General features: G+C 44.9%; 4 protein-coding genes across 5 annotated transcripts; 1 reads left to right on the top strand and 3 right to left on the bottom strand.

The window, feature by feature from the left end:
• Nucleotides 1-17,601: 17,601 nt before the first annotated feature.
• On the bottom strand, nt 17,602-29,149 carry LOC306780908 (protein FAM110A). Its single transcript, XM_079273440.1, has 3 exons — nt 29,013-29,149; nt 20,827-21,238; nt 17,602-20,475 (listed from the first exon to the last, which is right to left on the bottom strand). Exon 3 carries the CDS (start codon nt 20,463-20,465, stop codon nt 19,059-19,061), a length of 1,407 nt encoding a protein of 468 aa, XP_079129566.1. The 5' UTR covers nt 20,466-20,475; nt 20,827-21,238; nt 29,013-29,149; the 3' UTR covers nt 17,602-19,058.
• A 28,447-nt stretch (nt 29,150-57,596) lies between these two features.
• cox4i2 (cytochrome c oxidase subunit 4I2) lies at nt 57,597-63,130 on the top strand. The gene is made up of 5 exons (XM_079273452.1): nt 57,597-57,734; nt 59,710-59,815; nt 60,896-61,060; nt 62,205-62,336; nt 62,758-63,130. Exons 2-5 carry the CDS (start codon nt 59,710-59,712, stop codon nt 62,889-62,891), a joined length of 537 nt encoding a protein of 178 aa, XP_079129578.1. The 5' UTR covers nt 57,597-57,734; the 3' UTR covers nt 62,892-63,130.
• Nucleotides 63,131-64,592: 1,462 nt separating this feature from the next.
• On the bottom strand, nt 64,593-88,466 carry bcl2l1 (BCL2 like 1). 2 transcript variants are annotated; one of them, XM_079274492.1, is made up of 3 exons: nt 88,351-88,466; nt 84,217-84,973; nt 64,593-67,802 (listed from the first exon to the last, which is right to left on the bottom strand). In XM_079274492.1, exons 2-3 carry the CDS (start codon nt 84,769-84,771, stop codon nt 67,659-67,661), a joined length of 699 nt encoding a protein of 232 aa, XP_079130618.1. In that variant the 5' UTR covers nt 84,772-84,973; nt 88,351-88,466; the 3' UTR covers nt 64,593-67,658. The 2 variants fall into 2 exon arrangements, with proteins under 2 accessions (XP_079130618.1, XP_079130619.1); XM_079274493.1 differs by lacking the exon at nt 88,351-88,466 and adding an exon at nt 87,148-87,239.
• Nucleotides 88,467-91,162: 2,696 nt separating this feature from the next.
• On the bottom strand, nt 91,163-117,032 carry arfgef2 (ADP-ribosylation factor guanine nucleotide-exchange factor 2 (brefeldin A-inhibited)). The gene is made up of 39 exons (XM_079273880.1): nt 116,724-117,032; nt 114,924-114,954; nt 114,264-114,387; nt 113,300-113,446; nt 112,659-112,838; nt 112,134-112,443; nt 111,844-111,999; nt 111,588-111,712; nt 110,688-110,821; nt 109,786-110,020; nt 109,535-109,634; nt 108,736-108,875; nt 108,452-108,560; nt 108,177-108,366; nt 107,919-108,030; nt 107,624-107,829; nt 107,389-107,473; nt 105,610-105,781; nt 105,322-105,473; nt 105,102-105,230; nt 104,796-104,954; nt 102,056-102,203; nt 101,641-101,737; nt 101,508-101,548; nt 101,251-101,420; nt 100,068-100,219; nt 99,757-99,929; nt 98,643-98,803; nt 98,374-98,504; nt 97,903-98,032; nt 97,620-97,755; nt 97,157-97,295; nt 96,813-96,870; nt 96,521-96,629; nt 96,191-96,330; nt 95,844-96,021; nt 95,380-95,518; nt 94,688-94,805; nt 91,163-92,850 (listed from the first exon to the last, which is right to left on the bottom strand). The coding sequence occupies exons 1-39, from the start codon at nt 116,896-116,898 to the stop codon at nt 92,686-92,688; spliced, it is 5,556 nt and encodes a 1,851-aa protein (XP_079130006.1). The 5' UTR covers nt 116,899-117,032; the 3' UTR covers nt 91,163-92,685.
• Between the last annotated feature and the right edge of the window lie 4,456 nt (nt 117,033-121,488).

Raw genomic sequence — 121,488 nt, 5'->3', positions numbered from 1 at the left:
CTCATGCATCCTCATACATCCTCATACATCCTCATGCATCCTCATGCATGCTCATACATCCTCATACATCATCATGCATTCTCATACATCCTCATACATCCTCATACATCCTCATACATCCTCATGCATCCTCATACATCCTCATGCATCCTCATACATCCTCATACATCCTCATGCATCCTCATGCATCCTCATACATCCTCATACATCATCATGCATCCTCATACAGCCTCATGCATCCTCATACAGCCTCATGCATCCTCATACATCCTCATAATCCTCATACATCCTCATGCATCCTCATGCATGCTCATACATCCTCATACATCATCATGCATCCTCATACATCCTCATGCATCCTCATACATCCTCATACATCCTCATGCATCCTCATGCATGCTCATACATCCTCATACATCATCATGCATTCTCATACATCCTCATGCATCCTCATACATCCTCATACATCCTCATGTATCCTCATGCATCCTCATACATCCTCATACATCATCATGCATCCTCATACATCCTCATGCATCCTCATACATCCTCATACATCCTCATGCATCCTCATGCATGCTCATACATCATCATGCATTCTCATACATCCTCATGCATCCTCATACATCCTCATACATCCTCATGCATCCTCATACATCCTCATGCATGCTCATGCATCCTCATACATCCTCATACATCCTCATGCATCCTCATACATCCTCATGCATGCTCATACATCCTCATACATCCTCATGCAACAGTTCGTATGGTATCAATTCAAAGTAATTTTTATAGGGAAGTCACAAAACAAGCAAACGTTGAGGTTGGATTAACTACGAAAGTTAAGTTACCGTAACAAATAATTCATCGATGACTTCTGGTTTCACACACCAGACTTTCACCCAGCGGCCGCCTGGGTGAAAGTCTGGTGTGTTTACCCAAAATGTGAGTACATGTATTTCCCAAAATGTCAAAATTCTTAAATGCTATCTCTTTGTATTTTGGTGTGATTTATTTTTTTGGTCTATTTCATCTTAAATTGTACCAAAAGCTTGATCTAAGTTTGCGGGGCCACGTTATAGCAGATTGAGAGACAGAAGTTAGAAGTAATCTGTGTTTTAAAAGACTGTTTCTACTTTAATATTGATCTGTCGACTTCAGCAAAATGGAACCAAAAGTGCAAAGAAACAGTACATTGTTTACTGCTCCCGCTACAGCCAGTGTTGACGATGAAAGTCTTTCCAATCAATGGCTGACACATCCAGGTTGGGTAAAACTCTGCAGTGCTCCGTGACTGTGTGGAGCTGCCTGGGAATAAGAGGCAGTGGATTAGATGGCCGCAGGTCGGGGTATATGTAAGAGGATTGGTTGTGTTCAATAGTCTGTGGGGAGGACAGACAGATGAACAATCAACCAGCTGTAAGCCTGGAGTCAACAACAGTTTATCATAATCTGCCTTCATCTCTTTCTCCTCCTAAACCAGTAAACTCTGTTTATGTATTTTTCTCTCTCAAAATTCCAACAAAAAGCTGGATTCCCAGTAAATAATGTATTACTATATATATATATATACACTGTATATATATGATGTTTTTTCTTCTTTGCTCTCTAACCTCTACCCTGTAGTGTTCATTCATCATATGCTTCCATTATCGTCCCCTTTCTGTCTTTGCACCCCCTCTTCTCAATCCTCGTTTTAACCCCTGTACGCTCTCACCCCCGTCTCTTCCTGTATCCAGCAGATATTCGAACAAGAGCTTTACTCTAATCATTACTCGAATCACACTTTGCCCTCTGACTACCCCCATGTCTCTTCTGTATAATGAGGAAAATTGTAGGTCATTGGGCCGAAACCTCTGATGAGTTGAGTCGGCCAAAACAGACGTTCTCGTACAAAAGCCCCCCCCCCCCAGTTAACTCAATAACAGAACTCACCACCACTGATGTTTTCGAAATGGCAATATGTGACAAAGATGACATCTTGATGGATAGCAATATTTCTACTATCAGCCCCGTTCTAATCCAAATGTCAAGAGGAAGTTAAAAAATACATACAGGGAGTTGAACATTACACACTGATCGCTCATGTTGCAGAACATTCGTCAAAATTGTGGGAAAATTACTTTCCGGGAAAGGTTTCGTTCGAATCGTAGTATGAGGATACGTGGCAATATTTAATGCACAAGTATGAGAGTGGTATCTTCTCTCAGCAAAAAAAGCCAGTTTCCCCAAAATGCCGAAGTATTCCTCGAATGAATCCACATTTGATTGTTCTTCTTCATACGGAGCAAAAATGATTAATCGCTGTTCCAATTCATCCCTTTCAAATATGTCATAATTTGCGGACAAGTATTTCAAGTGACAGCCAGCAGATTAAACTGGGTCTCATCTCTCCCACTAAGCAAAAACACTTCTCTCCAGTCACACAGGGAAAAATGCTCCCAGTTCAAAGCAGATGTGTAGATTGCTGTGTTTCAGTGACAGCCACGCCACTTTCACCGCAGACTGAAGCTGTGTGTCCACATTAACAGCTGCAGATCTTTTTGAATCAGCTCTTTCTTCTGCAGCTGGGCTCACTCCGTGTTTACCAGCCTCTTTTTTTCACTTCTCACATGGGTTACTCACACACACACACACACACACCTCTACAGACATATACAGTACGCTACACCCACTATATCCCCTTACCTCATATGTTATGCATGAGCAGATTTCTTGAACGTGTTATCTCAGATTGTCAAAGCTTCACTTTTCATTTTCGCATATCGTGGCTTTTTGGAAAAGCGTTTGCCTAAATCCCTGCATGGAGATGACCACAATTCACCAAAGGGCCAACTTTTTCATTTTCATATCACACAAAGAGATTGGAATTCCTATTAAATCTTTCACCATGGGACCCATGTCTTTTTTCCCTTCCATTCTTTTTTTTTCTCCCTAGTCTTCACTTCTTTGACCCTCTTTGTCCCAACCCCCCCTTATCCCCCTTGTTCCTTTCCCATGTTGATGTCCTCCCTTTCACCCTCAGCTTTGTCTCCACCTCCATTTTCTCACTTCTCTACCTGATCTCCATTGCCGCTTCGCCTCCCGTCAGCACTGCTAGTGTCGTGGTATCGCACAAGATTCCAGTTCTTGTGAGCTGAGCTTTGACTTCCGGGCCGTGCGCGCATTATGACAACTTGTGTTCCAACGATTGGATGGGTTGCCATTAACAGCCCACAGAGGATGATCCCCGACTTTGCCGATCATTTTAACATTTCAATAAATCATTTTCAGCTGTACTTTGTGGTTAATGCTGTGAATCTTAGCATGCTAACATGCTAAGCTAAGGCATGTAGCCATGTTAAATATTATACTTGCGTGACATCAGCATGTTTGCATTATAACTGTGAATGCATCCTGAATTTAGCTTTGAGCTAAGTAGAGCCTCACAGAGCAGCTAGGCTGTAAATTAGTCATTTTAGTAATCTACTGCACTTATTGACTGCTACTGGCATCCTCTCCATGATTTCCACTGAAGCTCATTCTCTCCTTCCCTTAGATGCCTTCATTTTCCACCACTTCCATGCATCGGCTAAATAGCTGAAACATGTTTTCCAGGCCACTTTATCAACCGCTACTTGATGGCGTCGACTTCTCTCATGAGAATTCTTGCATGAGCAACCACGAAGAATTCGCCTTTTTCTCCTCCTTTTGATCCCACAATCACAGGCAGGGCTATGCGGTGAAAACCTACGCTATTAGGGAACATACTTGTCCCGCCACCAGTAAATTCCGCATAGAAACCCATTATGCATTTACGCGGTTAATGAGCCAAATCTGATCAACTGTAGCATCTGTTTTTATTGTCACAAGATGTCTTGATTCCTTGTTTCATATTCAGGGTTTTCTGGGCTGCAGATTTTAAAATGACTGAATTATGAATTATGGGCCCCAGGGAGCCGCGTGTTATTCACCTGCATACGCATAGCTTCAGAAAAGATGCTACTTTGGCACACTTCTGCACACAAATAAACACCAATACTCTCCCGCTGTCTTTTTTTTGTCTGTGTTTCTCTCATATGTACAGAGAGACATATTCCTTACTGTATGTCCACACACACACACACACACACACACACAGCTGGTGTCTTATTGACGGTAAGACGTTGAAAAGCCTCAAGGGTCTCACCTCGTCAAATGTAAAAAGCTTCCTTGGTCTGGCACTCACCCCCCCCCCCCCCCCCCCCCCCCCGTCTCCCACCATTAGACACACTCACACTTTTAACGTCTCTAAGTCTGGCAGCATTAGGGCAGGAAGGGAAGAAGAGGGGACTTTTAATGGTGTGACACCTTTTAGGGATGGGACAATGACACGCAGACAAAAAACGGATGGAGATGATCTTCCACCTCTTACACACGGGAGGCAGTGGTGCATTCCAATGCTCACGCACAAGAACTCAGAGGGTTAAAACAAGCTTTTATACGACTGTCAGCCATGATAAGAGTTGTCTGAATTTGTTGTTGTCGACCGGGCTGGCAGAGGAACACGCTGCCCTCTTTTCTCGCTTTACCCGTTGTGATTGCATCCTCGTCTTACCTTCAAATCGGCCTCAGTTTTTACGTAACTCTGGAGGCAAACAAAAGAAATGTGCCTCTTAAATTAATGACCGCCTTCATGGTATTTTTTGAAGCACACATGCCACATTTAGAATTCTCTCCCCAGACTAAAATAAATCAAACCAGAAGCATTCACTCAGGCCGGAGCAATTACACCTCAATAATGCACTATTTTAGCCCCCACCGCATACACGCACAAACTTTCTTTCCTGTCTTGCAAAATTCCTTGGCTCATTCTGGCGACCTAGTTTACAGCCCTCGCCTCTGAGCCACAGAGAGTTGGTTCCTTTTGAAGATGCATTGAGCAGCACAGCATGACAAGCCCATGATAGAGCCGGAGGAGGAGAAATAGCTCAATTACCAACTGGCAACTCTTGAGGGGGAAGGCAATGTGCACAATTCACTTAACCATATCAGTTTTTATGACTCAATAATAAATATTCTCAAGTGTTAGCTTGCACACAATAATCTATTCTCTCTTGATGCATGATATACGGACTGCATGGTAAGAGCTATGATATATTTTGCTAACACAGACCATGTGACAGACCTCTTCGAAAGTGGAAGCTCGAGTGGATCTCCCATATCTGCTTCTTGTGCTAGTACTAGACAGCGTAACCAATCCTTCGCTGAGTCCCGCCCCTCAATCCTTAACTAACGTTAGCACTTCTATGCTACGCTAGCTACAGGGAGCATACTGAATGTATACACATGCTGCTTTTGCTTTTTAGTGATTGTAACAGTGAATAAAGACCTACCCGGCATTACAGGAACAGTGCTGTCCCTTAAATTCATTGTCATTACGTTTTGTTACACTTTTGTACCAGTGATCATGTGTTTCTATATGCTCATAGACACAGACTCACTTTTTTTTCCTGGCACATGGAAAATTTGGAATTGGAGTGTATGAATATGACATCATCAGTATGGAAGCCATAGAGAAAACCACAGGTTATTGTATTTCAAGCAGTGGAAAATTCACAAATAGCCTATGCCAACAGTGGCTTTGGAAAGTATTCAGACTTTTTGTGTGAACACTCACCAGAGTCCAGAGTCTTCCACATGCTGCTAACTTGACAGCTGTGGGTACTAACAGTTGCCATGTTTGTTGTTTACGTTAATTATATGTTTACGTCCATAATGATAATTTGGGGGGAGGCTTCGGAGAGAGGCCTTAAAGGGATGGGCTGACATTGTTGCCGGCTTGGTAACTTTCTCACTATTGAGCAACATCTGGAGCTCGGGCTGCTAGCTACTTTCATTGGAAAGGAGTTGGCAACACTGGGCTGGGTTTTTCGGTTGAACACTTTCAAAATCTAGCTTGCTGGTGCCACCAAATTTTGCAACCCCGACTTTAAATTTACTTTTTGGGGGATTCATTCTAAACATTCAGCACTTTAGAGAAGCACCTGGCAGTAACAGTTTCAAATCTTCTTTGTGTTAAGGCCTGGTCACGCCAGAAAGGGACATTGCGACGTACGTTGACACGTCTCAATATATGTGACATAGGCACTACTTGCAGGGTTAGTTGGTGAACAACAGCAGCTGAAGAGCTAACTGCTAACAAGCTAACAAGCCACACACATGCTAGCACTAGTTAGTCTATTAAGCTCTCCGAGGCTCTTTCCATTTTCTCTGCACTGTGCAGTTTACTCTCCTCTGAAATGTTGATCTCAAGATGGCATATGATTTGATTCAACAAAGAGTCTCCAAGCTGGCAAGTTAACGAGCTCGTTAGCTCAGTTGCTAACAGAACAAGAAGTTCATACACAGTTTATTCAAAAGATATGTTTGTACTATAGACCCCTGTCTCATAACTGTCTGCAACTGAACAAGTTATAGTAAGACAAAGAAGGGCTGAATAAAAGTGGAAGGGTGCGACACACAGCTAATCACATATGATAGCTCTGACTTTTACCTTCTCAAAGCACCTTGGAAGTAGGCGAAGTTGTTCTGGAAATCCCCACTCGTTTTTTCTAATCCTTCCTGCCATATCCTCATTGGATTAAATGAAATCTACAACAAAATGAAGTGTGCAACAAGCGGAGGGGGTCTGCATTCTTTTGGCGGCCACCGTATAGTACAATATTTCAAGATAACAGTCGGTGTGGTGTGTTGTTTGTTCTTGTACAGTTTATGTACTGTTTGCAAAGAGGCATCTCTGCAGGGCTTATTATACTGAGTCAAGACCATAAGAGGGACCTTTGCCCTCATAAAGCGATAACGGTTGAGTATAATAATATAAGCGTGCACGCAAACACACATGAGCACACCCACCCACACAAGTGCACAAAGGCATGCAATCAGGCAGATGTGCAGTACAGTAGATGCAACCATGCTGCACTGATGAATCTGCAACCGCGGACGCAGTCATGCCGCACATGAACAACTAAATGCATGCATGCACACACTCTCACAAACACACACAAATCCTTTGTACAACAACAGTGGAATATTAATCCAGGCTCACAGGCGGACTCTTCCTCGGTAGGATGAGGGGTGAGATGGGCTGACGAGATGAGAAACAACACCCGACACTAACCTACATATCATGAGGATCACCAGGGTTATTTCAAGCTAAGATCGCTCCACTCATTTTATCTACTTTCATCGCGCTTGTTATGATCTGGTGACAGTCTTCTGGTTGTGTTGTGCTGTGCAGCCTGGCATGGGACTTGAAAGGAAGAATGTGTGTTTAAAATAGAATAAGATCAGTGTAACAAACTGCCACGACAGCCCTCTAAATCACTTTATGCTCCTGAAAACAAAAAATAGCCATTTGACAAAGCAGATTCCTGAAGAGAAACCGGAGGAACAGCGGCACTATCTCGTCATACACGGATTCAATGTGACACAACATTTACACAGTCTGTGTGTGATAGGATGCTGCAGCTCAAACGGCGTTTGATTCACCAGGACATCTTTCATCACTGTTACTGCTTTAAAAGCTCTGCCGTCATCGGAGAGATTTTCTCTGCACTGGCACCATGAGAGAAGTGTTTCATTTACTACACTATGGCATGTAAGGGTTGTATAGGGTGTGTTGGATACATTCAAGACTACATGTAACTGTGTGACGTACCGTACGCTAAACACAAACAAAAGAGACAGAGGAAGGTGCAGGCTCGTTGTGCGGCCCGAGTAAAAGCTTTACAGCCTCACGGAAGCAGTTTTACCAACATTAGCTGGAGCCCAAAGTGGGCCACATCGTGCATGTGTAATTAGAGCAGGGTTTTTACTCCCTGAAAAGCTCCTCGGCTCTGTGAAGAGGAGGGGGAAAGACAGAGGAGGATGAAAGCAGAACTGAGAGAAGGGAATAAAGGGCATTGTTTGTGAGAATGATGCGGTTGTATGTATTATTTACATGGTCTGACCACCCTGAGTGTGTTCCTGTTCTATGTGCTTATCCATTTGGGCTGCTTCCTGTTCGTCTTTGTCCCCAGCTGTTTTAACATGGAGGAAAGACATTCGGGGCTCAATTCATTACAAATTCTGGTCAATTTGGGAAATCGAAGTTCTCTCCCCGGGAGCATTTCAGTCACTTTACTCTCTCAGCAGGGAATCGGCACTTGAATGTACTTGAATTGTAAACGCATCGGGCCTGTCTTTATTCTCTCTGGGATATTCCCTACTGGGTCGGACATTTTTTAAAGAATAGATGAAGCCATCAAGCAAGTTTTTTTCCAACACGCTCACTGTGCTGCTACTCTGTTCACAAGAAAAAGGTTCAAATTGATTCACATGTAAAATTAGTTTTCATGCACAAGTTTATATATATTTTAAAACAGATGAAACACACTGTGTACGTGAAATGTACGGTTTTGTTTTGTTTGTTTTCTCAGCGTGGTTTTCTATAACTGGCACAAACACACTGTGTACGGCTCATTATTGTCTCTATTTAGATACTTTCCCACAGTTCAGTTCAGTCCAAACGGCAGCTGCTCGTGACCGTTTTATTGCTGAGTACCAGCTGTGGTCCAACGGTCCTCTCGCTGCGTTCACACCGGTCGCGTTGATTTTTTGACGCACTGCAAAAAAGCGTCCAACGCACTGCAAAAAAGCGTCCAACGCGCCGCCGGTCGTGTTCACACCGGTCGCCGCAAAATCTCGTAGCGCCGGAGAGGGGGCGTGGTTTATCGTCCTGGAAGCCTCGATCTGGCCGCCATTGTTTTCCGCCGTCAACCATGAAAGGAATAAGGACAATTGCTGCTTTGTACGTGTTGTGGAAGTCCCTCAAACATCGGAATGCCAAACGCCGTCATGTCTGGTTCATAATATTGTTCAGAGGAGCTCCGTGGATTGTATCGAGCTGTATTCACTGTGTCTAGCAAGCCACCGGTCGCTGTTTACTACAGCTGTAGGAACACAAAATAAACTGATTTGGCTGTGATTCAACGGCAATTAACCGACAAAAAGGGACTCCGAAATAACTACGTAATGATGCCGATTTGTACTTGTCTTCTCCGACAAAAAGGGACTCCGAAATAACTACGTAATGATACCGATTTGTAGGTTACTGGTCTTCTCAATGGAGCTCTGATGGATCGGTGCTATGCTAACATCGTAGCAGCTCCACCAGCACTCAATAACGTCACGTAGACGTAAATACGGCAGCGTCTATTTATTGTTTGTACCGTATGGTTTACACACACACATGCATACACATAGTTTGGTCCGGTCTCTGTTGATATGAGGTATCGTAGCGCTCTGGGTGAACACAGACGGCGACAGGATTTATTTCCTGATTCAACAACGGCAGGAAGCCAGTGACGACAGGGGGAGCAACTCAACGCTGATAGGCTATCGCGCCACAGCGTCACGCGATTATGTCGCTGAAGTTGAAAAATTTCAACTCGCGCGTTGGCGATTTTGCGGCGTCCAACGCGTCCACCGCGTCCACCGCACTGCAATAACGCATCCAACGCGCCGCGGGATCGCAAAATCGAGGCGCGCCAGTCTCATCGCGTCTGTGCATAGACTTTGTATGTAATCTCGACGCGCGTCAAAAAATCAACGCGACCGGTGTGAACGCAGCATAAGAGTCAACTGTTTCTCTCTCACACACACACACACACACACACATACATGAATGCACACGTGAATCAAGAAAAGTCCCTGGTACCACAAGTAGAGCCGTACCATGCAGTGAAAATTAGGCATAATGTAGGGGTCGCTGTCACTACAGAGAAATAAATTATCTTTTTAAGTACAATGTTGACCAAATCAGTTTACAAGTCAAAACTTTACAACTCTAAAGATCTACATGCTGATTTCTTGACAAAAAATAACTTCAAAATAGATGAATAGCATATTTGGATCACTGATGTTAAAATCTCTTTTTACAGGAGTGCCAAGACAGCATTGCTAACACTCTGTAGGAGAATGTTAAATAAATTGGTGCGATGTGCTTTCAAAAATTACTTTCACTTTCATTTCAGGCGTCATTTTGAAGTCTCATGTTGAAAGCTGCAGATATTTCATTTAATAACGAGAGCTCAATCAAACACATCTGCAGAGTGGGGACTTCTTTGCTCTTTGAACTTCTCATGCACTTAGAAATCTCTCACAGTGCCGAGACCTGCAACGTGCAAAATATGTAACCAAGAGCAAAAACTCCAGCTATCATATCAAACACACACACACTTATCTATAGAGACTACAATCACCACCTTGCGGTTGTATGCCTCTGTGACATGTGACCTCCACAATCTCATCGGCCAAATTAGTTTGTGCCAAATTAAATGAAATTCACTGAAGGAGTTCCCGAGAAATTACCTGAATGGGACCGACCTGGGGTCACAGTGACTTTAACCTTTGACCTTTGACTGATCAGTTCATCCTTGAGTCCAGGTGGACGTTTGAACTAAATTTGATGAAATCCTCCCCAGGTGTTCCTGAGGTATCACGTTCACGAGAAGGGAGTGGACGGACCACCTGAAAACATGAAACCCATGCTCACCTCCTGTCATCACATCAGAGACACAAAGGGAAGCAAATACCAGAGACCGGCTGGAAAGAGGAAGAGGACCGTGAATAAAAATGAGGCTGACGTCATGACAGGAGACAACAGGTACAGGGAAGAATGTGCGGGCTCATTGTCTCACTCAACAATTCCATTTGCGTGCTTTGATTGGGCCATGAGTGTGTGTGGGAGGGGGGGGGGGTTTCCATGACTAAGTGTTTCTCGTGACAGAAGCAGATGCACAGAAGGCAGAGGAATCATCATTTCATGGTATTTTAGTTCTGATTCAGTCCAAAACAAATGGCTGCTTTTGGAAACCATGCCAAATGAACAGAGGAGGTAAGAGGGCCGATCAGTTCAGTAAACACTGAGCCAGCATCGAGGGGCTCTTTACATGTAGGTCATATGTTCGGCTGTAAAGATCCCTTTGTCCCATCAGGTCCATCGATGAGTCGAGCCTGGCCTCCATTCTTCTGAAAATGTGTCAACTGACACAGTCTTCTGCAACACAAGCAACCATTTGTATGTGTCTGTTAGTCTTGAAACTTACACAACTCAACTTCACTCAGAACAATAGTGCAAACCTAAATGCAGACTTGGTGTTCACTATGATGGAGCACGAAACTGAAACAAGTTTCAGGAGTTCATTTTAATCCCAAAAAAAGGAAAAAGGAATGGTCTCTGAGATAGATTCTCTATTTCCCTTCATAATGTTTTTCTTTTAAATGGAACAAAGCAATGTCAGCTTCTGTTGTCAGTCAACTGGCAACATCTAATATGTCATTTCTTCTCTACTTTCCACACTCACAATCTCAAACAGGGCTTCTAACTTGGATTCACACATTGCTGTTGATTGTGATTCAACCACTTTGTCATAAAGCCTTAAAACAATCAGCATCTATGTAATGAGTGAAATACAGAATCTTAATTTGAGTTCAGTTCAGTTTTTAATCTCTTCAGAAGTGGCAGGAGACCTGAAAAGTTGGAAATAACAGCAGGGTGGGAAACTTCCTATATTGTAGTTGCGATGTTCGTGAGTCAGAGACGGGGACTTCTCATTTAGTCAGAGGTTAGGTAAACATTAAGCCTCTGGAACACAACTCTGCTTCTCCTTCTCCCTCGCACACTTGCCAGTCACATTCTCTGTGCGTTTGGCAGCCTTCGTAGGACGGGTAAACTCCATGTTTCCGCTGATTGCTGCTGTGGAGCTGTTGGCCAGAGATTTTGTTTTGGCTGCAGATGGACGGTGTGAATTCCTTTCCAAACATAAAAAAAAAGATTCCTTCACGCTGCGTTTACGCTGTGCAATGACGTATATTCAAATTTAATTTTCCATGCCTCTGTTTTGTTAGTTTCCCCTCTTTGAATGTGCGGTGCTGTCGAGAGAGCAAAGTTATTTTGACTTCCTTCTTCCACCTTCTGTCCTCCCGAGCAGACACCGGCTACTGAGAGAAAGATGATTTACATGAGAGTGAAGGAGGATCCAATCATAGCATGCAGGCTCGGTGTTTTGCACGTGGGACTGTTGTCGCGTCAAAGTCCAACAGATCTCTTCCCAGATTGCTTGGCTGAGTCTGAGGCCTCGTGTGAAAGTCCTCATGAGTCCAGGCGCAATGACTGAGTCATACAAATGTCAGGACAAATTAGTAAGACTTACAAGAGAGAACATGTGAAAGAAAAATCTGTTTTCGACTAAAAAGACAACTAGTAACACACACTGTTAAGTCATTTATGAGCGCTCTGGACAAATTGCTCCTCTTGCAGCCTGTTTCTCATTCTCACGTTGATGGATTTCTAGACTTATGGAAAAGAATGCTGGTATTTTACACAGAAATGAGCCTCTTGGATTAGGTGTTGCGGCAAACTGCAGAAGAATCTACTTCCGGTGCAAGCGCCCGGCTAACGAAACTAGCTGCACCCCAGATTGTACCCACTCATGCAGTGCTGCTTCATATATCTTTTTTTTAAATCAGACTTTGTGTTTTCCTGTTGTTTTCCAAACATGAAAAATTATGACAATAAGACAAAGGTTGAAAAATACTGGAATTCTTCTAAAACAGTACTTCTGTTACTTCACTGCCACTCACCCAGTGAGTGATAACCCGTGAAATAGGAAACATTTGAGGAGCAAGTAACCATTTTCGGTGCGGTTGCACACATCCTCCGTGCTGCCGAGTGTCTCTTAGGCCTTCACACACCACTTTATAAGCAAAATGAATTGTTGACAATGTTTCTTTGCACTTATCCCTCCTTAAAGAGTCTTAATGCGGTTCCTGTCAGGATGTGTGTGCGCGCGCGCGCGTGTGTGTGTGTTTGAGAGAATGTGCGTTATAGTTCAAATGCAGCTCTGCACCTACATCAGTGTTGAGAAACTTCCCCAGTCCGTCTCATTCACACTCTCACGCATCTTAGCGTAACACTCTGAATCACAACAACCACACTTTCCTGCTCACCCTCCCACACCGGTCTGGTCTTTTAGGGACTTATCATCACCATACGTCTGCTGGTGGACAGTCAGTGTACTAAACATTAGGAATCCTAGCTTGCACAATGTAGGCATCCTATCATGCTGTTAAGAGCTAGATAGATTTACCCAATAATCAGTTTAACACCTTCATCTTTATTGCCTGTGATATGATTATAGTATTACGATTGTAACTTGTCTTTGTTCTTACATATTTACTGTAATTACTACCACTTTCAAACGGTTTCCCCTGCTCAGTCTACTTCCTGAAAGCACCAGCTGTATAATGAATTCATTGTTGTTGTTATGAATGAAATAAAAAGACTAAAAAGACTCCTGTTCACAGCCACAACAGGCAATGGGGTCTTTCCAATGTAAATATAGGGAATAGGGAGTTAGGATGGAGAGAAATAATCCATCTATAAATAATTGGGACCTGTCCCAACATGTCCACAAGCAGGGACATTTTCATTTGAAATGTATTTATTGCATTTATTAATATTCATGCAAAAAGCACGGATGCAGAAAGTAGGGGTGCTGCGGCACCTCCGGAAACAAACAACCATTCATTGATTAAGTTTAAACTTATTGTTGAAACTTTCGTTTTTTAACTTCCTCTGTTCTTCCTGCATCACAGCCCTTGACGACCACTGTTTGATTGAATTAGTACAATGTATCCCACAACAGAGTCTCATTTTAATCTATGCAGATCTCTGCATGTCTCCGCTGCGTCTCATGGGCGTAACCACCACCTGAAGTGTTTATTTTCCCTTCAAGTCTACTGAGCAATCTGTCCGTCCCCCCCCCCCCCCACTCTCCCCCACTATGACTCTGGCCGCAGAGCAACAACGCGACGGCAATGCACTACGCTGCATGTGTACTGGTAGTTACTGTAGCTGTTAGCTGATAGCCAAACACATCGCTCAAGACAATGAAAGTGAGCAAACTGTAATCCCTTGCGGCCCCAACTGGAGACCAGTTGAGAGTAGTGTGTGAGGGGTTAGCGGTCAACAATCAATGGCAGAACCAAACAGGCATTAAAAGGTGTTTTGAAAAAGTGAGAGTTCCTTGAGGGTGCAGCCATGAATGAGCACCGAATATAGTACGAACCTTTCTGCAGCAGAATGCAAGATTAACTGTAGACAGACACGGAGGTGCACACTCACACACACACACACACACACACTCACTCACACACACACACACACACACACACACACACACACACACACACACACACACACACACACACACACACACACACACACACACACACACACACACACACACACACACACACACACACACACTCACATACACACAAACAATATCATTATCTCCTGGATAATAAGCTCTTCATTTCACTGCCCCACACACTCGGAATGACAATCAAACCCATCATTATGTTGGCTTGAAATGCTGCAGACAAGTGACATTGTCAAAATGAAACTGAATTCTTTGCATTCTTGTTTGTACACATGATTTAATGTCACTGTGTTCACCGTCACACTTTAAAAGCCTGGAGTAAGACAGGAGTATTTGCCATTTGATCCCGTCTGTGACTGGCTGGATGAGAGATGAAAGCTGATCAACGCGTCCAGATCTATAGAGAGGAGCGTAAACTAAACAGAGTTGGCTGTGTGTTTAGGCAGCGAGCGGCGCTCCAGAGCAACAGATAGAGACAAAGAGAGGAAGATAGAAAGATGGATGCCAGGAGATAAGGGACGCGACGCAGTGCTCTGCAATAACATGCTAAGCTAACACAGACAACCTAGTTTTGTTTTCCCACGGGTCGTACAGTTGGTCCCAGTGACACACACACACGCACACACACACACAGACACTCACAAACACAGTCAAAAATACAGAGATCCCATCTGCCCCGGCGCCTTAATCAGCTTATCACTCCCTGCACCGAGGCCGTTCAGAAGGACGATACCAAGCTTTGACATACATTAGTGGCACTGCTGAGATCAAGCAGTACGCTCTTCCTAACCGAGCACCCCCCCTCCCCCGTCACACAGGAACTGGCAACCCACAAATTCGGGGCTTAAGTATGCATGCATGCATTAGGGAGCCACACACGTTTTCATCCCAAAAAGATTGGAATCATCCTCTGCATGCAAGTACCATTGAAAAGCATCAAACATCCACACTTGATGGACTTACTGCTTAGAAAAAAAACACAAAAACACAAACAAATCAGGAGACACGCAGCGGAGCAAATACAAAGTGTGTGTGTGTATTCTGACCAGGATGCCAAAGCCCAGCTGATCGCTCAGTAAATATGGACATATGGTCAGCCTCTGTGAGGAGACAGAGAGACAGAGAGAGAGAGAATGAGTATGACACAGTGATGCTTCTTGGCGCGATTTCCCTCATCCGTCCACAGGGAGACATCTTATCCTCTCGGGACATGTGTTCCTCTCCCGAAGCTGAAGCGTTTGGCCTTTTCAACTCCTCAGGGTCAGAGGCATCCGCTCTCGGTTATGTAACGACGACAGCCTTCCCGGGATGAAAACAATGGGAGTTGTCGTGCCAGATTAGCTAAATGAGTTACGTAATTTGCACTAATGGCAACGTTATGTCTCAGTGCTGTTAGCCAACGTCAGCGCTTCTTGAAAGGAGAAAAACAAACTAAATTCATCTGCAGTCCTGTTGAAACAAGAAGACAAGAAGCAGTAATTCTACATGTACACTGAAGGAACAGATGTAAACTCCTTCAGAATGAACCCTCAGCTGAGACAGCTTGTGAAGGCTCACCACAGCTCGGCTGGCTGTGATGATACAAAGCGTGCTGCTTGTGCACGATAACAGTACAGTAGCAAACTAAAGCGACACTAATTGTCTTTGGTTCTTGCTGAGCAAAACTAGAGTGAAATTTACAATTATTAACAAAAAGCAATGCACAAACCCACTGCCAGTACTTTATTACTGCCAAATATTTTCTGACCGGTCCAGAGGGAAAACGACCTCCTAATTTAATTTCAACTTTCGAATGAATAGAGTCCTGTACCTCCTGCCACTCACTTTCTTTTTCATTAGAGCCCAGAGACACACAGCTGCTCCAACACTGATGTTATTTGCTTCTCTCATAGAAGCCGACACCCTCCATATCTCTCTCTTCCCATCTCTACCTCCTTCCACCAACTTCCTCTCTCGTCCTCTTCCATTTCCCAGCTTTTAAACTGCTGTGAGCTATCGTTTTTTTTTAGATCTCTGCTTCTCTCTCCCCTCAGTGTTGCTGGATGTTATAATCAGAGTTGCCTGGGTGACCAAAGCGGGCTGCTGTCATGATGCCCAGGCCCCGGGGCTCCAGGCAGAAATACTTCATCATTTGCGACAGCTTGCTCCACTCCATCAAATACTCCTCCAAATCCTCTGGCCACCCACATCCTCGAAACCATGGACCCTGTGAGAGCAGTAAACCAAGGCCACGTGCGATGATGTCATGATGTGCAGGGGCGCTGTGATTGTTGACAGGCGAGGAGGATACTGTGGAGCGGTCGCTGGCCCCAAGGAGGCCACGGACCAGCTGTCTGAGAGACAGAAACCACCGAATATCAGAAGTGGCTTTTGATCCCATGAGCTAGTCCGCACGGGGGAAAGGCGTTTGGGATGAAAAGTTTGTGTTACAAACTGGGCTCATAGCGGCTGACAAGATATACCATCCAGTTGCATCATGGGAAATGTAGGATCCAATTTTTCTGGGGCCCGGAGTACCTGAATGTTAAGGAGATACACGACGAAAGCGCTGTAAAGCATACGGCAGCGAAAAGCATCAAATACCATCCGTGTCTGCAAAGAAACCCGCAGCATGACCTGCTTAGTCACCTTCCAAACCTGGACGAGGTAAAAACTTGTTTTTAGCCGAGTGTTCCTTTAATCCTCATTCACTTTTTCAGGGTTTTGCCTAAACTCGCAGCGCAACGAATGCTTACACTGTGTGGCCTAAGAACCTCTTTCACACTTGTTTATTTCCCCCTCCAGTGTGTTTAATTGAGTAGTTGCTCTCTTTAACAAGGACGCAGAGCAATGAAGCAGGGTGTGGAGCTGGGGGAGAACTTTGGTGGTGGTGGTGGGGTGGGGGGGGGGGGGGGTCATCACAAACGGCTTCTAGACTAGTCATGGGAGCAGCTTAATGAGAGGCTACAAAGACTAAGAGCAGAGCTGCTCGCACGTATGTCGACTTTTTTTCTTCTTCCATCTAAATAATGAAGGGGCCGCTTTCTGTCTTCTCTAACAAGAACACGATTCATAGTAAACAAAAAGCCGTCCAGAGGAGCTCAGTGGAAGTGCTGCGTGTCCATTATTGATGCTGAAATGAGGGGCCAAACACCTGCTTCTGCTGAACTGGACCCGCACCAGATCTTTCGCATTATACAGCAAGCATTTGGCAGCAGCAGCGCTTCATAAACCCTCAAAACACTGAAGAAATCAAGAGGAGCAGCTGTTTGCAGCCGTATGGTGGAACCAGGTCACCTTGTTTTAGTCAGCTTGAAAGACAAGGAAAAAAACCAGCGAACAAGTACATACTTTAACATTGTTTTTATTATTAATAGTTTAGAATACACCACTGTAAAGCATTTTGGATCTCTCACTTGAAGACTCTTTGGGCATCAGCGTGTGCTCTCCGGCCCTCTGTGGACGGCGCTCTTCATCTGTGATGGAACAGGTACGAAGAGGAGCAGCCTGGCCGGGCCTCACACTGAAACATTGCAGAGGGCAGAGAACCGGCGCAGGGGGAGACGGACCTCCTCTCTCGCTCCCGCTGCGACAAACAGGAAGTGGAATAATCTCACTCACTGTCACTGTGACCGGCGCCTGTATCTGCATGCGTGTTTAAATGGGATCCTACATGAACTGTAACTGCGGTAGATGTGATCAGATTGCACGAAAGAGCGGAGATTGAATTCTGTACACAAAGTTGTCCAATATTAAAAAATACATTAAGTTAAAACTTTCCAAATAAATATTGGTCCATATATTTGTTAGTCTGGCAAGTGCATCTTCCTGAGACACTTTCAGAACCGCCATAGATATCTTCTTCTCTACTCTCTTCCGTCTGCCTTTTACCCGTCCTTTGATTTTTCTCTCCATTCTGACTGGAGGCAAAATAACTTGTTCGCGCTACACTTACTTTAAAACCATCCACTTCTGAGCTCAACCCTCATCATATGACTTGCTCCCCTCATGCGTGCCGAGACATTCATCGTAAACATTCTTCTCCCGCTGCACCAGTGCAGCAATAATGTTTCGGATGCAAAACACACACACACACCTGGACAACGTTGCAGTCGAGACACACACACACACACACACACACACACACACACACACACAGCGCTAACTGCTGCTCCTGTATTTACTGTAATAGACCTGAATGTACGTCTGTGCCGTGAAGCGATTATCCACGTGGGAGCAAAGTGTGCACTTCGTTGAAACCCTAAAATTAATGTGTACAAAATGTTTCACTCGCATGCTGACAGAAATGTGTATAATAACAGTCTTACAGTCAAAAGTTGTGTTTTTTGAAAATACAAATGTGTTTATGGAAGCTTTTTTTTTTTTTTAACGTGACATTTCACAGTATCAACGTGGTTCTCTTCCTCCAGCAGTTTGCAGCCAAGTTCCAGTGGCTTTGTGCTGCGGAGCTCCCTGGTACACACACATGCGCTCACACACACACAGACACACAGTACCTTAACATGAGGAACCACAAATGCAAATTTCCTCTGCCTTCATCCTCACCATCATCATTTATACCGGTCTATTATTGCTTTTGTATACCAATATTGTTACACAAGATCAAGTGAAGGAAAAGGGGAAACGTATCGTCCATTTAGTCCTGCAGGGAAGCAGTCCTGACTTGCAGCCCGGAAAACAATCACTGATGTGTAATTTCCAAAACAAGTGTCTTCACAGGAAAATGAAAAGAAACAACTACTGGATTATCCTTAAATGTGACGTAAGGCAGCAGAAGATGTGCTTTCCCTTCTTCAGACATACAAAAAGTCCTTTCAAGTCCTCGTTCGTCTATACGTTAGACACGGCGTTGTTGGCGTCTCGCGCATGGCGGATGCCGTACAGCCACTTGATGACTCGAGCGTTCCTTTCTATTACGGAGATCCCGTACGGGACCCGTTCGCTGGTCCGGGCGGGACCGTCGTCGTCCTCCTCGTCCGCCCTTGCCCGGCCGGCTTCGTCCCCGCACTCCGAGCTGGGCGTGCTGACGCTGCGGAGCTTGGAGACCGACACGATGTCCGAGTTGGCTCTCGTGAAACGCTCCACTCCCCCCATGCCCTCCACCTCCCCCGGGTCCAGCCCGCAGTAGTTGAAGAAGCGCTCCAGGTCGGCGGTGGCGCGGGAGTAGCGGTCGCTCAGGTCCGACTTGGACCGGTGCAAGGCTGGGTGCTTGCGGGCGGACCCCTTGGAGCTGGCGTTTGATATGCGGGTGAACGCGGGGGAGGCTGGCGGGATCATGCCGGCTCGGCCCAGCATGGGACTAGGCGGCAAGTAGACCGGAGGGGAGGGCAGGGTTTGGGACGGGACGACGAGCTGGGGCTTGGTTAGGTTCTGAGAGGGTGCAGGAGGTGGGGGAGGTGGGCCCTGGGGGTGTGCGACCTGGCCCTGGGCAGTCTGTCTGGGCCTGAGTTGGGGCTGCAGCATGACCCTCTGAGGCTTCCTTATCTCAACCTGAGGTCGAACGTCCACCCTGCGCACTGTCACTGAGTTCGGGGAGCTATAGGGCGCTGGAACCCCAATGCGGGGTACTCGTGCTGGAACAGGGGGCGGGCGGCGGGCGGGTTCTGCTGCTGGGGTCCGGAGGTTGTTGTTGAGCGGAGAGGAATTGCAGGAGGAGGTGGAGGAGTTGATGGTGCCATGGTTCAGTGGTTTGAGGTTGTTGAGGAGCCGGTTGCTCCTCTCTTGTTCTGCCGACAGGCTGCTGCCGATGCTCTTAGCGCCCGATGAGGGAGATGACGAGGAGGGGGAGGTGGAGGAAGAGGACTGGGAGCAGGGCATTGGTCCATCGCATACATCATTGATAAGATTGTTCAGAATATCCAAGTTAAGAGCAGGTCCTCGTCTCCACCCCGCTCCGTCCCTCCCTCCTCCATTCTCCACGTCGGCTGGGCAGCGGGGAACTTTACGGGCTGGGGGAGTGCTTATCTGGCACTGGAGCATCATCCCCGGGGGAACCAGGGGCTTGCGGATGATTGGCGCTTTGACGGGGGCCTGGCGGGTGAGGGCCACCTGCTGGCTCTTCACGTACTTGGCCTTGTCGGCTTCCAGGCGCTCCACGGCGCTCAGTTTGCGGGCCCCGGGCTCGACCTGGCGACGGAAGTAGTCCGGGCCCTTGTGAAGTATCCTGAAGGGCATGGCGGAGGTGAAGGGGACCCCGGCCAGACGGCCGTCTGACGGCCGTAGGGTCTCCACCGGCATGTTCGACGAGCTGACAGAGAGAGAGAGAGAAATATTCTCAATCAGTCAAAAGGTTTTTGAAACTGAATGATGTACGAGAGAACAGACAAGCCAAGAATGAATAGTATTTAGTGCGTTACAAAAAGTGGTTCATAGCAACCACTGGACACAAGGAGATACAAGTTAGACTAGGGACAAACAGAGGGACTGACAGAGGGAGAGCTGGGTGAGAGTGGTCCTTTAATGGTCAACAAGCATCCTTTTAGAGCGCCCACATGTCCTCTCTAAGCTTAAGAAAATAGCTCTTTTGTACCCTCTTTTCTTCCCACTCTTCCCCCCCCCCCCCCCCACCCCCACCCAGAGTCCCCTTTAACTTCCTTACCGGTCGCTGTGTTGCTGCTCTCACTTCTCTCAGTTTCTTCCCTGTCACTCCCTCTTGCTCTTGTATCCTTCCTTCCCCACTGAGTCCACGCTCAGTGAAAGGCTACTTGTGGGACGGGGTCAGTCGGGGTCAGATTCCACATCAGGCCCGGCCAGACCACCTCTATTGAGCTCGGCAGTGACCGAGAAGGGTTTTTTGGCTGCAGATCGGGGTCACCGGTCAGCCAGTGCAGCCGATCGGGAGCTCTCTTTCATCCGAAATGCAGGTCCGGTCGATCAGCCGGCGACGCGACAGCCTTTGAGATCCCCTTCACGATCTCTGTCCAACTCGTCCGTCAAGCACGTCCGCCTGTCCAGCTGTGAGACGACACAAAAAAAGCCGTCCGGCAGCTCAGCTGGAGAGACCCACAGTCCTGGAGAGGGTTAAAAAGAGAAAAAAGTCCAAGTCAGATAATAGCAGAGCTGTCCGTTTTCCGCCTGCCTCTCATTAACAAAAGCATCCACACGCACTGATATATACACACACACTCTCTCTCACACACACACACTTCTCCGGCTGACAGACGTGGAGCAGACGGGACAGGCTTTAATACCGAGCCTGGCTCCTCCCAGCCGACCAATCACACGTCAGCGGGGCACAGGGGGCGGGAGATGCGCTCGCATTGGTCCCCCTCAAAAGGGTTTCTGACCAATTGGACCCATCCCCCGTTCAGAGCACAACAAAACACCGGGGCAGGGTTTTCATTCAAATGAAAATTCTTTGAAAGGGAGGAGAGGAAAAAAAATTTAAAAGAAAAGAAAAGAGCGAGAGAGAACACCGGGCGAAAACAGCTGCAATGTTTTGCATCGAGCAAGCGGGGTGCTATGAAAACACTGAAAGCCCGCACAACTGTTCCTCTTGTTAAGCTCTTTGTCTTCATCAGCGCAGAAGAGGAGACAAAGTGTGGACGGTGTGTGAATGACAGACGGACAGTAAACAATGGACTTATTCCAAGTGTCATCGTGGTCCAATTTGTTTTCTTCCCATGTCCTGGTGCTTGTAGTGCTGCGGCCTTCTGGCCTAATAAACACAGCACTAATTTAGAGACAAGACAAAGACAGGCAGTGAACGTTTTGTTGGTTGGCACCTAATTACTTCTCCTGTATTTCTGGGTTTTAGGGGTTCAAAACACTGCTATTTCTTTCTTATTTTTCTCCGAGCGCAAACTTCGCAGAAAAACCCTCCTCCTCCTCCTCCTCCTCCTCCAACAACATGTGACCCTGTTTCCCCCACATCCCCCCTCGCTCTCATCCCTGAACAGCAGACCAGCAGCAGAGAGAAAGCGCAAAAACGATCATGACAGCTTAGACTTGGACACACACACTTGCTTGCAGGAACTGCAGGAGCTTTAAAACCCACAGATATGCACAACCAGTCACACACACGTCGCTTTCATCTCGACTGTGTGACAAACCAAAGAGGTTTAAAATAGTCTCCCTTAAATTACAAACGCATTTGCCTCACAGAAAATAATGATTGACAAACATTCAGCGACCAAAAGCCTTTAGGCAAACCTCCGGGGACAACAGTCAGAAGATCGAGCAAAATAAATACTATAATGGAAATACTGACGAAAGTGATCCGAGTGAGAATAAAATGTAATGTCCTCTAGGCAAAGAAAGGAGGGATTGTTCAGTTAGTTTCAGTTACAGGAAGACAGAAACCCAAGAGAGGTGCAGAAGACGATGATGACATCATCACAGCCTCCATAATCCTCAGAGTGAGACACACACACGCCTGTCTTTACATTCTTAAGCTTAAATTAGTTAATAGATTACCCGATTGATTTGCACACTGTTGGACTCTTTTTGAAAAAGGTAGCCTCTGACTCAAGTGACATCACAAGAGGCAATTTATCAGGCTTTACACAGCTGCCTCTCTGGAGACACAGAAGCTTTTCTACAACCTTTTCCACATATGTAAACGCAGTAGTCTCAAAAAGACCATATCCTACTTCTCTCTGTCAGTCGTATATGTGACCGCTCATAGAAACGTGTCCGATAGAAAGACTTCACCAGAGAAACGTCTGACGTTTGGTATGCTGTGGTCTTGTCATTACCCCTACACAGGCCTCCCTCTACTGACTAAAAACACCCTTTAGTCCAGATTTAGAGCCTTTTCTTGTCCACAAAAAAAGACCCTTTTCCTTGAAACAAATACTCCGACAGAGGTCCCTCTTCATTGTGTAATGGTCTAAGATGCGCACACACACACACACACACACACACTAACTTGGCCTCCTATCTGCCTTTTCCACAACATGACAATGTAATTTAAAGTCTCCATTCCTGAGTCCGACATTTACACATGACAGTGGACAATTCATGTATCATGGGATATCTCTCCAGCTCAACCTTTATAAAAACACAAGGTTTTAACAACCATGCAAGAGCTGTGTGCATGCAAACACACACGGAGACCCCCGTCACACCCACGTAAACCCATTCAGCTGATCACTTTAATCCCATGATCCACTCATTATTCACTCTGTTTGTTACAACAGTTAAGTGGACACTGTTTGAGATGGAGAAGTGAAGAGAGAAAGAGTGTAAACAACTCTCAACAATCATTGTTGATACAAGGTTCCAAACATCTGCAGCAAAGGACTGAAACAGCTCAAATAAAAGCTGCTACATTCATGCAGCCTGCATGGAGATCAGATTTGGGAGTATGTTAATGCACCAACACATTTAACTTTCTTTATTGGCATTGAGAAGACATGCGAATAATGTCAGCCTGGAATAAAAACAGCAGCTACAGTTGTTGGGTACCTCACTTTCTACAGGGCCAGGCAGCTAAAAGATGTGAATTGATCAAGCAACAAAGTGTGTGCATGTGTGTGTTAAGAATGACTTCCATGGGAAACACAACACGTTTCTTAGCCCGTCCGTCTCCTTTTTCTAACTTTCCATTCATGTTCTGTTCCACATGTAGCACCCCTTCACTCTATAGAGAGTAGACCTAGGTTACCCTTTACACTGGAGGGATGGGGTGTTTGGGTTCAGTATCTCAAGGTAGCTACCCGAAGGTTTACCTGATTTGGGTGATATTTAATTTGCCCTCCTAATAAACAAATAGACTGTTAAACTTAGCCTCAGATTTGATAACTGACCACAGACAACTGATTTGGGATGAAAAGAACAAATGTTTACTGAGTGCTGTTTAAACTGGTCAAATAATATTAACCCTTTCGGGGAAAACAAATACAAAACAACAATAACACACTACAGCAGGCTCAGTGTATAGAACCAGATTCTTAACTTTAAAACAATGGGCCCTACTCACTCTCACATGAAAATAATAAACATTGCAGGCCTGTAAGCTCGGGTGCGGGGCTGCCTCGCGCGTCCTGATCGTCAGCAGAGCGAAGGCACCAAAACCTCAACGGTTCATCTTCAGTCTTTGAGGGAAACAAAACAGTTTGTAGTCCAAAATAGATCAAACACGGAGGTGACGGCAACAGCGGTGAAGTCCTCGTCGAGAAAAAAAAAAAACCGCCTCGTCCTGTCAGACGTGACGTCCTCTGATCCAGCAGCTCAATCACTTTAACAGAACAACTTTTCATCAAAATGAAAAACCCCTCGGCAAAATCTACTGATACCAAACAATCAATATGCCGTGCTGTCCACAGTTAACAGTTTTGTTCTCCAAAACTAAACATTCAAAACAAACGATCTCCCCTTGCATTTCTCTGGCATTCTCCATCTCTCTCTCTCACCCTTCCGCAGTTCCCCTCCTTTTTTCCCGCTCCTTCCTTAACCCCGTCCCCGTTTTCCACCACAGCTGACTCTGGTCATCGAGCAACCGGCCTGCTTAAGACCGATTACAGGGAGAGCCCATGACTGGGAGCAATTTTCCTCGCCAATCATTTCCTCGCACTAAGTTACCGAGTGACTGAATGAACAGCAAAGGAAATGGGTTTTAGTAGGAGACACGAGAAGAAAGGCCAGATCTGATGGGTATTTTTTTTATAATTTTGCTTCCTATAAAATGTCCTAAATCGTGACAAATAAACAAACAGCACACCGAGGGTCCAAACACTGAGGGGCATGCGTGTGGTCTGTGACACCAGCTGGCTTGGTGGTATCGCAGTGGCCCTGGTCCTAGCGGGGCGGACATTGACCCCAGATTGTATAGAAAACAACAGAGAGCCAACCAGAAACCCCCTCCTGACACTGAGGAACTCATCTGTAATCACATGAACTAAGTGAACGATGGAACGAGAGAGAGGCTGTGGCGGGTTAGTCAGCAGTGATTTCAGGTTCATCGGCCGCTGGAGGGACGAGCAGGAAGCAGTGACGCATTTCACGACAGGGAAGACAGAAAGACAAACAAACTGTGAGCGACCAGCAGGTTGACCCCGTTTTAGGATGACCTTAGCCTGCCTAGTTCTGGGCTTTTTGCCACACGATGCACGGGCAACTGCTGCAGATGAACCACACACTGATGGATGCCGTTACACCGACTGTTCCGATCTAACCGCTGCTTAACAACAACAACAGAGCGCTACTAAAAACAACAAGAAAACAAGTACAGACTTCACTAAAACTTCACAACGATATATTATATTGTTGCTTTTACCTGCTCAATCAACCTCTTTTTAAAAAGGTGGAGCTCCATGATACCAACTGTGACTCCACACATGGGTCTTTGTAACGGTAACAATGACAGCAAACAGAAAAGATCGTTTTACCAGACGACAACTCAAGGCCCCCTGACTAGCTTTTCCCAGAGTGTATCATGTCAATATACTTACAAAGGATGTTTATTTAGAACTACTAGATGCAGATACATATAGTATACACAGAGAGAGGTCACACGTTAGTGTCAGTTACAGAAGAGCATATCTGTAGCAGGGAGTGAGGGTTCGCTCAAGCACAGTTTGGCTGCTTTCAAATAGTTCTAACAACTAAAACAGCTAAATGCTAATATCTGCATGCTAACATTTGGTAATTAGCACTAAACACAAAGTTCAGCAGAGGTTATAAACAAAACAAAAGTTGGACCAGAGTAACATTTAGGAGATCGCCAAAGTCGTTAGGATTCATCCTCTGGGTACCATGAATGTAGTTTTTGGGATATTTAAAGTTATTTACAGCTGTGGACCCTCTGACAGCACCACCTTACCTTGACAGAGAACATAGTCATCAAGTCAAGGTAAGTGTCCTGTGAGTACAACATAATCGTGCAATGTCAGAGAAATATGTGTTTTCGTTGTGAGATTGCTGGATTCAGGGGCTGTGCATTAAAGAGACAGGATAGGAAACAAGAGAGGAAGTTCTGAAGAGGACCATCCCTCAACAATTCCATGATCGGATGAACAGCAATCACACCCCAGGCTTAATGAGCTCAGTTAAGCATCTTGTATCTTCTGGTTTAATAATACCTAAATAAAAATAGGCCAAAACCCAAGTACTCAAAAAGCTTCAGTTTGGAAGTCACTAAAAAGCTTAAAAAGAAGAGTTCAAAAGGTTATCAGTCACGCCCCATCCAGGCCCATTTAGGGAGCTCCAAAGACAGCTAATGAAGACAGAGAGGCGAGCACCGGTCCTCACGGGATGCAGCCTGTGCTGCACTCAACTCACCACACTGAGCCGTGTGGTCAGCAGCTCACTTCCTCCTCAAAACAGCACTTGGCTGGGTAGAGTAGAGATATGCATGACTGAGGTGGACTACATGGGGGTTATGCAACACTCATACGCACCAGGGTCTAGACAACCACTGGACCATAAGCAGACAGTTCTTACAGCATCTGGGTTCATCTTTGTATGGCCCTCCCCCGCCCCACATCCTCTGGTGTCCCCTGAACCCCCCCTCCTCCACATCACTGTCTGCGCCTGTGGCCTCAGGAAACACACATCCATGCACAATTACACCCAGGGGTGGGGTGAGGAGGATTCCAATGAAATCCTGTCGTGTGTGTATATTTGTAGCTGTGCATCCACGATTGTCAACATCCTGGTCTCTGTGTGTGTGTCTCAGGAAGAGAGTTTTGACTGAGTAGGTAATCAGTGGAGAGCAGGTGGCGAAGTCTTCCCACGGGAAAACTTAACTCGGCAGCTAACGCAAACATATTATAAAATCTGCCATTTGCCCACATTAAAAAGAAACACAAACGTGTTATGTGTTGCAACATGAACAAAAACAACATAATATACTACAAGAAACCAACAAAAGTTGGCAGAACCCAGTTGATTAAGTTCTTCAGAACTAAACCAACATTTTGAAGATAGCAACTCTGGTACATTTTTGAAGGCTGGCAGACAACTTTCAGTCTTGTTTGAGGTGCACAAGGTCTCCTTAGGTCACTTCAGATATATCTAATGATAAGATGTTGGGTGGTTATCTTTCTCCCGGTACTGGGCGCATGCAGGATTACGACTCTTGATATTTACAATACCCGTAGGGATTCTGGCATTGCTGAGCCTCTGTAGAGCGAAAGAACTCTGATTCAGCGAAGAACAAAAATTCTGCTGATTATGGAAACTGCAATGATACCTCAAACTGATCCTCTTCTGGGAGATGTGTAATTTCAAGAGTGTGTGTTTGGATCACTGGCTTGAGGCTGGTAACACGCACATACAGACATATGTGCATATACAGACAAAAATGCACACTAATGAAATTACATGCCAGCTGCATACAAAAAGATACAGAACTACTGCATACCTGTACAGTCACGTGTACACACACACACACACACTGCAATGGTGGAGATAGAAGGCAAACAAAAAAGTAAAAGTCCCCCCCCCCCTTCAACATGGTGATGAACGCATTCCAGAGACGCGCAGGCCTGGACGCAATCACATACTGATGTCCACAGTCAGCTACAGAGCCACCACACACACACACTGGTGTGGGAGGAACAGTGGTCACCGTGGAGTCGCCTCAATGGCTAGGCCTCACTGTTTGCTTGAATGCAGGGAGTGTTTCGCTCGCGTGCATACACACACCCACACACACACCGTTGGTTGCACACACATGCACAAACTGTACTCTTTCACCGACTGTTAACCCTTTAAAATCCCCGATTACCTCTCCACTGACAGAGAGCGAGAGAGAGAGAGAGCGAGAGAGAGGTGCGGAAAGTCTAAAGAGCGGTACAGTGAGTTTCTGTCAGTTTTAGACAACAACCTGTTGTAGTATGCACCCCCCCCCCCCCACACACACACACTTAACAGAAGAGAAGCCACTCTGAACATCATAGAAAGAAAAGAGAGACTGACGAGTTCATGAAACTGCTTTGACCCTCACCAGCTCAGTGTGCGGACAAACCGAAGCACTGCTGCCAAGAGAACACTGTGAAAAGTCGGGCTGTGGAGACAACATCACAGCATCTTTTTAAACAAATCTTGTGCTTTCACAAAAAAGCAGCGACCATCAGTAATGTGGATATAATGACTGAGTGGGTAGAGTCTAATAATAGAACAGCTCGAGCAGTCTGGTGAGTTCAGTAAATCAGATCACTGTTCTGTAACGCAGCCTTTAGAACCAGGAAAAGAAAACACTCATGCCTTGTTATGATTTAACGATATCCCCAAAAGTCTAGTTGTATCACGATATGGATACTATATTGATATATCGCCCAGTCCTATTTGAAATGCTGAAATAAAAGCATCCACGTGAAACTTGTTGGAGGTACGACACATCCACTCAGCCGTTTCTCACGGCGTTACAGCTGAGCTGCCAAATGTTAGAACCAAGACCAGTATTTTTAGATGTTAGCATTCCATCTCCAGTACAAGGAAGCACAGCCTGCGACACAAAAAGACACAGTAGCTGCCTGTATCAGAATAGAGCATTTCTATTGCTCTGGATGGTTTTCCTACTACCACATCAAAGACATGTGCAGGTCCTCTTGCTATTGCTGGCATCCTATGTCTAAGACACTATTGACTGAATGCATTCACACAAACATGCAACGAACTCATTAAAGACGTAGTGACATAAAAAGCAGCTCAACTGAATCCCATGTGTACAATATAAAACGTGGTCCATTGAAACTTTCAACAGAAAGTGTAACGTTTGCTGTCGATACCTGCCACAGCAACGAGCCCCCTTTTTTAAGCACACGGACACAACCCCATGTCAACACACTGCAGGCACTCTGATCTGCTCAAACAGGACAGGAGGTAAAGTTTACTTACATGATGTCTACGAGGTCCTAAACCTAGGAAGACCAAAAAACGGACTCTTCAAAAAGCACCAGAGGCGCGGGTAACACTCGCGGGTGAGAGCTCTGGGTCTGATGAGAGCGCGTGGTGTGTGTGTTCCTGTGTGATCGCGAGTCCAAACCAACACTGACCTGAGCGTCTCTCTGCTCCTCGGGCTCATACGCTTCCCTCCTCCCACTGCCGAGGAAGACCCCGCCCCCTCTGTAGAGCAGCAGGAAGAGTCGGGAGAGCAGGAAGCAAGAGCGTGTTCCTCGTAGTCACATGATCTACCTTCTCATTACCCTGTCACTCTTCTGAAGTGCGCGTTTCCACCCCCTAATATGGCAGAGGCACCCGATGGCTGTGGTACAGGAAGACACCAGCGATCACCATGGAGAAAACAATCGATGCACAGAAGACACAAATCAGAGATGGGTGACTCTACAGCCACGATTGCTTCTCGGGAGAACGACGGCCTTTTTCCTGCTTACTCCAAACAACCTGCTGCCGTTTCTGCAGCTGCTGCTAAAAAACAAAATCTAAAATGCATCCTTCCTGATCACAAGGAGACTCTTCCTGGTAAAAACCGGGCTGCAGGTGTAGACCAGTCTGGAGTGAGTCCATATTTGGATGCTACTTTCTGTGTACATGACTGGACTTATTACTAGAGCTGCAGGGATTTGTCTGTTAATCAATCGGCTGACTGACCTAGAAAGGTTGCAGCCATATATTGTACAGAAATGTCACTTAGTGGTGGGGTTTATTCAGACATGAGGAAATGTCAAATTGCCATCCCATTTACGTTATGACGTGTGGGTTTAAAAAAAAGGGGAACATCATTTAACCCTCTGAACCCCAAGCAGTTTCGGGTCGTTTTTTTCCTCTCTGTGATTTTTGTGGTGAGATTTTAAAGAAGACATTTTTATATCACAATTTTAAGCTGAGCTTCGGTTGCGTTTTCTGACTGAACCGTTCGTCAAACATGATGTATTCAAGGACCGTCGGAAAGAGGAAAATGTGACGATAATGACGGTCTTTACCGCTTCTGGCTACGATAAATGGTGTAGTTTTTGCCGATTATTAAAAAACACGTGCTTTTGTATCCCGCCGATGGGTTTTGGGGTTCATAGGGTTAAAAACAACCTCTTCCTACAGTTTAAAGCTACTACGAGGAACTTTCATATTGTGCTGATCTTTGCTGCCCCTTTGGACAAAAGCGGTAGTGTGTCAGAGCCGCCCGAGTCCTTTTAGAAAAAGCTCTCATTTTACTGTAGCGGAGTCCAACTATATAGAAACAGCCACTCATGTCAGTCATATAGACACATCAGTATTACATTGAGACTGTTTCATATCCAGTTAAAATGTAATCAGTTTGATAATACTTCCTATGAATAAGACATATTTCCTTTAGAACATATTTCGGCCAGCAGAAGAAAGCAGATAAGCACCATTAATTGACTGAGTTTAGGTAAATTTACCTTCCTACGACATCCCAGCATCCAAACAAAACACTGACTTCCTCAAAGTTATTCCAGACAACATTAGCCGTTCCTGTCCAATAGATTCTCCTGAGATACTAAACAATGTATTGTAGTAAGTGAGAAAGTCAGGGGAAGGGAAGTAGGATAACATACGGTGTGGTGAATGGAAGAAAAAGATGATGATTATGAAGGAGGCGGGGCCAAGGATATCCTGTCATTAGGGCCTTCAAAACAGTGGTTCAGCAGCTTTAACTCCTGGAATACCTCCAGAGTATTCCTGTGTGTTTGCATATAAAAAGGGCCAGTGTCCAATTAATACCAAACACTAAATGAGTAAATGCACCTGTATCTATTCCCACGAGTCATTGATTTCACTTTCTGCACACCGTGGCTGAGCTGCCCTCGCTCCTCACAGTCCAAACAGACACTCAGCGGTGCTTATTTAAAGGAGTCAGCAGGGCGGGGTGCACCAGACCCACACACACACACACACTGAAATACATGTATACAAACCGACACACAGGCCCAGGCACCCGCAGCCACAGTCTAAAGTCAAACACACACACATGCAGTGGTCAGAGGTTCTGCGGAGGCAGCAGCGGACTCCCTCGCTGTAGAAGGAAACGGCAATCGGCGGCTCTGAAGTCAAAAGGCACACAGCGGGAGTCGAGTGGACAATGAACATTTCAGCTGGGTCAACAAATTCCAACACCTTCTCTACCTTTCTGTCCACGCCATCAGTCGCACTCTCTCCTCCCTTCCTTTTCCCGCCTCCTCCCAAGGATCGGGGCAGATAATCACACATTCATCATCTCATATATCTTTTCTGCTCTTCAGCAAAACATATACCGTTCTCTACCTAGGTCGATCCATTTTCTCCTCCCTCTGTTTTTAGCTTCAACTCCATTCTGTCTTCATACTTCTTCTACCTCATTCCTCTCTTCAACCATCTTCTTACCCCTCTCTTGTCAGTCCCTCTCACATCCATTGAAAGCATCACGATCTCTGTGTCAGGGGGAAATATTTTGGACATAATACCCTGAGAGCATGCCAGCCGGCCCTCTGTTAGTGGTAAAGCACCTCCATGAGAACACACACCTTGGCTCGGAGACACGGAGGAGGCCGGCGGATTAAGAGTATTAGTGTGAGTGTGTGGTGCCGTCTCATTTGGCTAAACCCTCTGTGATCCACGATGCACACGCACACACACACACACATACACACACACGCTCACTTACCCATGTAACGACGAGACCTATATCGAGACCCACTGGGTGTTTATTAAACACACAACGTGAGCTCTAATTCTGCAACTTTGATTCATCAGCTGGAAATGTCTTTATAGTGACAGCTGCAGAGGGCGAGGGGTGTAAAGTTACTGCAGCTCTGACTCCTTTCTCTCATACCAAAATCATATGCTCTATCTCACACACACACACACACCCACACACACACACACATTCCACGAATGCAGGGACACTGCATCTCACGTTACTGCTCCCTTCACACACCGACTAGCCCGAGCAGGCCCGGTCTCTGTCGCCCTGCATCCTCAGTGGGTGAAGATATCAAACTAGAATCAATCCCCTGAGAGGAACAAACTATCTTAAGATTCCTTTGTAATGGTGACGGGGCAGCGGAAGCATCTGCTCACATTTGCAATTCATGTGTTGAATTTGCCCACGTAAATGGGATCAGTTCACGACTGACAATAGATGGCAGTTGAAATTCAAATTTCAAGAGGGACTTCTTATCGGGCCTGGTTGACACCGACATGCAACGGGTGTTGACTCTCCCATGCTCATACGTGCTGCAAACAGACACAAGCAAATATTACGGGCTTGTTTAAACACAGAGTTCTTTCGGGCGACATGTGACTCGTTTCAAAGCCCTTGACCCCGTCTTCAAATCGAATGTAGCAGATAAACACAGCAGACAGCCCGGCAGCAGAGAAAACTCTGTGTTCTATGTAAATAAGATGCGTCTCTCCATGAACTAGATAACCTCTTCATTGGAGGGACATCTGACCCTGAACTACCTCCTGGCACAGTGAAGGATACCATGTCTTCACAAATGCAGAGCAAAACTGGATTAGAGTCAGGTGATGCGATATACAACGAGACAGAAATCTGTCAGCTGGCAGAGATTTCAACGTACACGTTCCACTTCCTTTTATGTCTCTGCTTGCACTAGGCCACTGTGAGCACATCTACATTAACACAGCGCGATTACCATAAAGATTTTATTCTTAGCGCCCACGCCGACTCTGCATTAGAGGGGTCCTACAGTGAGGTAGGGTTAAACTTCCAATTGTGGGGCTCACTAGAGACATGAGAGGTTCAAGGTGCATGGTTATATTTATTCTCCCACAAGGGGAAATCTGTTTTGAAGGCAGAGGTCATGGATGCAACAAAAGAGACAACATCGACATAATAAATCAGAGCTAGAGCAGGGAAATGGAAATTCATCTAAACTACACATGTACAAGGGTGCAAATGTTCAAGGGAAGTGCAACGAATCCAGCCAGAGTGCTATATGCTGTTAAACATATTATTATTATTCATGGCACTTGAAAGTCTTGATGAAGGAGACGTGGGATCTCTTAGTCTCCTGAAGAGACGCCATGAGGGCAAAAGCTGAAAGTCCTTCAGGAGTGGATGGTCCTGGCAGTCCAACATAGAGCTGCCTGATACAACAACAACTTACCAGTACCGGGTATTGAATTACTCAAGTCCATGCGGAGATAGCCCCACTGACATCATCAAGGTTATTTTGTCGAACTTTAGAAAGCTACCTCAAACGCCACTGAAGACGAACACAACTGACATAGTTTGCCCAGGCTAAAGACAGGTCAACTGAATCTCATGTGTACAATATAAAACGTGGTCCATTGAAACTTTCAACAGAAAATATTCTACCACTCCGTTAGTCTGTTGCAGGTACGCAGTATTAACAATAGAAACCAACCGTTTCTGTCATTAGTGTTCGTTAGCTCTGTGACGTTTCGGTTATTTCAACAAAAAGAAACCTGTTGTAACGCTGAAATGTAGAAACCACATCTTGACCCTTTCCTGTCTATTCATGTGGACTGTAACACCCTCACGGGCAACTCTGCAGACAGCTTGCAGCTACATAAAGACAGTCTAGTAAAGGTGATCCTGATGGGACACAACAACAGGCATCTCTAACAACAGAGGCACATTAAGAGCCGTTTGTTTGAGCTCTCTGGTTAGTAAGTCATTGGGCCCAGTGTGGAGGGGGCAGGGTGACTAATGGTTAACAAGTAGCATGTTGCTAAATGGCGATCTCCAAACAGCCAGAGGGGCTGACGACAGGCAAAGGGCAGAGTAATCTGTACGTGCACTGAGGAAGCACAGACTTCTGGGAATGACACCAGAAGAAAAGGGGGGAGGGCATGATGAAAGAAAGGTTGGCATCCAGAATGTTGTCATTTGTCTCATACAAGGGTGGGGAGGGGTGGACGAGGGAGATGCCTCCGAAAATACAAACACACCCGCACACATTTTCAACCTCACACGTTCTGGGTGTGTGTAGGGACTCACGAAGACAAACCGATGAGCACACACTGTGTGACGTATCACAGACACACAAAAAGCCATCAGACCTGATATTGTACATATGCAGTCATCATCGCTGATTCAGCCTGAACTACCTCAGACCCAGTGATGATTAATGACTCAATCTGCGTGTGGGCTGCTGGCATAGAAAATGGCAGCAAACAGAAATACCACGTGTGCTCCTACACTTGCAAAACACAGACAACAAAGTAAGCAGATCAGTGGAAGACTGGTGTACTTCAAAGTCAGCCTATAAGACATTTTCTCTGTGTGGCGAGCTGTTGAGCCGACAACTGCATTGAAAAGAAAACGTCGAAGGTCTTCTGTGGGACACTTACGACACGCGTAGTTCCACAGTTCATCAGTTCCACAGTCACAGACTGCCAGGACAAGCAGTCACACTGACCTCATTCCTCAGGGCGAGACTGACCCAAACTGGGAGCACCCAGGGGCCAATGACAGAAGGGAACTCCAGCCACATGACAACTACTATTTAGGCCAAGCAGAGCTTAACCTGACTGTGAAGCTATAGCAAGAGGGCAACGTGCACCCTTTAAAAGTGAGAAGTCATCAAGCGGAAACACTTTAGTCAAGTTACACACACACAAGCAATGACTGGGCCTTCGTGCACATCGGAGGTACTGGCAGACCGTCAGTCAGACAGTATGAGAAAAATAAAGAGTTGTTATTTTATATTACTTTAGGTACATTTTGCCAACTAATACTTTTGTACTTCTGCTTGAATAACATTATGAAAAACTTGTGTTTTCATAGTGCGGCACTGCTACTTTTAGATCCGAGTACTGTTTTCACCACTGTTCATCAGTGTACTCAATGCATACAAATGGGATTCTTATTTAGTGCATGATATGTGAGTCGACACATGCGGTACCTATATGCATAAACACAAATAATCTCTTTCAATAAGTGCTTTGAACAGCTTTGCATAATGTCAGATTGTATCTGTGGCGCTGTGTGTGTGTGTGTGTGTGTAGTTCATGTTGTATCCTCTGGTTATGTGGAGCAGATTACTTGGCCTGGTGATCATCTCATTGCAGTGCAGAAGTTAACGTGCACACGAAGCTACGTCAGTGCAGCATTAACGGACAAACACGGGCAGCCCCACAGGACAGACGGAGACAGAGAGACGGACAGGACACCAGAGACACAATGTGTTGTCCTGTTTCTCTTCCTGTCAGGTTCAAGTTGGCACACTCAGCAAAACAACGCAACACTTTGACAGCAGCCAGACAGTAAGAGTGAGAACTGAAGCCACGCGGCTCATTCTGAAACGGGGGTTGACTGCGGCACCTGCTGACACAACTCTTCAACCAAACTCGCCTCGTGTCCATCCTGGAAAAAAACCCAAAATAGCGCTCATTGTGTTCTCTTCATGCATATGCGTGTAAAAATCTAAGAACGGCCGGTCTGCACTCTGCAAAGAAAAACAAACCACATTTTCCTATCTTGGTGTGCAACAATGATGTTGGCTACAATGTTATAGGCCACAGCTAGTGGAGCATAATGGAGCCTAGGCCACACTATCATTTGCTGGCTTTTCATTGTGATGGATGGTATTGTAGGTTTGGGAGGAAAAATATGATATTTTCCAGCTAATCGCAGGCTTGGTGTCGTATCGAGCCTTCTGGATGAGCCAAGAGAAAACAGAGAATATCACCACCATCACAGCAGGCTGATGCAACAGTCAAAAGGAAATGTTCCAGCGTGTCCGTCTGGGTGGCAGCTATGTTAAGCACAAACTGTCATATCACAGCCGCTGATATCTGATAGCCCCTAGTCCTTGACAGCTACAGTCACACCGCTAGGACCAAATTACTGAGTAGGTAACAACAGGATGGGCAGACAGACGGAAGAGACAGAAAAGCTCATTTTATGGCTCAGTGTGCAGTAAACTACCTGAAAGAGTCAACATGTCTTAAGAGTAGGAGGCCACTTGACAAAATCTTTGATGAACTTGTCTAAAACAAACAATCAACCAAATCTGTTTCAAGTAATTCTAAATAAAAAAGGATGATATTTTTTGTATTCATTCCATTGAAATTCGAGTTTTACTGGAGAGTTATTCAGAAGTACTGAAGCATGAGTTTTAAAATACTTTTGCCCACCAGCATTGCAAAGCTGCTGATCTAAGCTCCTGAATGAGACAAAAGGCTGCATTACTAGTGGAGTTTAACAGGCCAACATCTTCCAAGTGCATTACATAAGCAGAAGGCATCTCCTGCTTTGATACCACTGATGTTAAAGCCCCCCCCCCCCTAGTGGGTTGTGGTGGGCCTCTGTCTTCAGTTAAAGCCCACCATAAGCTTCTTTCCAGACATCACCAACCAATACTCATTTGATGATTTCCCTTGTCCAAATGAAGGAAACAAAGTCTCTGTGGATTCTTCAAAAGGCAGATGTGAATAACAGTAGGCCGCTCTGCACCACGGCGACATGCACTCTGTCACGCACTGCTCTCAACGTTTCAGAAGCGTTATGCTTTTTCCATTAAGATATAAGAACTCGAGTCAGCCGACTGGTTTTCTTGTTTTTCCCAAGATGAACGCTCGCTCTGGAGGGGCCTATAAAAATAAAAAAGGCCCCACGCTGACAAGCAAACGGACTTCTCTAGACTGCGGGCTGCACATTCCTGGCCTGGGAATGATCGAGAGAGGAAATTACAAGGTGGTGCGTTTGTTGCCGTTGCCCAAGGTGAACAGGTTTTGCATGTCTATTGTGAGTATGAGCCCGTTATCAAGCCAACACAGTCTGCTTTTCTCACTGGTTACATTTTACATCGAATGTGACAGGATGGCGCAGTAGCTCAGCCGAATGTATTTCAGTCAAATCAAAAGACAGACCTGGCAAATGGTAATTCAGTCCGATTAGCGGGTTTGCGGCTGACCTTTGACCTAAGAGGTCCCAAAGAGGAGAAGAGAACACAACTTCACTTGAGGTAGTCAGCTGCTTAAAAATCCTGACTTTTTAAAATGACTCCGTACTGGACCTGCTGACTCAAGGAGAACACAGCCAGACTACCACAGGGAGGGACATCTGGTCCATCAGGCCTCAAGAAGAGATCATCAGTGCTCTCCTAACACTAGTGTAAATCTGAGCATAAATACAACGGCCAAACTGTGTGAAGCCTCTTGTGTGACCTTTACACCAGACTAGACTCATATCCTCGAGTGGACTTTCTCTTTTTATGCAACAGGCATCATGTTACCTCACATGCTTTTTTTTTTTTTACATTCTTCTGGGAATAACAGCCTGATTTCCCAACATCCCCTCCCCAGTGGAGCCATCTCTGTAGGAGGAACTGAGGTGGTCTCAGATAGATTAGAGACCTTCTGCAGGCTAAATGGGGCATTAACATCACAGAGAAGGTGTGAGTCACTAAGCTCACCCAACAGAAAACAGTAACGTAGTCATGTAAATGGCCATGTTGATAATCTTGGAACAATGAAGCAGAGCTAGTAGGCTACCCTTTGCTACTGAGTTGAAAGAATATTGTAGTTAAAAGCCACTCTTTTGGCTCTCCTCGACTGCAAACGTTGCATTTCTGAGAAATAGAGGCAGCGAAATTACTTCAAACGCTTTCTTTCTTTGTTTTGTTGTTTTTATTTAGCGTTAGCTTAAAAAAACGTGCATTATGCTAAGGTCACAACAAAAGCCACATATTATATTCCACACGACCACTTTCATTAAAAAGACCCACTCACCCGTGTCCACAGCTCTTTTGGGTGGACGGTGTATTTATTAACGTGTGTCGAAGCGGGTATTTGTAGACACGTGCAGACCTGTATTGACTTTATCAACAGTTCACTTTCACAGAAACTTTCAATGTTGGTGCGGCTGACACCATGACTGACCTCCGACGACCACACGGTAACATATGCCTGGGCTGTGTACGCCTATGAAACTAAAAAATAATGTGTAGATTATTGAGGAGAGATATCTGAATAACCGTCGATTTTCAAAGACTCTGCAAAGCTTTATTCCTTTTGAATTATAGTTTATTTAAAAAGAGACACCCCCCTAAAATGAACCCCACTTTGGTACGGTCGGGTTTTGTTCTCATTGGTCAGCCTGGGCCATTTACAGTTTTTGGAAGACGCCGCGTGCCCGGTACCTTGGTAACCACGTACTCTCGCGAGACTTAAACCTACTTGAACGTTGGACGTTGAACATGCTTTTCTTTTGTCAGACGTTCCCTCACGCCCCAAAGGTGCTGCCCTCAGTATCACTGTTACATGACTCCTTAAGTTCAAATAGGAACTGTGCAGCTTTACCAAGACAACTCAGCCCCTCCAATATAATACAGTTATTTAGCTGAAAAGAAAATCCATATAGCAGAATGACAGGGACATATATATAGTTTTTTGTTCATTTATTACAATAGCAGAAATAAATTAAAGTAGGAATGACCCCAATCTAAATTATTCATCAGCAGAATTTCCCAAAGCACGAAATAATTGGATTAGAGGTAGGCTGCCCTTATTGGTATAGTAATAGTCATTACAGCACCTGAATAAAGGCACCTGCTAGGACCAACACGAACAAACATCATGGACATTTCATGGACTTTACACAATACTGTCTCATTGCAATGAGAATCAAGTATTTATGCCTAAATGCCATTGAATACACATCACAATCCTATTGAATATATCCCTCCAGTTAAGGATATGTTAGACTAGATTTAACTTAGATTGAAAAAACTACAAATCTGACAAAAACAGAGGAGCATTTTATATTTAAAAACATTCAATATGGGATATCGGTGAGGCAGAATAACACTTGTTTATTGTTAACGATATATTCTTTTGGTGAGGTAGTTCATCCATGAATGCAAATTCACCAAATCAACCCCAGTGATAAATAGAGCTAGGAATGAGAATATCTATTTCTTCAAATATTGCATTTTAAGAAGAAGCACCCAAAAACATAGTGATTGTGGGGTACTAAGATACATTTACTATATACTAAGATAGATTTTAACCACTGTGTCATCTCATCACAGCACAGACGTATTCTGAAATAGTCAATGAACTGAATTAGTGAATGTTAAGTCTGTGGATTCTCTCAGTCCTTTGTAATCTTCTACATTACCACTATAATATTACACACTTCCCAATATAATATTCTGTATGGATAACATGCACAATCATACTATGACAATAAGGGACCAAACTGAGTTAATACAAGATTACTATAGGCCCTCTAATGAGTGAACAGACCAGCATAAAACCTAACATTTTAGAGCTGAACGAGCTGGAAAGTTAGTAAGGTTGCATCTCTACCGCGGTGAGTCCAAAGTGCATGCGTGATCTGCATCCTTCATGTTCTCCATCTCAGAGCAAGGGGGCCAGCGGAGGGGCTGTGGGTTCAGCTAATGACAAAACAAGCTGGGAGATGATCTAATGTTTTGGCAATAACCTGCTTTAATTAACTAATTTAGGATGACCTCAGCTCCAAGAAGGTTCTTTCTCCAAGTGCGTGCAGAGGAGGACACAACACTTACCGCACTGTTCCCATGAGGATAATCATTGTTTTCTTCTCCACGGAAAGACCCGAGTGTTATCCCTCTGCCAAGTCCTTTTTTGAATTAAAAAGAAGCCAAATGTCTGGATGGCTGTCGATAAGAGCGAGAGTGATGCAACGAGTACTCTTACCACACATCAAAGAGCAGCCCGAGAGCTGCTTGTGAGGCGATCGCATTCTAACTGCAGGCGTTTGGTGGATGTTGCAGTTTCTACAGGTTTAACAGACATTTGTACATGTGAGAGACAGGATTTTGTTGACTTGATGCAAAAAGAACGACAAAACGCCTGACCTGTCGATCTGTAGCCCTTCATTTTGTGGTGCTGTGCCCACATCTCACCACTTATCTTGAGAAAACGAGCAGGTATCGGGCTATGGGAGTGGAGACCATCACAGCTGATAGGCCGCATCAGCAGTGCAGTGTCACCTTTCCTTTTTCTGGAGCCATGGTAGGATGGAAAGAACATTACACCAAGCTCCGTTCAAATATCTGGCAAATAAAACGTCCTTGTTTTATTCTCTGGTTTTGCTCGGGTCCACCAAACATCACTTGTTTCTATCAGACAGAAAGATCGTAGTTGTTTTATGTCGCTCGCTGTTGCCCGCTGCGTTGGGTAAAGCTTTTAAAACTCGTCCCCCTCATTTTGTTTCAACGGGGCCACTGTGTTGGCACAGCGGCGCTTTCTGACGCAACAGGATCTGGCGGGAAAACAACACATCGTTGTCGGCCATAAGACTCGGCCTGGACCAGTCTCAATGCAATGCAGTGTCATCCGTTAACAGAACGTCATGCAGTGTCATGCAGCATTCAAACTATCTATAGCCAATAGATCTGCAACTCAAACCACAACTCAAAATGATGAACATGATTCGGGTAATATCAGGGTAAACCAATCACAGGCGTGAGTAGGGAGTAGGGAGGGTCATGCCTTTGCCATAAGGAAAACAATATTGCATATTGGACAGTTGAGTTCAACAAACAAACAGGACTTTTCGCCGTTTGTATCATGTAGGAAAGAAAAAGTCAACGTTGATTTGTTTCACCTTACTTTTGTGAGGGTCTGAGGTAGTTGACCAACGCCATATATTTGCGTAGCTTGGTGGTTTAAAAATGTTGGGTTTGTGTCCCTGAAGTAACAATTCAAGGGACGATTCTCTCCGACCAATCAGATGCGATACTATAGAAAGTTCCAGGTACCCTCTAAAACTTTTGCGAATTGAAAAACGAGTCGAGCTGAGCAGAGCCGTACCTGTCGGTGGGAATGTGGCATAAAGCGATTATATCGCTCACACAAATTACACGCACTCGTACACACAGACAACGTGAAGATTGAGACTGCTCTTCTATTTAGTTTCTTGCACAAAGCTGGCTGTTGGTAAAATAACCTTTTGAAGTTTATTATGAGATGTCTGTAAACACAAAACATGTAGTCAATCCAAATGTCAGTCAATAAAAAAAAGGTTTGAACATCGTCTGTGGTGCTAAAACTGAAGCCTCGGAAATGAAATCCTAATCTTTCTGAAGCAGTAGCAGCGGGAGGAGCGTTGAAAGAGCGCTTGAAATCAGACATGACACCGCGTGTTCTGAGCAAAACGCTTTGGTGTCTGACTGTGCCTTTATTTAGCAAGTCTGGAGCAGCGGTGTGCACTTCTTTCTCACTTGAGCACTGCGAGGGCTGGCACGTCCTAGTTTCTCTGGTTCCATAACACGTCTAATCTCATTCATGTGATACCTGAGGCCCGAGCATCTCAATAAACACCCCGAACTTAAAAACACAAACTCTCAAAAGTGCAAGCATTCCTGAGCTGAAACCACTCAAAGCACTTTGCTTCTTGAGCGTTTGCCAGAACGTTAGTAATTGTGTTCATAAACACTGCTGCTTCCCTTCTTATGTAACAGAGCTAATATCCCCCCCACCACAGCGTAATATGTTTTCCACGGCCTCACATGCGATAAAGACACAGTTAAACAGCAGGCCGACTGTTTACAGCCCCCACCTGCGCTGGCTGATTGTCCTCTCAACGACTTCCAGTTAAGGAGGAGGAAGGCAGGGCTCAGACTCTGACCCTCGGTCGAACCGCCAAGACTACAGAGGGGAGGAAATCATTTAGGGGCCCCCTGTAAGACACGACGTCATCGGTTGCGGTGGTTGTTTTTGGTTTACACGGGCCTGAACATGCAGTCAGGCAGGGGGTTCATGTGAAGGCTCTTACGGTTAATGCTGCATCATTAATGCACATGAGGTGTGAATTATACTTTACAAGTGGCCTCTAGCATTTTCTTTAAAAGAGGTGTCTCAGTAATGATGGTTTTCGTAGGTAGGGATAGTGTCAACAAGCTGTAAATATTGACATATTGTCATTTTCTAAAGTTGCTATGCTGAAGCAGACACGGAGCAACATCAGACTTCATTTAAAGTGGGTTTTTTTCAGTCCACGGGATGAATTCATGTCCAATATTCTCTGCTTTTTGCTCCACTACGCTCACCGTTTGTAGTTATAGCTAGTCGCTATACATCATTTCTTGTCAATCCATCCAGTGGTTGTTTAGATATCGAACAAGTGACAAACCCCAGCCAGATGCCACCAGGCTGAAAACGTCTCAGAGCTAACGGGGACGATTATTCTCTGCAACACCTTTCACACACAAAAGTAGAGTCGTGAAGAGGCAGAGAGAGGATTCAGATGTTTATTCATATTGATTCCTGACTTCTTATCACATCTTCATCCCAGTTTCCAAGTTAAAAAATCATCCAGAATGAACTTCCAAATAAAAAAAAAGAAAAACAATGGAAGAAAGGGAAGTCAACAGAGTAAACATGCTTCTCCTCTTGAGAGTTCTTCCTTTTTTCTCAGAACTGTGACGGAGGATGACACCGTTATACATACAACGTACACCTTGTCCTTGGAAGCTCACAGCCAATGAAAGCATCCGACAAACAGGAACGAAGTGTGTATTAGTCAGGTGAAAGATGATATTTCACTGTGAACTCTTATCTTCCTCTGCAGTATAAATAAGTCCACTCAGATGCTGGTTTATTTCTTTAAGCTTTTAAAGGGACTCTGTGTTGTTTAAAAATGAAGATGTCCGTACCCTTAAAGTGATAGGTACCAATTGAGTCTTTAATTCGATACCAATTATATCAAGTCTTCTTCAATACAGCATGATGTTCATTTCGTGAATTATGGTCCATTTAGAGTTAAATAGACTATAAAGCAGGGCATGCTTTATGTCGGGCTTGCTGTGATTGACAGGTCGCTGCCACTACCAGAGCCGTATACGGCGTCTCTACGTCACTCCTCCACATTCCAAATATGGTAACAGCTATGCTAACCTTCATCGGCTGCAAAAACAACATGGCAACGGTCGTATTTCAAGATGGCCACAGCGAAATCGCTTCATAACGGCAGTCCACAAACCAATGGGTGACATCACAGTGACCTTGTGCACTTCTTATCTATGGTCTATGGTGAAAACAGTCAGCTCTGTGAGCACTGTTGACGATTTTAGCTTGCTTCAAGCTGCTCACGACGATATCTCCGTGTTAAGAGCCATGGGCAGGCTATCCCGGCTGTCTGGGATTTTAGCACCTTTAACTTCCCATGTCATGTTTACACTCGCCACCCACCGCTCCTTGTTTCTTTGATAAACTATTACATGTAATCACAAAAGGTTATGCAGAAAATGGGCAGAAACTTTCAGAGGAATAGTGAATTAAAATCAGCATGGTGTACGATTGTCAGCGTCTCCTCTGGAAACATATCGTGTACCTCTCGCCTTGACCATACATGATTTGATTTGTGTGGTTATTTCTAAATCGGCCCTCTCCATCAGGCATAACACCATAGAGCTATTTTTACGGCTGGTTTCCTGCTATTCAGGAGGCCGTGAGGCTGCTGTTGGAGAAAGGCCTGGCCTGGATTCAGGTAGTCCATTACATCTGACAGCTCCACTCTCTTGACTAATCCAACCTTATCGCTCACTCCCCATCAACGCGGCGGCGGCTTCCTCCGCGCAACTATTCGTGGAACTTCTGAGGAAGTTGGAGTTCAACAATAACACGGCTTTGATTTAGTTGACTTCTTATTGGAAGTCACATAATCACATTATTTCGACTCCTGGATACCATTTTCCTGGATACTATTCTGTTGTTGTTTATTTGACACATCATAAATCAAACACAGACAAGGGTGATTATCAAGATGTATGTCTATTGTTATAGGAAGGCTACTTCATTTCAAGCAAAGTGTTGGGGAATAACAGCGAGGGAATATCTACACTCAAAACCGAGAGATGAAACGGCACAAACAAGAACAGCCAAACGACTGTAAGATCGCTGGTTTGGGAAAAACCCAAACCGGAAAATGGAACAAATGGCCCCAAAACAAATGACAGCAAAAGAGACACGATGGGGGTGAAGTCTCGAGCAGCAGGAGACGTCTGGTTTGACTTGGCGCTCCAGCTGAAAACATGAGTTGCGGACAGAGCAATTTGCCCGGGCAGCAGACGAGACTCGCAGCGGAGCCGACCGCAGCGTTCCTCCGGGTTCTATAATGGTGGTGTACAGCCGTGTTACCTCCACTCACTGGAATGTGAGATAAAAACGGAAAAACTGACACGGGCATATAAAGAGGCCGTTGCTAAATAGCTACATTCAGCTCCTCCATGAGCTCATAATAAAGTCAACAAATCTCTACTCACATGTGGCAACAAACCACGAAGACGAGGACATGCTCACGTGGGTTTCTGGGTAGAAAACACATTTTGTTCACAACTCACTATACCGAATGCAAACCCTTCACATGTCTGGCCTCTTTCCTTCAATGTGTTTCTTCCAGACAAGCTCTTTAAAAAGGTCAGTCCACGCAACTGACAACCAACAACAGAGGCAAACAGAATGTTGTTTGTGCAAGCTCAGAACATTCAAAAATGACATTCCACTGGTGGTGATGGGGGGAGACATGTCTATAAAACCTCTCTAAACTGTGTCCTCTTACAGTCCAGCTGTCAGTTTTTACAGTACTGTGAGTTTGGCGCCATGTTAGTGATTAAGTAATTGGTGGAAATGTTATCGCAGGCCTAGTTTTTCTTCTGGTAGTGCTGAGTAGCTTGTGTGTTGCGTTGTAGCCTACAACTCCGGGTTTTCAGACGCCGACATCATCACCTCCTCCAATCTTCTTCCGCCTCCCTCCCTGCCTCTGCGATGCCCGCCCTCTTCTCTTTGAGTGGCAAAACAAATTGCAGGCACTACTCAAGGCAGAGATAGCATCAACTTCCTGTTCTTGTTTTCTGGGTTTGAAAAATACTAATACGTTCTCCCAAAAGCACAAGAATGGAACATAAATCTATTACAACGTAGAAAAGGGACAGTTTGTTGTAGTAAAAATGGAAATATACAACATTAAGTATCAAGTACCAAGTCTCCTTTTCAGGAATCTAAACACGATGACATGCTGAAGTGTAATCCACGTGATTTTACGGAAATACACAAAATGATCACAACCTTTTGACAGCATATTACGTAGCGGTGGCGTGTGATGCGTAAAATGATGTGCCGCCACCAGGGAAAATATTTAATGTTAGGTTTCGTCAACTTAACCTTTAGGTTGAGGAAAAAAACCTCATGGTTGGGCTTAAAATAAGTAATAAACTAAAAACATGTCCCGAGCGGAACTTCACAATGACTACCACACTTTGGGACATGACCACCGGTGTCGTGGTTGAAAGTCCTGTGTTTGCTCTCAAACAGGCTTCAAACTGTTGAAATAATTAGTCTTCATGTGTGTGTGTGTGTGTGTGTGTGTGTGTGTGTGTGTGTGTGTGTGTGTGTGTGTGTGTGTGTGTGTGTGTGTGTGTGTGTGTGTGCGTGCAGGGTAACGGGTCAGCAGGCATGTGTTGGGGGTGGAGGAGCAAAGGTCAAGGTCGACCATTTCAGGTCAGGTGATCACAGAGTTGGGACAGATGGTGATTTACCACCGTTTGGCAGCAGGTTCCCTCTGGGACATTGCAGACATCACTGGGGTCCCACATGCAAGCCAATAGACATAAAGACAAGAGGGGAGAAGGGCAACATGTTGGCAATGTGGAGGGGATTAGAGAGTTTTAGATGATAGCTGGCAAACAAGAGGAGGAGGAAGGTTTTTCTCTTTTTCTCTCTCCGTTAAATGATGAATTTGAGTTGACAGCATTATTGGCAGGCTCTAACTAGATCTCTCATTACTGCTGGCTGCTAGTATCAGTGGTAATAACAGCGTTTTGTTGTGTCACGATTAGGAAAGAATGTGTAGTTGTGGGTAAAGCGCTTATTCGCTTTCCAAAAGTGAAAATGAATGGATTGATACCTCTCTCATATCGCAGACAAATATGGAGCTGGCGTCACATATATTTAGGCAACAAAACCACTTGGTTAGGTTCAGGAAAAGATGGTTTGGGTTAAAATAAGAACATTTGTTACGTAACTTAAGTTAAGTGCCGTAGGTACGTGACTTGACTTAACAATATTTACCATCAAATCTATTCGTACCGACAGCGATGCAAATTTGTGACAGTTGCAACACTTCTTCAAGAAAAGGTTTGAATAGATTCACGCAGGCAGAGGACAAACTTCCAGGATCCTATGAACCGAGAGCAAACTGGGCTGTTTAGTGAAAAGCTCTGAGACATTCAGTGTATATGTCGAGGGCTTTTATTGTGAAAGGTAAGAACGGAAGGAGGGGATGTGGTCTTTTTATCGCTGTGTAATATTCGCCTTGAGTGATAAAGTATTCATGGTAAAAAAATAGCTCAACAAAATTATATTTATTGACATGGAAATTAATTGCATGAAAAAACGCCTAAAGGCCTTAACTCACTGCAAGAAAGCAAACAAACTTATGTCCCATATTGAATTATTCCTTTAAGTAAAAGAAACTGACAACAAATCACTCACTTATGTAATGCGTATTTTTTACTCAGATATCAAAAAACACACGAAACGTTCAGATGTGAAGTGCACTGCATTGTAATAAATCTGTCACTAAACTCGCCAAATAGACTGTTAGGTTTGTTAGATGCGCAGCAACAGTGCAAATCTGTGCCAAAGGTTACAAAAAACTCATAAATAAGATACATTTTCCTCTTTTCTACGCTTCCCTCCCTTTTCCCTTCACCCACCTCCACTTCCCTTCTTTGCAGACAACCAGCTGCTGCCCCACACCTCTCCGTCTGAGCGAGGGATGATCCCCAGAGAGGAAAAGAGGGGATGGAGGTAGACAAGAGGTGGAGGAAAGAGGGGCAGGCAGGATGGAGGGAGGGAGCGGATGGGTGCGACTAGACGCCGGTCAGGCCTGCATGTGACGGGCTCTTTTGTGTTGAGGCCCCCTCCGTCACCACTGCCACACACACACACACACACACACACTTCTGCTGCCTTTGGGGGTCCCAGTCCAACAGACCCCCACCCACACACTCATTATGGGGTTTAACCACGAGCGTGTGATATAGGGTTTGGGTTTAACGGCAGAGTTGGGGTCAGAGCCCAGGGGAGAGAAAACCTCCCAACCCCAACCTCCACACACACACACGGGCCCATGGGAGGAGATAAGCCATCATCACCCCATTCTGTCATCCTTCCTTTCTCCAACCAGCCTCCACCTGAAATATCCTCTCTTTTCCTATATGCCTTTAGTTTGAGTGTGTGTTTTGTTTTTTTTAAGAAAAAGTGCCGCTTCAAACACATTTTATGCAATTAAAGAAAAGCAGGTCACACAACTTCACTTTGCTTCTCAATCGCAGCAAAAGCAGCACCGCTCTGTGCGTTTGGTGCATTTAAAAGAGATGTCCTTGTATAACGGAGCTGTTTTGGTACAAGTGAAAGAGGATTTAATAGAAGTGCAGTCAAAGCACCCTAACTGAAGCCTTTAACGTCATGCTCAAGGGCACTTGACAAATGGCTGTTGGTGGACACGTTGAAGGGCTCAAAGTAAAGATTTTCTTAAAGGAGTGCTTTGACATTTATTCGCTTTAGTTAGATGAGACTATTTATAGCACGCTCACGTCTACAGTAAATATGAAGCCAGAGTCAGAGGTTAGCGCTACACCGAAAAAGCCTCCGTGGGCATCCACAGAGGGCCCATAGTGCACGGGCACTAGAGTCCTTCTCAGATCAAGACTTCCTCTGGCCGAGGCCACCAACTTCCTGCTGGCTCTGTTTTTTTAGTAATAACCAAATGACTCTCCAATGTTATTGACCCAAATGGATCCAATAACTGAGTCATTTCAGGGGTTTGTTTGCCGTTAACAATGGTTGAGTCTGCCAACAATGCTTTTTGGGCCAGTGTGTGTCATGTGACGAACGTGGAAGTTGCAAAACCCCCATGAAGCCATTGTGCTAAAATCGCTTCGCAGTCCAGCTCCGTTGCTGACACTCGGACTGGACTTCATGGAGTCCTCGCTGATTGCCTGGCAACCTCAGGGTGACAAGAAGACTCCAGGAGGAAACTGAACTCATTTAACCCCCGTAAACCCACACCCTGTTAGTTTTTTGCACTTCGGTTCTTGTATGGATGAAAGCAACATGTAGAGCACAGACCAAGGCTGTTTCCATAGATGAAGAAACATGTGTACATCAGCTCTGTGATTCTGATCCACGGCAAAATGTAATGCTTTCTTCCTTCACCCATGCTACACCCTTCCACCAAGTTCCATGACAACCGGGTTTTTCTGAAATCCTGCTGACAAACAAACAACAAACATGTTCATTAGTGAGCTGTAGATGGTAGACTCCAGTTGGCAGATATTGTTACCCTTTGACAGATGAGCCAGGCTGGCTGTCTCCAGTCTTTGTGCTAACCTAAACGAACCATCTTCTGGCTGTATGTCTAATATCTAACAGATCCCGATCGTCTCGTCTAACTCTCTGCAAGAACTTTTCCTTTAATCTTGTTTTCTCAGTCTCTTTTCCGCTACAGCCTCCTCTTTATGCATCCCCCAGCTGTGCAAAAGTCTCCCCCTCCCACCACTAAATAAGCACACTCATGGGCCACTCCACACCAACACCCCCAACGCTCTTGTTGCTCCTCCTCCTTGATAATCTGGGACAGATGATGCAGAGTGTGTGGCACGAGCCCGCAGCATGCCCCCCCCCCCCCCCCCCCTCATATGTACGCCACATAACAGAGGCACTTCACCAAAACATGAATTATGTATCACGTGAAAATGAATAATGAAAGCAAGATAATACACATAGCTTGTGCTGGAAGTTACAGGGAGAGATGAATCAGTCCAGAGCGATAAAGAGGAAGATTCGACACAATGTCAGTGTCAGATTTTGTTTTATTTCCTTTCCTGCGAACCAGAGCCTTTTTATAATTGTGTTCTTTGTCCCTGTAGGAGCTGCTAAGCCAAGGTGGTGGGGTTGGTGCTTCCAGGTGGTGGTGTCTCCCTTTGTGTGCTGTGTCGTTTGGTGGTGGTTGAGACCCTCACGTGTGGTTGTGTGTGTGAGTGTTGTGTACACGGGTGATCGGGGTGCCTCCTCTTTCGGGATCCTCACCTGCACTGGTCCACCTCGCCACTGGTAAGCCGCAGTCCTCCTCTTTTTAAATGTAAAACGGCTCTTTTAGGATTTCGTGTATAAACTGTAACGGTGTATTTGTAGTAGAATAAAGATTATTTTGTATTGGAACCACGTCTCCTGCTCATTTGTATAATGAACCTGAGTGTCTTTGGAAACCTGATACAGATCAGGGGAAAAGTGAATCTTTAGGTGCAACTCCTAGGGTGGCGTTGTTGTGCGCTCTAAAACAGTTTGTCCGCCTCTCGCCACATTTGGCGCGTTTGCCAACAATCGCACTTATCACATTCAGTGAAGAAACAAACACATTTGATGATCTTATTTTACTGTGAGGCCCTGTCTGAGCCGAGGGCTGACCATGAATCAGATGCTGTTATGGTGATTATGCTATCATTGTCAAATCAAAAGCATCTCTTCATTCCTCAATATCCATTTAAAAACTCCCGCAAGCTTATGCTTTGCACAGAGGCAAAACTAAAGTGTTGCTTTAGCATAGAAAGAACTGCACCAGCGTTGTGTGCTCTGTGAACATTGTGAATACATTGGTAAAACGGCAAACAATCCACCATCAGAAACTCTGGGCATGAGTCGTCAGATAAGAGAAAGTATAGGACACAAAAGGAAAAAGTAACACAAAAAAAACATTTCCAAAATGGACAGAGTTGATAATATGAGCGAAAAACAGTGCAGGTGAAAGTGAATGGCCATGAGACATACAATAATATATACCAAGTTAACAGTGATATTCCATACTTCTCTTTGTTCAATACGAAATAAGTAAAACTATGACATGAATAAATTGTTTGACATATATCAATGAACCAAGACGTTGTGATTTGTGGATTAGGTGAACGCAACTCCATAATAAATGTTATTTCATCACTTGTTTTCATAATAGCAAAGTTTTGTTGGAGTTCATTTCAATTCTGGAAATATGTATTTTGATATGTCCCTTTTGTAAAGTCTGGCTTTATAATTTATTATCTATATATTGCAATTAGATCACAGAAAAATCGGTTGATTTTGGATTCATAATGCTTTAGTAAACCAGTAGACGTGTGGCTATAGTGGTTATTTCGGCCATGGTTGATGAAACGTTGTTAATGTCTACATGGGGGTAAGCCCCTCCCTCCCCTGATATTGAACTCCTCCGGACGCCATACTTACAACCACAGAAATCACCCACACAATCAATTCATGGTCTATTTAAGTGGAATATCATTTCTAACATTGTGGTATTTAATCATCTGTCTTAACCTTGTTAGTACTACGAGAATCGACTCAAACAAGCTCAGGCAGCTCCATCCTTCACCTTTGTCTGTCTCCGGGTCACCTGATTGGAAACTAGGATATGAAGGCATTCCTCCAGAGTCTCCCTGGTTCTCTTCCCAGGCTGCGCTTTGGTAGAGTCTGTATGCCGAGTGCCAACACGTGACTAGCTGTGTTGAGAACTGTGGATTAGGAGCTTTTTTTCCAAACTCAGTCTCACGACATGTGACCATGGGGAAACATCAAATGTGAAGTCTTTGCATGCAGAGCTGTTGTAATGTGTAATTGTGCTGGGTTTATTGAATACGTTTAAATATGTCAACACAAACCCGGTTCAGTGGGATAATCCAGAAAACACACGCTGACATGCCCCGAGGTTCTGCCCTGCAACAAGGCCTGCTTCCAACTGACAGAACTGAACAGGAACTGCATGAGTCCTCTCTGGTAACACGGGGCTGTGAAGACTAAAACTAGGAGGAGACATACAGAGTAAAGAATCAGTCCTATATGTTTCTATTGCTGCACCTACGTCAAATGGAAGTAAGAGGTTTTCCAACACCACTGAAAAGGATGAGCCCTATACAATATTGTATATCCAACAGACACAAGCTAACGACCAGGTGTGTGTATTTCAAGGCAGCGTTCAGGTCGTCCTTAGTCATGAAGTCATGAGCATGTCTGAAATAGCAAATTACTTGTTTCACATTCCCCAGTTTGTCTGTGGTCTATCGAATAAAAATCATTAGCACCAATTACGTGGATCAGGAGCGGATTCATTCCCGTCACGTTTGCCCGAGGGCCCCCGGGCAATGTTGGCCCCTGAACAAAACAGGCAGAGGTGACAGGGGAGAGCACAGTCTTGTAGATGAATTGGTATTAAGTTAATTAGGGCGTAGCTGGGAAACCCCATTGGGTCGGGACCCCGGTGTTGTGTCCACAGGTGATCCATCCTGAGAGCCGAACCCTCGCTGACACGCAGAGGACGGCTCAAGGCTTTCAGGGCATGAACAAAACCTGACCCTTCGCTGCCACGGTAACCAGCCACACACAACGGAGCCAGAAGCTGCCCCACAAGAATACTAACAAGCGAAGAGCATCAGGAAACACCAGCTAGTGTGGAGTCTAAGTGAATCCAATGAGCGTTGAGTCTGAGGCGCTGTAGTTATTTCACGTCATTCCAGGATTAACCTTGTTGTTTTGCGAGGGGTTCAGTGACAGTATCACAGAGTGCACTTCATTCAATTAATGATTTTCTGGTAGTAACTAGGTATTGCTCATTATGTTTCTGGGTAAAGGTTTAAGAAAGACCCAGTTTATTGGGTAGAATTTCTGCAACTGACAATCAAGAAAACTAATGAATGCAGATGCTTCCATGATGAATTCACTTCATGGTTTGATGAGTCTGAAAATGAAGTGACGCTCTCCACCAACTTCATCAAAACACACCAAATGAGGGACTATCCTTTTGAAGACTGCTGTTTATCCTGTGAGTAGAGCTCTACAGACTCCACTGCAACGCGCTAGTTTAAAAGTTCATTTGAAGTAAATTTCCTTTGGAAAGAGTCATTGACGAAACAATCTCACTCAAGGTTCATTTAGTAACTGTTCTGGAGCTTTTGATCACGTATCCAAAATGGCAGATTGTCAAATGAGATTATCAGGACAATTTCAGGGTTACCTTGAGCACCAAACCGATTTAAGAAAAGAAGCACTGTGACAGTGTTGACAGACAAAGGAAATATGATCCACTGGAGCAGTAGCATCCAAAAAAAAGTCCATTCAAAGTCTGACTTAAACGGAAATGAATATGTGTAAATAAGCGGCTTGCTGTTGATAAAGTTCACATCGATTCTCACAGTTTGGAACACTGCGCGCTCTCTCGCTGTCCTCTTGTTGCCCCTAAAATGCTCTTCTGGTTGAAACGTCATATATCACTAATACACTTATAATATTGCTGAGTTGATGTAAAAACAAAGCAGAGTATAGAAATCCGATGACTGAACAGCTGCATTTAAACACGCCATACACTAACCTGGTTATTCAGTGAATGTAAATGTGGTCTCGAATTTCCTCTGATAATCAGATTTCTCCAAATAATCAGATTGTCTTGTGCACACACACACACAGTGATTAAAGAACAACGTCGTTCATCTTCATCACAAGGACACAACGGTTATCCCTGTTGTCTGGATGAGGGGAAAATACTAAAACTTCAAACAGAGGGTGAGACACCGTCACAGTGCCAAGCCTACAAAAACAGACAATGTTATCACGTCTCCCAGACCTCCACTGTAGAAAACTCACTATCAGGGGAGGAACTGAGAGGAGGAGTGAGAGGGAGAGAAGGCAAACAAAAGAGAACTCTCGGTGCTGATTAGGCACTTTATCCAGGTCAGCATTCGACAGACCAACAGTGGAAGTCTTTCATCGGGTGAATGGACATATGGAAGGTGACTTGATAATCATAATGGGTGTTACCGAGCAAACAACCGATTGAGAAGATTTGTAATCTTTAGTTCCAATATGGAAAAGTTGCACAGAATCCCAAAGTTTGTCCAAAAACAAAGTGCCAGCGAGGGTCTTTCATTCTTTAACTTCAAACATTCATCTGTTGAATGCACCAAAGGAAGTACCCACTTCATCACATCCAGCTTATGTGAAGGTGGTGGAAAGGAACCTCTTGTCCTATTGACGAACAGACCTCAGATTCAAGAGGAACCATGTCAATTCCATTCTGGTCATGGAACAGTGGGCCAGGATACCGGAGGGGTCATGGGAGTTTGGTAGTGTATATGTGTTTAATGAACTTTAAGAAGAATATGATACCATGGTGTATCTTGTAGGACAGTCCTTCCCAAAGACTGGGTAACAGACGATTTTCAAAATGTCTTCCATCGTCTTTTATTTAACATATCTGCAGTACACCTTTGTGTCACCTGAATATTTGTATTGTTCTGATAATTGTAGCCTACGAATAACATCGAATCCAATATGAAATGCTAACGTACAATCTGTTTGTTTAACCGAGAGATGTTGGGGGAGCTTAAGTAGTGAGTGTTGTTGCTATGAGACGTTCTGTCTTTGTACAACTGGAGGAGTGAGAGTCCAATGTCCTCTCAGTGCAGCTGATTGTTAAGCAGCAGAGATGAGGGTCAGCACCTCCCATGTCCGAGGCCAGGGTACCGTGCAGGAAAAGGGGTTTGGAGTGAGGGGTTCATAGCTCCTAGTGAAGGAGTCAGAGTATCTTGTTGTTGTTCACGAGTGAGGCAAGAATGGAGATTTCTGTCTGGACTCACAGGGATGGGGTGAGGAGTTCCGATGCCCACGGGGAGCTTTAAGTAGAACCGCTCCCCTGCGTTGAAAGGAGTCAGTTGAGGTCTGAGATCTGATTAGGATGCCTTGCAGACTTATCCCGTCTGGATTGCATATCCTGTCTGGCCTGGGAACACCTTCCGGATCCCCCAGGTGCTGGAGGATGTGGGTAGGGAGGACAAATGGGCTGCTTTTCCACCGCAACCCCAACCCAATCAATTGAACAGTGAAAAATGGATAGATGATATATACTGAGCATGCCAAAGTGATGAGCATTTTGCATGCACGCAGAGCGAGCATTTGATCACAGCCACCTCCCAATCCCTTTCATCCTCAGTCATGCATCGGCTGTGAGAGGGTGCCACTAAGCAGCAGAGCGGAATATGGCAGCGGCGATCAAGATGAGGAAGAGAAGAGATGAGGAGGAGGAGCAACATCGTTAGCATTGGGAGAGTTGGGAGTATGACCCAGTTACGCACAATGCCTCAAGAGTGGAGGGGGCAGACAATCACGCAAAACTGGCGTACCGACACACCGAGGTCGACACGAGTTCTACGGGAGAGGCCAAAGACATGCTGAGGTTAGGCAGCGGCAGGCACGAGTCTGCGGCTTTCACACACACAGAGCACGAGGCTGAGCAGTGGCAGAAAAGATCTGAGGCCACACACCCTCAGTCTGGGTTTTCTTTTTGCGTTCTGTGACCTACATTCACCATGTCAGAGGAATTACAGGTTTGCTGCAGACGCGTTTCTCTTGTGACTGACAAGCAGCAGACACCGAGTAGCGTTTCTCTGCCCTGCGGTTTCCCCCTCAGCTGAGTAAGCTGTAGCAACTGTTATGTATGCCGCATATGAAGAGATGAAAGAGAAACTTGCAAAAAGCACAGTGGAGTCACAAGAAGCGAGTCACTCTCAGAATCACTTTCCTGCAGGGTAAACTGAGTTGAAATCATGAGAACAATGTGACGAGGCGTTGGAGGTGGCGAGGATGACAAAGCGCCCCCCTCCCCCTGACTCTTCTCTCCCATCAATACCAAGAGGCGTCAGTGTCACCGTCAGCAAGCTGTGAGCTGAAATCACACTTTTGTCAGGATGTCAGATGGGAAACATGTTGGGATAGGCTGCTGAGGGATCTGCCGTTAGGGCTGTTTTATAAGGAGGCGTACCGCTGTGGTTTGGTTAACGTGCCAGATTGACTAAAAGCTGAAACTCGGAGGGCCGATTCCCTCCCTTCAATCCTCATCACTGCTGCTTTATTGTTATAAAAAGGGGACAATGGGCGAGCACTGAACAAAGGAGAGAGGAGAGATGACGGATGGCAAACGTTTCCTCAAGAGAGATGGAGAAACATCTCCAATTCTAATGGGACAGGAGCGGGCGGCTGGGGGGGTCAAAGTGGGGTGAAGCCCTGCAGGGGATGAAGGACAAAGTGTGTGTGGAGGAGGGAAGATTTGGGGTTATTTGCACCGTCACGGTCCTCATCTAATTTCCATAAATGAATCAGGGACGCGTGCCCTACTGTGTGTGTGTGTGTGTGTGTGTGTTGTACTGGCAGCTGCTGTCTTGTTTGACAAAAGAAAAATACATGAGGCTGCTTTGGATGTATTTCTGGAAAATCTGCCGCACACCAATCATGTTTGTGTTTCTCCGCTTCACATGCTTTTCCAGAAATGAAAACTGAAGCTCGACTGGACGGGCATGAATGTGGCTATAGTTGCCGTAATGGTATTGACAGACAACGGCTATTACAAGAAGTTGGGCTCACTGACGCATCTGTGTAAACCATTAAATCCATGTAGGAAAACGGGACATTAAGAAACAGTTAACTGAGTGTTTTTTGAGTATCACTTGTCTCAACTATCCAGTGAAAAGTGATTTACTTTGATAGAAAGTTGAAGCAACGACATATATTACCACTCTGAATTATTATACTTCCATTGTACTGCAGGACTATATGCAGATGGTGTTTTAGCCAACAATCATAATTCAAAAATGTAACTGGTTATTACTGTGCACGCTTGGGGCTGATAGCAAATGTAAACGTTCCACCCCAGTGAAATACCGCCAGGACCAGTTCCAGCAAGATTAACGCTTGGCTTTGTTTCAGTTTTTGAACTGAATAATAAAACAATTATTTTTTTTTTTCGCTGCTTTCATTTTCAAATGTGTTGAGTCAAACGAGATTTACTGGCTACTTCAGCCTCCAATGTTTGTCTGGTGCTGCCATCTAGTGGACATATATGGTACTTAAAGCATCACACCAGTGGTAAAGGGTCAGTCCGTAGTATTTCATTTACGTCTGTGTGATATCTAGCTATGCAGATCATTTTATTAATTTTCTAACTTTGAATAATTCACAGATCAAGCTACCAACAGTTGAAGTGTAAAACCAGATTGTAACGAATACTCCATTACAGGTAAATGTCCTGTAATTGTTTTACTTTTCATCAAACACTTCACTGTCCTTAAAAGAGGTATAATATGCAGCATTTACCTTAAAAACACAATGTATAGACTGATACATAGCAACCCCTCTCAATCATCACTCATGACCCACAGAATAATGTGGCAACGTTTGTATCTAAATCTGTTAGGGAAGCACCTGAGCTTCCTTTGTGCTTTCTCCTTGACAGACTTACTCTCTCTCTCTCTCTCTCTCTCCTGCTCCCTCCCTCTCTCTCTCCTGCTCCCTCTCTCTCTCTCTCTCCTGCTCCCTCTCTCTCTCTCCTGCTCCCTCTCTCTCTCTCCTGCTCCCTCTCTCTCTCTCTCCTGCTCCCTCTCTCTCTCTCTCTCTCTCTCTCTCTCTCTCTCTCTCCTGCTCCCTCTCTCTCTCTCTCTCCCTCTCTCTCTCTCCCTCTCTCTCTCTCTCCCTCTCTCTCTCTCTCTCTCTCTCTCTCCCTCTCTCTCCTGCTCCCTCTCTCTCTCTCTCTCTCTCTCTCTCTCTCTATGAGAATTGAGCTCTCTGAAACAGATTCAACAGGAAGTAAACAAACCTCCCTGGAGGTTTGTTGCAGGGCTGATAGACCGCATTAGATTGAGCTATGTGCACCAAACAAACTTGCAACCGAGTGTACGTTTTGTGTGTAAAATGCAAAATCGTCTGGCAGATAAACGCAGTGGAAAGAAAAGTAGAATATGTGTCTGGAGGAGCTGGAGAAGCATGAGCTTGGTAATCGTACTTACTCTCCACCAATGCAGTTTAAGAAGCAACCGCAATACAAGCATAAAGAATTATGAACCGGACAATAATTCACCAGCCCGATCCTGCCAGACGACACTCTGAATGCACTTCGTCCTGAGTCGGTGGAAGGGAGGACACAACAATGGTGTTAAACAGAGACACAAAGGCACCTGATCTTATACTGTACCACAACACTGTGGTCCGCTGTACCGCCCTCTACATAACAATAACTTAACACTAGGAACAAGTGGAAGTGGAAACATCTGATCACACACCTGTTAACTGTCTGACAGGAGAAAAGTTAGACGAAGATCATTTCAAAACAGTCAAAAAACATGTTTTTAGTCTCTGGAGTTTAGGGATGTTGCTGAATTAAGACGTCTGTCCCTATCCGAGCCCTGAGACTCACATGAAGCAACCTCGTCGTCTCGGCTCCGTCTGCGCAAGTAGAGCGTGGAGGGAGGTAGAAGGGAGAATGAGAGGGAAATGAGAGACACGATCTCTAAACTCAACCAGCTTTCTCTTTCTCGCTCAGCCAGTCCAATCACATGCTTTGCTACATTGTTTCCTTGCACAAGTTTGATCTCCCTCCCTCCCTCCCTCCCTCCCTCTCTCTCCTCCTCCCCATCCAGCCTCTCTCTCCTCCCGCCCACCAGTTGGTTCCTGCTCCGTGTTTATCGTTAGGAGCAGAGACGAAACGGGACAGACGGCCTAAACAGACCTTTTCTCCCAAGATTCGGCCTTTTTCTTTTTGCTGCTGCATCTTCTAATCCTGCAGTTTCCCTCTCTCTTGCAACTACAGTGAGTATCTATCTTTGCCGAATTAAATAATCAGACTATAATGGTGTTTTTCAAGGAGTAGATGACGGCGGGTTAGACTCCCACCACCCCCCCAAAAAAAACCCCTCCCCGAACCCCACACAGCCAGGGAGAGTGGCGGACGTGCAGAAAAGAGAGTAAACCATGAGACAGGTCTGGCTGAGAGCTTTGTGGAGCTGCATAAATGTGCAGCAGCTGTTAGAACAGGAATCTGAAAAATGCTTTCGAGAAAGAATGAAGTGTGTCTAATGTGACGGTGCCATGTTTATACCAGAATAAAAGCATGATCTGGAGATTGCTCCATACAGTCCCATTGTTTAACCTGCAGGGATAACAGGTATTCCTCCCTCGTGAGCCGGTCACGTATTTGTCCCTAGATAAGTTAGGAAAACAGGTCAAACATGTCTGTTTACTTCTGTCCGTTTAAGTAAGTCAGCTCAGAGTCTAAAATTGACTAAATGCCAATTTCTGCCTTTTCCGTTTGCTGTGAGAGTGTGATTGGGTGTGTGTGTGTGTGTGTGTGTGTGTGTGTGTGTGTGTGTGTGTGTGTGTGTGTGTGTGTGATAGGCTACAGGACGACCGGTAAAAGGACAAACACAAAAGCAATGGAAGAGAAACTCTTTAAACATAGCTAATACACATTATTCCTACTGTCAGTATGACTTAGAAACATAACTCACAGACTGCCATAACATGATCTGTCGCACTGGTACTTCCAGAACTTCCAACTTTTATGTAAACGTGCGTAACGTGACGGTTATACCAGCATTATCACACAGAACAGCGGCTTCCGTCCCTGCACAAAAATCACCTGGGATTTATCATTGGCATCTAAAGCTGTGAGGGAGCCTGACCGGAGAGGCTTGGACAGTGGCAGGAGGCAGACACGAGAAACTCTGTCCAGAAAACAAAATGGTGTTTATTTACAAGACTGGCCCTGCCACACATGTAACCAATCATATATACAAACAAATACAAACTGTTAGCTAAACTGAATAAAACTGAACTCATCATGAAGGTAACTTAGATGAACATAACACCACGTGCATACAGCTACACACTGAGGTTCATCCCCCCCTAACAGCCAAAGGCCTCTCCTTATATAGAGCCTTCCATCAGCAGGATCTAGTTCGTACCATGAGTGCAGGCGACACCAAATACTTCCTCAAACCGGTAAGAGACTAAAGCTATAGCTCACTGCAAACCTTCAGGTAGCAAACACTCTGAGATAGTTTACCATAGGCTATACACTTACAACCATGCATAACAGATCACAACTAACCGAAATACACACCTAGTGGGCGGCTTTATCATCGTATGTTACACTGCAGCGTATTTAACGGTAAACGCTAACGAGGGAGGCAGACTGGCTAATAAGAGATTTGGCAATCATCCAGGCCACCTTTGCAAAGCACTTAATGAGATCTTCTGATTCACTGTTGTGAATAACAACAGGCAGACAGTTACGCGTGTCCACCGTTTGCTTTTTCAAAGAGAATCAATGGCCAATTAAATGTGAACAGGAATCAATGCATGTAAATGGAGACTTTACTTTTTTCTGCGTACAATAGATCAAAAATAATTGTCTTGGCTTAATGAGCTGTTTGTTGTAACTGCCCTTCTGAGTCTTAAAATACAAAATGTTTTGCATTTCGGTACTTTTGTCCTGCTTACAATACAATTAACTTTGTGACAGAGTACTGTAGGTGGGCCTGGCATTTACTGCACAAAGCCCACGTGCACCAACCTACTAATTAAAGAAGCATTTGAGTCTATGCAGCCCAAGCCTGTATATATTGGTGTCCAGGTGCACGTCTATTCTTGTTTATTAAACTGAACTAATTAGCCATAGTAGTTTCAAGATGGTTACCCAGCATCAATTTACAAAGCAATGCGCGTGGTGCCGGAACATGCAGCCACGTGACCTCGTGCTTTCCTTTTACCCACCTGTTTTCAGATGCTCCACCTGATTGCAGGACGCATGGGAAGCCTGGTGGCCAGGCGCGCGACAGTGGCGCTGACTACCAGCAGCGCGAGGATGGCGAGCCACGGCTACGGCAGCGGTAACGTGACTTACTGCGTCAGAAGTAGAACAGTTAATAGTCCTGGTGTAGGAGAGAGAGTCGTATCTGAATAAACTGACAGAATGAGAGGCGGGGATGTCTTTTCAAACGTTTCTCCATAAAGTACCGTGTCAAAGTTCACTGTCTAATCTGTGGTATCTCTACACAGGTGTTGCGCTAAATTCGGTGACCCATCAGATTCAGGGAACAAATTGGTAATTTCGGCCATATTTGTGCGAACGCTACTTTGTGGGTTAAGAGTTTTGCATCCAAAGCAAAGAGCTTAAATACATGTTTTGTTGTAGATTAAACTAAGCAACATTATACAGACTGCAAGAGCTGAAATTATTAGTCAATTAATCAAATGTATTGGCAACTATTATGATAGAGAACATATTCAGCAGATGAATCAACAATGAAAATAACTATTACTTGCAGTCTTACACAAAATAGTTATAGATTATTTACTACCCACTGAGCCACAGCTGCCCTTTACTGTAACGGGGTGTTTTTAGTGTGATATTAGTACTTTTACTAAAGTAGAGGACCTGCATACTTCTTCCACCTCTGGAAACTTCCTCTGGAAATATTTTGATAGCAGCTGTTACCAAAAAAGTTGCCTCCATAGTTTTTAGATGTAAGGGAAGACATCTACCCTGTAGATACAGATGTGTTCAACTGCAGAGCATTAATCATCCGTCAATATCTGAATGCCCTTTTTTGTCTAGTTAATCGAGGGTCCCTGAATCTCACAGAATTTGGTGTTACACCAGTATATATAATTTTTTTAAAAGCATACCTGGAGATTGTTGCTGGAATTTGGTACACTGGTAACTTTCCCATTATTCAGATGGCCGACGTACCAAAACCGGAGGCCTCAGTCGAAAGTGGCCTCAAACCAGCAGGTGTCGCTGCATATGACGTGGCATCCATGTAGACAGATGGTCATCAGGGCCATTGTGTTTGACACATGGTCCCATTTTTTAAAGCAGGGTTGTTGTTTTTTTCACTGTTCTCTTGAATATTCATTGTTGCAGCAGTTGGTTCCAAAAGTGACAGTTCCTGTCTCTGTCCATCCAGAGGTGTCAGAGACGGTGGACATGTCTCGGCCGATGTACTGGGACCGCCTGGACACCCCTCTGCCTGACAAAGCCTACAAAGATGAGCTGACTGCTGCTGACAAGAGCCTGAAACAGAAGGAGAAGGGGCCCTGGAGCCAGCTGACCAACGAGGAGAAGATTGCTTGTAGGTTCTTCTCTACTCACAGGAACACAACACAGCCCAAAACACGCGTCACAACAGGTTTGACAAGTCATCTAAAATGAAACGCACTCGATATTCATAGACCACGATTCATTTTAAAAACACGGGGTAACCAGTGGTGGAAAGTAACCAAGTACAGAAGTACTATTCTTACAGTAAGTATTATTCTGAGGTACACTTTTGAGTATTATAAATGTTATGCTCCATTATATTTCTACTCCACTACATTTATCTGATTGCTATAGTTTGCAGATTAAGAGTTAATGAATCTATGATGATAAAAATACAATAACTTGATATACAGTCAATTAAACCACGGAACAAAATCATTAATATTAAATCAAAGATCTCAACTGAAATTGTGTGCGATAATTATGTAAAAAATTAGAAAAAACAGTTTCATGACGCACACAACATGGCTTGGGTAAAGAAAGAACAATGGGAGGAAGGCAGCATATACCATATACGGTGATCATGTGACTTCTGACCAACACCATGTTCAGTATTTGTTTTGTAGAATGAACGGGAGAAGAGGGAGCAATGGTCCATCCATTGTTTGAAATATTTAAAACGTTATTGTTTTTAAAAAGTGCTCAGTACGTTTCGCAGCATAACCATTGCCTCCACGCGGCTCTCAACATGGCGACCGCTGAGCCGGCGGCTAGCAGCTAACAGCGCTAAAGGTGCTGACAGAGCTAACGGTGTTTTAATATGAGGGGAAACCACAGGGTGGGAGCTACGTTTCCATGACGACGCTGTGGGTCGGGATGGCTTGATCAGTTGCGACCGCCTCATGAGCGCTGTGCAGACCTACATTAGCCAGCTAGTGGGGCCCGCCAGCCTTCTCTGCTCAGGTAGACATTACACATATATCTTCACATAGCAAGTAGTGGTTTGCTGCTATAGTAATGCTCTGAATATATAGTATAGCGAACCTTTGAAGATGGAAATGTGGAGAAAAAGAGGGGCATGAAATGCAACAAGGTCGGACCAGAGACATTGCAGCTGAGTCATTGTTTAAACTTTATCACTATGTCGAGTTCTCTTAATGGTACCCCATGTTCTCTTCTTGCCCTCTATCTCACTCTCCTGTCCTTCACCTCTTCCCTCCCCCCCTCCCCTGCAGTGTACCGGCTCATGTTCAATCAGACCTACCCAGAGATGAAGCAGCCGCGATCAGAGTGGAAGACCATCGTTGGGGGCATCTTCATCTTCATGGGCTTCACAGGCCTGGTGGTCTGGTGGCAGAGAGTCTATGGTAAACCTCTTACTCTGAAGAGGACAAACCCCGTCTCTTTGACATCCTCTCCTTTTTCACACACACATCCCACACCTGGGGTCACTGCCTCTCCCTTGGCACACATCCGTTTTCTCACAGCAGACATTTTCACTTATCGTTGCAGAACAGGCGCAGCTGTGACTAACGACGTTAACGCTGGCCCTGGTACTGTGAAGTGTCAGTGAGCCAGCACGTCTGAAACCAGAGCCCTGTAAATGCACTTCAGGCTTTTTGAGATACACCAGATGGGTCAAATGGCCGCTATGAGAAAAATAACAAAACAAATCGCATGCAAAGTTTCAAAAACCATTTGCAGCATCTTGCATGCATGTTTTTTTAAAATACATGGAGTACACTGTAGTCAACATATTATCTATATCTCTCCACTCGTTTGCTGCAGTCTACCCTCCACGTCCCAGGACCTTTGATGACGAGTGGCAGGCCAAACAGCTCCAGAGGATTCTGGACATGAGGATGAACCCCATCGAGGGCTTCTCGTCCAAGTGGGACTACGAGAAGGGCCAGTGGAAGTAGAGAGAGACCTGACCCGCCTCCCCTCAGAGTATTGATGTTGAAGCCGCCGTTTAAGTCAGTCTCAATTTGAATGTTGCATTGTAACTGATCAAACCACTATGGCGCTCATTCACTGTCAATATCCCGAGGGCTCTCAGCCAGGGGCCTCGTCTCCAACCACTGCAGCCTTCTGTCGCGGTCCGTCCTGTGCAGAGCTTCTAAAAATGAAAATAATAAATGTTTTGCTTTTATTATCCGGAGCAAGCGCTTGTCCTCTGCATGCTTCAAATGCAAAGCAGTGCAGAAAAAACAAATCTTCAGGAGTTGAGAAAAGACATTCAACTTCAATTCCTCGAGGGTTTACTCCAACTTTGAGGACCACCTTCTCAAATAAATGACAAATGAACTGGGCTGTAAATGTTTTGCCTCTCTCAGATGTAATTCATATAAAATAAAATGGTCTGCTTACACTCACCCATCACTACCTGCCATTATGAATGGATAATGGATTTGGGAGAGTAGTTAATGTTCGCAGATGACTTTAGACTCTTAGACCCTCAGGAATGACATGAATTCTGAAAATGGGTGTCGTTCCCCTTAAAGTTTAAAGGAGGAATATTTCAATGCGACATGCATGTTAGAAGTATTTTCAAAATTCTACATTTTGTATCTCTTTTCTTCAGTAAAGGATCTGAGTACTTCCACTTACATTTTAACAACTATTGGGACGTGTTTTAAATAACTTGTTTGATTGCTATGAAGTTTTCTACAGATGGGCATGTTCCCCAGAGGATATATTCAGATTTTGATGACAAGAGATTGACATTTATGGATTAGTGGTGGAAGGTAACTAAATACATTTACTCAAGTACTGTTATATATATATATATATACATAACATTTATTGGATAGAGATATATATACATATATATATATATATATATATATATTATATATATATATATATATATATATATATATTTTATATATATATATATTATATATATATATATATATTTATATTTGGTTGCACGAGTACTTTAACTTATGTAATTTTACTTAGTTACTGTCAGGATTTTTTAACTGGTTCTGAAACGGTCTCGATGTAATACTGATGCCTCTATATGACCTACATAAGTAAACGAGTCAGCGAGAAGATTGTCTATTTCTACATAGTTATTCTTAATGCTTGTCATCGATGCCGCCGGTTCACCAGAAACTGTCAGCTCAGACTGCAGCAGGGCCTCCGGCGGCGAACAACCCGCTGACCCAGATCCGGCTTCACCGCCGCCTTCCACCTGCAGCCGGAAGCTCCCGGCGTGAGGTGGAGAGCTCAGCACGCGGCACAAGTGTCTCCTCTCATTCGGCCGGCCGCCGGTCCCCGCTGGGAGGGTGAACCAGGAACTGTGTGTAGCAGACTGTGGGACCACGGACACACTACCGCTTCCATCCACACCTAAGCGCTAATTAGCAAATGTTCGCATCTGCAGCAAATAGCAGCACACTAAAACTATAAGCCTGCTTAGCAATTCCCATTGCGTCACATCAGCCGAGCAGTGACTTCGGGCGTAACATGTACTTTTCTTCCGGCTGACTTGAGCATCTCTTCATGCGTGCATGCATCATGGAAAAGACACGGCAGACTTGGTACATCTTCCAACACTGGCTTTATTAGGTTCAACGTAATTTAGCATTTTACAACGGCATTCGAAGACATAGGAACAGACCATTGGACGTGGTTGCGATCTCTGATTGTGTAACTCTTTATGGCCAACAGGAACGCACCAGAGACCGAACCTTTTCAAAAATATCCTCACTTTGTTTGCATTTTCTTGTCTGACAGTCCAATAATCCTAAAAAAAAAACTCATAAGAAAACACACAATGAATGACAATGCCCATCAATGCAAATATGGAGTTTAAGGCCATTTGAAGGGTCACAATTATGCTTTTTGTTTTACACCAAATATAAATGTTTTAATGCCATCAGTTCGGATTTTATTAAATATGTCACTAAACTAACGCACTATTCTAATTGGTTTAAATATATTTATATATATATATAGGGTCGTGCCAATGCTGTAACACTTCATTTGTGTGCTTCCAATAACATTTTCCCGCACAGAAACTCACGTGCACACACACACACACACACACACACACACACACACACACACACACACACACACACAGAGTTGTGTAGGAGGGGGACTTGTTTCAGTGAGGGCCCGGGACGGCAGAGGAAAGCCTGCGAGGAGCTTCTTGTTGGGGCTTTTCCTAACGCTATAAAAATATATTTATACCCTGTGTACTGGAATGTATGAGAGCAGAACCTTGGCTAATAAGATGCTCAAACACGAGCATTGGTGCTCACCAATCGTCAATGAAGCTTTTTCTTTTTCATATATTTGATCCAGGGTTAGCGGTTCAGAAAGAGATTAATTGATTCTGTGAGCAAAGTCCTTTCCTCTCTCTGTAGGGGGGATTCTGGGAACAGAGATCCAAGTACCCCCGCCCCCCCCCCTCACATCCCCAGTAAATTAGTCGAGCTGCCAGTTGTTTACGCGTGAAACGCCAGGCGACAAACACACCTCCTTTGACTGTCAGCTTTAAATTGGAAAAACAAAACAAAGACGGACTACGTGCGACTGGCAAAGCGTGTACAGTTGCAAGCGCGCGTGTGCGAGCAGCAGGTGGGCCAGCTGTGACTGACACACGTGGCTAAGTGCGCTGACAGCCGAGGGACCGCAGAGGAAGAAAGAGGTGGAGCCGGATGGAGAGGCGAAGAGGAGGGGAGACGGATGGAGATTTGACAGATTCGAGGTGTCTGAGGGGGGGTGGGGGGTAACTTGGAGTGAGTGTTTGCGAGATGAGATGTGAAGATGTGGGTGTTGCCGACCGGCCGGTTAAACTGACGCGCTTTGACGCATTTCTAATGAAACGCAAAACGACATCCGAAGCAGGACCACGTGGTCTCCTCACAGACTCAGATCTGCCTCCATCAGTTTGCTACATCATTCTTCAAAAGGAGGCTCCGCGCTCACTCTGGAGGAGCACGACTGTGTCACTGATACATGCAAGATTGGACTCATGGTTGTTAAACACAAAGAGATGATTATTGAATCACAACACAAGAGGGGAAACCTGTTGGAGCTTTGCAGTAAAGATGTTATTGCAAAATTAGCACGGAAATGACTCCAACACTTTATTTTAAACCCACAGATCTTTAATTTGCAATTATATAACATGACATTAGAGAAAAGCAGCAAATCCTCACATTTAAGGATCCAGTGTATCTTTTGCCATTTCAGTTTGATAATTATTACCAATTATCAAAACTGTTGCTTTATCAATTGACTAATAGTGCAGCTAAAAAAGAAGAAGAAAAAAAAAGACGTCAACGCACTATAGTGTAGTTGTAAACCGTTATCAGGGTATTTCAAGTGTTTATTCATGTATTTTTTTCAACAATTATAACTTGGCATCTATAAACTGACTGTGAACAGATAATGAATGAATAAACAATGTTTTTGTCCCCCAGAGAGCACGGACAAGCTGGTTTTTAAACATGTAAAATGTCCCAGAGAGTATGTATCTTGTTGACATCAAAAAAAGTATATTATCAGGTTATGTTCTAGCTTTTGGCCTATTTAATTATTTACCATTTCTAAACCTGAATGAGCAGTTTGTGTTCATAAACAGTTAATAAACATCTAATGTCACACGAGCATTTGTTCACGTATCGTCATATATCAGTCGTTCATTAACCGTTTATACACCAGTCACAATTAAATTAGTAACGAATTAGTGTTTTATAAACCATTTATTAAATGTTTATGTACGGCTTCTGAATGCTCAATAGTGGGGCTAAAATAAGGCGTTGCCAAATGAAAAACACCCAAATATGCGAGCCCTAGGAGTCTCTGATGCCCTCTCTCTGTTCTATGTGTTGCTACAGTATTTGCTGCATTCCTCAGCTACCGCGTGGTTAACGCACCCTGCCCGTATGAACTGCAGTCGCACAGCATCGGAGAACTCGCCACACGCAAACACACAGTGGGCCGGCACCGGGCACGCTGACCGAACGCAAAACGGGAACAAATCAAGGCCAGGTATGACCAAGGGGCACAGGTGAGCGGGGGGGGGGGGGCGCTAAAGGTTCATGAATCAAAAATGCACCAACAACCATAAACAAGCAGGAGGAGCCGGGTTTAAGACTCCCGTGTTTTATTGAATGAGTTCAGACTCCTTCTCGTTTGCCGTGCACACGAAACCAATAAGCATGGTGCTACATCCTCCATATGGCACACACGAGCAGCAAAAACAAGCTTAAGACGGGACATGTAGAGCAGCCCGGGCCCCAACAACACACCGACTCTTCACCTCCGTGAAGACCCGGGTCAGTTTTAACCTCTTTTCAGGACAAACGTGGGGAACCAAAATCAATTTGTTAAAACTAATGCATACAAACATAAAGAGAGACTCAGTGGAGAAAGGAGGAGAAGGAACAGTGTCTGTCTCTGTGTGACCGCACACTTGTCAGAGGGGGAATGAGGTGAACACGCGAAAAGTAGCTCTTCCTCCTCTGTCTTCTTCTCAAAAGTTCCAACAACATGTGAGGATTCTTAGTCCACTGTGGGGTGTGTGAGGGGGAGGGGGGGGGGGACAAAACAAGAACAAAAAGTAAACATCATCAGCAGTTCTGACGAGACCTTCATTTTAACTTCCGTGGTAAGCGTGGGTTGAGGGCGGCGGGTGGAGGGGGAGGCCCGGCGAGCACCTCCCCCTCTCACAGGCGTTTCTGGGCGATGAGCGAGCCCACCACGACGCCGGTCACCAGCGTCACCCCCGCCAGCAGCCACTTCTTGAAGCTCTCCTGAGACCTCCTGCTCTCCGCCGCCGCGTCCTGCCCGAAGATCTCGGCGAAGCGCTCCTAGCAGACGAGAAAAAAAGGGGGGTTAAGGACAGGGTTAACACCAGAGTAGTCAAATCTGAAACCACACGCACACTTCCCAAAAGTCCCCGTTCAGAAACAAAAGGTCTCAGGTTTAGAGGGTCAGGTAGAGTCCCTTCTGTAAAGGTCTCCGGGCCTCAAACGAGCAGAGGTTTGCTGAGCCACCCACAGCCGGGTCTCCGTATGACTGTCACAAGCAACACGCTCACATGGGGAACTTTCCGTCCACCGCAGCAAAAACACAGATGAGGAGAGGAGAAAGCCCCAAAAGGCCACCTGCATCGACGCTGTGCACCGGGGACAAGATCTCGTCATTCAAACGTTTGGACCCGTTCAACGCTGCAGCTTCTGCTCCCCTCCCCATCACACTGTTGCTGCTGACATTCTTTCCCACCGTCATCCTCCGATTCGCAGAGGCCCACATTACCGCCCACTGAAATCATTTCCTGGAAATGAGACGCAGAGCACGCGCAGTTTCAATGTCCAGCCACGGGGAGGCGCCAGTCAGGCTCCAAAAACCTCACGTAGAAACCGGATCAGCTGAGCTGGACCTGACCCACTGAGTCACTGCTCTTGCTGTCCTCATCTCCACAAATCACTTAACATTGTTTGGGAGGCCAAAGCTCTTTCTTAAGATGAAATCATCTTAACAAATGTGGAAATGACTAATTCGGATGTTTGATTCTGAGTCAGAGGTGCAGTTGGGACAGGAGATTGTATGGTGGTGGTGGTGGTGGGGGGGGGGGGCTGTTACTGGAAGAAAGCAGACAGAAGTAGAGAGTGAAATGACGGAGTAATCAGTGAATCACAGAAAGAATGCGGGAGGGGGAGGGGTGGGACTCCAATTCGACTAATCCAGAGATTGGAACTCTTCACGCTGACTGAACCACACAGTGATCCATCATCAAATCAACCCTGAATTCACTACAGCATCGGGTAAATACAGGGCCCAGCCTCCATCTTAATCCAGCGGAGCTAGAAATTTAAATGCTTGCGTAATACATATATCAGCCAAAAATAAAAGGGGAGAAACATCAAGCAAACATGCCAAACAGTCTCTGGTTACAGGTCACAGCTCAGAGGCTCTGCGTTGCTTTGCCACACAGAGTAAACTGAATATCTTGCGGTTTCAACTGATGGTTGAGCTTAAAGATGGCCCCTGGGCTCTAGGAAATTATAAGATACATTTTCACTTTCTTGACAAACCGAGTGATTCATCTGGAAAACAATCTGCTTTGTTGCGGCCACACAGAGAATGCTAGTAACACGTTATAAATACATCGATATATATCGGCTCAGGGAATAACCGCATCACCTCCAATATGATGAGACAGCGATGTTACCATCACTGTGACCAATGACGCCTGGTGTGGCTCTGTGTACGAAGCTTCACACCGAGCATCACCACGGTGGTCTGGTATCAACGGGTCAGTGCAGGGGACTGTTGTGATGGCCTGTAGGTCACTTTAATAAGTCACAGGTAGAAAGAAAGACGGGGAGGAGCGAGGAGGCGTCAGTCCAAGACTTTTAAGTCATTCGGACTTCTGTTTAACGACGAACTGTGGAGTCTAGTTTCTCTGGTGACATCATCAACACCACCGCTGGACCAACACTGAACAATGACTGAACAACAACTGACTGCTCCCTCAGTCACCGCTCACCGACCATGTGACTACATAGTTAGCTGGTTACTAAGGGGGCGGGGCGGATTTAATCATTTGATTCTTTGTCATGTTGCAATATGATGCAGAGGAGGGCTTCCGAGGAACGGAATCTTTGGCCTTTGCGGCTAATATTTCTAAGAACATGCAGGGTGTGAATGTGCTGGTGGTAGATTAGGGGGGGGGGGGGCTCACTTCTTTGACTCGCTACGGCCTCGACCAGAAACTGGTTTCCAGCTCAATAAGTGTGTCATCACCACAGAAACGTATGTCAGTGTATAATGATGGTGATGACGCTGAACAAAATGTCCAAGTGTCATGAACTTTTGCTTGCCACACAGTTTATTTCCTGCAGTAATAATAATAATAATAATAAAATAATAATAATAATAATAAAGATGGCTTTTTGTTGATGCAAACTTCCGGGATTGGCCTGCGAAAATACGTCATCCGCACATCGCTCTCATTTGTTCACTGCCATGGTGTTGTTTCCTAAAGCTGTGCCTGCTCTTTGGATCTGAAGGGGGGCCGAGCTGCTCTCACAGTAGCTCTGTTCATTCATAGCTCAGCTCTAAATAAACACACATCTACAGTAAACTGCATCCTGTAGAGACTCCGTGAGCAAACAATCCGCAGGAGCTTCTACATTTGTGAGCCGGGTCACATTACCCGGTCAATGAGTAAGATCTGAGGAATGTGTCACTATGTAACAGGGTTCAACTGCAGGAGCACGTTTGGAGGTTCCTCTGGAGGCCGCTGTGCCTCTCATGGGAGGGTTCACTCGAGGAGAGGATCTCACCTTCAACCCACCTCATTCCTCTCCCCTGCTGAACAGAAAGGCCTCGTTGTTAACGGAGGAATCTCTCTCTGCTTGGGAGTCAGCTGTCAAAGGAGGAGTAAACATTTGTCTTCGTCCTTCTCCTTCGGACAGCACATGTCCGTCTCCAGAAAGGATAAACTGGCCCTTCCTGCTCGCTGTAAAACCAGAATGAACTATAGGAGTTACTCATGACGCACACGGCTACAGTGTTGACACTGACTGTTATGTTCCGTCATTATGATGAACACCCACACGGAACTTTATTTTGAGTCGATCTCAGATACGCCGTCCTGCAGCTGGAAATACTCACCGGAGCACCGAACGTGTATCAGTCCGCAGCTGAAAATAGTGCCCAACAAAATCCCCCTTTCCTCCAGTTTGACTCATGTCTGCTAATAACTACGGTGCCCAGCTGTTCTGGGAAATGGCATTATATTATTTGTGGCTTTTACGGGTCTTTAGTAGGAACCAACTAAACTATCAATGTAACACAGACAGCAACATGGACGGACACACAGGAGCCTAAGTGGGCCAAAACAGACCACAGGGTGTAACAAGAGGCTGGGTGGAAATATGCACAGGGGCAAAGTTGCTCTTAAGCACCACGATGACTCAGCAGCATCCAAGTTAAAGGTGGAATCCGCCACAGGGGATTGATGAACAGCACTACGGTAAGTAATGACATAATGCGATTACACGGTACATCATGAAATATGAGCTAATGTTTGACTGCGGCTTCTTTCGATCTCAAATTAAAAAGGGTCAGTCCGACTACTGACCGACCCGTTCTGTGAGATCTTCCATGACGAGGCTGGAGGAATGTGGGCGGAGAGAACAGACCAGCGCACCTTGTGATGGTGACCAACACCTTTAAGACAGACTTGTCAAGACATGTCCTTCAAGCGGGCTGTAAACATATAATGAAAGAATGTGTACTGAATGTGTGGTAGTGCAAAGGAAAGCGATCCCTCCAACGATGTAGGAAGCGGACCTGTTTGTGTCTTATAGGTTATGAACGCTTAAAGCAGACTGACAAAGATCCGAAAACTGTGCATTGCTCTCTTTTCTGACGTTAATATTCAAATTATTTCACAAAAATTGGTGAAGCAGCTTTAATGATCAATAATTAACGGTAGCTTTAAGGTTGTTTGAGGACTATTTTCAGCTGTGGATGAACACGCAGTTGGTGCTCTCGTGAGGGGCCCTCTGTTTGATTCCTTCCCCAGCATTACCAGTCAGCTCACTGTACACATGTCAGGTTTGATGTGCTCCATCTCCCCTCGTCCCACCCGGCAGGTAAACCCAGTCTTCATCTACTCTCTCCCTCTTCCCTTTCACACGGTCACTCCTTTATTTCTGTATCTGCGCTCCGCTCCCAGAGGGCATCAGGTGCTCGGCGGCCTGCAGAGCGCTTTCAGGCCTCGGCTCGTTTTTTTTGGCTTGGTCTAACTTTCTCTTTCTTCGTTAGCCACAGAGGAAAAAGAATAAGGATGAGGGGAGGATTAGGTCATGAAAGCAAAAGGTTTGGATATAAAGAGGGGGGGGGGGGGGCACAGGGAAGGAGATCCTGCAGTCAGTTGCCACGGCTACTGGAAAGCTGCTGATTAGTGTGTGTGATGTGTGCGTCTGGGCTTGCAGGTCCATCTCCGTGGCTGATATATGGCCCAGTGCTACATGTGGAGAAAGCAGCATTTTAACGATCATTAGCAGCAGCTTCCTATTCATCAGCTCAGACTTGTCGGTTGCTCCGGTGTTGCACCATAACAAGCTGCAACACTCAAATCCCCTGATGGTGAAAGCCTCTGACCACGACACACACACACACACACACACACTGATTAATACATCACATCCTTTTCAGGTAAAAATCGGGTTGGAGATGAATTGATATTCAATAACTTGGAGACACTTTGAGGAAGCACATTGCGTTCATGTTAGCAACCGTGACATCAGGCTGAACGTCTGTATCAGCATGTTTGAGCAGAGACAGACGCATCTGTTCATCTCCTTCAGTGTGTGAGAACATCGGAATGACCAGAAGTTGACGCACCACAACATTTCCAGTAATTGGTAGTGATTATAACTGTTTAACAACTGGTCCGCTGACAGAATTAGCCAACAGATGTTTTGGTAATTGACGAATTCACATAATTTGTCAAGTAAAAATTCCAAATATTTTCTGGTTCTGATTCTTGAGTATGAGGGTCTTTACATTATTGTAGAAGTTTTAATAGACACAATCAAATCTTCACCATGTAAACGATTAGGTTAGAGTGATGTTATTGTCAGAATTGTGTCCATCGTCGTTATGGTGCAATAAAAATATACTTAGAAGCAAAACCAGTATCAGTCAGGCGTGACTGAGAACTTGCGATTGGCTTTTCACAAAGTGATCTACAACGACTATTTATTGCAAAGAAGAACCCGCATTAGTGTGTAATAATAATGTTCAGCTGTGTTATCAAGTTCCTTTTTAAACTGGGAGTCTCTGTGTGCAACATCTGACCTAGACAGCTCGCTTTCAACAGAAAAGGGCGGCTTTCTAGCGACCCGTCGGAGCACAGGACGTCCCGGCCACGCTGGACTCAGACATGGTGTCCGTGACCAAGCGGTGCCGACGCTACACAGGAAGCTGAAGCTCCCGTTCACATGCAGAGAAGATTCCAGAGGGTTCTCAGTGTTGCAAACCGGAAACGTCTCATTGATAGAAAGCTGACAAAGGTATTTTCCCATGCACTCTCACATATAAGGGCCGCTTTCAGTGTGTGTGTGTGTGTGTGTGTGGGCGCGCAACACCTCCCTTTGAATAGCTAAGAGTTGACAAAAACTATCTAGACCAACCAGTCCGATCCAGAGAGAGAATTCTCTGTACGGATGTTACGACGGGGCGTTTTCTGTATCTGCGCAATTACATGAATGACCAGAATGTGATGAGTCACCATAAAGGCCACATCCGCACAGTCAGTCAATGAACGGCCAAGGAATGTGAGAAAATGCTGGGTTTATTTGCCGTCTCTTTTTCAATGAATCTAAGTCACACCAGCAGTGACTGTAAATATTTGACAGAATATTGTAGAACAACTTATTTCCAAGCCTAAAGTTGTCTAACTGAAGACAGTATTACAGAAAAGCTGTTTTAAAGAATCCCAAAAGTGATCTGGCAAATGTCTGAGCACATGGGGTTCGGTAGGAAATTGAAAGCAGGACCACAGTTCGAGAGTTCACCCAAAGCCTGAAGATCCCTGAGGAGTCACATGAAGAAGAACAAGCTGCTCTTAATATTCAAGATATCAGATGTAGTTGAGCAACATTTCCTAGCGAGTTGCAACACTCGGGATGTGTACACGTCAACACCACACGGCCTGTTGGTGTTTATTGAGTAAAGTCACTGTTGCATCCGCGTGACTGATGGAGTGCGATCTACAGCAAACACGGTGACTTCATATGACACGAGAGCACGTGTAAAGGTCCAAGTACAGTGAGTGGATGAGCTGTGACCTCTGCCTTACATCCAGACACAGTCCACGAGTGGATCACGAGATCACAGCGACTCGGCGAGATCAAAAGGAACGGCAGATAAGCTTCCTCAGACACGGCGCTGTAACAAAATGTAAATTGTCAAGCTGAAGGACAGACTGTATTTGAGATGATATATTCAACACTTACAAACACGTCAATGGTCTTTCTGGAGGATAAATATTGTTGTTAATATATAGATATTGTATACAGACTGTGCTCTGGCACTGATATTCAGCTCAGCTGCTTCCTGTCTGTTGTGATTATCTTTGGGATACCTCTAGAACCTGATTGGGGGCCGCCTGCGTCAAAATAATTGGAAGTGATATCGAAAGGCACATACTTGCGTGTATAAAGTTCTCAAACAACCGAGCTCTGAAGTCATAGAGACTCGGGGCATATTGACCTGAGCAACGGTAGGAAACCATTTCTAAAGCGTGTAATGTCCCCAGAAGCAAAGTCCAATACTGTGAACAGGGTGACGTTTGGAACCACCAGGACTCCCCTGGACACTTGCCTCTGAACAGCTAACTTCCTTTTATGGACAGAAAAGGACGGCCAATTGTGTCGGTGGAGGAAGAGAACCCCCACTTTTATCATTCCATTTTGTTCATTCATTATATATTAATTTAAAGCGCCATCCAACTGTTTGAGAAGCCTTTCAAAAGTAATATTTCGGTTTTCATGCAACAATGCGGTTAGAATTTAGGACAGGCTCCATCTATGGCATGCTAACTTGGGAAATCTTTGAGTTTGGACAGTTTTTTTTAGAAAAGTATCTATCCATAGATAGGTTAGGGGTTTTTCCTAAATACAGCTACATGTTTCTGTCATACCTAAAATCCTATAGGTCATCCTAAACTGAGACAAGATAGAATTTCGGACGTTTGGAAGTGTCTGAAATGAGGCCTCTGGTGCCCAAAGCTTGTAGAGCCTGTGCACCACGGTGGCATTGCTGCCAAAAGTGCTTCTACAAAAGGTCCTGAATAAAGGCTCTGAATGCTTCTGTAAATGAGAAACCTGCTTTGGCTGTAAGGCAGAAAACAGCAGTGGTTTTATTTCGTTTTTAGCTGGAGCCCCAAACGTTGGTGAGAGATTGGTACGGGCCATCTTCGCAGTTCAAATTGCAAACGATTGAAAAGAGATGGACATTTCAAATGCAGTTTGAAAGGGTAAACCGTGGAGATATCAATGTCCAAAGATAAAAACCTACGCCTGCAAATGTGAGGGTGTAGGTTTGAAGGCGTATAACATCAGGAGACTATAAGCCGGAGGTGAGTCCGTTGACCTTGATAAAACATACATGGCTGAGAACATAAACAGGTCCCGATCAAGAGGACACTGAGCTGGGAACATAGACTTGTGTCGGTCCCAACACATCCTCAGTTCGGTTCAGTAGAACAATGCAAAATAATGATCTTACAGTTACATGCAGCACAACTTCATAACCCTCATGCTTATCAAGAGTGTCATCCCCATCACATGATTAGTATTACTGTGTTCACTATCACCAATAGTGCATCTATCCGTCTATTTTCGTGGCCTGGTGGTGCCATGATATCAGTTTCAATCTTTACAGAACAGAATCTGAGGTCAGTTGGGGAAAAAGGTCCACAATGTGAGCGATTGTTCCTCCCTCCTTATCAATGTCCTCATCTCCACGAGTTCCATCACTTCCTGCTCCTCCTCGAGGCCTTCTGACCCTTTATCATCCGTTACACAATCACCGAGGCATTTTCAGAAACAGGGGAAGTCGAGCCAGCCGCCAAAGATCCCGTGTGACCAGGAAAGGTAGGAAGTTGTGGTAGAGCTAAGCGGAGAAAACCCACAGCACAGTGGCAGCTTACAGCTCAGGCATTTAACCGATGCCCTTTAATGAGCAAGTAGGGGAAGTCCTGGTTCAAGGTTTCCACTTCAGCAGACGCCGGGTAACACTTAGGAGAGTCAGGCTCAATCAAAAAAAAGAGAGACTGCTCAGGCTAACAGCCAAAAAGAGAGGAAAACATGTACATTATACATACACTTGCTGATGCCTGAAGAGGAGCGCATCCATTCAAACCATGTCGCTTGAAATGTGCCAATGTTTCATATGGCATAAGTTCTTCTTCCATTGCTTGTGTGGTTATTTCATATGTAAGCTTGAGTCTGCATAAACAGGGCTCTTTATGCACTGGACGTGGTTTCCCTCTACTTATTTTTACGATGCACTGCTAGGAACAAGAAGACATGACATTTCAAAACAAAAAGCAGAGAGGCAGCAACTCCAAGTAAAAAAGGAACTTAAGTGTCAGCTTTGAAACAAGTTCAGGGAAAGTGGTTTGATTGTAACTCGGCAACCTTTCCTCGTTCCTCCTCTGCACGGGGCTCATGGAGACCTAGAGTAACCTGCTATGGCAAGTTGTCATCCATCAGTCATTCACACTCGTGTTGACTTCACATTCTTGGCTGGACCGCCACCACCAAAAAATGAGGAAATTGAATCATTAAACATCCCCTCGTTTGCGCCAGCATCAGTGCGTCTGGCTTCTTCTTCTTTTGGACCATGGAGCCGTCTCTGTGCGTGTGCACGTGTCGAGCCGCCGGTGACACCATGAATTAAAGAGGAGATTAATGAGTCAGGACACGGAGGCTCAGACTCCAATCTGTTCCCTGCCCCGTTCTGGGGGCCATCTCTCTCTCCACAAAACCCCATTCTGTCAGCGCGCACGCATGCACGCACACACCTGTGTGTTCCTACCTCTGGCGGAGAGAGCGCACATGTTTAGGAGAGCATAAACACGGAGAGGGGGAACCGGAGCGAGGTCGCTGAAGCAATGAGGGGGGGGGGGGGGTTCTCTCTTCTCCGGTACAATCGTCCACCCTGTAGGCCATCACCCAACCCACACGCCTCACCATAACCCCGAGACCTGCCATCGGTCCGGGTGATGGAGACACAGAAGTTAAGAGGAGGAAACATGGAGACTGAGACAGGGAGGGAGAAGGAGAAATGAGATGGAACGAGAACAAAAGCAGGAGAGTGAAGCAGAGGCTGATGAAAACGACAGCAAACTGAGAAAAGGGGGGAACCCATGAGGAGTAAAGTAAGGTGAGGCTCAGTGACAGATTTCCTTGAAACTACACTTCCCTTCATTTTCATAAAGTTTGACAACATGAAAGAAGCCGATTCCCCAGAATCACTTCAGTGCAGATGAGTATCTCCTCTCTCTTATTGCAGAGCCACTGAGGATATCTCTTGACTTTATTGCTTTACCCCCCAGGCCAAAAAAAAGAAAGAAAAAAAGTGATGAATATAACGATGATGGCAACGACGCTCTTGATCATCATTTAGTCCTCGCACTCTACAGGGCCGGGCGCCGCATTACCATGAAATACTCATCAACCCTCTCCATCCTTTCCTCAGATCGCGTATTTTAATACATGCCATGAGACTCGCTAATCCCATGATATGCCTCATAATCTGATCACAGATATGAGCACGGAGAGAGAAAACGGAGAGGCGAGAGCAGCCAGGGAAGGGCCGGGATGAAATGCAATCAGAGAGGAGAGGGATGCAGGCGGATGCTCGGGCTTTGCTGCGAGAAGACAGAAGACGGGGAGAAATTTTTTTTTAACGAATGCGTCGCTGTGGATGTGGGCTGGAGCAGAGACAAAAAAAAGAAAAAACGAGGGGGCACGCAGACAGGAGAGGGGAGGAGAGGAAGATGGAAGGAGAGGGGGGGTATACTCGTGACCTGATTTCAACACTAAGCCTCGGAGAAGTGGAGCAGCACGTAGGCAACTGAGCGCAGCATCTTCGCTCGCCCAGCTGTTCGGCTCGTAGGCACATAGAAATGTGCAGCACGCGCTCGCTTGCAGTGTAAGCCATTCACCCACAAACCCTCGTCCTCATCGAGCTGACTCACTGCCCTCGTCTTCCTCTCCATCTAACGGGGCACGTAACCACCTCCTGCAACCACGCAGGAATGGTTTGGCCAAGTCCCTCTCCTTAAAATGGCAAACAAGAGTCTCTACATCTTCTCATAAACCCACACACACACCTGAAAAACATGAGACACGTCCCTGATGTTCTTCTCGTGGAGCTGGAGGCGACTAAATCATGCAATCTGTTTGCTGTCGTTGTCAAGCTGGGACTCTGACACACAACGTTGGGTCTGAACACACACACACACACACACACACACGACAGACCTCACACATCATGAAATACTCATGTCTGAGTTTCAGCACACGCATACAAAAACAATGAGACCCGTCCACGGCTGAGCTGCTGCATTCACATGAAACCATCCAGAGAGCGGTCTGCATGGAACCGCCCACCACACAGAGGCGTTTATTGACGCCGCTCGAACAAAAGTGGCCGCCATTGATCCCATGCTAAAAAGCTTTTTAGGAGCATTGTCTACATTTGTGTGTGGACTCTGTGTGTGTCACAAAATCGAGACAATGGCAATGACGCTTCAAGCGATGGCTTTCTCTACAAAGCGACGACACACCTGTCGGGTAAAACTAAAAGCCAGTAAGGCAAATTCCTGTGTGTGTGTGTGTGTGTGTGTGTGTGTGTGTGTGTGTGGCCACAGGTCCTTTGTTTGAGGTAGTCACATGACCAGTCTGACTTGGAGCTGTCCCCTCCCCTCTGCTGCGCGCCACCATACAATAGAGTGCTCGAATGTATGCGACGACAACAACAACAACAACAACAACAACAACCACCCTGCGCCGCGTGATGACAAACAAACACACGATCGGCTCACTGGAACTTTGTCCGATTAGCTAAAAAACACTCCGATGAGTCCGTAAAACAAAACCCAGAAAGACGAAAAAAACACACATCCCTCCGAATTAGCCACACGTGAGCCGTTAATAGGAGCCGATAAAGGGAGGAGGAGGAGGATGGGACAGAGAGTCAAAGTGGGATGATGAAGGGAAAGATGAAGGGACGGCGGAGGCAGCTGCCCAGGTGGGGGTGGAGGTCTAGGGAGCGGGGGATCAAGTCAGAGGGGATCGATAGCTGCGACGATGTTTTTGATGAACAAACTGACATGGGGAGAAAAAGAGAAAACACACCGGAGCAAGGGCACACGGGGTTAACGGCGAGATTGACGAGGCGTGCGGCCGCATGTCTGCTCTGTAATATGTTTGGCCACTGCAGTCTGGGATGTAGAGAGGGATGAGGGAGAGGGGAGAGGGGAGGAAGGGCAGACAAGGGTGGAAATGAAGGAGCTCAGAAAATGATGAATAGGAGGAGGAGGAAGGGAGGTACAGATAGAAAAATAAGGGACAAAATTGATCGGTGGCAGTGGGAGGGGTGCACGTATGGAGGATGAAGGGTAGAGGGGGGGGTGAGGAGGAGAGGCAGAGAGAGAGGCAGAGATGGAGGCGGGCCAGATAGGTCCCATGGGTGAGATTTCCTGCTCCTCTCCGGTAGGGTAGTTTGTGGATCCAAGTGCCTATCCTATGTGCATGTTAATTACACAGAGAGAGAGAAAGAGAGAATAAGTCTGTCACGGAGAAAGCACAAAGGAAGCTCAGGTGCTTCCCGAGTCAAAACAAGTCAATGGCCTCACCCGCCACAGGTCTTTCATTACAGCCTCAGTGTCTAAGCCACTTTACAGAACAGCTAGCCTGCATACGTTCACAATCACACACACAGATAAACATGCTGTCTCTTTGCTTCTGTCAACGACTCCCATGAAAAGAAGGCCAAAACAAACAATACGTGAGTCCACCTCTCAATATTATCCACCTTCCCCCTAATCACTACTTATGTGGATGTCACTCCCTCAAAAAAACTCATCTTTGGGTTATGGATATATCGTTTCATTTATTTATCCTTTTGTTTCATTCATCAAAAAAACCCAGTAATTTTATAAATAGTTGGACGCTGCAGTTTCTATGAAACGTCCCTTAAAAAGAAGTAAATTGTGAATTTGTTGGGGTCTACTTCTAGCCGTGGATGGATATGCGTTTGGTACTCAGGTCTTACCAGCAGCAGGACAGTGTATAGTGGGACTGAACATAAGCTACAGTGTGTTCATGGTAAAGAAGGAACATGTCAGACAGAATCACTGATGCATTTTGGGTTTCTATATCGTTTTTGGACAACAGCGAAGCTCTATGGCACAGGTCGTTGTGATTGGTCGTTTCTTGAGGTTTGTTGACAATGAGACAGTAGAGGATGTCACCAGACCTCATCCTATAGGTGCTGGAGCTGAACATGGTACATGTGTACTGTATACGTGTATACGTATACAGTATATAAGTGACAGAGGTAGTAGAGAAACAGACCTTCACTGCTTGAGGACATTTCTCTTGTCGTTAACTTTTGCTTCACCTTACAGAGACCGTCAACAGCACCACTGGGATAATGGGCTCTTTTTTGCTCCCTTGCTTCTGTACTGAAACTGTGCCTGGCCCCCCCCCCCAGCTCCAGCCAAGCTTCCCCAGACTGTGGCAGTGTGCTGCCTCTAAATTAGCTTAGCCTTTATTAGTCTGTCAAAGAGAGAGAAAAAAACAAAACATTGTTTCCCCCAGTAGCAGGCGGAGATATTATTCATCTATAATTGGTAATAACCCCGTACCCCCACCCTGAGGCGGCTCAATCTCCACTGAGTAATCACTGCCATCGCTCGCTCCGCTGGAAACGCCGTTATTAGGTCGGTGGCACTGTCTCTACCTCTGCTGCCTGCCAAAGTTTATTATCTGACAATATATGGCTTTGCTCTCGTGCGCTTCTTTTAACACCACATGCTGTGGAGGGAGAGTCGGGGCCATTGAGCATATTCATCTCACATCCCCAACTATTGTCAAATATCCTCCGGAATGAGCTCCGGCGGGATCATTTAGGCTTCATCCGGTTTTTATTATCCGACAGCGAGGTTTGCTCCGTTGTGTAAAACACTTTTCACTTTTAACTCTCGCTTAAACTATTCCCCCCCAAGTTCAAAAGGACTGCCTTTTTGTATGTATATAAACTAGTGCTGGGTGTTGGTGCTCGACCAAAATAACCCAGTACCAAGAGCTATCGAAACGTGTCCAGTCACAGAGATCTAGACAGAAGTTACCATTTGTATGGTGTTGCAACGCAAAACTGAATTTAATGCGATGCAGCAGCTACAACCCATACAGTCGGGTTGGCAGCTCGAGATGCCACCAAAACGTTGGAAAGTATAGCTGCACCACACAACTTATGATGAGAATATATTTGTGGTGGCAGTTTACGTAACGGAACACTTCCAGTCACATGACGTGTATCGAATCAAAAAGGTATCAAATTATGTTCTTTATTGGCATCGGTATCACATTAAGGGTACCGGTATTATCGTCATTTTGTGACGCTACCCAGCCTTAGTAAAAACGCAGAATTTGGTTGAAAGTAATTAATACTTTCATTTCATTTCATAGAAAACCGTCCATTATAATTTCACAGAGCCAAGGGTGACGTACTAATTAATGTTTTGATTAATCGCTCAGACAAATGTCAGTAAATACAGTTCCCACAGCCTCAGGAGGCAAAGTCAAATAGCTTGTTTTATCAAACCAAAAACAGAGAATGTTTGACCAAATTGTTTTTGTCAATCTACTCATCAAGTCACTGTCTGAGCTGTAGAATTGTCTCGAGTAATATTGGGAGATACTGCAGCTTCCCTCATACGCTGTTGGTTTGTGAATGCAACGCTGTCCTGGAGTCTGTTCTCAAGTGTCAGATTACGGCGCTCAGACAACCACAAACACACCTCTGAGCTCAGATCAACTAATTATGCCAACACCTGTGACTTCACCTGGACTGATTTTCATCTTTCATTCATGTCATATTGTCTACCAGCACACAAACAGTCATTCCCGCTCTACTTTCTCCTTCCTAACAGCATTACGATATTTGTGAAGCAACAATGAGACGGCGAGACAGAGGGATCTAGCAACCGAAGTGAAAGTGACCTTGCCGCTGCTCAGAGCAGACTAATATTTCATCAGCTAGCACTCACAGCTATACTCGGGTTCCCACATCTGCCGTGCTTCATCCCTCTGAGGAAGCGTCGGGGGAGGGAGGGAGGGAAAGAAAGAAAGAAAGGGGGAAATAAAAGACAGAGGGAAGGAAAAACAACAAAGTCTCATGTGGGCTTTTCTCAAGAGCGGCGCTTGACTTTGAACGGAATAAGCACATAAAAAGAGAGAACGTAATGATATTGTGAGGGGGGGGGGAATAGAGCGATGGGAAGAAATGATACAACTGTAACGGTAAAACCACCTACTGAATTCTGTATTTTAGTTTGCCACAGCAGCTGGGGACTACCCCCTGAGGCGAGAGTGTCAACTTATGAATCACGAACACGGGACACAGCTCTCTCTCTCTCACTCGCTCAAAAAACGGAAAAAAGTGAATTGTACAAAGCTTAGCGGGAAAGGAAGTGGCATCATGTGCTCAGGATGATGTTGGCCGACAGCAGGAGAAGTGAAACCGGACCAGCGGATACTCTCAACACGTCGATCCATTCAGCATTTCAGACAAATTCGCTCACTTCTCCAAGTCAAGGTTGCACCGACATCAGAGACACGAACCACAAGCAACGGCAGCGCGTTGCCAACTGGTGTCGTTAGTCTGACTTGTTGCTGAGCAAACGGTCTATGAAAGATATGCGTGTGTCTGGATGATTTTAAATTCAACCAACACATTCTCTGAAGCTGAACTTTGTGGTTGCTTGTAAACCAAAGCAAAGAAAGGACACATTCGAATTGTTGCGGCCATGGTGGCACAACATGGGACAAGGCACCAAAGTCATTGGGATTCACCCTCTGGGGAACGTGAGCGTCGGCACCAACTTTCATCGCGATCCATCCGGGACCTGTTGAAACATTCTATGCTGAACCAAACCGGAGGGGATTGACAGACGTTGCCCAAGAAACGATGTTAGCGTGGCTAAAAACATACGCAGGAGTGTATTTATGAGACCAGACCTCCAGGAGCTGGTGGGAAGGATGATGCAGCATCCCTTCAACAACAACAAACATCAATATGTTGCATGATTTGGCCTTCACTATCCTGTCACCGGTTTCCAAACCCACATCCCGCTCTCCTGTGTGTTATCTCCACAGTCCACTGAAATAAATGAACAGATTCTAGGTCTGCCGCTGCGTCTGCCCAATGAGATTTTTCATCTCGGTGTGTCAGTTTCCATAGGATCGAACTTCGACCTGGCGTTATGCAGCGCTGCAGCAAATATAACCACCCCCCCCTCACCCCCCTGTCCTTCATGCCATCAAATGGCCGGCACAAAGGAAAAGAGCTGACCTCAACTGTACAGGAGGTGTTTGCGAGGGCACGTGCACAAACACACACTGGGATCGTCGGTACCAGGACAGCCCACTTTCCAGCTAAACCCAGAGAAAAAAAAAGGAGCTTTCATCTGCATGCAGCTGCCTTGGTGAAGAACATAAGAGAGGAGAGGAGGGAAAATAATGTACAGATAGTGGAAGAAGAGGGGAAAAGCAACAAAGCACAGAGCCAATCAACTGACCAGAGCGAAACAAAGGGCTATCTGTGAAAGCCCCGGACCTCATCCCACCCTGATGAGAGAACTTCGATCCCCAGGCAGGCCGGCTGCAAACAGCCACAAAGCCCTGATGCAGCCCGTTAAGCTCCCACTTCGATCCAGCCCATTGAGCTCCGTGCTGCTGATCAATTAGAGAACAGCTGAACCAGCTGCTGACCACACAAAGATTTTGCTTTTAAGCACAGATGGGGTTTTTTTAATAGCACGAGTGTGCTGCCTGTTATCTAGGTCTGTTATATCTAATCTTTAGTCTTTTCGCCCCCGCTGGTCAAAGGGTCAACCCCAATTCTGTGTCATCATGTCACAATCTCACGGAGGCCGATGCAATCGAAATGCTAGCGTGCTGGCTTATCTGGCCCACAAGTCTCAACATGTAGGATGGAATCAAATCGACCCTCTGGATGTTCTTTTGTCCATGAGATGAGTGCATCTCCAATGAGACAGTGTCACTGGAGGCCAGGCAGAGCTGACCAACTGGCCCGTGATCGGGGTTCAACTATAAGGATTGCCCGGGGCAAGTTAAGACGTGTTGGGACTAGTGTATCGAGCAACTCACTGGCCCAGTAAAACAATTAACCAATTAAAGTTTCTTCTGTAGTTTCTTCTGTGGAGTGAGCCATCTTGCTTCCTTTTCCATTAATAAACATGAAGATCAAACATGGCAATTCATTTGAGTCATTTTGTTATTTGTTAACCGCCAATAAATAAAACTATTTGTATGGGGGCAAGTCAAAATTGACTTCTGACCCACTTTCCCGATTAAGCACCCAGCATCATACCACAAGCACCGAAACACACTTCTCTCTGTTCGTGGTGTGTGTGTGTGTGAGAGAGAGAGAGAGACTCACCCATCCTCCCTGGTTCTGGATCCAGGGCTGAATGTGGTTGTCCAGGTAGACCGTCATCCACTCGATGATGCGGCCCACCAGCGGACTCATCTCCTTCTCCACGCACTCCACGCACAGCGCCCCGCCGAAGGCGAAGAGCCCCACGATGCGGCCCCAGTTGACCCCGTCCCGGAACACCTCGTCCATCACGTTCTCGAAGCTCTGGTAGGCCGTGGCCGGCGTGATGTGCAGCTGGTTGTGCAGATCGCTGAAGGCCCGGGCGTATCGCAGCTCGAACTCGTTGGCCGAGTCCCGGAGGGCCTCCTTCACCGCGTCCAGGCTCGTCGTCGACGCCAACCGTTGCTGTCGTAGCGGGGACGCCGGCGGGGTCCCGGGACTCGTGCCATTGAAAGTCCCGTTGCCGTGCGTCGCTACGCGCTGTTGCTCACCCGACCCTGCCTCCCCCCCGTCAGTCCTGTTGGGAGGCTCTGAGAGCCCCATGTGGTTGAGGGGATAGTTCCTCTGGGAGAGTTTATAGTTTATGTAGAAGACCACCAGTTCTCTGTTCTGAGACATGTTGCCTTTCAAGATGCGTTTTGCTTTTGGTCGCTCCGATCCGTCTCTGCTCCTCTCTTGGTTGAGCCTCGCTGTGTTAAGAGTAAACACACGCTGTGCCAGGCTTCTCACCTGCTCAGACCACCATGGTCAGCTGATATCCAGAGGACACTTGGGGGGTGAAAACCAAAACCTACACAAGGCTGACAAATCAGCTCAGGCCCTGTAGAGAGACAACAATGAAAGGTCAAAGTCTGGATAGCCTATAAGCACACTGTCATTACATATATGTGTGTGTGTGTGTGTGTGTGTGTGTGTGTGTGTGTGTGTGTGTGTGTGTGTGTGTGTGTGAGAGAAAAGAGTGCGCGGGGATGGCTGTAGACTTTCAAATTAAATTTGGACAGGTAGGGTCAAAGTGCATCTCTCTAATTGGGCTGCTACATATGGAACAGATGGCAATGATATTAATGAGACAATCGTAGAGCGAATGAGTGTGTCTGAGAGAGAGAGGGAGACAAAGGGAGAGGTGGGGTTTAGGTGAGCAGAGATCAGAGGGACGGTCTGGCTGGAGGGGACCACGCAGACAGTCGCCATCTCCCATTCAGTGACCTCTGACCTTCAGATGGAGCTTTCAGGCACCTTGTTAGTCTCAGCTCCGGGCTCTCTGGTACCGACACGCTGACCGGCATCCTGTCACATTCACGTACGCCCTTGCATCTCGATACAAAACAGACTTCTCCCTTATATTCATTTATTTATTTAATATTAATATATATATATATATATATATATTTATTTAATATATATATATATATATATATATATATATATATATGTATTTAATATATATATATATATATTATATATATTATATATATATATATATATATATATAATAAGATTGCTATCACCTTACTGTAGATGTTGGCTGCTGAACTATAAGTGTATGACAATAAAGATAAACTACTTTGCTTACAGTGAGCCTGATGCAGTGAACTCTTAATGAACTCAGAAGTCGGAAACTCTATTAGCAAATGTACAATATCTTGAGGAAATCTGTGTTTAGCATTGACGCTGCAACGACCTTGTGTATGTAGCGTGACGTATGAAAGGGTTAAAGGCAGGTTGTGTGGTACATTTGTCAAACACAGAATGTGCAATAAATAATGGCGAATATATGAACTCCCATATTGATCATCTAAATTCAATCATTGTCAAACTACTATTGTTGAAATGTAAGAGTCATGATGGTGAAATAAAGCATAATATCTATATGCAGATACATTCACAGTATAACTGCAAAGTCAATTAACTGCAGAGTCGATTGACAGAAAATTGAATCGGCAACTCGCTATGTTAATTGAATAACAAAATAATTGTTCGTTGCAGCTCTGATTCACATGTTGAAAAAGACAATATAAAAAAGGATGCACTGATGTTACCTTTGTTTCATGATCATGATGAAGGAAACACACTTAACATTAGTGCTGCGACGTATTGTACAAATGTACGTCCATCTAGATGTGTGTCACTGTCCTGCAGCCAGTAAACAGAAAGACTGAGACAAAAGACAACCTGACAGAGCAGCTGTCTGACAATGACCTTCCCTCATCTCCTGCTGTCACTAGTCCGTTAAGTGGAGAATAGCTGCGCTCAAACACACGGGGGAGGACCATGACCTGCAGGTGATCCCGAACATGTAAAGGAACCCGACCTTTCCTACAACAATAAGTGGTTGGACCTAATCATTAGTGTATGAGGCGGTGTAAGGGGAGCTCCATGCAAATAGGCGCTGGTGGCATTTCATAATGCATGCATAAACTCTCTTCCTACGCAATGGACGCGCGCTACAGTCCCTCCTGGACAAACAAGCAAAGTGCTGGAGTTTCATCGAGCTCCCAAAAACAACTTGTTACAAACACACGTTCAGCAGAGTATGTTGAACATAATCCGTAATTTAAAAAAAACTAATAAGTACGCAGCCTGTTCCAGAAGATAAAGAGCCACAGGGCAGCAGTGTTTACAATGGCCACATGGTCCCCAGCTACCAGCACGTGGCTCGGGTCTTAATCGCCCAGCGCTAATGTAAACACCACACGGCTCCTACCGGAACACTCGACGAGTCGCGACGATGTGTTGCACCCGAATGCAACATTCGGGACGTCAACACGCTCAAATATTAACTCATACAGAGCCGTGTTTATGTTTATGACGGTGGAATCTGGACTCTCCACTGACGGATACACGGATAGTGCGCACACTCCGTCCTGGTTGTGTGAGCCCATGTTGTGTTTATATCTAATCAATCCTCAGATTAAAACACGAATTCACATCTGCATCGCTAATATGAAGACTTTATGAAATAAATACATATGAATACTAACATGAGCGTCTTACCAGTAGTACTCAATACAATGGGGCTACTCTCCTCGGATCGTTCCTCCACAGTCTCCCTCTGTGAAAACGTCCAGAATCTGTCCGTGCAAAAGCTGTCAAAATCCAAGAGTGTAATTCCGTGTGTGCATGCGTGTACGTATCCTCCTACGTCTTCACTCCCTCTCCGCTCTCTGCATGCCCAGCCCACTATTACGTAATACGACGCCTTCGGAGTTGACTGTTGGTTGCGATCATATGCAGATTAATCGTTCACGCTGGCCTTTAAACCCTTATGACGAGGCTTCTGAGAAACCGCCATCTAGTCAGATAACCCGAGACCAATGTGTAATGGTCCCTGCTCTCCACGGACACCTGACAAACAGTGTGGGAGCAATGATAGAAACCGATGTAAATATCAACTATTTGCATTTATGTGTACATTACTGGTGCGGGATGTATGTGTGTCACTCTTTGTTCACTCTTTATCTGTGACAAAGCTTCTTTTTTTATTACATTAACTAAACTACGTAAATGCTCATGCACTTATCTTGTCTAGCCTTCTTGTCTAGGTCACTTTGTCCCTTTACTGCTTTTCAACAAATTCAACAAACATGTTATTTCCTAACAGACGTATACTTTGGCAATTGTATTTCCGACCGGGAGGACGGGTTTAACACGAGCCCCTGAAGGCAGCACAGGCCGTTCCCTTATCCTGTCATAAGCACTGGGCTGAGACCTTTCATCATAACGCGGAAAAATGACACTTTGTGAATCCACCCTCTGGTCCGGCTGTAAATAGACTTCACCACAGCGGACATCATTACTAAACTAATTATGGAGCAAAGCGTTACACACACACACACCTCCGCCTATACAGCGATGCTGTAGCTGCTGAAGAACATGTAGGCTTCTGAAGATGGCTGTCACTGTCATACACAGAGCAGTCGCTAATTCGTAGACCGTAAACACGGAACGGGGATTTACGGAAGAGAAATCACACACACTGCAGTTTGCGAGTGTAAAACAGTTCGATTTGAGGGGGAAAGCGAGAAGGCAACAATGATGGATCCGCATTCTTCCAAATCTGTCGACCTCCTTCCTCTACGTAGCAGGATTCAGAGAGGAAAAAACCCACCCTCTCCCACAGTCTCTCTCTCACAATTTCGCCAACACACCGACCACAATCACGAGAATTACATTCGCAGCCGGACGAGAATCTCTTACTTGTAGGGTGGTCAACATAAAATCATTTCTGGTGGCTCACAATCCTGACCCCGGCAGGAGAAATCCGATCCGTCATCGCTAGCCCGTCTGGCTAAAACGCCGACGGAGACCTCCTAGTCCGCTACTGGCTGCCTGAGATCCGCCCACCGTCACGTTCCCTGCGTAACGTCACCGCTCCAGCTCGAGTCTGTTCGTTCTGGTAAATGCCAGCTTTATCCAGCATGGACAGAATGATGAAAACAAATGCGTTTAGGAAGAAAAATGTGCTCCTCTCACCGGAGAGTGGTTCTCACGCGTCACTTCCAGACCTCACGTGAGAGCGAATATCTGGTCCGGCTGGCAGCAAGGAAGTCCCAGCTAGCTAGCGTTAGCACTAACCGGTTTAAAGGGCAAACTGGTTCAAAGTGAGCTAGTTTGCGTGTCTTCTGACCTCTGCTACGTGAATTCTGTTGATAGTTAAGTGCCACTGTCGCCTGCCTTATCTAACGTTAGCTGCTGTGTTAAGGATTAGTAACATGGCGTTTTCCTTAACAGGGCTCCATGTAGCAGCTGTTGGGCCGCTTTCCGCTTTCCTGGCTAAAACAAAGGATGTGAGAGGTCTCCATGGTAACCTTTGTTACCCCCAAACTGTAGCGCGCTTCAGGCCCACGACCGGTTTGAGCACAGCGCCCCCCTGTGGACGTGTTTATACTGAAACACTGGAAATCCCTGGAAAGAACCAGAAACACAAAATTGATTAATTGAAATTAAAAACGACTTGCTGTGTGAATAAATGTACGCACAGACTTTGCGACGAAGCCCCTAAATAAGATCTGGTGACACGTTGATTGCACGCAGGTGGACTCTATTTAACAAATTATGTGACTTCTGAAGATAATTACTTCGGTCAAGTCAGCAGACACTCAGATCTCCGTCGTCAACTCAGCAGACACTTAAATTGTAGTGCACCTATACGCTGAAACTTACGGTAAACGCATTCAAACGGCACAGATCGGGAGCGAGCGAAGGACTTTGCAAAGTTAGCGGAAAGATTAACGTGAGACAACTTCCGGTTTTCTACAGACGAACATCCGGTTTTCAGAATAAGATACCAACAAAGTATACACATTGCATAATGAAATGAGATTAAATGAATTATATTCACATTAAGTATAAAACATGCTACCTGCATCTCCTGAGTTAAAGGGAAAATACACCTAAATTGTGCGTAAAGTGTCTTTATTCTTTGATTTGAGGGTTGCTGGAAGTTAATAATATCTGACTGACAGTCAATTAAGATATTTTACAAAGCAAAAACTCTGAACTGAATTTGTATCTTCAAATGGCACATTTTTGAAATGTTTAAGGCGCTATAAAAATCTTTTTTCAATAATTCCACACAATGACTAATGCATAATGTTCAGGACAAAATGGGTAATATCACAATATTTAAGATGCTACAAACATTTTTCAGTATGGGTGGAGTCAACGATGTCCTCAACACATGTATATCAGTAATTGTCTGATCTTATTGAGAAAATACTTTTTATTACACTTCAAATATCCATTGATTAGATATTTTCTCGACTCAACTGTACGACATTTACTTTGAAATATCTCTTAATTGGTACAGTAAAAATGTCAAATTTTCAGTATGGGTGGAGTCAACGATGTTCTCAACATATATATATCAGTCATTGTCTGATATTGAGAAAATATTTTTGTAGCATCTTAAATATTGTGAAATTACCCATTTTGTCCTGAACATTGTGCATTAGTCATTGTGTGGAATTATTGAAAAAACATCTTTATAGCACCTTAAACATTTCAAAAATGTGCCTTTTGAAGATACAAATTCAGTTCAGAGTTTTTGCTTTGTAAAATATCTTAATTGACTGTCAGTCAGATATTATTAACTTCCAGCAACCCTCAACTCAAAGAATAAAGACACTTTACACACAATTTAGGTGTATTTTCCCTTTAACTCAGGAGATGCAGGTAGCATGTTTTATACTTACTGTGAATATAATTAATTTAATCTCATTTCCATTATGCAATGTGTATACTTTGTTGGCATCTTATTCTGAAGACCGGATGTTCATCGGTATAAAACCGGAAGTCGTTTCATGTAAATCTTTCCGCTAACTTTGCAAAGTCCGCTCGCTCCCGATCTGTGCCGTTTGAATGAGTTTACCGTAAGTTTCAGCGTATAGGTGCACTACAATTTAAGTGTCTGCTGAGTTGACCACGGAGATCTGAATGTCTGCTGACTTGACCGCAGTAGATAATTGGTTTCACTGGATTTTATTTAAACGCTTCATAAAAGGTGGAATTACATATACACTTCACTTAAAAAAAAAAAAATGTCAGCCTTTTTTTGTCATTTCACTTCCTGTCACCAATTTTGACTATTTTGTGTAGGTCCATTACATAAACACAAATCCATTTTAATTCTAGTTTATACTGCAATCTGATAGGAAAACACTTTTTCAAGGCACTGTAGGTCTCGGAATACATAATTAGTGTCGTTCCATTACATAAAAATATAATTATAAGTTATATATTATATGATGTAATCAGCTCGGAAAAAAGATCCAAAATGGGTTGAATACTTTAGGCACTGTAGGTCTCAGTAAAGCCTGGCAGCATGAAAACATGCAGAACGAGAACTGGCTTTAGTGCCCTTGACCCGTGGCAGCAGGGAGAGCACAGGTGTAACATAACTGATGAAATGTTCACTGTGACTTCGCTGCGGAAGATTTAAAACCGAATCAATAGTCACTAGAGTGGATCAGAATTCAGGTTTATTGTTTATTTCACCAAATGTTTGGAAGATTACATCACAATATTATGTATAGAACCGTATAGCACTTTCATTTCTATGTATCTTACATTGAAAACTTTACAGTCTGCTTTTTTCATTTACTGTATGTATATATATATATATATATATATATATATATATTTTTTTTTCCCCTAGCTTTAGGGAAGAAAAGTAGACATCCATTGTTGCGAGGGAAGGAATGCTTCTCAAAAAATATTTAAATGCACTTTAAATAATTACATACATCCTTTTAAAAAAAGAGGCATGGAATAAACTACTAAGGATCCAGGATCCAGAGATTCCACTCTGTAGATGCGAGTTTTGGTTTTCGCTCCGTTCCTGAACCTCTCCGTGGTTGAACTCTGACCGTCGGCTGTGACACGACACCGACTGGCGTTCCAACCGCCCGGAACGAGTTGATACACTGCGTGGCGTTAATACATGAGCAAACGTCAGGCAACAGATGTGCAAGAGTGTGGGAAATACACAAGCACTGTGTCACCTTACAGGCCCAACTGATGGATTACTGGAGGATTTTATGAGCCAGCTGTAAATCTAAAGCAAGGAGGAGTTGACTCCATGTTAAGCCCTTCAGTGTAAGGCTTACTGGGCCAACGAACAAAGGAATGCATGGCAGAGGGAAGTAGGCAGTTTTTCAACCAACCCTTTCATTGTAAACCAGCAATTATCCTGAACAAATAATCATAAATCAAATTAAAGCAAGTGAGCAAAAATAAATATGTAAAAATCTCATTGACAAAGAATTATAAAGACAACAGGACGGCTGTGTCACAGAGAGCAGCGACGTCACAAACAAAGCAGCGGTAGATCTTTGATAGTGTTTTAAGAGACGCAGAGTTGTTTCAAGTCTCTTTAAAAATGGTAATAGCCCGCTGCTGAATAACACACACGCGTGAGAGGAAACACAGACATTAAAGTGACAAACAATGCTTTGGGACGGGCATCGAGACACAAGTTATCACAACGTATTCCGATTAGATCACCAAACTCACATTAAGGGCGACACTGATGGTGTCATCATTTTCTGACAGGCACAGGTGGCCGAGAGATTTTCCACAAAGCCGCAAATGTAAAGTTCATCGAATACACCAGTATCGTTCATTTGCTTTCAGCATGTACTTATACTTGTTTTGTTAAGTATTTGAGAAAAAGAAAAAAAAATCAAGTACAATAACAATAAATTATTTGTTTACAGATATTTTCTTGTCATTACAAGTTGGGATGATGAATGACAACAGTCAGCAGAGAGCGCCGGTCACAGTGCTGTTCACCCCCGAGAGACGGAAGGGAGGAAGGACAGGGCAAAGACTTCTCTGCAAGCTGAGTGCAGTAGAAAAGCTGAACACTGTGATGCAGACTCCTGAACCGACACCGAAGAGCTACAGTCTTATTGTCATCACCCTCTGTGATCGGTCCCAGTCCAGAAGAGGGGGCAAGTTCTCCCATGTGTCCACCTGTTACCAACGTCCACCCGCCATCACTCCATCCGCGGGACCCAGCCCCCGCTCGTTCTAGGATGCGGGAGTTCGGGCTGCCGTCCCCTCGGGAGCGGCGATGTGGAAGACGGAGCCGATGCGCAGGAAGAAGCGCCTGAGGACGGCCCGCAGCTCTGGGATCAGGTCAAACTGCATCATTTCACACAGGTGGGGGTAGTAGCAGGACGCATGGGGCTTGAACTGGAGAGGAAGTGAGAAAACATACATTGGCACCACGATTTTAACCAAGTGGTGTACTGTGTGTGCTTCAAAGGGGACACATCACGGAAAAAAGTCACTTTTTCCAGAGGTGAAACTATATATTTCTCACAAGCCAATCAGAGCAGACAGGGCTGGTTTTTTGGGAGAAGTCTTAAAGAGACAGTCGCTAAAATAGAGCGTTTCAAACAGGAGATTGAATAGAAGTATATATATTCAGACAATATGAGAAAAATAATGTGTTTTTGAACATTAAAGCATGTAAACGTGTTCTAGTATAAGCCCCAAATACAAGTATGAACATGAAAATGAGCATATGTTTCCTTTAATTCCTGCTAACCAAAGTATTTGCTAAATACGTTTCCAGTGTAATTGGATATATTTACAATATACAGGACAGAAAGGAGGAGCGGTTGTTCTGGGTATTGTTGGCCCCGCTGGGAGGCCGATGAGTTCACAGCAGGGTGTTAAATTAATGTGTCAGGGGGAGATTTCTGTCTTCACTGATGCATGTTTTTGCAGCTCTTAAGGGCAAATTCGTTGCATTACGAAATTGCATTCAGACAAATAAACACAATTTGTGTAGTAAATATTTGTTTTTTACAACTTGCCTAAAATCCACAGCAGGCCTTGCACAAGAGTCTGGTGCCGGCCAGTCCACGTGAAAACAATACTGCTCTAATCTATTGTTGATGCAGTGGTCAGTGTGGTATTGGCTTGTTTTTTTTTTCTAAAGCTGGCCGCACGGCGCCAACATTTCCTCCTGCTTCAAGCTGCATGCTGGGTTGTTTTCTAACGAAACAACTTTTAGTCTAAAATGCCGAGGAAAGAAACCCTGAGTCATGGGCTGCATGAATCATCGGTGAATCATACACTCACACAGAGTGCATGATTCATAGGCGACAGCTCACAAAAACATGAAATCAACACATAGGAAATATAAAAAAGGGTCAAATACATGTTTGACCCCCGTCCTTTTCAAACTAATGGACCTTTTATCAACTCCCCATGCTATCTTTTATTTCTGATCGTGGTTCAGATTTCATCACAGTTGGCCATATTTATGATCCAGAGCTACATAACGTTTGAGTCCTGAAGCACACCTGCCCAGCCTCGATCAACTACTAACGTTGAGCTGGAAGTATACTCTCTCTGTGTGTGTGTGTGTGTGTGTGTGTGTGTGTGTGTGTGTGTGTGTGTGTGTGTGTGTCATAGACATTATCTAAAGACATGACAGCTCCCCAAAAGTGAAGCCAAAACACTTCGATCGGTCATAAATCCTGCCCCCTCCATGTTAGTGGTCAAACTGTTTTTCCCCAAAGATGTTTTCTGTAATTTTAGGCAGTTGTTATCACGCTGATGTGTGCTGAAGTGTTCACTGTTAAATCAGTTATTTGATGTTTTAAAAACAGTTGTGATTGACAGCTACTCTGAGTGAAGGAGGCTTTAGAGGAGATGTAACTTCAACTTTCCATAACCGTCACGGGTCAGTGTGCAACAACATGTGTCAATAAATGTATGGATAGAGATATTACAGTTGTGTCTTTCCAGCCAAACAACTACCTCGTTGCTAACGTAGCAGCTAGGTGGCTCATGCTAACAAGCTGCGGCTGTGCTCTGCTCGAGATTGGCTCGGGGGAGGCGTCTCGACCAGTCGTCATTGCTGCGACTCCAGCCCACCCGATCTCCAGAAAAACTCAAGATGGCAGCCCCCGTACCCGTGATATTTTGGCTTCCCTTTTGTACAGTGGGAGGTGGAGAAGCGTCGTCCATTCATATGTATACAGTCTACATGGTGTGTGTGTGTGTGTGTTCCTGCCTTGTTATCGGGCAGCCGTAGCGTCCTGGTGAGCAGCAGCATCAGCAGGCTGTTCCAAGCCTCCCTGTGGCTCTCTGAGGTCAGACTGATGAAGTAGGCCAGAGCTTCACTACACACCCTGAGAGAGACCACCCAACACACACACACACACGAAGGATTATAACAAACACAACACTGACGTATCTCCACCACTGAAGAGGCAGAGGTGGTTGGTCTGTACCAGAGCTACTGCAGCACAATCATGATTATCACTACACGTCTTGAATTAAAGCACCAAAACACATACTCGTGATGTAATACACGAGTCAATTGCTGCGGTGCAGCTGCTCAGTGAAAAACACAAGGTGATTTGTACCAGGCTCTGGCATGCCAATACATTCTACCACACACACACACACACACACACACACGTCAAAACAGCTCACCCAACACGGAACAAACGCCAGTGCTGCACTTTTCTGCAAGGGACACAGCTGGTGCTTATTTATCGAAGGTTCAACATTTATGCAAGCAACAACAAACTGGGAACACCTCAGAGTCAGCAGATTAACGGTTTGGTTTTTTTACAATGCTTTTTCTGTCCGTTAGATCAGGAAAAAAAGCATTTTTTAAGGATAAGTCTGGTGATATAAATGGTGGTGTATCATTCTTATAAGTCAAAACAAAAGACCAAAACTGTATGTTGTACTCACAGCAGCAGGCGTATCTGGATGTCCGGCCACGAGGCCTGCAGCTGGAGGTCAGAGTACATCCTGAACAAGATCCTCAGGCTGCAGGCCAGACTGCTGGTCTCCTGCTTCAGCAAGTTGGGCTTAGATTTCCCTTTGAAGCCTGAGGGCAAAAAGAGACCGATCATCAGCAACAAAACCCAAAACAACAACAGAGGGCTTTGTATGGCTTGGTGATTATATTCTGTATCTGTCAAATAAAGGCAAAACAGTGATGATCTATGCAGGTTTCTACCTCAACAAAGACTTTTTAGGGCAGTGAGGTTAAACAATATATTTTAAGACACTGTGAGGGTGTCTCACTCACAAGACACCGTCTCATAACTTTGACATGACTCTCCTGTACGTCACATCTGTAGAACAAGTGCAAAAGACAGAGATAACTTAATGAACTGAGCTGTCCCGGAGGACCTTTCCTCCCCATCTACCTGCCCTCCACAGCGCTGTCCTCTGCTCGTTGTTAGAGTTGAAGTCCTTGGCGAAAGTGTGCGACTCGAGCAGGCAGTCCAGCAGCTTGAAGAGGTGTGCGGAGGTCATGTGTGTGTACATGCCTTGTTCTGAGCCCGCCTCGCCTCCCTCAGCCTCCGACTCCTCCACAGCGTCTCGCTGACGGGAGGACCGTTTTAGACAACTTTAGCCAAGTATCGCTGACAATTTGAGATTACACAGGGCTGTCCCTTTAAGCTTGTTTTAGTGTGTGAATTATGAGCTTTCACTTTTGCCAACACAAAGGGCAATTTTACAATCTATCGACACAGTAGCTGCTGTAACTTACCTGGGCAGCGGCCATGTTCTCAGCATCCTCCTTCTTGCTGGTTGCTGGGTAAAACACAATGTTGTCTATGGTCTGGATAAGTTCAAGCTGTACGACGCATTTAATCAGCAGCCCTGCAAACAGCTTCTGGTCCGAAAGTCCTTCAGAACAAAAAAAGAAAAACAAGTGGTGAAGAGACATGAGGGTAGAACTGACTTTGTAGTAGTCAGCGCAAATATGTGATGTAATCGTTTATTTTATCTATTTGTTTTTCAAATAGAGGTTCAGGGTGAATTTGCACTTTGCAGTGGGTATGAATGTGTGTGTGTGTGTGTGTGTGTGTGCACTCACTAGCATTGGACTTGCCCTTCCACGTGTCGTCGCTGGACATCTGGCTGTGTCCTCTCTCAGACAGAGCTCTGTCATAGCTGCTCTGGGACACGCTGTCGAAATCAGCATCCTGGAGACAAACGGCAAGGACATTCACAGGTTAGTGTCCTACTTCTGACACGGTGGGAAGGTTGGTAGGGAATATAGCAGCACTTTCACTGGCTGAAAGCAGCGCATCATGTTTCAAACCAAGTGTGAAGCATGTGCTGTGATTATTGTCAAGTTATACGAGTGCATTCGTTTATTTTCTTACAAAATGCTTGCCATCTGCAGTTTCATCTTCCTGTCCAGTCGGTCGCCAAGTCAACAAACTGAAAAGCAAACAGAATGGCAGATCAGGCGTGAGGTGATAACTTACAGCCTGTCACAGAAGCACAATAGCCTTCAACTACATTAGCCTCGCTCGTCGCTTTACTTCACTCATTATCTTCCCTCTGAGGTGCTTTCTTTGACTAGACAACTGTGAGTTTTGTCTTTAAAACAGTAACTATTGCATTAACATCTGTCTGAATGAACGCCATCATCAAGACGCTCCAGTGCAACATTTTTTAGCCGATTGAATTGAAGCGAAGTTGCGTGCAATGGTTCAGGACTGACGCGTGAGGGCTGGTGTTTTGGAAGATCTCCAGCATACAGGAGCAGGTGATGTTCCAGACCTCGGGGCTGAACTTCTCCCCGTTCAGGATCACCAGGTTCTCCAGACAGTTTGTCCCCGACCGAGCCAGCTGCTCGTAGTCTGTGAAGGAAAGGTTAATCAGCACCTTTGGAGAAACAGACAGGAGTGCCAGCACAGGACCAAAGCAACGCACTGCTGTGGACGAAGGCAGCAGTTAAATGTATTTTAGACAGCTAAAAATATTTATTTTTTTAACTGAAACACAATGCATAACATAATTTTTGTATATACCCTCACTGATCTATCACAAACTAGCAGCACCTAATCTGACCCAACATAGTGGGTGTTACCCCTCTGCCTTATGAGCATTATTGTTCTCTTTGTCCGTACAGATGAGCATTACAGTGTTCTGCTTCGCCTGTCTAAATTCATTTGCGCACCCACCTTGCCTGACACACCACTGTAGCTGTGTGAAAATGTCAGCCAGCAGGATTTCACTGAGAGGCTCATAAAACTGGGTGAACACGTCACAGATGGCATACAGAGCGTGGTTACATGTCGTCGTCATCCACTCGGTTTTCTGGAGGCAAACAAGAAACAAATGTACGTTAACATACGGTTTCTGCCTCTCCACATCACAAAAGAGGATATCCTTCAGATATCCAAGTGGCTTGTCGAGACACAGACAACCGTGGGACTTGACGGCCTGCTACCAGTGACCTCTGACCTCGGTCTGCTGCTCGGGGAGCTTCATGTTGTCAAAGATGCGGAAGACGATTCTGAACAGGTCGTGCCACCAATGCTTCTCGAAGGTGTGACCGTAGCTCTTCATGATCTCGAACATGACCGTGAGACCTCTGTCGTAAGCAGAGACAAAGAGTTCACACATCAGTCTTGTTGCGTCACAGCTCTGCACCCAGCAGGAGCAGAGAGGGCACGGTATGGGCTCACAGGCTCAGCATGGGCTCGTGATGCAGTCTGACAACACTTTTTAGTGTTAAATCCTTTTGTTTGTTTACTTTTCTTTCTTTCTATACGTTTTGTCCTTTGAAGCAATCGGGGCAGGTTAAGTACTAGCATTAGGGGGGTGGAGATTTTGTTGGACACCTCACTGTAGCTGAAAACACTTAAAATTCAAAATGGTCACCACAGTGAAATGACAGGTTGAGCAACACTCTACGCTGAGCTGTTTATCTACCTGGTCCGGACATCCAGCTTGCAGCGGTTGATGATACAAGAGAGCTCGAACAGAATGGGAAACCAGCCGCGGACCCACACCCGATCACCAGGCGCCACATTCATGTCATCACTGGTGTATTCCCTCAGGGCCTGGACGGGGACACATGAAGTGTAATGTTACATGATAAGGTTAAAAGACATCACATGGTGCTATTTGTAAATGACAGATAAATGACATTATCGTGTCACATCACTGCATCAGTACAGACACAACTCAGTTGTTCCCACCTGTGGCCTTTCTGAGACGTATTTCGCGCAGTGTCGTATGAGTCTGATGGCCTCCATGCTGGTGTCAGGAAAAGCTGCGTTGCAGACAAACTCAGACAGACACTTCACTGCATCTTGGAACGAATCGATAGCAGCTGCAAAGTGCTCCTGGAAGGTGTTCACTGAGTGATGGAGAGGGAACGAAGACAGGAAAACAAGAATGATTTGATCGGGTTATGAGATCTTAAGGAGGTACTTCATGGAACAATTTGCATGTGTTAAATCGTCAATGGATTGTAATGCAATTCATACAAACTAAGACACTCCCTGGTATTCTCGGTTGCCTGTAAATCCCTTTGGATTGATATATACCGTATGTAAAGGAGTCGGGATAGTTTTGCTGGGAAAAACCATGTTTATGCGCGTGCCTCTCCTCTTCAGCACCTCTGTAGCACCAAAAGCTAACATAGAAAAATACTGTCTTGGGTGGAAAACGTCATCCAATTCATCCAGACCACCGGAGCAGATCTGGCTGGTGAATTGGCTAGCTCGCCAGTTGTATATTACGTTAATCAGCTAATGTTATGAAGCAACCAATGGCAGATCCACACAGCAAAGCTAAATTAAAGCTAGCTGGCTAAACTTAGCATGCTCTCTAGCGTTAGCAAAATACTGTCTGAAGGGATGTATTGGTTAACTCGCCTGCCCTATCAATTCTCCAGCTAATGTGAGCCATGATACTAACATGTGTATTATGACAAATGGTGTTGATTTTGCTTCCTGAATGCCAAGAGCAATGGAAGGCAGGGGCCGGCCAACTAGCTAACTTTAACCTAGCCTGAGCTAGGGTTAGCCAGCTAGTTGTAACTTCTACACGGCATGGATCTGGCGTTGGTTGCTTCGTAACAAGAACGCTGACTGCAGTTCACATTAACGGCCACCGGTATCAATAATAACACGGATTTTCTGAAAGTTACATATAACACCTTTAAATCTCCTCACATTTTTATAAAAGCTTAAGCAGGACAGAGGATCCGTCTCGCCGTCAGCCGAGCAGTTTGAAACAGCACAACCTCTTGTCACAGTTTTTGAGCCAAAATGGCTGCCACGAGGAGAGCGCTGCAGTCATACTCACTGACAATGTGCCCAGTGGTCTGGAAGGCCAGCTCCACGATGGTCTCATCGTGGTCGGAGGCTGCCTGGTGAAACACTGAGAAGATGTTCTTCCAACCTGAACGGATGTTGGCCGCCTGGGAGTTAACCATCTGAGCCACACACCTGATCACCATGTCTCTGATAGTGGGGGACCTGGGGGGAGGGGGCAGTGTTATCGATTGTAAACAACCATTTGCTCTCTGAATCATTATGTAGCTTCTTACTATAAATATACAGAGGCCACTTGTGTACTGAGAACGTCTCTCATCTGGCCCTACTAGAACATATTACCTGTTCTTCTTCATGATGTACTCAAAGGGCCTGAGGAAGTCTTTCTGGAAGCGGAAGTTGGCCAGCTCTCCTTTCTCCAAGAACTTCATGGAGAGTTGCCTCAGTGAGTCCACAGCAAAGATGGCTACATCCTCGTTGGGGTTACAGCCCACCTAGAGGAAGACACGACAGTCATGAGTGGGGCTCAGCTGTTAGCTCAGCTATTCACTATGATTTGTTCCTTTCCAAGACAGTTTGGTCAACATGTGTACTATACACCCCAATTTCATTTAACATTTATTGTTTTTTTGGCCACATGGGGGAAGGGCAACAAGCAGACAACTTGACAAATGTTAACAAAAGTTGGTTATTTACACATCCAGCACACACAGAGCAACATTAGTATTCGTTTAGCGCTGTTCTGGCCAACATTCACTCCGACTGTACGGAATAATTACACAGTGATTTAAAATGGCTTTACTGATTCACTGTTCCATCCATTTTTGGATCTTTGTACCTTTGGGATTGGGACTTTTTACGTCCCTGTAGCAGAAATAAATCAGCAGGGTGTCACACAGTGTCATCCCGTTGTTACCTTCCTCACTAATTTTATAAATATATCAATAAATTTAAGCAGTAGGCTAAGTTACCGTGACATCACCCATTGGGTTGTGGACTACAGTTTTGAAGCATCGAGTTCGGTCGTCACCATCTTGTTTTTTTGTGTCACGAGTGGGGTGAGCCAAGCACACAAACACTGAATTTGTCATTTTTAGGCAACCATAAAGGTTACAATTCATTTTGCTGAACTAAAACACACAGTGAAAGGGTTGAAGTTGGAAGACGAAAACATGGACGATGCCATAGTAGCGACCTGTCAATCACAGTAAGCCCCGCCCTACAGTATACCCTGCTTTATGGTCTGTTTGACTCTAAATGGACCATCACTCACTAAATGAACATCATGCTGTGTTGAAGAAGACTTGAAACTAGAGATTGAGACCATAAACTCATGTTTACAATGTTTACTGAGGGAATAAATCAAGAGAGAAGTAGAGTCATTCTCTCATAGACTTCTATACAACCAGACTTCTTTTTCCAAACGAAGGAGTCGCCTCCTGCTGGTCAGTAGAGAGAAGGCAAGTTTAAGACACTTCAGCACATTGGCTTCACTCAGACCTTGCAAATCCTTTAGTCCACTGACCTTGTTGAAGTGGTCTCCTATGACCTGCCAAATCCGAGACCACTGCAGCCTGATGCGGTTCATGTTATAGTAGGAGATTTCCACAATCTTTTGCAAGCTGAACATCCTCGCCTGGTGCGCCGAGGCCAGTTCATCCATGGACACCGCGCACAGCCACCGCACAAAGTCCACTGGAAACAATTAACCAGCAACACGCCATGAATAACTTCTCTTTCTTTGTGATGTACACGAACAGAGATACTGAACGCAACACTCACCAATTGCATTTCCATCTAGTCTGGTGGAACCAGTGAAGATCCTGCAAATATAAAAGCAGCTTTAGTATTTGTAGGGAACAGAACCCTTCATTCATCATATAGATGCATTTACCCCATGTCATTAATGCCTTACCTGTCCACAGCTACCACCACACTCTGAGAGCTGGTCTCTCCTACAGACTCCTGGATGTGAGCCATCTGTCTCTTGTCCTGACTTCCCACCAGGTTACCTGCAACATCAAACATACAGTCAGGCATCACACATACAGCACATGTCTGGGACTTTCAGAAGTACAGTGAACAAGCTATTTATGCAGGAATGTATGTATGTTTGCTCTTATTTTCATTAAGAATGCCATTGTTTAAAACAATAGCTGCTTTGGAGTCAATAAAGTTAACATTGGCTATTACTTTAGAAGCACAACAGTAACTTGTAGTTTTGATGAGAATCCTCAAGATAGAGACACAGTTTATCCATGATTATAAGAGTTAGGGGTTGAATTGTGAATAGAAGTTCTGCTGTGTGCGTGCGTGCGTGCGTGCGTTACCGAGGCCCAGGGGCATGAACTCCTCTGTGCCGGAGGGTAAGCCCCTGATGCCGGCCTCCTTGTCCCGGACCACCCCTGAGATGTAGCGCGACTTCACCCCTGTGCCGATCAACTGGGCGAGCTCCAGCTGACTGATGCACCTCAAGATCTACAACACAAAGACGTCGCAAACAACTTTTAGGGGGTTGGATGGTTTATTTATTTTAGAATAGCTACGATCTTGTAAGTCATAATGAAAAACGCTCTCGGAATAAAGACTTGGGATCTCAAAAGAGTGAGTTAGTATCTCATCTCAAATAATCAGGATCTCATTATCTATTATTTTGAGATCGTAAGTCAACTGTTGAAAACTTATTATTATTTTGAGACAAGAAAGTAATTATTTTAAGATGCTATGTCATTATTTCGAGATGCTGAATCATTATCATAATCATTATTGCCATATAATCCATTTAGGTCTTGGTTCTGCTGGTTGCAATGGGCTTTCACAGAGAACGGTTTTGATCATGTTTGTATGAGAATGTCATGCTGGATCATAAAGAGGCTCTTCTATTATTAAACTCTAGAGCAGCGGTTCCCAAACTTTTTAGGCCGCGCACCCCCTTCTACATCCCGACCGGGTTCGCGCACCCCCCCCCCCCCCTTAATAAAAAAAAAAAAAAAAGAAGCAACAGAGCCTTTTAAGCCTTCATAGCCGCATAAGAATCGGACCAATGAGAGAACAGTTTGCTCGCGCGTGGCATTTGTTTACAATATGTAGTCCGCTGTTAAATGTTGCAGTGTGAACACAAACCGAACAAAGGAGCAACTGCAACATTGTATCATATTAATCCCTGAACCAGAACAAAGCAAACGAACTGAAGGTGTGAAAACGCCCTGAAACACTGCAACAAAGTTTCAATAACTTTCAGTGACACAAGGCGTCACTTTTAAAGAGCAATACGGATGGCGAGGACACACGCACAGGCTCAGAGGCAGATTATCACATTTCATTTACAATTAATGAGCGACTAATGTAGCCAGGATGTCTTCGGACAAAGCATCGATGCGGCGACACAGTGTTGTTGGACACCGGGATCATGTCCAACTTTTTTGCTTCTTTCTCCCCAATCATACATTCCACCATCTCTCTGGCAGCTGGCAAGCTCACGTCTTCGGCGATTGTGTGCGGTAGCCCCTTTCTCGCTATTCTGTGACCAGATATGAAGCCCGTAGTGCGTCATTTATAGACCCAACACATGAATGAGACTCCAGTTGTTTTTGGCTGTTTTGTAATTCCTCCAATTTGGATATAAACAATGTAAGGGGCTTTTGACTTGCACTGGCATGCTTGGTGTTCAGGTGGCGACGTAAATAAGAGCTTCAGACTGTTAGCCAGAACCTCACTGCACACCACGCACTGTGGCTTTGGGGAATCTGTGTTGGCAATCCAAGTGAAGCCCAGACACACATACTTTTCATCATATTTCCTCTTTTTTTCCCAGTCTGATGCTCACTCTCGTTTCCTATTTTTTCACCTCGACTCCGCGATGGGCCGATGTGCTCCCGATTTGTCTGTGCTATCCCTTCCTCCTTTTCGGTCTCCTCTGTCTCATCTTCCTCTGACTCCTGTTCGATTTCTTCACCCGGTCTCTCCCCAATAACGCACCTCTCCGTTCCCCTCGCCTCCGATTCCTCTCTCTCTCTCTGTCCCTCTCCTCTTTTACGACTGATAGCTTCAGATGTCCCACCTGACAGCTTTTAAATTAAAATTACATTTTTTTTTAATATTTAATATTATTACACCATTATTACGCCATTACACTTTTCCTCTCGCGCACCCCCTAGAGGCACCCCCTAGAGGCAGCTCGCGCACCCCCAGGGGTTAGGGTTAGGGTTAGGGTTAGGGTTATCATGACCACGTATCGTATTTCTCTGACAGCAATGTTCAGTGAGATGTTTCAAAATGCAATTTTTTGTGTGTGAAGGATTTATGTTTTGCAGGCTAATAATGAAGGCAACTAAACTATCTATGTCGTATATAAATATATGTGACTGCAAAGAAAATCTAAATATCTAACCATAATCATATTTATTAATTTCCCAATAATCCACTCACAACAGGCTGTAAGTAAACACTGGCAAGCCACCTGCTCGACTTTAACAATAGAAAAGTGTAAGACAGTGTGTGTGTATGTATGTATGTATGTATGTATGTGTGTGTGTGTATGTATGTATGTATATATGTATGTATATGTATGTATGTGTATATGTGTATATATGTATGTATGTGTATATATGTATGTATGTGTGTATGTGTATATATGTATGTATGTGTATATATATATGTGTGTATGTGTATATATATATATATATATATATATATATATAAACAAATTATTGGTTCTGACAGACTCCAATTATCAATGTTACAAAGCTACATTAGTCTGCGATGTAGCACTGTTGAATTGTATTGCAATAAACTGATTATAATGAGTGTTTTTAATAGTTTGTCTACACAATACAGCCTTCAAAGTGACCATACATTCAAATAAACACGTCTAAACACTAAAATGGAACGTACGCGAAGGTTTTGCAGTGCTGCTGTTTTACACTGCATTAGTTTTTATCGAGGTATATCTAATAAACTGGCAGCCGAGTGTATGTGCAGGTTATCTTCAATCACGAGGTATTTGTGAGATCCGATAATGCTTTTCCTCTGGGCTACTACTGCTCATAAACCCGGTTAGTAGAGACTCACCTCATGCCAGGAGTTGCCCAGGTAGTTCCCGTCTGTGTGGGCCACGGTGATCAGCGTCTTGATGGTGTCAATGTTCTTCTGCTTCATCTCCGTGATGCTGGAACTGGCCGTCAGCAGGGTGAACCTGGCCAAGGCTTGGACGTACGCGTCTCGCTCCAGCTACAGACAGGAAGGCCAGTTTACTACACAGTCGTAGTTTCACGCTGTTTTAAACACCAACAACGCTGAGCCAATAAAACAAGAATTATTGGCGATTCATGTGACCAGCTGAGAATAAAAATACACATAATTGACAGATCACCAGACCTGCATGTTGAAGATGCTGGCGATCCTGATGGCACATCGAATGCCCTCCAGACACAGCGAGGCCACCTCTGGGTCGTCACAGTCCTGCAGTCCCACGCTGAACGCTGCCAGCAACGGGGTCCACGCCAGCTACAACCGACAGAAGTGATTATATTATTACATGTCCAGTACGTCCACACACTGTTACGTTGCCTCTCTGCTTCAATCTAAGCAGTAGTACCTTGAACATGGGCCTGACATGCTCCAGGTGCGTAGCGCTGAAGAAGGGCGCCTGGGCGTGGCTGACAGCCTCCATCAGAGCTTTGGCGGTCTTCGCCATCTGCTCCATCTCCACGTTGTACAGCAGACGCCGCTGCTTCTCACTGGCCACATCTGGACACAAGAGGACATGAGCGTTTCGGATGTTTGTCATCAAACGGCTAACAGTGTCACAGAGAAGGACACCAGCCAGTGTGATGGTTTATTACAGCGAGTATTCCTGACGGAAAGAAGGGAGGGAAGTACTCACTCTGCTTGGTGGACTTCGGGGTGATGGAGATCTCTTTGCTCTCCTTCATGGCAATCTTCTTGCCTGCAATCTCATCGTATATGGAAGACAGATACTCCTCCGGCAGGTCCTTGCTGTCGTTGATACCGCGGTTCATCTTGATGTACTGCTCCTTCGTCATCTTGTTCTTCACCTACATACATGAAGGAGATTGAGAGAGGCAGTAGGAGCTCAGTTCAGCTGATTTACTGCACACACAAAAAGAGTGATGTGTGGGATTTTAACGTTTTTTACTCCTTTGACTCGATTATTACCGTCAACATAAAATTTTTTTTTTTAAAAGAATACATATGGGCAACGTAATAACTATTACAGGCTGTCATATCACACTGGTCTGGATCAGGAAGGTACAAAAACAGACTGTCGCTGCTGCTCTTTAGTGTTGTGGTGCTGTATGGAGTAGAATGCAACTTTTAATTTACTGCAATAGACTTTAGAGCTGTAAATAAAGTTATGTCACTGTCTAATATTGTCCCCCCCCCGGCTAAAGTCTGTATGTGTGTCACGGTGTGCCATATTTCACACCTGCTTTTCCCAGAATTTCAGATGCAATTTCCTCCGTCACGGCGACCTGTCAGCAGTGATAAATCAGATGCAGCAGCTATTTGTCGAGGGCTGAGACGGCTAAGGGCCCGCTGCCAACGCAGAGGACTCCGGTGAAGAAACGCAGAGCTGTCCAACAAAAATATTGAACATTGTCGGACTGTTGCCGAAACGCTACGTCACACGGCGTGGCGCTGCTGTGCCCGACCAAATACGAGCAGTCGCTGGTAGATTAATATGTGTTGCGTTAATACGGTTAGCCTGGTGATTGGAGTGTCATAAAATAAATAATAACTCCTGTCTAAGAGTGTTATAAACTACTGTACAGTGTTTTGCGGTCTGATAAGCCTTCAAACACACAGGTCTGTTACTGAAACGGGACTTCCTGCATCGTATTTCATGTCTGGGCTGAAACGACACCACTCCCCCAAAGCCTCCACTTATTTATTTTTTAATAAAAACAGGGCTGTTGTTTTTACAGAAGCCCTGAGAGGCAAGTGAGAAAAATTAATTCGAGTCTGATGTAAACAGTTTTGTCGACTGTGTTTATGATTGAAAAAGGTTTTGCCTGGACCGTCTTTAACTTCCTTTTGTTTGGCAGGAGAAGTCTTTTGAAGGTCTTTTAAGGAGAAGGTCTTTTGTTGTTGTGTTCAGGAGAAGTTTTCAGTGTTTGTTGTTGTAACACTAATTTCGGCCACAAGAGGCCGAAGTGCACCACTGCCTTGTGTGCTAGATAAGACCAAAAGTATTGATGCTTTCTTCTTTCTTAAACGTCTCCATGCACTCTAAACACATATGTTGTGTGTAAGCAAGTCATGTAACATTACGGTCATGTCTTTATTTTGGATAGATTGAATGCTTTTAGTTATTTTATCCTGGCAACTAAAAAATAGACAACTTACAAAGATTACCCTTGAAAAATCTTTTTTTTTGCCAACCAACTATTTTTTCTCACTTGCCCCTCGGAGCTTCTGTAGTTTTCATCTGAACGTCTTAAAATACATCTTGCATTTGTCAAAAAAACATGCATGTATTTTTACCGGTGCAGCTTTTCTTCCAATTGACCTGTATAAATAACAACAAACGCTATGTGAATCTCAAATACAGATCCTACCACAGAGGGACGAGACACACTCGCATACGGGACGATACACTGGCCCACATTTGGTGATGACAGTGACAATCCACCGTTCTCACCTGAGGACTGTGCAGGTCTGTGGTGAGCATAATGATGGAGTACGCCAGAACGTAGGCAGTGTCTGCACTGGCAAACAGGATCGGTCTACAAAAGTGGGCACATCGGGGAAACAGTTAGCTTGCTTTTCAATCAAACGTAAACCTTTGTGACTAAGAATAAAGAGACAATTTGACAAACACCAACCAATCCCGCCATGCCCTTATATTTCAGTAGGAACTCTGAGGTGGGTCTTACCCCTGGTTGCACTCCAAGTATCGAGCAGCAAACTTTTCCATCAGCCTGTCGATCTTCTGGGCCTCACCAGGCAGCCTGAAGCCTTCCAGGAACGCTCGGAGTGCTGAGACAAAGTCCCGGCCGCAAAAGTCCAACTGGTCCACGTAGCAGTACATGGCTTCTATGTTGAACTTGATGTTCTCGCCCAGGAACTCTCCCACCTGGGTCTGTGGATGCAGAGGGAAAGGGGCTTGAAAAACTGCTTTGTTGCCTGAGAATACAGTGTTGTATACTTTAAATGAGTGTAATCCCTCACGGTGTCCAGTCTGTCCTCCTGATGTAAGAACTGGGCGATGTCCTCGGCTGCAGAACCCAGCATGCCCAGGTCCTGCAGGTACTGGATACCTCGCTTTGGCTTCTTGTTGAAACTGGGGCGAGAGAGCAGAGGAAAACAATCAATGTTCATCTTCTCTAAACAAGTATTAAGTATAAACGGTGAAAACATTCCACTCTGTTCCATTGGTAACTGCTGATCCTGAGTAATATTGACCAGGTTGAGAAAAAAGGGACTAACAGTTCGATGCCGTGCTCGATGATGTCCTTCTGCTGTTTGATAACCTCGTACTGCTCGGGATGGTCCGCCTGCGACAGCGCCATGCTGGAGGAGACGGTGGAGTCGAGAGAACTGATGCTGTCTCGACGTCCCGCCAGCGGCTCCGGGAGCTTCAGCTCTGCTCCGTCGCTATCGGACGGATGCTCCTGGCCTGCAAACAGATCGCACGCATGTTTAGACTCCCTCCCCCTCTCATATGCATTGCTCTGCAGATTTACTGTACGCCACACACTTACCGAGGTTAGCTTGAAGGTTTGGATTGACATACATGTCTTTGCTCCACTCCACCATACACTTGAGGATGGACACCAGACACTCCAAACCCTTTTTACGTAGGCTCAGCTCCTGTGGGTATTAAAAAAGATGATCGCTTACACATTAATATGAATAGTAACATAAAATACGAATGTGAAACACTGAACCACCTGACCAGAAAGATACCTCTTTCATCAAAACGTGTGCTCCTATGGTGTTGATCCTTATATTATGCAACAAAGGGACACTGAACCCTTGTTTGTACCTGCAGAGGAGTCATCCCGAGCTCCTGACCACTCCGGCCCTGAGCGATCTTGGACAGGTCGCTGACAAGGCGCTCGAAGATGTTTGCTGCATTCAAGTCACAGTCGTAGTTCACGTAGATGTCAACCACGCACTGGGCATCTGGGGGGGGGAGGAAGTACATCTCTTGAGATACAGCAGGGCGATAATGCGATCAGTAAATACAATAATGACTCGATTTGCAGCACTGTTTTCCTGCACGGAGAGAATCAAGATGGCTGCTCAAATGCCGAGCCACTTTTACCAAAACCTGGCCAACAATGTGTTCAGCGCATCTCTGAAATAACAACGTCAGCATCACTCCGGAGAAAAGACGGCATGGTAGGATGATGCGCAACAACACTGCTGGAGCGCCGGGTGTGCACGTGACTCATGCTGCTAGAACACATGATTACAGCTACAGCATGGTCGTGGGAAAATATGAGAAGCAGCTACCACCGCGAGAGTTAAGCCCGTTACAGTCTTGCACCTTGTTCGATGAATGTGAACTGTCACATGTTGATCTCTGAAAAAGCTCCGGTCTGAATCTAATGCCGGCGGATTAAGACAAAAGTTGAAGCAGCACAAGTTTACACAGGGATTAAATGCCTTGTTCCGCATTATCAAGATCACTGGGGTATAATTCTCACGTAAGTATCATTTCCATCAAGTATGAAACACCATCAAACATTCATGCAAATTGCATTAAAGATTGCATTCCATGTCTGACAGGGCCGTAGTTTGACTGTGTTTGTATAAGTCATGCGTCAGTGGATTTGTACCTGCACAGATGCGCGTTAGTGTCTGGATAACCATCCACTTGTGCTCAAAGGAGCTGGTCGAAGTCTCCAGGATGGTCAGAAAAATCTCCCGGAAAAACACCTGAGGCAAAATGGACGAGAGAGATTAAGTGTCAGTGTGACTCTTTGATCAAACGAGCTGCAACAGGTACATTTCTCTCTTCGGTCTAAGATGTGCCAGACAAAAAGACTCGGCACAGCAAAGTCTGTTGCCTGTTACTCTGAGTCTGTACCTCAATCTGCATCTTCAGGTGGACCTTGAAGTGGGAGAGCAATGTGAGGAAGATAGCCAGCGAAAGCTCAAAGACCTCAGGCACAGAGGAGACGCCGTTTTTGGACAGCGCCACGCACAGATACTGTTTGATGGCGTTGACGAACATCTCGTGAGTGCGAAACACCGGCCCGGCACCCTGCAGCACGGAGAGCAGCAGCTGCAGGGACACAATCTTGGAGCGCAACTCGTGGGACCTGCAGAGGAGAGGGATTGTTACACTGAGGAGGCGCGCGCATACATATATATATATATATATATATATATATATATACATACATACATATATACACACGTATATACGTATATACACACATATATATACGTACATATACACATACATATATATACATACATACATACATATATATACATACATACATAAGTTGAGAGAAACACAAGATACTTTGGTATGATGGTGGTCCGTCGTGGTATTTATTTAATGTAGGTCAGACTGACTTCTTTGTGAGCTTCTTCCGGGCTCAGTTTACTCAGGCCTATTCACACCGACGGGCTCAGGGTCTAATGTTACAGTAACTAGAGACGACAGCCACACCACGATGGAGAAGGGCAAGCTAACCAGTGGAGACTGAGCTGAAGCCCTGTGCGTAAGCCAAAGGCCTCTGTTTGTTTGGGCAAACTGTTGCCATCTAAGAAGACCAAAGGTGTGTCAAGGAAGGTTTTCAGAGTACAAGCGTTGGTGATTCAGGATGCGTTTTCCCATCATCGATTGAAAAACTGTTTTTTAAATATCTTCATGGTGTGATGTAAAACAGAAACTTGGCTGACTGAGATAAAGTAAAGCAGACTGGTTGTTGCAGAAGTAATCGTACATTTAGACGTCGTATGAAACAAAGCACTCACTTTGGGTCCGGAGGTCCTTCGGCCAGAGGCTTCATGGAGAGTTTGCACAGAGAGCGGAACACCAGAAAGGCGTCTTTCTGCAGGATGTGAGAGAACCGGGCGGCACCGTGGGGTCCCTGCAGGGCCTCAGCATCCTGAGACAGACGAAGAAAGTCTGTCTTACTTGTTATGCAAAACAATACGACAACATAAAAAAACAAAAATACAGCAACAGCTCGGATTTGTCTGGCTCTAACCTTTTTAGGTCATTTTAAAACTTTTCTTGTTGGGTGTCATGGTGTCAGTGTGGCTGGCTGGCTAGTTAGCTCGGTAGCTTGTCCTTCTCCAGTGTGGCGGGGAGTGAGGCGGAGTGCTGCCACTGGCCAGCAGCCCGCTGTGCGTCCGTTTGCCCGGCTAGCTAGCCGTCTGCTAGTTAGCTAACTAGCTCGCTAGGTAATTCCACCATGCTTCAATGGTACACTGGCTGAACAAAGTTGTCACTTATCGGGTGACAGCAATGTGCTTTCCTACGCTGTGACGAGAGTGTGTGGATGAAGCATTAACTTTATAAATTGTACTTATTTACTCTGGCTCTCTCTAACCTTCCTCCGACTCCACTGCTCGTTTTAGTCAATAAAACCAAACCTCAATGAGTCTTCGACTTGCCACAAGTCAGCTCAGTTTACAAGGAAGTTAGCCCGCTACAACGGCCCACTAGTCTTAACCAGCCGGTCGGGGCCCTAAGTGATCTGTAAAAAGTGATTTCCGGCAAAGGGCTAGGCTAAAAACAAGCCGAGCCAAGTCTGTTGTAGGCCACATTTTGGTCTTTGTTTCGGCTCAAAAACTGACATTTATGTAAAAGTTTGTTCTCATTTCGAACCTGTACTGCTGTTTAATAACTAATGTGTTACCACTGCTCACCAGCATATCTGTGGAGGAAACAGAAGCGCGGCCCTCAATGATGCCGTTCATCTGCTGACCCTCTGTTCTGACTCTGGGGGGAGCAACTTCTGTCTCATCGACAGGGTGGGCTGGGTGCTCACCTCCTGGAGGAGAGGCCACAGTGGATATTATCAGGTCATGACCAACAAGTGAATTGACAATTATCAGAACATAAGAGACAGAGGATGTAAACGAGAGAATAACTAACACACAACATAGAGGAGTAAGTTCTGACCTGTCCCACTGAGCACCTGTGTTGGCGGTTGCTCTCCCTCCACTCCCTCAGTCGCCGATGACTCTGGCGGGTTTGGATTGCTCTCTGGTTTGTCCACTTCCTCAGCTGTCTCAGCTACTGCAGGAGGTGTCTCCACACCATCTTCAAAAACTGAATCTGATGCAATTAAATAAAGAGTATGAGGATTAAAGAAGCTATTCTGTGAATAACTTCAAAATCCACAGGTACACCTTCAGATAATCCTTAAAGATTTAGCGAGAAAACAGATTGTCAAAAACGTTGACACATACCTCTTGATGGCGTGACCTGTTCCGCTCCATTCATCGGAGCGCTGTCGCCCTCAGGTTCTCCATTGATTGACGGTGCGTCTGGCGCTTGGTCCTGGTCCGGGTCCGGGGCTGGCGGTGGGGGCGTGGAGCTGGTGGTGTCTGTGGCAGTGAGGTCCGGAGAACTGGCTGCCGGGGATGGCGAGCCCTGGGGCTCCGGGGTAGGCGTCCGGTCAGACCGGGGGGAGCCAGACCTCCGATTACCCGGCACCGGAGACGGGTTCTGCTGGGGCAGACAAAGCCGGTCCATCTCCTGCTCCTGGGCCTCCAGAGCCTGTGGGGGCAGCGTAAGGAGAAGAGGAGCCATGTAGATGAATTGTTTTATAAAAAAACGGAAGTTGGATGTCAGGACGTTTGGAAAAATTGGATAAAAATAAATTGTTAAATAGTGGTGAGCCTGTGATTCCACATTATTTCAATTAAAACGTCAAGTTACAACCTCTACGATCGGTTGTGTGGACAGAGAGTAACAACATTAAATGCACTGACAGCCTGGTTCTCCATGCGTGTGAAGATAACGTTGAGCATCTGCGTGAGAGTGGCCTTGGCCGTGGTCTGGTTGATGAGGTTGCGGCTGGCCAGGTAGATGTTGTAGCAGGTCCTGACAGTGAGCAGCACCGTGCCCTCATGAATCTCTATGTGCGGGGAGGTCACCGCCGTCAGCAGGGCCTGGACGGAGAGAGACGGAAGTCAGGAGTTATCAGGCAGGACGTCTTGTTTAGAAGATGCTGCCGCTGTACCTGCTGAGTCACCACTCGACTTCCCTATAAAAGGCGCGTAAAAAGTTGCAGAAGTGCAGTTGTCGTACTCATTTCGATGTTAGTCAAAAGATGATGATTAAAAAAACATGATATATCATTTTGTCTTCAAGTTTGGATTAGACAGTGTAAACAAACGTCACCGACATTCAGGTCTCAGTCAGCGGTGACTGTAAGACAAACATGTGGATTATCTGCTATGAATCTTTTGTCAACAGTGATAAAACGGAGTGCTTCTTACAGCAGGAGAGACTTTGCCCTTGCCAAACAACCAGAATGTGTATTTCATTCAGAAAGGGGAAACTCCAACAAGCGGCAGTTATCAATCATCTGAAGGCTGCCAGATGTTCGGTGAGGCGCCAACGCGTATACCTTGATGATCTGTAGCTGGACTCCCTCGTCGGTCTGCGGGCCCTGGAAGCAGTTGCAGACGGTCTCCATCAGCCGGTCGATGAGCCTCTTGCCCGGGGTTCTGCTGTCCGGGGCATTGCCTGTGATGTGGCCGTACGCGATCAGCTTCTACCGGGGAGGAACAGTGCACAGGTTAGAGCGGCAGAGCGAGTGTGGAACTCTGTGAGCAGGTCGGGGTCTTGTATTGTTCAAGCCCAGTGAGTTTCGGGTTTATTTCAGTGTTTGTGTTTCTTAATTAGGAGCATGTGAGAAAATCATTGTGTGTTCGCAAGTGTTATTACAGGTTCATTTGATCAAAGATGAGCGTGTGTTTAAAAGAGGCGCAGAGCCAAAGATATCCTGACCTTTAGAGTCAAGTATGGGTCAAGTCCCAAAACGCTGGGTCCTACATTTGCCATAATGCAACTATGATAATATGAACAATAAAACTACATTTTAAGAGGATCTTTCTAAACGAACCCACAAAGTGCTTTACATGGGTACATTTAGATTAAGACAAGTAACACCAGCAATTACAGGGACAGAAATTAAACAAAACGCACAGCAGGTACACAAGGTGTAATACAAATGTGAGTCTGAGTGTGTGTGTGTGTGTGGTCCTTCAATAATTAATTTTCATTCCAGCACTAGCACACTGAATGCAGTCTTCTTAGTCAATTATAACCAATTTGACCAAACAAGTGTAGCGACTATGAAAAGCTACAAGCAGATTAAAGGATGGCTTGTGTGTGTGGAGCCATTGTTCCAGGTGAACTGCAGGAGTGTCAAACAGGTGTAACAAGATCTCCCCACCAGCTGCTAACCAGCAGAAGATGGGTACAACAACCAATAACTACCTGGCAGTGAGAAAGTGAAGCAGAAGATGTTGAGATTGTTTAACTGTACTCGTGTGCACACGCCTCTGTGTGTGTCAGTGAATACTGACCTGCAGACAGTCCAAAGAGGTGCTAACTATCCGGGGGGACTTTGACTGACAGGCCAACTCGAAGGGCAGCACGTATTTGTCCGCCTCGATGTAGTTGGCTCTGGGTGGGACCACGGTACCATCCCTGCAGGGTACGAGGAGAGCAAACAGCTGGGTCAACTACAAACATGGTCCCATCGAGACTTGAAATGGCAACTCCAGTAGATGTGAATAGACAACGTGCTGTGGAAGCATTTTACTGTACATCTATATCTTCACAGTGCAGAATGTGACACAGCCTTAAACCTTAGAAAAGCATAATGTTGAATAACTGTTTGCCTATAGCAGCAGAAAAAAAAAATATATATATATATATATATATATATATATATATATATATATATATATATATATATATATATATATATATATATATATATATATATATGCTGAAGGCTGTTTGAAGTGCTGCTGATACACTCCAAAGTAGCAAATCACCTTAGTCACAAATCACAGAGAGCAGGTGGGGTTTACTGCAGACTGCTTCAGGGCAAACCTTACCTTGTCGTCTTGCCTCGCTTCACAAGAAGAGGAAAAAATAATAATCACAAACTAACTGCTGTGCGTGCATTCATTCACTCATTCATTCGGGGAAAACTGTGTGTGCATAACAATACTTACTTTTGTTTTTCGAGCTCTGCCTTGATTTCATCTATGGAGGGAGACAAAGGAGATTAAATGTCACTGGAGGCTGAACTTTGACCCTTGGTGTGACATGATTTGACCGTAGATCTGGGGGGTTACTGGGCCAATCACAGATCTGACTGACTTGTCAGTGTACTGTTGTATATTGAGCAGGATTTAATCTGAGACTACACCCATGTTTCATTGCTAATCCCATTCGGTTCAACTGAACATCATCCCTCAGATATTTGTTCTCTCTCTTATTACCCGCATCCCCATTTCCATCTGCTCTGCTATCAGAGGTTTTTCTCCCTAAATCAATTTCTATTTCTTCAGACTTCTTTAACCGGCATTGATCTGTCCATAGCTGTACACACACTACTCAGATACCCAGTGTCGCAGCCTCCAACAGCGAGCAGTGGTGCGCGTTCAGCCTGATTGCGACCAACCAAATTGATTCTGCTTCACAACCTACGTGGTGGCGGACACTACTGCACTCGAGCGGAAATTAGCTTGAGCAATATTCACCACACATGTCCGTCCCCGTAACAGTGGTGAATGCATGACTTGTCATTTCATGTCATAAAAATGTGTCAGCACAGTTCCTTTCTCAGCGACTTAACGCTGGACCTAACTGTAGAAAGGTATTCATAATACTCGTCGCCTGGATAAGCTCTAGTGTTTCACTTAACGAAACAGCCGTTAAGAACTAACCTCTCTTTCCACAGTATGCATATTTAATCACAGGGGCAACAGATGCAAAGGCCTGCAATCCACAGCGCAACAACTTTGATATTTGAACAGAAGAGCACTGAGGAAGATGAGATGTTTATGTATCTGTAGTAAACAGTAAGTCAGTGTGACCATGCAACACAAACATAGGTCGTGAGAGGAGTCGAAAAGGAGTGTTGTGTTCTACTGGCATCATGAATAATGAGTGTGTCACTGGCAGACATAGCAGCTCTAACACACAGACCCCTCGGCCCACCTCTCACGTGGTGCTGCACTAAACTATACCTTAATAATGAAGCACAACTTCCTGGTTTGTCAATTTCTCAATTACCTGCATTGAGACCAAGAGAGAGGCACTGTGCAAAAAACAAATATTAGCTAACTGTATCCGTCAGTACCACTGTATACAAAGTACTTGATTGTGTACTTCGTGTCACAAGCTGTTAAAGCCTCTATACCAACAAGGTATTGTTCAATTTGCACAACAAGCATATGACAAGAAGGTGGGTGCATACAAATGGGCCGGGCACCTCTCGCTAAAATATAAACAGAAATATGACGATACGGTGAGGAGCCTGGTGTGTGTGTAACACTATCCGCGGTTGTGTTGAATGGAAAAGCACGGGCGTCACAGTATCCTGGAGTTGGGTAGCATCCTGTGTGTCTGGGTGCAGAGCAGGACTGGGCTGTCTGGCTGGGTGACAGTGCTACGTACAACACTGGGATTGGTCTGTTTGGCTAGCTAACCTAGCCGTAACTAGCTAACGAGAGCTATCCATTAGCTTGTTTAGCCGCTGACGTTGACAGCGGCGACGGTGGCGTGAAGGCATGATGAAAGCATCGTAGAATGAACAATAAGACGTGAGAGTGATGCCCCACACACATAACGCAGTCTTGCAGACGCCAACGGGCAGCTAAATAGACGGCGAAGGCCATTCAGATGCTAACGCGAGCGCTAGCTAACTGGAGACGTTGGCTCTCCCTCGTCTCTCAAGACGTTTCAGTGAAGCCCGACATAAAAACACGGTGCTCGGATAAAATAGTACACAAAACAAACCCACTTACCAAGCGCCACCTGACAGGCTTTTCGAAGCTGGCTGTTCTGGCTCCTCTTCACCTCCTTATCCGAGAGGATTTTCTCCAGCGCCCTAGACAGAAACATGCTCTTGGTTTTACTGTTTTCAGCCTTCGAGTGTTGCTGTTGCTGCTGTGGTGGCCTGTATTGTTGTTGCTGCTGCATCTCTCGGTCTCGTTACCGCTTCTCTGTCAGGCCGTCATTCTCGGCCTGGCCCTGGCGAGTAAGCAGGTGTCAAGGAAAGCTAACGAAAGCCAGGCTATCGGTGTCAGTCGAGTCGCTACCTCAGCTCAGCGCCGCCATGCTGGTTACACGTCATGTCACGTGACTCCCAGCTGTCTGGGTTTTGACATCAGCACCCTGAGGAGTAGGTGACCTCCCAAATGGGGTCAAATAGTTCTCATAGTTAACGCACGGGACCCTGAACACCACATGCAGCAGACGTTGTAAAATATATCCGGTTAAGTTATTCGTCGATGAGCTCTTAACGTTACGCGAGGTGAGCCACAGTTCGCAGTCTTTCACCGCTGGAGCAAATCAAGCGCTCCCAATGACAAGAAACGCTGTTCCTGAAATGTCCTGCAGATGTCACTAAAGCACCACAATGAATATAAAGTAACAACTACCGGTACTCAGTTTATGTATGAACTTCACCCAGCGTCGGAAATACGAGGGCAAAGGGCAAAAATGCCCCTCAGAATTATAATTTTGCCCCTGATAACACTAGGAGGGGGGCAAAAAATGCCCCCATAATTTCCTCTGATAATTTAATTAACTTGTCAAAAACATCGTAGCCTACATGACCCAGTGCAGTTGCCATAGAACGGTTTTGATTTTCGCCTTGACTGATGTTGCGTGTGCGTGAAACACCGAACTTTCTAAACAAATAAATAAATGGAACGCTTCTTAATCAGACCTGTGACTGCGGTCAACTCAGCAGTCACTTGCATGTTAGTGCACCGAGCGTTATATGCTGAAATTCACGGTAAACGCATTCAAACGGCGCAGATCGGGAGCGAGCGAAGGACTTTTAAAACTAGCGGAAAGATTAACGTGAGACAACATCCGGTTTCTTCAGACAGACGAATATCCGGTTTTCAAAATAAGATGCCAACAAAGTATACATATTGCATAATGGGAATTAGATTAAATGAATTACATTCACATTAAGTATAAAACATGCTGCCTGCATCTCGTGAGTTAAAGGGAAAATACACCTAAATTGTGCGCAGTGTCTTCATTCTTTGATTTGAGGGTTGCTAATGAATAATACCTGACTGACAGTCAATTAAGATATTTTACTCAGCAAAAAACTCTGAACTGAATTTGGACCTTCAAATGGGACATTTTTAAAATTTTGAAGGTGCTCTAAAAATGTTTTTCTCAAAAATTCCATACAATGACTAATGCATATGTTCAGGACAAAAATGGGTAATATCACAATATTTTGAGGTGCTACAAAAATATCTTTCTCAATAATTCCATACAATGACTGATGTATATGTAATCAAGGCATCGTTGACTTAATAATTGTGAATAGTAAATAATAATAAAATTGAATATGATTGTCAGATTTATGTTTGTTATTCAAAAAATCTAAGAAAACACTTTGAATCTCTAGACTACTGCCTAATAGTCTTATTGCTATTTGATGACAATTGCTCATATACTGTAAGCCTAAATAAGTATATTCATTATTTTGAACAAAGGTTAAATGTTATTTCACAAGTTTCAAAAAGTATCCCCAATTTTTTTAAATGCCCCTGGATTTCAGTCAGTGGGGGCAAAATTTTCCCCATAAAAAATATGTAAATTTCCTACCCTGACTTCACCTCATATGCTACCGAGGAGCAGCTTCAGTGATATAACTAGGAGATGTTTATGTGAGTTTAGTATTTAGTTATTTTATACACAAGATGTTTTGTTGAATTATTCTATACGTTTGCTTCTTTAGATGAGATTTGTTCCATTCCATCCATTTAGAAAGAACTTTATTTAGATAGTTATTTTGTGTTGTTTAGTATACATCGTTTTTGGACACACACACACACACACACACACACACACACACACACACACACACACACACACACACACACACACACACACACACACACACACACACACACACACACACACACACACACACACACACACACACACACACACACACACACACACACACACACACACACACACACACACACACACACACACACACACACACACACACACACACACACACACACACACACACACACACACACACACACACACACACACACACACACACACACACACACACACACACACACACACACACACACACACACACACACACACACGCGTAAACCATAAACTCACGGTGCGTCAGTGGCCCTTTGATTTACGTTTGCTTTTGATTTTTTCGGACAAATGTCCACAACAATAAGCTTTAAATTCACAGCAGTTTCTATACATTGACAGACAACAAACAATGAATATTGCTACACATTAGTTTATTTCATCCAGCTCTTCCGATCAGCAATTACAGGTGTACATCTATTTATTCATACATCTCCAGTTGAATTTTAAAACATTTTCATTAAACGTGATGAAAATGTACATCATATATATCATCGATATGAAAATACTGACAATCTTCTTTACAAATCTATACCATTGGATTTATCTGGCAAGCAAAAATCATTGCTCGGTCACTTTAAAAAAAAAAAGAAGAAAAATCGTACTCAAAGCAAAACAAGTAGCCCGTTTTGGAAGTTGTGCTAATACAACGGTTTCTCTCCCACAAAATAATATTGATAATTCACAGTATGGGGGAAAAATAATAAAAATAGCAGTGTGACATCTTGCGCAGACTCTCCTGTTGCTTTAGTCAGAACAGTAGAATCACCTACTGAAATCATCTCCTATTGGGCAATAACATCTAGCGGGAGACTCACCACCAAAACAACAATCACAGAACAACATTTCAGTTATAAAAAATAAAGTCATCAAATGTGTTCAAAGGAAGAAAATATGCAGACGCATGATTAGAGAATAAATAACAATGGTTACAATCCCAGTGTCCATGTGGTAAAGTTAGAAATTAAGAAAATAAATTAACATTGATTTCTAAAAGTCTTCCATTCCGAGTACCGTTCATAGTCGCTTCATGTCGGGAATGAAAGAAGACGGAGTCCCATCAGCACTCTTGTGTACCATAAAAGACAGTTCTACAGATAGCTTGAAATACAACAATGGGGGCACATTGCGTTGGTTTCCAGTCATCGATATTCACCGTCTGATAAGACCATTGGATATGCAAGCAACAAACATACTACAAAAGGATAGACATCAGTGTGATGGGGATCTGTATGAATGTACTGTTTCATTACAAGTGCACATGGGTTGTGTGTGTGTCCACCATGTTTCAGCCATTGAGATAAAAGCCATGCTATAGTCAATGGTTTCACTTTTAACAAGAGCGCAAATGCTGAAATGATATGAAGTCTGCTTTCACTTTAGAGAGGCAGTTAGCAGCAGCATGTAAGGTTAATTAATATATAATAAATATATATATATATATATATATATATATATATATATATATCCAATAAATGTTATGAATCAGCTTTAAGAACAGGAACCCAAACTGTGCCAGAATTGCTTCTTCCTGTGGAGAACGTTTCACGGGATCAGGAGCACACGTTCTGCTAATTAATTGGAGTTAAGTGCAAAAATCCCACAATGCAAAATTTGTTGGTGAATCTTTTTGAATCAAATACAGTACGTGAATCAGTTTGTGCCAAGTGCACCTGCAGGTTTTTTGTTTAAATATGACTCAATCTGACCAGGGCTTATTTTAAGATACAGGCGGTTTCTCTGTTGTCACTGAATGCGTCACAAACTCATTTATGTGGCTGTGTTTGGTAATAGCGCTACAGTCCGGCTATCGATCCGCCGTTTAGGCCCAAAGTCAATATTTAGTGGCATCATGAACACAGTTGCTGCGTTACATTCTCTCGTGTGTCATTGATTGAATTCAGTGAGAATGACGATACAAGAAGGAAGCAGTGCAGAAATACTGCAGAGAACACTTTTCATATGCAAATGTATCGTGACACGTACAAGTGGACTCGATGCCTGGGGAGCGGGGGGGGGGGAGAGGGCGAGAGCGAGGAATGTGTTGTACAGCGCTGAGATGAGATGTATCGAGTCATGGTCCAGAGAGAGGGGAGAGGGAGATAACCAAAATATTAAAACCACATTCACATTGTGTCACTGGTATTCATGCAGCAGGGGAAATAGCCCTTGTCGTGGAAAAGTAGCAGGAGTGCAATATCAAGGAAACATGAGTTAGGCCCAAGTGACTCGCGACTTCCAATTGGTCGGATGAAAACTGGTGATACAGTCACTTGTGAGGTACAAGTGTTGTGTAAAAGAAAAGAAGAAACAGAAACAAATGATATGAAACACAGGCGTGATGGTGAAGGGATTTTCAAAAGACAAGTTGCCCCCAAGAATGATCAAAAAAATCAGTCATTAACACAGTAAAAAGATGGAGGGGGGGGGGGGGGGCAGCTAATAACAGCAGTTAAAAGCATCTGAGCCGACGAAGAACTCACTTGTTTTTTTTCCTCGTATAAAAACTACAGTATTATTGCAGATCTCAACACTCGGACGATTGCGTGGAAAAACCTGTTTACCGGTCGCATGCTGTGGTCACCTGGGGGGAAGAGAGGGAGTCATGACAAGGCAAAAAAAATAGAATAA

The sequence above is a fragment of the Melanostigma gelatinosum genome (genome assembly GCF_949748355.1).
Source record: "Melanostigma gelatinosum genome assembly, chromosome: 8".
In the NCBI taxonomy this organism is placed as follows: domain Eukaryota; kingdom Metazoa; phylum Chordata; class Actinopteri; order Perciformes; family Zoarcidae; genus Melanostigma; species Melanostigma gelatinosum.
Note: the sequence above shows the minus strand (reverse complement) of the source record. Positions and strands in the feature narration are given on the sequence as shown.

Bases quoted from the DNA above. Each gene is read 5' to 3' on its own strand.
- arfgef2 (XM_079273880.1), bottom strand. From the start codon at position 116,898: ATGCAGCAGCAACAACAATACAGGCCACCACAGCAGCAACAGCAACAC. The intron at 112,000-112,133 runs GTATGTGTCAAC...TAATTGCATCAG, and splicing joins ACAGGTCACGCCATCAAGAG to ATTCAGTTTTTGAAGATGGT. The intron at 105,231-105,321 runs GTACTACTGCTT...TGTCGGTTGTAG, and splicing joins ATGTCAGGCCCATGTTCAAG to CTGGCGTGGACCCCGTTGCT.
- LOC306780908 (XM_079273440.1), bottom strand. From the start codon at position 20,465: ATGCCGGTGGAGACCCTACGGCCGTCAGACGGCCGTCTGGCCGGGGTC.
- bcl2l1 (XM_079274492.1), bottom strand. From the start codon at position 84,771: ATGTCTCAGAACAGAGAACTGGTGGTCTTCTACATAAACTATAAACTC. The intron at 67,803-84,216 runs GTGAGTCTCTCT...CTCGTCTGCTAG, and splicing joins TCCAGAACCAGGGAGGATGG to GAGCGCTTCGCCGAGATCTT.
- cox4i2 (XM_079273452.1), top strand. From the start codon at position 59,710: ATGCTCCACCTGATTGCAGGACGCATGGGAAGCCTGGTGGCCAGGCGC. The intron at 59,816-60,895 runs GTAACGTGACTT...CTGTCCATCCAG, and splicing joins GAGCCACGGCTACGGCAGCG to AGGTGTCAGAGACGGTGGAC. The intron at 62,337-62,757 runs GTAAACCTCTTA...CGTTTGCTGCAG, and splicing joins CTGGTGGCAGAGAGTCTATG to TCTACCCTCCACGTCCCAGG.